The sequence below is a fragment of the Sciurus carolinensis genome, chromosome 6, assembly GCF_902686445.1.
Source record: "Sciurus carolinensis chromosome 6, mSciCar1.2, whole genome shotgun sequence".
Taxonomy (NCBI): Eukaryota; Metazoa; Chordata; class Mammalia; order Rodentia; family Sciuridae; genus Sciurus; species Sciurus carolinensis.
In genome coordinates this window covers 130,837,268-130,981,446 of record NC_062218.1, presented here as the reverse complement: position 1 = coordinate 130,981,446, position 144,179 = coordinate 130,837,268, and the positions used below count along the sequence as shown (strand labels likewise).

The following is a 144,179-nucleotide window of genomic DNA, read 5'->3' as shown; positions in this document are numbered from 1 at the left end:
AACTTCCTCCTCTAAAATTTTTCTTTTCAGGTATTTCAGTCACAGTAACAAAAAAAGCTGACTTAAAGTTCATCCATTGAATAAAGGCATATCAGATATCCCTACAGCCCCACATATTTTCTTCAGGCTGCCCAAATATCAAGCCAATCTGCCTGAAATAGAGTAATTACAAAACAAACATCTATATGACAATTATAGCTGCTATTTTCTGAACATCCACAATATGCCAGGCATTTTACATATGACAATTCACTTAACCCTCATAAGTCACACTAAAGTTGAACTCATTCTAAAGATAAGAAAAGTTATGGAGGTAAAAGAATTTGGCCAAATTCTCCCAGAATGAGGATTTGATCCCGGGTCTGTCCCTCTCTTACTACTCACCTGGCCACACTACCAGCCACAGTCTGACACTCCTCCCTCCTTTCTCCACCAACCCCATCTCATTCTCCACCTCACCAACTTCTCCACACCCCAGGACACTGAAACCTTGACTTTTCTGGAAGCTGCAGCACCCTTCCCACAGGTCTCTGCCCTGTGTACACATCCATCACATTCAAGACTGCACTGAGCCCACCTCCTCTCATCCACTCTTTTCCTAGGAACCTCAGCTAACAGGAGCTTGCTCTCCTCCTCCTGTTGCACCCACTGGTGTGCAGTTCTGAGTTATGCTCTACTTGTCCACACACACATGCATCCATCATTGACCCAAACTGACTGCCAGCAGAAAGCACATCTAATATTTCTCCTCTGCACACCCGCTGTGCCCAGGTGTGATGGATAAGTCTCCTGCTCCACGCCACCTAGCCCTGGAATGATTAATGTGGCTCACTCAGCTGTGGCATGGGGAGCCCAGCAAGCTGATGGACTGATGACGAGTCTCTGCAGCCAGTCCCTGTGCTCTCATTAGGAGCTGCTCCATCTCACACCAGAAGAAGGGATTTATTAAGCATCTCCCATGTGCCAGATGCTATGCTAGACACTTTACAAATGCTTCATCTCATCTCAGTCTCCTCGCAACCCACAGAGAAGGGAATTAATTATCCCCACACCTTACTGATGAGAAAAGTGGGTTCAAATAAATCACTACTGGAGCCAGGATTCAAATCTGTTTCTGGTCAAGTATGAAGAAAGTGTTATTTCAACTACACCAGTGTCAGAAAGGGAGGAAACAAAGATAACACCTTGACTTCATGTAAGTACTCCTGAATACACCACCTCTCTATATACCACCTCTGCTCCCTTGCTGAAGATTGAGCTACATTTCACTTCTGTCTACGGGCTTTTTCCTTCTCTCCAAAGAGGGTAGACATTTCAAGGTTCTTTTTGTGATTAAAAACTTTAGGGAGGCCTGGAGCTTAGCTTAGTGGCAATAGCACTTGCCTAGCACACATAAGGCACTGGATTCAATCCTTAGCCACCACATAAAAATACACCAATAAAATAACAACATACTGTCCATCTACAACTGCAAGAAGAAAATTTAAAAAGCTTCAGGGAGTAGAATGCATCTTTGAAACAGGAAAGGGCTGGGGCGTATATCCTGATTCCCTAGACCATCAGTACATTGCACTGCAGATCAGCCAGCTCCTACACACACACACACACACACACACACACACACACACACACACACTTCCCAGCTCCCTGAGACCTCCTAAGATTGGCCTCTCCCTGCTTCCCCTCTGGTGCTCTACTCCTCAGTCAGCCTGCTGAGGAGCACTTAGCCCGCATTAGGCTTAGCCTGTTCCTTGAATCTACCTACCTATAGTCAAGATTCCCTGCTGTAGCCTTGCTATCCCCAACACAGGGCCTTCTGCTGGGACCCCAGCTGTACAGACTTATGCCCACAGAGATGTGAGGGAAACAACCCACAAGGCACGCAATCCACCCCTCACAAGCATAATATTTGGAATGATAAACGGGTTTGTTCTTTCCTGAATCACAGACTACAAAGATACTTGAATCTTAGCAAAAGGTTAGGAGCAACAACAAAAGGAATGGGTTACAGTAGACACCTTCTGTTCTTTGGATGACACTATAATCTTAACTGTTTCTGTATGGCTTGTGCTATGGTTTGAATGTGATTTGTTCTCTCAGGGGTTCATGTATTGGAAAACTTCATCCCCAGTGTGGCAGTGTAAGGAGGTGCTGAACTCTTTAAGAGGTGGGTCCCAGTGGGAGTGTAGTAGTGCCCCCTTCCTCCACCAATGAATCTTAATTAAACTTCTCCAGAGACCCTCACCATAATTGAACTGTTAACAGAATATCAGCAAACATTTCTGCAAAAAAGCTCAAGGTGGTTAGACTTCCAATTTCCTGTTACTCTGTCTTACAAAAGCTACATTTAACTGTGGTCTTTAGGTTACTCCTGTTTTTGTGGTAAAAAATGAGAAATGAAACAAGAAAAAAAGCACTTTTTGAGAACTCAAAGAAAAAAATTACTTTTATGTAGATCCTTACAAAAATGTAAACCTCCAAGCTCCTCCTCCCACTGGGTATAAAGTTCAAAGAATTTCTGGATCACTGTCCAGAGAATGTTTTAGGTAATAGTCTTCTCTGGATGTACTGTGGTCAATAAACCTACTTACTGAAAATTCCTCAGGTGTCCAGGCTCTTCAGTCCTATTGCAGGAGGTCATTGGATTATTGGGGTGACACCCTCAGAAGGAACTGATGTAGTTCTTATGGGTCTCTGGCTAGTTCTCCAGAGTGGATTATTTTGAAAAAGTAGAAAGAAAGCAAACCTGACCCCTGAATTGCTCACTGGCTTTCTGTCTCATTACATGATCCCTTTTTTACACACTCCAGTGTTATGTTGTTTGAATTTTCTGCCTCCAAAACTGTGAACTAAATAAACCTCTGTATCAGCTATCCAGACTCAGATATTTCATTATGTAAACAGAAAATGGACTAATACCAGGTGTAATGGCAATCAACATAGCAATGCAGCATTGGAACAGCCTGAGCTTTTCCATATCAACTGAATTATTGGCCCCATAGATCTTACCATTCCACCTAGCTCACTGGTATTTATGATATGTCTGGGCTGGCAATTAAAAATTGCCAAGATAGAACCCTGGAGAAATTAGAGAATAGACCAAACCACAGAGCTCTGAATCTGAGTCGTCACATGCCCCTGGCAGAGTTCCAAGGTCAAAACTCCCATTCTTGGCTTCTTTCTGTGTATGACTGGATAGCCAGCCATCTAGGACTGTGTAACCAAGTAAAGAAGGTCATAGAGTATGAATCTTGCAACTGAGGCTAACACAAGCTAGAGCTTTCTGCACTGATCTGTGTACTAAGAATTATTCGGTTGCTATAATTATCCTTTTAGTTAAAACAAATGAATCTCTTTTATTTAAGTCATAAGTGTAAGGAATCTGGCCTCCCAAACACCCATCAATCTGTGTTACGCCCACCTCTCCCGTTACAGGAACCCGGCCTCCCAACCACCCGTCAATCTGCTTTACGCCTGCCTCTCCCGATATAGGAATTTCCGGCTTACTTTGCCGTAATCTTCCTGCCTCCCACATTAAGTTCTTATATGTCATTGGTCCATCAGTCAGTCTGTAATAATTCTCCTCCGCGATTGGTTCCTCCCAGCCCGGGAAATTCTGATAACTGAGGAGAAACCCTGCGCCATCTTCTTTTCCTTTCCCCTTTTCCCCAAGCGGGCGTGATTTGTCCGCATAAAATAAAGTTCCTCGTGTGGGACCTGTGTCTGCGGAGCGTTTTTTCTGGGAGTTATCGCCGAACCAAAACTGCCCCTAACATCTGCCTAACAATAAGTGGTGAGGTTTGCTACTTTTTTACATCCAGAAGAGAAATTCAAAGAGTCCATATGAATGGTAAAGAAGGTTATAGATCCAATAATACTTGGACTTATCATTTATTTGGTCACATTGCCAAGATATAGACAGAAATGGAGCAACAGCAGCCGTTACAATGGCATTATAATGGCAGATGATTATAAAAACAAGAATCAATACATCTAAGCTCACTTTCATTGAGTTTTCACAGAAATAATGGAAATAAGCTCTTCAGGCATTTGAATAGCAATATTCTGCCAACACAAAGTAGTTGCAAGTTGGTAGGCAGCATCTTCAGGAAAGTACTGTTCCTGGGACAGGAACAAAGTCAAGTACTCTGAGATTGAAGACCTGGCTCCATCTATCACTAACTCAGGTTACGGATAAGGTATCTAAGATTTGCTCCTCTGTTAAAATAGGAATGACTTATACAAAGTGTCTATTATAATGACAGGCCATAGTCATGCCCAATAAATAAAAATGCTCTATTAACACTGGATTTTTTACTTACAATTTGCCTACAGCATTGATTATAACATCGTGTTGAGTACTTCACATAATTTATTTTGTCAAACTTGCTTTGTCTATCCCTCAAAAGGTTTTTATGAATATAAAACAAAGTAATATATATTTCTATGTGCAAATATGAATATAAGGATAAGTCCTAAAAAGAAATACACCAAATGCAATGGTTAACTCAGAGCTATGATTGTGGATGATTTTTGTTTTATTTTTGCTTTCTTGTCTTTCCAAACTTTTATAACAACTTCTCTTATCTATATTTTGGTTTTGATTTCCTTTCTTATGACAAATACACTAAAATTATACTGTTCATATATAAAATTCCCTACATGAGCCTTTTTTTGGAAACAATAAGCCTGAGGAGCTGAATTTTTTTTTTAATAAATAAGAATTAGCTGGTGCGTGCAGTGGTACACTTAATCCCAGCTACTCAGGAGCCTAAGGCAGGAGGATTGCAAATTTAAGGCCAATCTCCATGACTTAGCAAGAACGTGTCTCAAAATAAAAATTCTAAAAAGGGCTGAGGATGTAGCTTAGAGGTGTAGCCCCCTGGGTTCAATCCCCAATACTGGTAAAAATAAAAGTTAAGGGCTAGGGGTGCAGCTCGGTGGTAGAGCCCTTGCCTAGCATGTATGAGGCCCTGGGTTTGATCCCCAGCACAGCTAACTGATTTATCCTTCTTTACTTTGCCACCAGGGAGTTCAGAGCCAAATTTTTGATTCAATCATTCAATTAGAGTTTTACTCTTCCATATATTTCTCTTCAATTTTTCTGCCTGCTCCATTCTTGACTTTCTATTCTAATTCATATTTGTCTGATCCTAATTTTGTACATGTTATTTATATTTGACTATTTTTCTTAGTGTCTGTCATAGTTACCACAAACCTTTTCAGAATGAGGACAGTTATACATACACACACATATAAATAACCAATGACTTTAAAGGACTGTTTTACTTCATGCACTTCAAGTTTAGTCCCTGCCTTTCACAGAGCTCTTGATTATCACTTTAATGATAGAATCATAGTAATCTTTAAATGCTATTCCTGAGAGTTTCAAAAATGAAAAATACAGTATCTCCCTATAACAACATAACTTTAAAATTCTAGAGGGATAACTATTTTATTAAATATTTAATTCACAAAATGATATAGATACATATGTATGTATATATATATATATATATATATATATAAATATATCTTTAACCATTAAAAACTCCACCTTTATCTCTATGCTTCCTTAATCCCTCCACCAAATTTTGATATATCCAAGCCATAGCAAGACCAATAAAGTCCACCATACACCACAGAGGACAAGGTATGCTACTGTCATTACCTACAATCCCAAATCCTCATGCTGCCAGGGAACCTCTGCTAAACATGTGAACTCTCTGGAAAGCAAATAGAACCACACAGACTTCACACAGACCGTAAGTTTCTACAGAAAGAAGTTAGAGGCACTAACAAAACCCTCAGAACCCTGGGACAAAATTTCAAGAGGTCCTCAATGCTTGCAGCCAGCCAATCAATTACTGATGCTGCAGTAACTTATGTCACCGTTCTCAAATGGGAGGCCTCCTTTGGCCTAAGGAAGAGACAAGGGCAGTTTTCTGCTGCTGGAAATGATGGTCAGGCAGACAACTTACAAATACCATAAGAGGTTCACCAACTCCAGAACAGACCAAACCAATAATGTAAAAGAAGGCTTCTGCCAGGGACTCTACTCCCTACCTCAGGTCTACCATTCAGGAATCACAGGAAACTCAAACAGCTTGAGTTCTGATTTCTCAACCACTATTATATTTGTCATCTTGGTCATCAAAGGCAGATGCCAGCAGAAGTCTTCCGAGGTGTCTACCCACACTAAGGTCAGGGACTTATGCTGCACCTCCCCAGCTTTTCTCCAGAGAAATCAATGTAGTCATGCATTGTCAGTGACAGACAACACATACCACCCAATAGCCTAGAAATAAAGTAGACTATTCCAATCTACACTTTTGATATAACTCTGTGATATTTGCACAACAATAAAATCAACTAACACACATTTCTTGGAAGGTATCTCAGAACATATTCCCATTGTTTGACAACATATGGCTTACAGTATACAGAAACCAATAAATGATGTTAATAATAAGAGCCAACATTCATTAAGTTCATACCTATGTTAGCTCAATTAATCTGCTTAATAACACAATAGGATAGGTGTACTTATGCGTTTTATAGAGAAATCACAAACAAGAAGGTAGCAGAGCAGGATCTGAATGCAGGCAGGTTAACTTAAGAGCCTATGTTTGGAACCTCTATTCTATACTCCCTGGAAAAATGGTAACAGCAGTTACCATTTTCTGAGTACCCCTTATGAGTCAGATGGATTAAACATTATTGAATGACAGTGATAATCCACCAAGCAGGAATTATTTTCTTTTTAATTGCAAAATAGCAAAATCTTCTTTTCTTCATGCATAGTTCTATGACATTTTAAACATGCATATGTCATTATAACATCACCACAGAAAAGAATATAGAAAAAAAATCTAACAAGGAAAAGAATTCCCTTGTGGTTGACCATTTCTATTCAACTCTTGGCAACCACTGATCTGGTCTCTATTCCTATATTTTTTCCCTTTTAGAAAGTGATTTAGTGAAATAGTATTGTGTAACCATTTGATACAGGGTTTTTTCACTTGACATAATGCATCTGAAATTCATTCATGTTGCCGTGTACATCAGAAATTTATTCCTTTTTATTGCCTTTAGTGTTTCACTGTGTGAATGTACTGCAGTTTATCCCTTCACCTATTAAAAGATAGTTGAATGAGTGCCAGTTTTTGATGATTATACACTACTGTACACATATATTTCATTGGTAGAATACAAGTTTTCATTTCACCAGGATAAATTCCTAGAAGTGAGATTGCTGGATCATTTGGTAAATGTATATTTAAGAAACTGCCAAACCGGTTTCCAAAGTGGCTGTACCATTCAGAATCCTACTAGAAAAGCATGAGGATTCCAGTTATTCTCCATGCTAATCAGCACTTGGTATTGTCTGTATTTTTTAATTTAGCCTTTCTAATAAGTATATAATGATACTTCATTGTGACGTTAATTTGCATTTCCCTAAATACTAATGATGTGGAGCATCTTTTCATGCTAATTTGCCATCTTTATATCTTCTATGGTGAAAAGTGTGTTCACATCTTTTGCTCAGTTTTTAACTTAAGATTAAATTTTGTTGAGTTTTAAGGTTTCCTTATATGCTTTAAATACAAGTGCTTTATTTTACGTGTGATTTAAAATATTTTCTCCAATGAGACTAGCTTTGTATTCTCTTTGTGTTCTTTGCATAACAAAAATGTTTTAATTTTGAGTAGGCTCAATATATCAGTTTATCTAACATAAAAGATGAGATGTGGGTTAAGGTTCACAATTTTGCATATGGATATTTCCAGCCCCTTCTGTTTAGAAGACTATCCTTTGTCCATTGAATTGCCGTTGCCTCTTTGTTGCAAATCAGTTGATCCTACTTGCAAGAGTCTATTTCTAGATTTTATATTATGTTTATGTTTCATTTACCTATACATCTATCCTTTTTCAATATCATACTTTTTTTTTGCGGTGCTGGGGATTGAACCCAGGGCCTTGTGCTTGCGAGGAAAGCACTCTACCAACTGAGCTATCTCCCCAGCCCCATACTTTTTTTATTAAAATCTTTTTTATTTTTACAGACTGTATTTTGATTCATTTTGATTCCTTTGTACACAAATGGGTACAACTTTTCATTTCTATGGTTGTACACAATGTAGATTCACACCATTCATGTACTCATACATATACATAGGGTAATACTGTCTGTCTCATTCTACTATCTTTCTGTCCCCCACCACTCCCATCCCTTTTTCCTCTACACCATCCAAAGTTTCTCCATTCTTCTCTTCCCCCCGCTACTCCCCATCATTATATATTGTCATGCATTTATCAGAGAAAACATTCGGCCTTTGGTTTTTTGGGTTTGGCCTATTTCACTTAGCATGATATTTTCTAACTTCATCCATTAACCAAAAATGCCATAATTCCATTCTTCTTTATGGCTGAGTAATATTCCACTGTGTATATATACCACAGTTTCTTTATCTATTCATCAACTGAAGGGCATCTAGGTTGGTTCCACAATCTAGTGATTGTGAATTGAGCTGCTATGAACATTGATGTGGCTGCATCACTGTAGTATGCTGACTTTAAGTCCTTTAGGTATAAACCGAGGAGTGGGATAGCTGGGTCAAAAGGTGGGTCCATTCCAAGTTTTCTGAGGAATCTCCATACTGCTTTCCAGAGTGGCTGCACCAATTTGCAACTCCACCAACAATGTATGAGTGTGCCTTTTTCCCCACATCCACGCCAACACTTATTATTGCTTGTGTTCTTGTTAATAGCCATTCTAATTGGAGTTAGATGAAATTTAGGGTGGTTTTAATTTGCATTTCTCTAATTACTAGGGATGATGAGCACTTTTTCATATATTTGTTGTATATATCTGTATATCTTCTTCTGTTGTGTCCAAAGGTGCCAAAAACTCACAATGGAGAATAGCCTCTTCAACAAATGGTGCTGGCAAAACTGGAAATCCATAAGAAATAAAATGAAATTAAACCCCTATCTCTCACCCTGTACAAAACTCAACTCAAAATGGATCAAGGATTTAGGAATTAGGCCATTCACCAAATAGAAGGAAAAGTAGCCCAAATCTCCATCACATTGGCTTAGGACCAGATTTCCTTAACAAAACACCCAGAGAACAAGAAATAAAAGCAAGAATCAATAAATGGGATAAATTCAAATTAAAAAGTTATTTCTCAGCACAGAAAACAATCAATAATGTGAAAAGAGAGCCTACAGAGTGGGAGAAAATCTTTTCCACACACACTTCAAACAGTGCACTCATCTCCAAAGTTTATAAAGAACTTAAAAACTTTACACCCAATATACTTTCTTGACAACCATACTTTATACTATGTCATAAAAACAGGTAGTGAAAGTGCTCCAACTTGGTTCTTTTTCAAAATTGTTTTGGTTTTCTAGTTCCTTTATGGACAAATTCTAGAATCAGTGATATCTACAAGGAAGGTTTCTGGAATTTTCAATGGGGTCATCTTAAGTCTTCAGGTCAACTTGGGAAGAATGAATAATAATGGGGCTTCTAGTCAATGAACAGATTATGTCTTCACATTCATTTGTGTTATCTTTAATCTCCTTTATACTGTTCATAGCCCAGTTGTGCTAAGGCAATGGAATATGTTGCCCAGATACCAAAGAAAGTACTCAGAGACAGTGTGCAAGACATAAGGTTTAATGAAAAATATTTACAAAAGGGCCAGTGATGACAGGCTAAACAACCAGCATTTCTCTCCCTCACTGTGCTCCACCAAGTAACACTTCCATCCCTTGTGACATTACTGCAGAAAGCCCAGTGGGGACAGGCTGGAAAACAGCACCTCATCCCTCATGGTCCTTCGCCAGAGAAATGGCATCTCTGTCCCCAGTGGCAGTAGGTTGAATAAGTGGCATTTATCCTTTAGAGTTCCATAGCAGTTGCTGCACAGAGAGGTTTCATAAGTTAGGCTACAGAAGCAGTGACATCACTAGCTTAGCTTGCTTTGTCCCATTGTATGAACAACATTCCAAAGAACTTGGGGTACATGCAAGAAAACAGCTCCCTAACAGGCAGCACTAACTTGCCCTAATTTCCTGCATAATGAGAGAAAGTCAGTGTCCTTCAAGATAATATTTATCTAGACATTCTGGCCCACACTTACTCTCTTGTTCCCTTGACTTTTCTAGATTTCTGGGAACAGAGAGTGGTATTTCAGGGACATGGTGTTTTACTGTCCTCCTTTTCTCCGAGGATGACACACTTTCATTAGCATTTTGGTAAGACACTAATTTTAGCCCTCACTGTATAAATAATAAATAAGTGACTTAAATGAGGGTCACACCTTGCAGTGGAAGCCAGTATTCTGAACACAATTCCATCTGCTTCCAAATGCATAATTCTTTCCACTAAACCACATTGCCTCACAAATAGATATTCCCCCAAATTTTATTTATTTAGCTCATTGAAATAATGCATGTTTTCCCCCTTTATCTGTCTTCTTTTTAAATATTAGGATGAAGATTAAAGTAGAACAATGCTTACAGTGTGTTGTTAAAAATGAAACGTACAAAGCTATATCTATAATACGATGTCAACTGCATAAAACTACACATGTAGGAAAATATTTTTAAATATGCTAAACAGTTTACAATGATTCTGAGTTATACACTCATACTGTTATTTGTTTAGAAAAAGTAATACAGACATATCTGATACATTCCTGAGAGGTTGTGTGTGAGTTAAATAATTTTTTACATTTACTAGGTAAGGTAGATAATCAAACGAAATTTGCACAAAGATGGCATGGGAAAAACCCATCCATGCACTGCCTTAGGAGCAAACACTGAAATAACCTTCCTGCAAGGTGGTTTGTCTGAAAGAAAATGTGAACAGAAATCCCACTTCCAATATACCTACCCAAAAGGTTGATTACTTGCATAAAGAATTTAGCTCATAAAGGATAATCATCATAACACTGTTTATTATGGTGCAAAGAGTAGAAACCATCTACTAGGTTGGAAACAGTTAAGCATATTCAGGGATATTTAATAGAATTCTAAATGATCATTAAAAGTGACCAAGAGGAGCTTGGGAACCATTATCACAAGAAGCCAGAGCATATTGCTGGGAAGATGAACAGACCACAGAACAGCAGAAGAGCATCACTGCATCACAGGAACCCTGAATTACATGAAGGAGCTGCGTGACTGGACAACGCTCACTGCAGCGTTACTCCTAATGGTTATTGACTTTTATAATGTTTTATTGAGATGAAATTCACACATCATAAATTTCAAGTATTTTCTCCAACTGTAATCTTTTAGAGATTTCTCTGCATTGGGTCCCTTGTATTTCAACTGGGTTCACTTACCAATTTCTGGGGGGAAAAAAGCAGCTAAGATTTTCAAATCTTAGGGAGATGTGTTGAATCTATAGTTCAATTTGGGGAGCCCTTCCATCATGACAATATTAAATCTTCCATCCATGAATACAAGATGGCCTGTCTTTCATTCAGGTCTTCTTTAACTTCTTTTTATTTTTTAATATAATTTGTCAATTATAAGTGTGTAAGTTTGTAGGGCACAAAGTAATGTTATGACGTGTAAATATAATGTGGAATAATTAATTTGACTAGTAAACATATCCATCACCTCAAATAGTTAACCTGTTTTGTTGTGAGATCATTTTAAATTTACTCAGCAATTTAAAAAAGATAGTATATTATTAGCTATATTCATTCTGCTATGCACTAGAACTTCTCCTGAGATTTTTGTGCCCTTTGACCATTATCTCCCCATTCTCCACCTGTGATCACCTTTCTACTTTCTGCTTCTATGAGTTTGATTGTTTTAGATTTCATGTATAAGTGAGACTATGCGGTAGGTTTTTCTGTGCTTGACTTATTTCACTTAGTAAAATGTTGTCCATTTCCATCCTTACTGTTGCAAATCAATTTCCTTCCTTTTTAAGGATGAGTAGTATTCCACTGTGTGTGTGTACACCACACTTTATTTTTTATTTATCCATTCATCTGTTGATGGAAACTTAGGTTGATTCCATGACTTGGCTATTGTAAATAGTGCTACATAAAACATGGGAGTGTGGACATTCCTTCACCAAACTGACTTTAAATTTGGGGGTTAAAACCCAGAAGTCAGATTGGTAGATCATATGGTACTCAATTTCTTTTTTAAATATTTTCTCATTTTTGGTGTACATACTTTATATTTCTTTGATTAAGTTTGTTCCTAAGCATTTTATTATTTTTTGATGCTATTATAAATGAAATTGTTCTCTTTACTTCATTTTTGTTTATTTGTGTATTTTTGGTGTTACTGGGGTTTGAACTAGGGGTAAGAGGACTGGGCTCTTCTACTGAGCTATACTCCCAGTCCTTTTCACTTTCTGAGACAGGGTCTCACCAAGGCGGCCCTCTAACTTGCAATCCATCTGCCTGAGACTTTAGAGTTGCTGAGATTACAAACGTACCACTGTGCCTGGCTTAACCTTATTTTTGAATTGTTTGTTTATAGCATGTTTAAATACAGCTGAGATTTGTATCTTGGTCTTGTATCTTCTAACCTGGAACTCTTATTTGCTCTCAGTTTTTGTAGATGCCTTAGGATTTTCTAGATACGAGATTATGTCATCTGCAAATACAGTTTTATTTCTTCAGTTCCAATATGGATACAATGTTAAATAGAGTTGCTTAGAGTAAATATCTTTGTCTTATTCCTGATCTTGGGTGGGGGGAACTTTCAGTCTTTTTATTACTAGCTATGGACTGTCATAGATATCCTTTCAAAAGTTGGGGAAGTTCCATTCTATTCCTGGTTTATTAATTGTTTTTATCTTGAAAGATTGTTAAATTTTATCAAAAATTCATCTGAAGCTATTGAGATGATCATGTGGGGTCTGCTCTTTATTTTATTAATATAAAATACACTGATTTTATATGTTGAACAAATTGCACTTCTGGGATAAATCCTATTTAGTCATGGTTTCTAATCCTTTTATGTTGCTGGATTTTTGCATCTAGATTCATAAGAAATATTGGTCTATAGTTTTCTTGTGGTGTTTTTTTGTTTGTTTGTTTGGTACTGGGGATTGAACCCAGGAGCACTTTACTACTGATCCTGAACTACATACCCAGTTCTTTTTTTTTTTTTTTTCATTTTGAGACAGGGTCCTACTAAGTTGAGATCCTCCTGCCTCAGCCTCCCAGCCTCCCAAGTTGCTGGGATTACAGGCATGCACCACCACACTTGGCTCTTATGGTGCTTGTCTGACTTTGGTATCTAGGTTATACTGGCCATAAAGAGTTGGGATGTATTCCTTCCTCTTCTGTGTTTTGGGAAGAATTTGTGAAGAGTTGATATTAATTCTTCTTAATAGAATTTACAGAGAAGAATTTAGCAGTAAAGTCAACAGGTCCCAGGACATTTTTCTGGGGTTGTTATGGTTTACTAATTCAATGTCTTTTCTTTTTTTTTATTGTAAACAAATGGGATACATGTTGTTTCTCTGTACATGGCATAAAGGCATACCATTTGGATAATCATAAATTTACATAGGGTAATATTGTTTGATTCATTCTGTTATTTTTCCCCTTCCCCCCCCACCCCTCCCACCCGTCTTTTCCCTCTATACAGTCCTTCCTTCCTCCATTCTTTCCCCCCTCCCTAACCCTAACTCTAACCCTAACACTAACCCCTCCCATCCCCCATTATGTGTCATCATCCACTTATTAGAGATATCATTCATCCTTTGGATTTTTGAAATTGGTTTATCTCACTTAGCATGATATTCTCCAATTTCATCCATTTGCCTGCAAATGCCATAAATTTATCATTCTTTATGGCTGAGTAATATTCCATTGTATATATATACCATAGTTTCTTTATCCATTCATCAATTGAAGGACATCTAGGTTGGTTCCACAATCTAGCTATTGTGAACTGAGCAGCTATGAACATTGATGTGGCTGTATCTCTGTAGTATGCTGATTTTAAGTCCTTTGGGTATAGGCCAAGGAGTGGGATAGCTGGGTCAAATGGTGGTTCCATTCCAAGTTTTCTAAGGAGTCTCCACACTGCTTTCCAGAGTGGCTGCACTAATTTGCAACCCCACCAGCAATGTATGAGTGTACCTTTCTCCCCACATCCTCACCAACACCTGTTGTTGCTTGTATTCTTGATAATCGCCATTCTAATTGGGGTGAGATGGAATCTTAGGGTGGTTTTGATTTGCATTTCTCTTATTACTAGAGATGTTGAACATTTTTCCATATGTTTGTTGATTGCTTGTAGATCTTCTTCTGTGAAGTGTCTATTCATAGGTTTTCTATAGATTTTCCATTTCTTGAGTCAATTTCAGAAGTTTTTGTGCTTTGAGAAATTTGTGCTTTATTTACTCTTAATACTGGGGACATAAAACCAGGCCTCATGCATGCTAAGACAAACTCTACCACTGAACTATACCCCAAATCCCCCACAGTTGTCCATCTCATCTAGGTTATCTAATTTGACACACAGTTGCTCACAGTATTCCCTTATAATTCATTTTGTTTCCTTAAGGTCAGGAGCAATAGCCCTACTTTCATTACTGGTCCTCTAATTTATTACTGATCTAGTAACTTAGCTCTTCTCTCTTGTCTGCTTTGACAGTCTAGTTTAAAGTTTGTCAATTTTGTTGACCTTTATAAAGAACCAACTTTATAAATAACTATTTGTTATTGATACCAAATACCATGCAGTTTTTGTTACTATAGCTCTGTGTTATATGTTTTTGTTACTATAGCTCTGTAGCCTGATATTGTGATGCTTCCTGTTTCACTTTTCTCACTAAGGATAGCTTTGGCTATTCTGGGCCTCTTATTTTTCCAAATTAATTACATGATTACTTTTTCTATTTCTGTGAAGAATGTCATTAGAATTTTAATAGGAATTGCATTAACAATAAGTTTGGTAATATATATATAAAAAAAAAGAACCAACTTCTGGTTTCCTTGATTTTTTTTCCTGTTGTTTTTCTATTTTCTATTTCATTTATTTCCACACTATCTATTAATATTTTCTTCCTTCTGCTTGCTAGCTTTGGGTTTAGTTTTCTCTCTTTTCTAATTTCTTAAAGTACAAGCCTAAGTTACTGATTTGAGATCTTTCTACCTTTCCATATTGGCATTTATAGTTTTAAACTTATTTCTAAGCAAAGCCAGTATCTATATCCCAATAGCAGTTTACTTTAAATAGGGAATTTCATGTTTTTTTCTTTCTTCTTTTTATTTTCATGTATAGTTTGAAATTTTTCTAAACCATGACATTTCCAAATGAACTCACACTAAAAAATAAAACCTGAGGAAATGCTTTCATTAAGTGAATACAATGCTCTAGTTTTTACATTTTCAAGTTCTGTTTTGTCTTTTGCATATTTTTGTTATATTTACATATAAAAGAGAGATACAAGAAAATAAACTGCACTACTAGAGGTATTCTTTTCATGAGAGAATCACAGGTGTATACTTTTTTATTTCTCTACTTCTCCATATTTAAACACTTCTTTGTAATGGGAGAATTAACAATTCTTAAAATATAAAATATTTTACCTAAATCATTTCCTTCATACCTGTCACTTTCTTTTCTAACCCTTTGTCTCCTTCATTACCTGGCACTGAGAGTCATAACATAAACTTGGCATAAGAAGACAAATTCACCCCAGCACTGCAAAAAAAAAAAAAAAAAAAAAAAAAAAGAAGAAGAAGACAAATTCAAGCCAGGTGTACACCTATAATCCCAGCAACTCAGGTGGCTAAGGCAGGAGGATCATAAGTTCAAAGTCAGCCTCAGCAACTTAGCAAGTCTCTAAGTAACTCAGCAAGACCCTGTCTTTAAATAAAATACGAAAAAAAAAGGGTTGGGGATGTTGGTCAGTAGTTAAGCGCCCCCTGGGTTCAATCCCCAGTACCAAAAAAAGAAAGAAAAAAAAAAAAAAAAAGAGAGAGAGAAACAAACAAACAAGATAAAGGGATAGTCTTTTCAATAGATGGTGTTAAAACAATAAGATATCCAAATTTTAAAAACGCACACAACTTAAGCTTCACATCTTATACAAAGTTAATAAAAAAAAAACAGGTTTAATGTAAAGTATAAAACTATACAATTTTCAGGAGAAATTTTTCATAATGAGGCATTAGGCAAATAATTCTTGGAAATGACACCAAAAACAATTCAAGAAGGAAAAAGTTGACAACTTTAAAATTAAAAGCATTTTTGAAGAAATAAACTTCTTAAAAATGAAAAGGCAAACTATAGAATGGAAGAAAAATATTTGCAAATATTGTACTCAAAAAAGATAAAATCGTACCCAGAATGTATTTGAAACTCTCAAAACTATAAGAAAACAACATAATTTTTAAATGGGCAAAAGACTTGAATATGCATTTCACTAAATAAGATATAGAAATGGAAAATAAGTACATCAAAAGAAATTCAATGAAAAGCATGATGTCATACACATCTATTAGAATGGATAAAATTAAAAATACCCACAATTTCAAGGATTTGTCACGATTCAGAGGTCCAGCACTGCTACTGAAACTACAAATAGTATGGCCATTCCAAAATAGGGTTTGGCAGTTTCTTATAAAATTTAAAAAATATTCTTACCATATGATCCAGAGATCACCCTCCTGGATATCTCTCCTAGAGAAAAGAAAACTAATGATTATATTAAAAAGCTTATAGTGGCTCTATTCATAATTACCAAACTGAAAACAACCCATATGAATTTCCATTGGTAAATGGATGAACTGCGGTACATTTGTTCAATGAATACTACTCAGAATTTGTCAATAGTATTTAGATAAATCACAAAGCCCTTATGTTGTGTGAAAAATCCATTTCAAAAGGTTATAAACTATATTATTCCATTCATATGACATGTGAAAAGACAAACCAGTTATCATTTGTCAAAGATGTTAAAAAATACTGCCATGTGCAGTGACACACACCTGCAGACAATATTCCACTTTCAACAATATATAGAACAATGAGATGGAAAATGGAGGAATAGAAGACGTGAGCAACACTACAAGCTAATAGGTGTAATACTTTCAGAACATTCCACACAAGCACAACAGAATACACATTCTTCTTGAGAATGCACAAGGAAAAATTTTAAGGGTAAACCTTATATTCAGCCATACAAGTCTCAATAAATTTAAAAGCACTAAAGGAATGAACAAAGGGGAAAGAAAAGATTTATAAGGGAATACTGTTTCCAACATATTAGGTAACCTAACTGAAATAAACAAATTCCTAGAAAGACAAAAACTACCCAAATCGCTGAAGAAGTAGTAGAATAGAAATAATTCTAATGTCCATCATTAAGGAATAAATAAACAAAATGTGATATACCTATATAATGGAATAATATTCAGTCATTAAAAGAATAAAGTACTAATGTATGCTATACCATCAATGAACCTTGAAAACATGCTAAGTAAAAATGGCCAGACAGCATGTTGCATAAGCCTACTTAAATTAAATGTCAATAATAGGCAAATCCACAAAGACAGAGACTCATGGATGCCCAGGGGCTGGGGAGAGAAGAAAATGGAAGTGTCTGTTAATGAGCACAGGGTTTCTTTTGGAAATGATGAAAATATTCTGAAATTAGATAATAGCGATGGTTGTCTAACTGTGAATAAACCAAAGAGCGCTGAATTACACATATTAAAATGGTAATTTTTATAATCTTTGAATTCTATTTCAACTTTTAAAAAGGACAATTAGAAAAATATGAATACAAGTTGTATAGTAGATGATAATGTTAATGTTCCTGTGTTTGGTACTATATTTATAAGAGAATGTTCTTATTTTTAGGAGAATAAATTGACATATATATGAGCAAAAGTCATAATGTGTATAACTAATTCTCAAATGATTCAGCGAATATAATAAAAACAAAATGGAATGAGCCTTTGAAGCAAGTGTTTGCAAAATAATAACTGATGAATCTAGATGGACATATGAAAGTTCATTGTTCCATACTTACAAGTTGTTACACTATTTTAATTTTGAAATTTTTCAAAAGAAAGTATTTTTAAAGGAAGAGATATGGGAAAATCAGAAAGGGCTAGGCAATATTCAACACTTACGTAAAAGTCACATGGAAAAGCAATGTCAGGGCAGTGTCCCATGTGTATTTGTCAATATTTTCACATTTGTAAGTGACAGAAATCCATTTCCAACTGGTTTATCACAAAAGGACATTTTTAGCTTAAAGGATTATAAAGTCCAGGAATGAGTTCGATCAGTCAGGCATTGCTGGATCCACATGTTCAAATGAAATCCTCAGAATGTCTTGCTTTCTTCATCTCTATTCTCTGCTTTCCTCCATATTCATCCCAATATCAAACAGTTTTACCATTTCTGGTAAAAAGATGATAGTATGTCCAGGCTTATATTCTATCCATTAAAATAAGGAAATAAAATCACAATTTGTTTAACAGCTCCAAACAAATGTTTCATTGACTTTGGCCTTACATTTACAGAAGCAAAGTTCCTTGTGTTTCAAGAGACCAAATCAAGTAAACTGAACCACGTTCCATAAAAGTGGATCTCCCTTCCTCTCCCGTTGCCAGTTAATCAGTTTTCCCAGAGACAGCATTGCTACCAGTTTTTGACAATCCTCCAGAGAAATCCTCCTACCATAAAAGCACAAATATGTGGGAGCACACACTCAGAAATGGTAGCATTGTGTACATACTGCTGTGTACCTTACTTTTTTCTTATAACCTAAATCCTGGGAGTTGTGTCATGACAAAACATGTAGAAATGTATATCTCCTTTTTAATGAATGCAAAGGACTGCAAAACATGAATATACTGTAAAAATCTTCTTAATTTCATTCAACAAACTCTCAAAACAGATGCCTAGAAGTTTTACATCTTATTTAAAAGCATTTGGATTATTTTTCTCTAAAATCATGAAATTGGGGCTGTGGTTGTAGCTCAGTGGTAGAGCACTTGCCTAGCATATGCGAGGCACTGGGTTCGATCCTCAGCACCACATAAAAATAAATAAAAGTATTTTTAAAATCATGAAATTGCCCAATTTTTTTGCCTTCTCCGAATTTGTAAACTCTTCCTGCAATTTATCCCTATATAATGTGTGACTGTCCCACTCGGAAAAATCTATAAATCCTGCAAATGTATAGATGTCAATACCCATTCACTTGTAGTAATCATTTCTAAATGTGTTCAGTGCTTTCAGACTTGTCTGAACGTGGAAAGTTAGTTTTCCCATGCTTATTCCCCAATTAATATTTTTATTCTCATTTCATAATGAAGGTAGAATGTACTGTTACTTTATGTTTGAATTAAAATGACACATTTGAAATAGTGTCATTAGTTATTACTTAAAATATTAACAAGGTCTCACTATATGTAGAAAACAGAAGTAATACCAATTCCCACCCAACCCCAAGTAGAAAAAGATCTTTCAAGAATTGCATATTTTCAAAATTTGCAGGTCAGGTGAATTGTATACTGTACTTACATAGTTTTCCAATAGGGGCATTCTTCAGCTGATTTATTGTTATTATTGTTTATATGCACTCTCAAGAGAGTAGGCAAGCAGAGAATGACAAAGAAGACAATGCTGTCTCTGAATTTATTACGGTTTGGTGTTTACCAGGAAAACTGGGGATTGCATTTTGCCAATCAGGTGTTCAACTTCTCCTTCATGATGGGCAAGAAAAATGAGAGGACATATCCACACAGATTGTACAGAAATGTTCACAGCTGCATTACTAGGCAGCGAGGTTGGGGGTAGTTTCTGAGTTAAATTGGTCCTTTCTGTTTGCTATAGACACTTCAGGTTCTTTTCTTGACTACCAATATAGTTTGCTGATGTTGAGAAGGTGTGTGTGTGTGTGTGTGTGTGTGTGTTTACCATATGTTGCTCATTTCATTAAATAACTGAGGGAGAAATGTTTCTCTAATCAGTTTCATTAGAAACTCCAGTTTTTGCCAAGCAACTGGTATCAGAGGCATCTCCCGCTAGGTAGATAAGTGAGTGAGAATGTAAGTACCTGAGTCTGAGAGACAGGGCAGTGCAGTGCCCATGGAAATGATGTGGTGTTGGTCCCTGGTCTCAGAAGACTGGACACTAACATACTCATTCAGCAACAAATCCAAACTTTTCCTGAAATTACTGGCAACAAGGTGTGATAACCAGAACTAGCACTCACATGTACACTGACATGGAACTTCAAAAATTAAGATAAATGCCTCGAAAAGAAGAAAATATTTGAGGAAAACTCAACACCAAAAGTTTATCACCTTACACCCTACAAGGGAGAGAAGTAACATTTAAGAAAATGGACAAACAATATGACCTGATTCTTCTCTTCCCCCAAGTGAGGTAGAAGAAACTGGCTCAGACTGTCTGTCACCTGAGGCCCAGTTTTAAAATTCACAAGCCAAGAATTTGCCTCTTCTGTATTCGGTTCTATTATGAGATCCCCCTTAAGGAGAAGGATGACTCAGTTTAGTTCTGAATGGAGAAAAGATTGGATAAAAACACATGGATTTAAATGTCAAAATATTTTCCCAGCACACCAAACAAAGGATCGTGTTGTATGTGTTACAATATTAATGTAACAAATGTAACAAACAGTAAAATTCAAGATGAAAAGCACAAAAAGGACAAATAGTAATATTTCATATCAATAAAATAACTATTAACAAAGAAGTATTGAATTTTTATACATCTCACAGCAGAATTCTAATAGAAATATCAGATTTACTAGTAGACAAATTGCATTAGAACAACTTTTCTTCCTCACTAATGAAATAAGCAGTGTAAGGTAAACGCACCACATACACACCCTTCTCAATATCTGTAAACTAGATTGTTGATCAAGAAAAGAACCAGAAGAGTCTCAACCAAATGGAGAGATCCAATTTAGCTCAGAAACTATCCCCAACCTCACCACTGGCAACCTTACGGGTGAATTAAAATCCTGAAAATTCTCGATAATGTCATCAAACTTGGAGTGATGTAACCTAAATGGGAATGCTTATTTTTTAATCACTTCTGACTAAGAAGTAATACTTATGGCTCCTAGAGAAGAATGTGGAAGATAAAATATGAAACACACTCACAAACAAAAGGGAAATTTTCAGATCTACCCATTAAAATGTAAAAGCATTCCAAAGAAGAGGAAAACCAAATGAAAAATAAACATGAAAAAGATTATTTCCAGGGGTTGTGGCTCAGTGGTGGAGCACTTGCCTAGCATGTGTGAGGCACTGGGTTCAATCCTCAGCACCACATATAAATAAATGAGTAAAATAAAGGTCCATCAACAACAAATAATAATAATTTAAAAATTTTTTAAAGATTACTTCCAAACCAACCAAACACCACCAGAAACAATATCTATAGTAAAATATAGTTTCATTTATTTACCTTGCTATAGCAAGGGACAAAGTATTCCAGAGCAACTGTACAGGCCTGAGCAAGAGGAAATTGGAAGAGGCTTCTCACAGAATTTGGCCTTGGGCTGGATTATTCCAAGAAAAGCTAAAGAACTAGGGATTAGTTGTGAATTGAGGGTTGTCAATAAACTGGGGCAATTCGGTGACTGGATAGTTTAGTAATTTCAATCTAGGAGGTCAGAGGATTAAAGCAAGCCTAAAATTGTCACTGGAAAAAGAACAGCAATCACTTGGGTTAATCAGAAGTGGAAGATGTTTTAGTTCATGTGGTTGCAAAGTGGTTTTTTCTCTATCTCGTTCCAAACATGGTTCTCAGAGTGACCTTTTTTATATTCTAGAGAGTATTCTTTATGTTCATTTATGGAGGAGATACAGAAGGTCGTAGGCAGCCAGGGCAAGATGGTGAATGAGGAAGTAGGCAGCGGGGCCAGAACAAAGAAGCATGAAGAGGGTCTTCTAAGGAGGTCAATTTCCTGCTTGACAAAAGTGCCTGTGGACATGAGCAGGGGACTCAGTCAGGCAGACATTTCCATACTTGTGCTCCTAAGTGGGGGACCCAATAGGAAAACTAAAACAGATGCCTGGACACAGGGGCAACAATCAATAACAAACACGTGTAGACAGGAAAGGAGATAAGGAAAGGAAGAAAGTCCAGAGACCACAAAAAGAACAAACCAAAATCCTCCACCAGATTCCCAGCTCTGGGTCCCTTCTCTTTGGAGAAGTTTGTATCTGTCACTTTTGCAATAAACTTACTGCTCGCTACCTCTGTGTCCTGTTCTTCAATTCTTTGCTGAATGAAGATAAGGAACCTAGCACCCCTAGATGGTAACATTTAGCAACACTGTGGCCTGGCAGCTAGCTGCCAGAAAGGAAGCTTGACCCTTTCTCAAGATGATGAACTTCACTAATGGTAAAGTAAATGCAAATTATAGCAACAAATACCTTTTTGCAAACATCAGATTGACAAAAATTTAAAGTGATAATACCCAGCATTAGAGGTAATAAAGGGAAATGTGTTTTCTCATACACTAAAAATACAGGTGAACAACATGCTTTATATGGTGGTAGTCAAACAACTTTTTAAAAAATTATTATTTTTGAGCCAGGCATGCCAGTAATTCCAGCTCCTTGGGAAGCCGAGGCAGAAGGATTACAAGTTCAAGGACAGTCTAGGCAACATAGTGAGACCCCATTTCAAAAAAAATATTCTTTTTTGTTATGGAAAATTTCAAATATATATAAAAGAAGACAATGACCAGGTATGTTGGAGCCCACCTGTAATCCCAGTGGCTCAGGAGGCTGAGGCAGGAGGATCTCAAGTTCAAAGCCAGCCTCAGCAAATTAGCAAGGCCTAAGCAAATTAGCAAGACCCTGTCTCTCTAAATAAACTATTTAAAAAGGACTGAGGATGTGACTCAGTGGTAGAGCACCCCTGGGTTCAATCTCTGGTACAGAAAGAAAGAAAGAAAGAAAGAAAGAAAGAAAGAAAGAAAGAAAGAAAACAATGATATAATGGACTCCTGATATACCAGTTTCAGCAACTCAGAACCATGACCACTCTTTACTTCATCCACACTTCCATTCACATCTCTCTCTCTCCAGTACTTTTCTGAAGCAAATTATTTCATCCATGTATTTCGGCACATATCTCTACCATTATCATATCTAAAAATAATCATAAAAATTCCATAATTTAATGAAATACCTCATCAGAGTTCAAATTTCCAATTGTCTCATAAATGTCAGACTTCTTATTTTTTAAATATTTTTTGGGTTGTTGACAGACATTTATTTTATTCATTTCTTTATATACAGTGCTGAGAATCAAACTCAGTGCCTCAGACAGGTGAGGCAAGCACTCTACCACTGAGCCACAACCTTAGCCCCAGACTTCCTATCTTAATAGTTTGTTTGAATTAAGATACCAATAAGGTCTGCACCTTGATATTGGGTGACCTGGCCAATTGTTTTTTTAAAGTAATATCACTTTATACATCAAAAACAAAAAACATACGTATCCTTTGATCTAACAATACTATTCCTAACAATCTCAAGACAAATCTATGAGATTATTATATCATTGATTTTAACAACAAAAAAAACTTGAAAATAACCTGACTGTCCATTAGTGGAGGAAGGGTAAATTAATGTACATATCAATGATCAACATAACTGCATCACTATTGAAAAGTCAAGTTAGATCTGTAATGATTGTTCTGGTGGCTGCCCTGATGAATTAAAGGATAAAGAATGCCCAGGAGAAATATGTATAATTTATGATTTCACTTCTGTAACAGAAAATGATGAATTCACAATCTTTTATACAGTTTTTGTATATTTATTTATTTATATGTGTGCAATCATGTGTCTACATATCTTTGTTAATTATATATGATTATGGAGAAGGTGTATGAACTTATAACAGGGCAAATGACATCCCTTCTTTATGGTGGGCAAAGAAGAGTGTATAAGGCAAGAACATAAGAAGAGATAAAAACAAGAACAATAGCAAAATAGAGTTCATAGTAAGCAAAATGTATAAATCAAATCTTGGACCATAATGTTGTCACGAATATGTAAACTTAATATGCACATAGTGGTATCAAAGACAAAGAACAACTTAATTGCAGTAGTAGTTTTTTGTCTTGGGAGTCTGTTTTCATAAGAAAGTAACATTGGAAAAGAAAAATAGATTAACATTTTATATATACTCTCATTATGAGTCAAATAAATGCATACTTATTGCAAACCAATTGAAAACAAATCAAATTTTTTGTCTACTTCATCTTGCCTGTCAGTAACATAAATGCAAAAAATGTTAAGATAATTGTGTTTACAAAATGGTGTTAATCTTCAATTCTCTGATAACTCAAGGCAGACCTCACACTTCATTAAAATCACCCTAAGCAATCCTGGAATGCCTGGTTTAATGCTGTGTCACCCTCAATAAATCCTGTAAGATGAAGGTTGACATTGTAGTCATTATTTGACCTGAATCAGTGTCCTAATTTAATCATTACTGAAATCAGCAATGTATAACTACTTCACTCCAGATTTTCTACTACACTTACTGCTAATGAACAAGTTGTAAAGAACAAAGACAGGATTTGTGCAATTCATCCTCCCCTAAATCACTTCCCACAGTCTGCTTTGTGCACAGGTTCTTTTTCGTTCTGCTTGCCAGGGAGTCCACAATGTAAGTAAACTGACTCAATTCTCCCACTCTCTCCATTCAATTTAAATTAATAAACTACCAAAGTCCCAAACATTATGCACCAACTCAGAGAGCGGAAACAGAAATGTAAAACCAATGCTGAAATTATATGACCATAAAATGATTCAGAATGTGCTTATAATTATTTTAATATAATTATTCACTTGAAAATTACTAAATCAATATTTTCTCTCCCTCTCTTTCTCCCTCTCTCAATCTCTCTCCCTCCCTTTCTCCCTCCCTCCCTCTATCTTTTACACTAAAATTTGCAGACTCCCCTGAGGTCCAGGCAGTCAAATAGAGAAGGAAATTCAGGATTTTTAGGAAGCTTATTGATGAAAGCAGTGAGGATGATAACACATACTATTAGCTTGCTTGTTCAACTCTAATTTAGAAATAATTGGTCTTATAATTAGGAGCAACTATTTAGCTCTTCTTGTTTTTTTCTCTCGTAGTCAATCCGCACTTTAGTTCCTCTTTCTCGTACTTCCTCCATCATACAATGCTGTTTTGAACATTTGGATAAAGAATTCAACTTTAAATCATCAATTCTACTACCAGAAATCTAACTTAAAGAAGTCATTGGTCCTTCGGAATACAAAGATATGTACCTGAACGCTTAAAACTGTACAGTAATATTGAAAATATTCCAAGTATTCTTTATTTGATGATTAGTTGAATAAATTACTAAATAAGTGTTAGTGATTCATTTAAATTCCACTGAAAGCTATTGAAAAAAGCAAAACAGTCAATGTAGATGAGCAATTTAAAGAAAATAAACTACAATGGCCAATGAACATTTTAAAGTATCTCAACTTAACTCATAAGAAATAAAAATCAAAACAAGATACCAGTCTTAAATTATTTGATTGGCAACCACTAAAAAGTTTGATAATGAGTACTTGAGAATTGGGAACAAGCACTCTCAAACATTTTTCTTGGAATGTTATTTGTTGCAAACTTTCTGGTAATTTCTATCCACATGTAAAACACATATCCTTTTTGATTTATTTTTTATTTTTACAGACTGCATTTTGACTCATTGTACACAAATGGGGTACAACTTTTCATTTCTATGGCTGTACACAACGTAGATTCACACCATTCATGCAATCATACAAAAACACAAACCCTTTAACTCAGAACCTGTTATATAAAATTTCCCTGTGGCAAACTTGTTTAAGCAAAAAAATGTTCTCTTAACATTATAGAAATAAACAAACAAAACCCTAGAAACAACCAAAATATTTGTCCTAGGGAACTGGTTAAATAAATTGTGGCATATTCTACCCAATGACTTTTTTATGTAGTCATTAAAAAGAGAAAGAACCATTATACAAGGTATATATGTATTAAAATATTACATGGTACCCCATTAATATGCGCAAGTTTTACATTCTTATTTAACAGGTAAAAATAAATTAAAAAGAAAAAGAAAATAAATGTGCAAAGACTTGTTTGCCCTGCTGTTAGGAAATGACCCAAAGATATATCAAGTGAAAAAAAAAAGTAAATACTTGCATTTGTTGTGAGCTTTTCTTTTTGTTAAAAGCAAACAAAGGTAGAAAAATAAGAAATAAGAATAAGTATTAATTTTATACATTTTGTATTAATTTTATACATTTTGTACATTTTATACAAAAAACTAATAAAAGTATTTAACCATGAGGAGAAAAATTTAGAGTGATATTTAACCTTCACTTTTCATTTTGTAACTTTTTGAAACAAGAATTTTCTAATTTTATAGATGTGTTTCTTAACCTTACAAACCATTCAATTTGGAATGTCAGGGAGGGAAGACTGTACTGTACTTTTGTGTTTGCTTCTCTGTGCTTTTCTCCACAATATAAAGAAGAAATGTCAGGTTATTTTTAAAATTTTATATGAGCAAAAAAATGGATAATATAGATAATATAGATCCATATTCACTAACACAGAAAACCATAAGGACACATTAATTTAAGAAATCCAACTGCAATACAATATGCATAGTATAATCCAATTTATGTAAAATTGTGTTTGCACTTGTGGGTATGGACCATTTGGAGATATGTGGAAAGAAATTATTAAAATTTGATGGGATTACATGTTCTGTTTTGTAATCATTCTGAATTGCTTTAATTTTCTCAAATGAGGATATATCATCTTTGAACATGGTTTGGATAAAACAAAAACTTTTCAAAGACTTCGACATCTACTTGATTTCTCAACAAATCAAAAGTTGTGATAAAGCAGGGGGAAAGGATAAGAAAATTATTCAAATAAAGTTATCTAAACTGAAAGACTGCCTGGTAAACCAAACCCGTAGAAAAGCCAGGAGTGTCCTGAAACTGGGAGATTATACACCTGGAATCCAGCATGAGGGACAGAGCGTTCCCTAGGGCAGAGGAGAAACCTGAGCTGTCCACCTTCAACATAAACAAAAGAAAGCGGGTCTGCAGGCTCTGACCCTGCCGTGTATTGAAAAAAAGAAAACGAAAGAAAAAATAAGCTTTTAAAAATCTACAGCCACACACAAAAAAAATCCCCATTAAGGCAGGAAGTTTATTGCTTAGAATATTTTTATTGCAAATGAGGATTTTAAATACTAAATACTTCAATATTTAAAGCATATATGCTCTTGTATAAACCTAGAAATGTGTGCCATTTTAATAAATGCATATAAATTCAGTAAATACACAGGAAATGTTCTAGAGGAATAAACATAGAAGCACTGAAGATGCAGAACTGGAGATTAGGATTGAGGAGATGAACAAAGGGGCCTTTACCTCTGTCTATAATGTTTTTAATTTTTTACGAAAGGAAAATATTCACATTGTTTTATTGTGGTAAAATATACATAACAATATACACAATGGAAAATTATTCAGTCTTAAAGAAGAATGAAATTATGGCATTTACAGGTAAATAGATGGAGTTGGAGAATATCATGCTAAGTAAAATAAGCCAATCCCCAAAAAAACCAAAGGCCAAATGTTTTCTCTGATATGTGGATGCTGATCCATAATAGCTGGGGGGAGGGAAGAATGGAGGAATTTTGGATTGGGCAGAGAGGAATGAGGGGAGGGGAGGGGGTATGGGGTGGGAAACTTGGTGGAATGAGACCGACATTATTACCCTATGTACATGTATCATTACATGAATGGTGTGGCTGCATCATGTACAACCAAAGAAATGAAAAGTTGTGCTCCATTTTTGTACAATGAGTCAAAATGCATTCTGCTGTCATGTATAACTAATTAGAACAAATAATAAAAAACTAAAATGTACATAACATTTTCCATTATACCTATTTTTAAGTATACCATTTAGTAGCACTAGTACATAGACAATGTTGTATAACTATCACCACTACCCATTTCCAGAATGTTTTGTCACCCCAAACAAATATTCTGTATGCATTAGCTAACTCTCCATTCTTCCCTCTTAGAACTAGTAACCTCTATTCTGTTTTCTGTCTCAATGAATTTGCCTATTCTAGGTTATCTGATGTAAGTGGAATCATTCAATATTTGTCCTTTTGTGTCTGGCTTATTTCACATATCATAATGTTTTCAAGGTTCATCTGCATTGTGATACATATCAGTATTTCTTTTTCATGCTAGATTGTCTATTGTATGTGTATATACCACAGTTTTAAAAAAAATTTATCTGTTGATGAACACTTGAGTAATTTCTACCTTTTATTTTAAGTATTACATCTATGAAGATCGGTAAACCATTACCAGACTGAGTCCCTGCTTTCAATTCTCTGGGGCATATGCCAGGGAGTAGAATTGCGGCATCATATGATAATTTTATGTCTAACTTTTTGAGAAACCGACACACTGTTTTCCATAGTTGCTACACCATTTTACATTCCCACAGCAATGTACCAAGGGTTCTGATTACTCCACAGTCTTGCATATACTTGATTTCTGTTTTTTTAAAAAATAACTGTCTTGGGGCTGGGGTTGTGGCTCAGTGGTAGAGCACTAGACTAGCATGTGTTAGACACTGGGTTCAATTCTCAGCACCACATATAAATAAATAAAATAAACATCCATGGACAACTAAAACACAGTTTTAAAAAATAAAAAAAAAAACTGTCTTACTGGGTGTTAAATAGTATCTCATTATGGTTTTATTGCTTGCTTGCTTTGGTTTTTGGTACTGGAGATGGAACCCAGGGTCTCTTTACCACTGAGTTAAGTTGCTGTGCTGAGGCTCTCACTAAGTTGCCAAGGCTGGCCTTGAACTTGCCATCTTCCTGCCTCAGTCTCTTGAGTTGCCATAATGCCCAGCTTCATTATGGTTTTGATTTGCATTTTTACATATGTTTTTATGTACACTTTTAAAATTAAAAATTAGTTATCATAGAAATAGAATTACTTTTCTTCATTCACAAAACAGGGATAACTCCTTAAGTGCTAAGCTCTGGGAGAACAGACAATGACCATCCTTGCTCACTGCTTTATCCCTGGCTCCTATCATGGTGCCTGGCACCTAGCAGACACTCAATGAGTTTAAAATTCTCAAAAGGTGTATAAAAGACTACATTAGGTTCTCAATTTACATAGGATTATTATATTATATGATTTGAGGCAGGTAAGTCTATGAAGAAGTGCCACTTTAAAAAACATGCATGCACACATTTCTAAAAAGGACACCATCATTTTGGAATCTTGAGCAAACAGCATGTTTCAGGACAAATCCAGGATGACCAAGAAAACTTAAGTGTGATTACTTACAGTGTTAAGGAAAGCAACTTCAGGGTCAGTATTCATCATATCTGGATTATCAAGTAAGGACCAGGTGCTTTTCAGGTGTTCTCATATAACACTGTCAGACCCTATATTTCCTGAGTTTCAGACCCAATAGCTGATGAGAAAGATATACACAATCAGAACACAGTTGTACACCTGAAATATTACTATTTTTATGCTTGAAAATCAGTTATTAATATTAATCATTTTATCATAAATTCTATAATAAAAATAGGTATTTGAAATTTTCCAATTAGCTAATAAATCCATGAATAACTCTTATTTATTGTAGATGGCAACCATCCATTACCTCTCTCCAACTGAAGATAAGGGTCATTCAGTCTGTACCTGACTCCCTTCCCACAATTTAAGGTTCAACAAATTTTCACTCATCCCTCTCCCCAACCTGAGAACTTGTCTGAATTCACTGAATTATTATCCTGGTTGAACCCCTGATGTTCCTGAGATGAAGGAAAGGAGGAGAGAGATGGTTGGTGCTAAAAGAAGGATGCTAAGATGTGAGATATCTGCACTCCCTTTCTGCTTGAATTATGCATGTTAAGTTTTACATGTGTGATTCAACCCGCTGGCACATACAATGGTTGAGGCTTAAGGCTCTTGCTGGCATTCCTCACGAATTTCCTCTGGACAAGTTTCCCTCAATGATAAAACGTTATATGTTAGGTTGTAATTTGAAGAGACTGATACAGGTGTCCAGGAAAAAGAAATCAAGTCTGAAATCTCCTAGCTTAGAGAGTACTCAGGGGAAGACCCCAGAAAGCATCAATGTGCAACAGTACAAGGACACTTGACACAATGGAAGAACTGTTACTAAAGTAGCAATAACCAGCAGAGAGAAAATAGACAATCCTTTATGGACAGTCTTGCAGAGTTCATTCATTGTCTTTCTTCATCCTCACTTGGGAAGAAAAAGAGCTCAGAGGAGAGAAGAGTTATATCATCACCTTCTCCCCTAAGTGCTCTTGTTACCACAAGCTCATCTGAAGCAGGAGAATAGGAAGAGCTATGAATTAAACATGAGATTAAACATTTTATTTATTTATTTATTATTGTAAACAAATGGGATACATATTGTTTCTCTGTACATGGAGTAAAGGCATACCATTTGTGTAATCATAAATTTACATAGGATAATGTTGTTTGATTCATTCTGTTATTTTTTTCCTCCCCACCCCTACCCCTCCCACCCCTCTTTTCCCTCTATACAGTCCTTCCTTCTTCCATTCTTGCCACCCTCCTTAGAGATTAAACATTTTAAATGGTCATGCCCTAAATTTTAATACTTACAATGAGACTGTATTAACTATCAAAAGTGACTGCAAAGTAAAGGGTCTGGAGTTAGGAGCAAGAGTTTGGGGGAAAAATTAAACTAATTTATGATTCACAAGTTAAGACTTTTCAAACTGGCTTCATACTTATATAAAGATTCCCTAGTTTGTTGTTCATCTTCCCATTAAATAATAAGCACTGTGAGACCAAGGACTAAGTTTATCTTGTTCACTATTATATTTCTTTACTGTAGTACAGACACTCAGTAACAATTTGTAGAGTAAATATTAAATGCCATGTGAGAATACAGTGATAAGTTGGCCATCTGCAACCCTCACCAGGAACAGAATTGATTGGCACATTAATCTTGGACTCCTCAGCCTTCAGAACCGTGAGAAATAAATTTCTATTGTTTATGCAACTCAGTCTAAGTATCTTGTCATGGCAGCTAGAGCTGGCACATACAATGGTTGAGGCTTAAATACAAAGACAGTATTACTAAGAAATCACTGAAGAGAACGTAACTATAGTTTCTTCAAGATCACTTTGGTTGAATGTACAGAAAGGAATCAAAGAGGAAAACAGTAGATTCACGAACACCAGATAGGAAGCTACCACAATAGACTAGGCCAGAGATGATTTTAACTTGGCTAGCATTACAGCAGAAGCCAAAAGAAGTAAATAGATAAAAGAAATATTTAGAAGGCGCTGAGAATGGTGGCACATGCCTACAACTCGGGAGGTTGAGGTAAGAGGATAGCAAGTTTGAGGACAGCCTCAGCAACTTACTGAGATCCTATCTCAAAATAAAAAATAAAAAGAAATGGGGATGTAGTTCAGTGGTAGGATACCTCTGGGTTCAATCACAATATTATAAGAGAGAGAGATTTAGGAGGTGAAACAGATATGAACTATTTATGAGGAAAAGATGGAAATGAAGCACAATACTTACTTGAGAAATTGCTGGTTGGTGATACTACCACTCACTGAGACAGGGAAGAATGAAGGAGAGCAGGCTTTTGTGAGGAAAAGAATATTGAAGGGGTGGTTAGAGGTGAGTTGAGTTTCAGACATCTTCAATTTGAGATGCCCAGGAACTTCAATAGTCATCTGGATACATGCAACTAGAGCTTTAAGGATAAATTTGTGCTGGAGATAAACATGGGGGGGCGGTTGTTGGCATCAAAATGATCATTGAAGCCATGGGAATCACTGAGATCATAGAGGAAGAAGGTAGTGTGTGAAGGTAGTCCATGTCAGCACTCTGAGGAACACTAAGATTTAAGGGGTGATGAAAAGAGGAATTGGAGTCAACTAAAAAGACTACAAAGAAGTGATAAGAGATATGCAGAGTCACAGAAACCAGAGAAGACAATGTTTCAAAAAGTAGGGAGTTGAGACTTAGGGAGTAGCTCAGTGGTAGAGAATGTGTTTATCACACATAAGGCCTGGGTTCAATCCCCAGCACACATACAAAAAGTAGAGCCTTAAATAAACTAAAGGTTTACGGTATTAGGTGAAATCAACTTAATGCATCCCTTCAGAACAATTCATTTATTTGACAAGAATATCTAAAATCTACTGGTCCTAAAATCCTCGTCCACCAGACCAGTTGTTTTCAAAGTGTGGTCATCAGATCACTGGAAAATTGTTAGAAATGCAAATTTTGGAGCCTCATCCCATAAATTCTTTTTTGTGTGTGCACTTTTTCAGGTATTCATCCAGCTACCAGTTGAACAACTCCACATCTCATAGATTAAATTCCTGAAAGACAAGTATTGTTGGTGAAACTGCAAATTGGAACCATTTAGTAGGATAATTTTGCATCATTTACCAAAACAACAACAAAACATGGTTTTTGACCCAATATTCCACTTCTAGGAATTTATCCCACACATGTGCACAAATAAATAGGATTTGTCTCCACTACCTCAGTCAGAAGCCAGGTAACCTACCCTCAAGCAAGTTGGTGGAACCTGTAGCCATCCGTAGGAGAGCAGGTTACCTACCCTCGTCAGTCACTCAGTATCTGTCTACCCCATCAGTAAGTCTGGGTCACCCACGGTCAGTTGGGGGCCCCTCTACCCTGTCAGTTGGGAGCCAGCCCCCTTCAGTCAGTCAGGGCACCCTCTACCCCATCAATGAGTCTAGTAAATTAGAGATCAGGTCACCCACCCTCAAGGGACCCCTCTCCCTGTCATTAAGCTCTCTTCTGAGAGAGGAGGCAGATTACACCTCCACCAGGCAGGGGCTGGGAACACCTCACTTCACACTTTCAATCGGAAGCAGCTGGCTCAGCCCCGCATCTCAGCGCCTCGTCGTCCACCCCCAACACCAGCCCAAGCCAGCTGCAACTCGTTTTCTTCTTTTTTTCTCCTCGGGAAGGGAGGAAGGGTGCTGCCGCCAAGCACAACAACCGTGGCCCTGACCCAGCCGCCCGCGGCCCGGCGGTGGGCGGGGCCCCGAAAAGTGGGCGGGGCGAGTGTGGCGAGGGCGGGACTAGGGATGGAAAGGGGCGGGGCAGGCGGGGGATGTCCCGGGTTGCCGCCGCCTCGGTAGCTTCAGCAGCAAGAACCGAAGTCGCCGCTGCCTCTGCCGCCTGGGTCGCCGGCCGCCCGCGCGCTGGCTTAGCCGGGGCCCGTAGCCATGGAGGACTTTATCGTGATCTCGGACGACAGCGGCTCCGAGAGCTCCGGGGGGACCCGCTCGGGCCGGGCGCGGCGGCTCCGCCGGGCCCTGTCCCGGACCCCTGGCGCGCTGCCCCGCCGGACAGTGGTGAGTGAGCGAGCCGCTGTTCGCCGAGCCCCGTAGTGGCCCGACGCTCGGGCCTCTCATGGTCCCGACCCTCGGCCGGCCTGCTGCGCCCTACACCCCAGCCGCCCACCGCTCAGCGCCTCACAGCTGCAGCCACTTCCCGCCTTCCCCGCTTCGGGCCTCGAGGAGCGCGGCGGGGCTGGGCCGGGGCGGCCAGGCCTCCGGGCTCCGCGCTGAAACCCGAGTGGGCTACGGCCGGAGAGCGACGGGCGGCCGAGCACATGGACGATGTCCTGGCGCGCCTGGTGCGGGGGTTGCCAGAACCGGTGGCAGGAGGTGGTCTCAGGCCACCCTGGCCGCGGACGTTCACAGAAATTTGGCTGGGGGTAGATTTGGTGGGGGTCCTGGCCAGGCCGCGACTGCGATCCGGACCTCGAGGCAGGGACGCGGGAGCGCGTAATTGTTTGGCTTGTGGTGGGCACAGATGTGTGCAGGGAGGTAACAGGAGCCCAGGCTGGGAGGGAGGGAAGTACGGGCCTGGGCCAGATGGTGGCCGCGCTCCAGGGCCTGGCCACGGAGCAAGGGGCCCGATTTTGGAGTTGTGGAGGGCGATTTATTTCGCTTAGCAAACACGTACCAAGCCCTGAGGGAATGCGCGGGGTGGCGGGGTTACGTCCTATACTACTGCTTTTAACCCCAGCTCCTTTATCTTTGTTCTTCTTGCTGTTGTGGTGAATAAAATATCTATGGTTCCTGCCTTTCCAGAATCCTCCACAGATATTTATTGAACCCTACTATGGGCCAGATGTTATAGGGCTGAGGATACAATGGAGAATACAACATTCGTGGTCTCTGTCATGGAAGGTGATATGTTCAACAAGTGGTTATTAAGTACTTAAGGGGTGGAAAGTGGACAGTTTTGTTTCGTTTTGTTTTAAGCAGAACACCTCCAACAATCTTTCCAGCCTCCCAAAACCATACCTCAGGAATAAAAGAATCATCAATCTGATTTTATGTGTATAGATCTTACAGTTTAAGGAAAACACAGTACTTCTTATCTTTGGAGACAAGTCTCCTAGCTTCCTCTCCATCATTTCCCTTCCCAGAAAGTCTACAGTCCCTGAGCCTCCACTGTGAACCCCTTTCTTCTGTGTCCCAGGCACAGTGCTAAGTGCTAGGTGATCACTACAGAATGAATGGCATGCAAACAGAGTGTTGAGGTTGCCATGGTTCAAGCAAGAGGGATTCTTAGTACACCTCAGTAAAGAATCTAGTTGAATTAGACAGACATGATTTTCAAAGGAGAAATGACCAACCTTCATTAGTGAATGGATGTACTTAGTGCTGTGGCAGTGTGTGAGAGATAATAGAACCATAATAATTACTTGTTGGATGAAAGAGAGTGGTTCAGATAGACATTTGGGGATTTTTTTGTTGTTTTTGTTTTGGTACTGGGGATTAAACTCAGGGGCACTTGCCACTGAATTACACCCCCAGCCACTTTTTTTTTTTTTTTTTTTTTTTTTAAATAGAGTCTCACTAAGTTGCTGAGGCTGGTTTCAGAACTTTTGATCCTGCCTCAGGCTGCAGAGTCTCAGGGATTACAGGATTGTGCCACTGCACCCAGCCACATAGATGTCTGATGAGCAAGCTCAGGGAAGAGGAAATATTAAATTCAGTTAGGACCCACTGGATTTAAAGTGCTGATGGGAGGCTGGTAGTGCCTGGTAGACTCAGAAGCAGGATACTTGCAAGTTCCAGGCCAGCCTTGCAATTTAGCTAGATCCTTTCTCAAAATAAAATAATTATTTAAAAATAGGTCTGGGAATGTAGCTCAGTAGTAGAGCACTTACTTAGCACATGCAAGGCCATGGGTTTGATCCCCAGCACCTCAAAAATAAAGTGCTTATGGGAAGTGTAGATGAATGTGATCAGCTTTCAGGAGTTAACTCTAGAGAAAAGTCAGGACTAGAGAGATTTAGCACTTTTCTGAATAGAAAGGAGTATTGAAGTTCTCATAATGACTGAGCTCATTGAGGAGGAAAAGAGTATATAGAGAAAAAAGGTGGAAGGAAAAAATACTGCAAAGTAACTCGCAACTACCTTTACTCTAAGTACCTCCTCTTTCCTATTGCCTTTTTCTCAGTTCTCCTTTGATTTTGTCCTCTTTACCATCTTCCTTTCCACTCGGGTTTTGTTCATTTTCATTCATCTTGGTTCAGCTTCCCTCAATGCAAATGTCATCCTTATCCCAGTTGGGACCCTCAAACCCATATGTCAGTAGACTCTCCCTTCCTATGACCACCCAACCAAGCATTGTCATCTTGAGCCTTTTGAGTTGAATAGGAGTAGACAAGTTCTAAAAAGCAATACCAAATTAAAATCTTCTCCAGATATTTATTCCAGCTTTCTAAAAGCACCAAACTTTGTCTGCTTTTATCTTGAAAATTAGGTAATGGTGGTAGGATAACCATGTAAAGAATCAGAGGCATTGAGACACTTGCAAAGTTATAAAGCCTAAAGCAAATTTTCCCAACTTTTCTGAAAGCTCCAAAGTTAAGAGACCTGTTGAAATCAAGATCCCACACACAGCACCTATGTGAGCTTTGACAAGTTCTATCTTCTAGCATTTCAAGTCTGAGAACATTAATACCTACCTAGTGGGATTATTATGGATTTTTTAAAACTTAGTTGTTTTTCTTATTAGTGCATTAGAATTTTACAACATAGTGGAGTTTGTTGTTTTAGGTTTTTAATGCGACAATGCAAGGAAAGTGTCCAGCAAAAACGGTGATTTTTGGTACTTTTGTGTTGTTTCTAAGCCAAGTCTATGAAATAAAAGAAGCAAGTTTTATATATTTTTCTTTTTGACTACAGGAAATAACTTGCTTGAATTCAGGCAATCACAAAGCCATCAGTTGTAACTGACATTTCTGAGCTGGGTAAGGTGGCACACACCTTAATCCCAGCTGCTCAGGAGATTGAAGCAGGAGGATTGCAAGTTCAAGACCAGCTTGGACAATTTAGGAAGACCCTGTCTCAAAATATAAAATAAAGACAACTGGGTCAGTGGTAGAGTTCCCCTGAGTTCAACACCCCCCACCCAGTACCAAAAGAAAAGACATTTTTGAACTCCTGGTTCTTAACATATGCTTTAATCTTCATTGAATTAATGAAATGTGCCAGTGTTTTTGATAGAACAGAACATTTTCAGATAATCTTTTAATTTTGGTTGAAGCTAATTATAACAAATTTAGAAATATATGAACAGCATTAAAATTGTCCTTAATTTCACTGTCTCGAGATAATCAGTGTTAAATTTTGATATGTTTGTCTTTCTTTTACCTGCAAATGTGTATGTACATCCATATATGCCTATGTGCTCCCCCCACAATAGTTGATTTTGCCAAAATGAAGTCTTGCTGTACATGTGGGGTTTTTTACCCTGCCTTTTTCTCTCATGTTTTTAAATTTATTTCCATTTTAATAGATATCTTCATCAATACTTTAAAGTATTTCCTTGTGCAGATTTATGTTACATTTATGATCTATTAAATCATACCTTCATTTCTAAATTTTCTCTATTATAAACAACCCAGTATGAAATTTCCTCATGATCTTTGTTCATTTTTTACTTAGTATGAGTCCCTTTTAGAGGCAAGATTCTTGAGTCAAACAGCATACCCTACTTTCTGAGCTTTTGATATATATTGACAGATTTCATACAGAAATTGTGCCCTGTTCTCATCAAACATACCCTTTTCACCAGTACCTAGTCACACCTAGGTATCTAAAGTTTCTTCAATAACTATTTATTGAGTACTTACTATATACCAGGCACTCTTTTTAAGTGCTGTTAATTCATTTGTGAGCAAACCCAAGTCCCTGCCCTGATGGAGATTTCATTTTAGTTGGGAGAGATTGTAAACAGTAAATAGCCCCATAAATGTAATGGCAGATGATTTACAGAGTACAGAGTGTTAGGAAGAAAAATAAGGTATTTTTGTTTTTTCTAATCTTTGCTGATTGGATAGCCAGATTCTGTGAACTCTTGTGGCTTTGATTAAATGTTTTTCAATACCAGGGATTGAATCCAGGAGCACTTTACCACTGATCTACATCCCCTGGCAGCCCTTTTAGTTTTTATTTTGAGAAAAGGTCTCACTAAGTTATTTGGGGCCTTGCTAAATTGCTGAGGCTGACTTTGAAGTTCCCATCCTCCTGCCTCAGCTCAGCACCCAAGTCCACAGGTGGGTTCCACTGTTTCTGGCTTAATTTTTTTATATGTCATTCATTCAGTAAATATTCACTAAGCACATGCAATGACCTTGGGAACTAGAGATGAACAAGATGGCATGGGGGCTGGGGTTGTAGCTCAGTGGTCGAGTACTTGTCTCACACAGGTGAGGCACTGGGTTCAGTCCTTAGCACCACATAAAAATAAGTAAAATAAAGGTATTATGTCAATCTACAACTGAAAAAAAAAAGATGTCATGGAACTACATTTTATTGGGGAGGGACAGGCAAGAAACTAATAAATGAACAAAATAATAGAAAGTAGGTGGAATAGGGAACATTAGATTATATTTTTAGGAAAGGAATAATATTATGATATATATTTTTTGGTGTTTATCCTCAGTTTCTGATTCACAGCTCCCTTAGCCCTTGTAATTTCCTAAGAAATATTGCTGTTGAGTCACAGTATGCCTTAAGAAAATTGACTAAAGCAGTAAGGGTATCTTTCATTAAATTTTTTGCCTTTTGTCCTTAGTTCTGTTTCAGGACCATACCAGATAATCCTCTGCTATTTGTAACAAGCCCTTTCAAACACATCTTCACCCCTTTAGTTAACGAAGTGATTTTTCCAACTTTTGGTTGGCTTTCTTTAAAGAAGTTTTTTTTTTTTTTTTTTGGTACCAGGGATCGAACTCAGGGGGACTCAACCACTGAACCACAACCCCAGCCCTATTTTACATTTTATTTAGAGGCAGGGTCTCACTGAGTTGCTTAGGGCCTTGCTTTTGCTGAGGCTAACTTTGAACTTGAGATCCTCCTGCCTCAGCCTCCCAAGCCACTGGGATTATAGGCGTGTACTGCTACGCCAGCAAGAAGTTTTAAATTTTTTTTGTAGTTCATTACATCATTCTTTTCCTTTATGATTTCTTTGTTGTCATACTTAGGGCTTTCCTCACTCCCAGGATTTTAAAAATATTTTTACATTTAATCCTTTAATCCACCAGGAATTCATTTCAAAAAAGGGATAAAATGGTAATTTAATTGTTTTCTCTCCAAGCAGTTAACTAGATGTCCCAAAATCATTTATTGAATAATCCATCCCTTTTGCCCATTAGTTTGAAATAGTAATTTTATCAAATAGTAAACTTATATATTTTTGTTTCTGCTTATGGACTTTGTTTTATGTCAATACATGTTGTTTTAATGATAAACAGAAAATGCTTTATTGCCCTTTTTAGAATTTTTTGGCTAATTTTTGCATGTGATTCTTTCAAATAACTTTAAAATCATTTTGTCAATTTCCAAATAATTTCTACTTTAAAAATAATTTCTAATTTTAAAAATTGGAATTGTATTAAATTCAAACCTCTACAGTTTATGGTGTTTTTCTTAATGAAGGTTAACATTTTTTATATGTATGTGTATTTTTCTTTTGTGCTTAGATATTTAGACAAATATTTGAGATTTTTCTCTTATTATTTTAGCATTTTGTTCTGTTTTTAATTTTTTTTTCATATGTCTAATTGCTTCTTGGGATTACAGGTTGGTGCCACTGCCCCCAGCTGCATCTCACTTTTTTTTTTTTTTTTTTGTCCCCTCATTGAGGCTGGGGATTGAACCCAGAGCTCTACCTCTGAGCTCCTGAGCTAGATCCCTAGACCTCTTCCATCTCATTCTTACCATGTGGTTCTTTAATTCATCTGAAATTATTTTTATGGTATGAAGTGTGCTTACCATTTTCTACAAACTGTATTGTCTTATTGTATTTGTCTAAGACAACGTTTAAGACTTGCTTTCAATTTAATAACAGCTTTTCTGGAAAAAAGAAACACTACCACATTGAAACATACATGTTAATTATAAGAAGCATCCTGATTGCACATGGATGGAAGAAAAATTCTGGATGTTGGATTTTATAGTATATGTTATTATCAATTATTTTGATAATTTCTTAAGTAATCATCTTTTCTTTGCTTATTTGTAACACATTTTCATACCAAATTATTTTATATGATTATTTGTCTGGTTTTTCTGTTCTGTTTTATTGATTTCTATATTTCTCAATGCCTTAAATTTACTGTTTTATGGTTTAATGAAACCTTTTGGTATTGAATAGCACAACTTCCCCTTACCACCCCCCCCAAAATTTCTTGGCTATTTGTGTCCATTTATTCCTCTAAATTACTGTTGTTTTATGTTGTAGTGCTGGGTCTCAAACTTAGGGCCTTGTACATGCTAGGCAAGAATTGAGCTGTCCCTAGCCCTCTCCAAATTAATTTTAGAATCACTTTGTCAAAGATTACATTAGGTCGGGTGTCCTTGGATCAAATAATTCTTTGTTTCATGAGGTCATCCTGTACACTTTGGGATATTTAGCAAGATCACTAGCCTCCATACAATATACACACTTGATGTTCTATATGCCTACTAAATTGTGACAACCAAAAATGTTTCCCTAGATTGTGGGAAGTATAATATTACCTCCAGTTCAGAACCACTTCATTAATTTTAGAAGGTAATAAGAAGAGAATTAATATCTTTATACCATCTTCCTAATCAGAAGCATAGGATAACTTTCATTTTATGAGTCTTCTTTTTTGGCAGTTAGTAAGTCTGTAAGGTTTTTCTTGTTTGGGCCCTGTGTCTCTCTTATCAAGGAGTAGTGTTTTAATAGTGTTTAATTGGCATTTGAATTCTGAATGACTATTTGCCATGTAGCATTAAGCAAATTAATCATGGTAGGCATCGTGTAATAAGAAAAGCTGGCATTTATGCTAGGCACTATGTTAAGTGCTCTACTTGAATTAACTCACACTAATCTTGACCATAACCCCATGAGGAAGGTACTATTATTATCACTGATAGATGAGGAAACAGGAAGTTTCTACCAGAAGTTTCAACCAGGTGCTTACCAGTAAAGCAGGTTTACCAGCATTAGTGTCAGTGAAAATCCTGGGGCAAACTTGCAGTCTTATACCAGGTTTCCAAGAAAATATTGTGTGGGTAGAAATATATGAAGTGGAAAAAAAAAGTTGTACAATAATTCTATTTGTAAAATGTATAATTTTTGTAAAAATAGGTCCCCTTATTCTTGGTTTCTTAATCCAAAAAGTTTTAGAGCTCTCATCAGGTACTTTGAAAAATAATTTTTAAAATTACTTTATTTTGACCCTTTCCTCTGAATAATTTTAAGATCACTGCTGTATACAACTCTATTCCCAAGTGCTAACTTAGTACCTTGAACATAGTAGGTGCTCAGTAACTATTGAGGGAGAAACCATTCTTATTATTGGCTTTTAAGGAATTCTTTCCTTATGGTAAATAAATTATATTACAGTTATGGCAAACTACCCTATATAAGAAAGCCTAGGGATAAATATGATATCTGTCCCAGGCTAACTTTTTTTTTTTTTTTGATGTTGGTGCTGGGGATTGAACCCATGGCCTTGTACATGCTAGACAAGCACTCTACCAACTGAGCTATATCCCCAGCCCCCAGGCTAACTTTTTATACAGAGTTTTATAATTAAAAATAGGAGTATGTCATAGAAAACAAAATTCATCTGGTGTTTTAAATTTAAAACATCAGATATGAACTTAATTTCGATCTTAAGATCAGCTCCCTTGTAAGCCTGCAAATCAAGTCACCCATTCCCTATTCATCCTGAGTTGTCTTGGAAGTTGGTATGGCTACCCACAAAAGAAGGTAGGTGTCTTCCCCTCTTTGGAGAGGAATTTAGTTTATGTTTTTGTGTTAACAATATGTGAAGTATCCTTCTTCCAGTGGGTCTTTTAATATAAGGTTTAATCCCATACTACACCATAAAAATTTCCCATAAAATTCCCTGAGTTGTACATCACCACTAGTTAGTGTGGAATATTTATTTCACTCCAAAATGAAACCCTGTGCTCTCTAATGGGTTCTCTGTTGTTGTCGTTGTTTAAGGTATACATCATATTATATGGAAACATTAATTTCCCCATTTTGAATTATAGACATCTTTTTAAAATTATAAATCAAGGTAAAAATTCAGGATGTAAATATCTGCCCCTGTCTAGAAAACTACAGTTTTATCTACTGTCTGGATAACCATAGTTTCTGTGTATTGCTTCAGAAATTTTCTCTGTATGTGTGCACAGACATACATAGATGGCTAATTCTTTCCCAGTGAACGCTAATAACTTTCAAACTTATTTAATATATTTTAAACATTTAAATAAATATTGCTACTTCATTCAGACCTTAGTCCATTTTGCCCACATCATTATTCTCAGTGTATATACAACATGGTTTCTGGCACATTCTAAGTATTCACTCAACAAATATCTTATTTAGTTGCATTGTATTGTAATATAATATAATCAGTCCCTTATTGATTTTAATTTTTTATTTTATAGACTATAATATCAGACTCTCTTTCATGATCATAAGTCAGTTCTTGTAAGACAAGTGACTTACAGTGGAATATGTGTTTATGATTTTAGTATACACCACTCTCTGAACCTTATGTCATTCTTTGTGGAATCCTAGTATCCGGACTTTGAAACTATGTTTACAATTCTCTCACCTTCAGAGATATAATCTACATCCATATAAAGAAGTAGAATTGGCAGATGCCTATTTTCCTAGGTTCTGTTGCATCTGATGTTTAGATGTGGGACCTAGGTTATACCAGTCATGGGTACTCATACTAGGCTTTGAATTGGAAGCTGTTGACAGGAAGAAACAGGGCCCAAGTAAGCTATATTTTAGTGGGGATGGCAATAGTAATGGCAACTATTAACACCAGTTGTAAATGTGCTAGAAATATGGTATGACATTGGTGCTACTGGCTTTGGAAACCGGAATATTTGTGCCCAATGGCAGTAACAATGGAGTCTTTGATAATACAACATAGTTTGGGGCTCCAGTGTTAGTCAACTTCATAGATTCCAAACAAGGTTCTCAGGTGGTCCTCTAACTTCTAGTAGCTACTACTACTATTATTATTGTTATTTTAGTACAAGGAATTGAATCCAAGGGCATTTAACCACTGAGTGACATCCCAGTCCTTTTTTATTTGAGACAGTGTCTCAGTAAGTTGCTCAGAGCCTCGTGAAGTTGCTGAGGCTGATTTCAAACCTGCAATCCTCCTTCCTCAGCCTCCTGAACCACTGGGATTCCAGGCAGGTGCCACTGTACCTGGCCCCATTATCCTTTAATAAGTTTCTTCTGTGCTTAAGTTGAAGTTTTTTTTTTTTTTTTTTTTTGCTTCTTTTGGTTTTTGCTTCCCAATTGATAGTCACAAAGTTACACTTCAAAAGGTTGTAACATAGATTCTTAACTGATAGTATACTTATTTTCTTATACTCTGGACAACCTGGATATTATCAAACTTCTTAAATTTGTTCTAATCTGATAGACTTAACATTTTTCAACTGTCTATAATTTTGCTGAAAGGATAAACTCTTCAAATGATTAGGTCATCTGTGTTCTGTTGCTCTAACAAATACTCGAGATAAATCAACTTAAAAAGAGGAAAGGTTTAATTTGGCTCACCATTTCTGAGGTTTTAACAGTCCATGGTCACTTGGCTCAGTTGCTGTTGGGCCCGTGGACAGGGAGTAGTACATCGTGGTGGGAGCACATGGTAGAGCGAAGCTGGAAAGATAGGTAGGAACCAGGGATCCCAGTATCCTTATTTAAGGACACACCCAGTAACCTAACTTCCTCCTCTAAGCCCCCCGCACCTTAAAGATTCCATCACCTTCCAGTAGTGCCAGCAGCTGGGACCAAACCATTAACACATGGACCTTATTGTTCCAGACCAAAACTGTAGCTTTATCTAACAGTATGGAACTGCCTTTATCATAAATTAAGTTTCCAGATAATTTGAGGCCTATTTCTAGACTCTATTTTCTACTGAATTAATATATTAATACTTCAAAATTATTTTTAAGTCTCTTTTTGTTCCTTTTAATTAATACTTTAAAATTCGTTCTGAACATTTTAATTATGATTGTTAGGACTAAGTATCCTTACTTATGTTTTCCTTTACAGATATCTATATTATTCTTGAGCTTTTTCTCTTTCAGATGAACTTTGGAATCATCTTACCAATTACTTTTTAAAATGTCATTGGAATTTTGTTTGGAATATATTATATTTAAGGAAAACTGAGGTTATTTAAACTTTAAACATTTTGTTATAAAAAGGGAGTAGAAAATGTGAATATAACTTTCCAAAACAGAAAGCCCCAGACTTAAATGAGTCAACTTGTAAATCATACCAAACATTTACTAAAGAAGTTATATTCTATATAATCTTTTTCATCAAACAGAAGCCAGGAATTACTTCCTAATGAATTCTTTTTTTTTAAAGTATTTTTTTTTTAGATGTTGCTGGACCTTTATTTTATGCATTCATTTATATGCGGTGCTGAGGATCGAACCCAGTGCCTCATATATGCTAGGCAAGCGCTCTACCACCTAGCCACAACCCCAGCCCCCTAATGAATTCTATAAGAACAGCATTACACTAATACCAAAACAAGACAGAGAAATTAGCAATCTACAGACCAATATCTCTCATCTACTTATAAATGGAAAAGTCCTTAACAAAATATTAGCAAATTAAATCCAACAGTGTTTAAAAATCACTATATACCACAACCAATTGTATTATCAGCAAACTGATACATAGAGAGGCAAAAGACTCAGAATAGCTAACTCGGTATTGGATGAGAAGTAACAAAGTCAGAGGACTAACACTACCCAACTCAATACTTGCTGTAACGCTAAGGTAATCAAGACACTGTAGTGTTAGCAAAATAATAAACAAATAGATCAATGGAACACAGTAGAGGCCAGAGGTAAATTCACATAAATGTGGTCATGTATCACTTAACAGTGGGGATATGTTCTGAGAAATGTGTCACTAGGTGATTTTTTCATTGTTTGAAAAATATAGACTAATACAAACCTACATGGATAGGGGTCAATCACTTGACATGACCTCTTGTTGCAACTGAGACACAGTATATACAAGACTGTAACTGTATAACACAACATATGGTCTTACGGTAAACTTTTTTATATATCAACAGGAAGAAATACAGGCACACCTTTTTATTGCACTTTGCTTTATTGCACTCCACTTACAAATATTTCATTTTTCACAAGTTGAAGATTTATGGAAACCCGCATCAAGCAAGTCTTTTGACACCATTCTTTTCAACATGATGTGCTCATTTTGTGTCTCTCTCACATTTCAGTAATTCTCACAATAGTTCAGACTTTTAAAAATTATTTTATCTGTTCAGGTGGTCAGTGATCTTTGATGTTACTGTTACAATTGTTTGGGGGCACAATGAACCATGCCCATGTAAGATAGTGTGTGATGTGACTGTTCCAGTGACCAGCCATTCCCCCATCTCTCTCCCTTTCTTGGGCCTCCTTATTATGAGACAACAATATGAAATTAGGCAAATTGGTAACCCTACAATGACCTCTAAGTGTTAAAGTCAAAAAGTCAAAACATCTTACTTGAATTGAAAAGCTAGAAATGATTATGCTGAGTGAGGAAGTTTGTCAAAATTAAGATAGGCTGAAAGGCCACTTGCATCAGTTAACCAAATTATAAATTCAAAAGAAGAGTTATTTTCTTGGGGGGCAGAGCTGTGGGGTACCAGGAATTGAACCCAAGGGCACTCAATCACTGAGCCACATCCCCAGCCCTATTTTTTTGTATTTTATTGACACAGGGTCTCACTGAGTAACTTAGTACCTCACTTTTGCTGAGGCTGGCGTTGAATTTTCGATCCCCCTGCCTCAGCCTCCCAAGCCACTGAGATTACAGGCCTGAATCACTGCACCCTGCAAAAGAAGAGTTTTTGAAGGAAATTTAAAGTTCTACTCCAGTGAACATACCTTATTGTTGCTATGGAGAAAGTTTCAGTGGTCTGGATAGAAGAACAAACCAGCCACAACATTCTCTTAAAACAAAGCCTAGTCCAGAGCAAACCCCTAATTTTCTTTAATATTGTGAAAGCTGAGAGGTAAGTAAACTGCAGAAGAAAAATTTGACTAGCAGATGTCAGTTCATGAGGTTTAAGGAAAGCGCTGTCTCCATAACATGAAAGTACAAGGTAAAGAAGCAGTGAGTGCTGACAACAGAAGCTGCAGCAAGCTATCCAGAAGTCTAGCAAAAATAATTGACCAAGGTGGCTATAATCAAACAACATATTTTCAATGTAGATGAAACAGCCTTCTATTGGAAGAAGATGCCATCAAGGATTTTAATAGCTAGAGAGAGGTCAGTGCCTAGCTTTGAAGTTAAGCTGACTCTCTTGTTTAGGGGTTAATACAGCTGGTGATTTTAAGCCGAAACCAGTGTTCACTTAATATCTCAAAAACTGCTGTACCTATGCTCTATACGTGGAACAACAAACCCTGGATGACACAATATTGATTTCCAACATGCTTTACCAAATAATTTTAAGCCTTCTGTTGAGACCTACTGCTAGAAAAAAAAATTCAAAGTATTACTGCTTATTCACAATATACCTGGTCATCCAAAAGCTCTAATGGAGATGTATAACAAGCTTAATGTTGTTTCCATGCTTGATGACGACATTCATTCTGCAGCTCATGGGTCGAGGAGTAATTTTGACTTTCAAGTCTTACTAAGAAATACATTTCACTGTGGTATATATACACAGTGGAGTTTTATGCCATAAAGAAAAATGAAATTATGTCATTTGCAGGATAATGGATGGAACTTGAGAATATTATGTTAAGTGAAATAAGCCAAATTCAGAAGTTCAAGGGTAATATGTTCTCTCATGTGAAAGCAAGAGAGGAAAAAGGAAAAAAAAAAAAAAGTGAAAGAGGGCATCCCTGTTTTATTCTAGTTTTTAGAGGGAACACTTTCAATTTTTCTCCAATTAGAATGATGTTGACCTTGGGCTTAGCATAGATAGCTTTTACAATGTTGAGGTATGTTCCTACTAGCCCTATTTTTTCTAATGTTTTGAGCATGAAGGGTTGCTGTATTTTATCAAATGCTTTTTCTGTATCTATTGAAATGATCATATGATTCTTAACTTTAAGTCTATTGATGTGATGAATTACATTTATTGATTTCCGAATGTTGAACCAGCCTTGCATCCCTGGGATGAATTCCACTTGATCATGGTTCACTATCTTTTTAATTGTTCTTTATGTGATTTGCCAGAATTTTGTTAAGAATTTTTGTGTCTACGTTCATCAGGGATATTGGTCTGAAGTTTTCTTTACTTGATGTGTCTATGTAGATTTTGGTATCAGAGTGATACTTACTGCATAGAATGAGTTTGTAAGGGTTCCCTCCTTTTCTATGTCATGGAATACTTTGAGGAGTATTGCTGTTAGGTCTTCTTTGAAGGTCTTGTAGAACTAGACTGAGAATAGGTCTGGTACCGCACTTTTGGTTGGTAAGCTTTTGATGACTTCTTCTATTTCATTGCTTGAAATTGATCTATTTAAATTGGGTATGTCTTCCTGATTCAGTTTGGGTGGATCATATGTCTCTAGAAATTTAATGTCTTCTAGATTTTCTATTTTGTTGGAGTATATAGATTTTCAAAATAGCTTCTAATTATGTTTTGCATTTGAATAGTGTCTGTTGTGATAGTTCCTTTTTCATCACAAATTTTAGTAGTTTGAGTTTTCTCTCTCCTCTTCATTAGTGTGGCTAAGGGTTTATCAATTTTGTTTATTTTTTCAAAGAACCAACTTTTTGTTTTGTCAGTTTTTTGAATTGTTTCTTTTGTTTCAGTTTCATTGATTTCAGCTATGATTTTAATGACTTCCTGTCTTCTACTACTTTTGGTGTTGATCTGTTCTTTTTCTAGGGCTTTGAGATGTAATATTAGGTCATTTATTTGTTGACTTTTTCTTCTTTTATTGAATGTACTCCATGCAATGAATTTTCCTCTTAGACATTTTCATAGTGTCCCAGAGATTTTGGTATGTTTATCATTGTTCTTGTTTACCTCTAAGAATTTTTTTTATCTCCTCCCTGATGTCTTCTGCTATCCATGCATCATTCAATAGCATATTACTTAGTGACACAGGAGCCTGATCTTGGCTTTTTCCCACTTGTGGACCCTACAATTCTTGGTCTATAATTTAGTCTTTATAAATTGTATCTCTCCTGCCCCTGCTCTATTGATTTCTCAATCAGTAACCTCTCTCCCTGGAGGTTCTGAGGGCTGAGCATCAGGACCTGAGCACCTGTCTCAGGAAGCTGTTTTTTATTGGAAATATCAGGACCAGGTGTTGAAAGCTGTGGGTCAGCCATGTAGCTGCAGGCACTGGGCCAGTTGGTGGCTAGGGGATGTTTGGAAGACTGGGGAATGAGGAGCAGAGGGCCCTGTTGGGACCAGGTGCTCAGTAGAGTCATGGACCAGGCTGATGTTGGATCCCAACAAGTGTTCCTGAGTTGTCTCTGGGATCCTGGTGGGTGCCTGTCTGGTTGGCAGGATGAGCAGGGGTCAAGCTGCCCTCGTACCCTTTTCCTGCCTCTGCAGCAAGATGGTGGCTATTAGTACACCTAGCAGGGATAGCTCAGATGCAACCAAGTCTGCAGGGCCCTTGTAAGTGACCCTGTCCCAAGTAGGTGACAGCAGCAGTGGCTGACCTATAGGTACATTGATAATGAGCTTCTGGTTTCTGGTAGGTATCGCCAGATGGAAGCTGCCCCTACTAAAGATGGCAGCAGCAGCAGGAATAATCCAATATGGTAGCTGAGGTGTCCCAAGGTGTTGGTAGATGGAGAGATGCAGCAAGGCTTGACTGCAAGGAGGCCAGTGGGGTGGCAACCCAGATATTTTGCTGAGCATTTGCCTGTATTATTCAGGGTCTAATTCCTGGTTCTAGGGAGCCAGGCATGCTGCCTGGAGGTATTCTGAACCTGCACAGCAGAGATAACTTAGACTCCTAAGTATCGAAATCTAGAGTCCCATCAGAAAAGGACTGGCTCTGGAGAAAAGCTTTACTCCAAATTGTCTGCCTTTTCTTTTTGTTTCCTTAATTTTCTTGCAATATGTTTGTCAATTTTATTAGTCTTTTAAAAGACATTGATATTGTTGCTTCTTTCTTCTGTATTCTTTGTTTCATTAATTACTTCCATATGATTATTTCCTCCCTTCTGCTTTCTTTGGGGAGATTCACTTGTTCTGTTTTCTAAAGATGAGGGCTTAGAACATTAATTTTCTTCCCTTTTTTCTTATAAATAGTGCTTTTGCTACATCTCATATGTTTTGATACCTAGGATTTTGATTTTAATCAGTTCTAAAATTTTTCTAACTCATTTCATGACTTCTTTAACCCCCTAAAGTTATTTGATAGTACTTTTTAATTTGCACTATATTTTCCTATTGATTTAAGATTGACTAAATTATAGTACTTTTCACTCCTGGGAGTTGGTTAATATTTGTATTTGTTTAGTATAATTTTAACTAGTCAATAAGAGTTCTTTAAGTGAAACTTGCTTAATGTGTTCAAGTCTTCTGTATACTTCCTCTTTAATCTGTATAACCAGTCATCCAAGAAAGGCATGTAAAAATTTCTGACAATGACTATGGATATTCCCTTTTCACCTTTTGCTTTGTGGAGGCTTATGTAATTAAGCAAGCAGTTTTAGAATTGTTTTATCTTGAGAAATTAATATTTATTATCAATGGCCCCTTTATCTCTAGTAATGCTATTTTCCTTGAGGTCTGTTTTGTCTGATATTGATATTACTCAGTACACTGACTTTCTTTTGGTTAGTTTTTCTTTGTTATATCTTTTCCCATGTTTTTATATTTAAAAAGTGATTCTTGGGGAAGTAGCGATGGGGAGAGGTCAATCAATGAATACTAAGTTATAGTTAGAAGTAATATGTTCTAGTGTGTTATTGCATGGTAGGATGACTATAGATAACAATTATATGTTGTAACAATTATGTATATTTCAAAAAACTGTAGTAGATGAAAGATTTTGAGTCTCTTCACCATAAAGAAATGATAAATGTTTAAGGAGATATGTTTAACCTGATTTAAATACTACATGGTGTATACATGTATAGAAACATCATGATACCCCCATTATTATGTTTTTATGTATCAATTTAAAAAATTTTTTATTTAAACAGTGTGAGCCAACTTTCTGTTGTTATGGAAAAGTACCTGGGATAAACAACTTGAAAGGAGGAAGGATTTATTTTGGCTCACAGGTTTAGAGGTTTTAGTCTATGTTTGCTTGGCACCATCACTTTGGGCCTGTGGCAGCACAGTACATGACAGTGGAGGCTACTTTCTTCAGTGCATCTGAGGAATAGAGCGAGAGGAGAGGTTTGGTCCCAATATCCACTGCAAGGGTCCACCCCCAATGACCTAACTTCCTTATATTAGGTCCTACCTCCTTAAAGTTCCATCTCTAGCTGGAACTAGCCTACCACACATGACCTTTGGGGGGCATGTAAGTTCCAAACCATAAAAGACACACACACACACACACACACACACACAAAATATTGACCCCTGGAAAAAAATCAATTCTGGCTTTTATTAATTGATCAATCTTTTATCAGATTAATTCTAGCTGATCATAAGTGGAACTCAATTTTTTTAAGTGTTGAAGTTGATTTGCTAATATTTTATAAAGGATATTTGCATTTATATTCACTAAGAAGATTGGTCAGTAATTAGGATGACCTTATTAAGATATCCCATATTGGGACAGTTTTCAAAATGAAAGGAAGTGCTTTCAGTAATTATACTAAGATGATAAAACAAATTAGAATCATCCATGGCAAACAAGGATGGATAATCACCCAATCAATAGTTTTCTTTTCTTTGCTCACATTTTGTAACTTTATTATAGCTTTGTAAAAAGAAAAGGCAAGCTTATGTGCATTTTTATAATTATATTGAATAGGATAAATAACTTCATATTATTCTGTTTCTCTGAGGTTTTATAGGATCTTGGGCTGGGGATATAGCTCAATGAAAGAGCACTTGTCTAGCATGCGCATGATCCTAGGTTTGATCCCTACCACATTGAAAAAAGAAGCAGCAGCAGCCGCAGAAGTAAAGAAACCCTCTGAACACATGAAGCTGACTAGAGGGATGGTTTCCTCGGGAGAGTAACTGGGGTTAGAGGAAAATTGTTTACTCCCAACCTTTTTCTTCTATTTTAATTTTTTAAAACTTTGTACATGTAAATAATAAGATAATACACATTTAGAATATTTAGTTTTAGCAGCTTTTTTGAAAAGATCTTTGACTATCCTTTTAATTTCTTCCATAATTACTGGTTTATTCTGCTTTACTATTAACATACCCTAATTTTGGTTGTTTGTTGTTCTCTATAATCATTAATTTCATCTAGGTTTTAAATTTAATAGGATAAATTTTTACATAATATGTACTTTTTACTAAATCTTCATCATAGATTTTATTATATTCCATTTTTTTCTACTGTTATTCATTTAGTCATCACAGATTTGTATATCTGGTTTCATTGCTCAATTCTATGTCTTTGGTCTTATAATTCCATTTATTTTTCGCTTTGTCTTTTAAGAATTCATTTCTCTATTCCTTCCTCATTTCCTTCCCTTTGCTCTCTGACTTTGGTTGTATTTTTTTTTTCTAGTTATGTTGTTATTTGTGGAACTGGGATTGAAACTCAGGTGTATTCTACTACCAAGCTACGTCCCCAGCCCTTTTACTTTATTTTATTTTATTTTTATTTTGAGACTGGATCTCATTAAATTGCTCATGCTGGCCTTGAACTTGTGACCCTCTGCCTCAGCCTCCTGAGTAGCTGGGATTATAGGTGTGTGCCACTGTACCCAACTTTTTCTGGTTTTTTGATTTGACATTCTAGTTACTTTCTGTGTTTCTTAATAACAAAGATATTTAAATACTTTCCAGCCTTTTGGCTAAAATTAAATATAGTATCTATTCTTATTAATTTAATATCTGATACGTCCTCTCCCCAAGGGCAATATTTTAAATGGATATTTGGAGCAGGAAGATGGAATAGGAACTTACTCCATTCACTCTACACGTTGACCTAAAATGAGGGACCTCCAGGAGTTCCCCCCCCCCCCCGCAGAGGATTTTTTAAAAAACTATTCTTAAGGTTATGAAATTATTCTTTGGAACCAACAAACAACAAATACGTCTTTTGTTTGGTTGAGTCTATAATTTTAACATTATTTGTTCTTGGTAGGTCATAGATTCTTAGGGTTCAAAATTCAAAAGTTGCAAAAACATAAATAGTGACATTTTTCCTACCCATTTCTCTTCCAGAGTTTCTCTCCAACTATTTTCAGTTTCTTGGATGCCCATTCAGACATATCTGTGCATAAACAAGGAAATATATGTTCTACTTTTCTTTCAATCACAAATAATAGCATACTGAACACAATTCATTTTGCTTTGCCTTTTTTTTTTTTTAGTGGGTACTGGGGACTGAACTCAGGGGCACTCAACCACTGAGCCACATCCCCAACCCTATTTGTGTTTTATTTAGAGACAGGGTCTCACTGAGTTGCTTAGTGCCTCACTGTTACTGAAACTGGCTTTGAACTCATGATCCTTCTACCTCAGCCTCCCAAGCTGCTGGGATTACAGGCATGTGCCACTGTGCCTGTCTTGCTTTGCTTTCATTTGATATATCTGGAACATATTTTCATGTCTATCATAAAGTGTTTCCATGTTTAGCATGTGTTAAGGCCCTGGGTTCAATCCCTGGTACCAAAAAGAAAGAAAGAAAAACCAGTTTCCTTATTTTTCTCCATTTTGTAAACAGCTATACAATACTCTGTTGTTTTAATTACCATTATTTGCTTAACCATTTCCTTGTTGTTCATCCATAGGTTTTGAAAAGTAATGAATTCATCATTGATTTTTTTTTTATTTTTTATTAATTAATTAATTTTTGCAGTACTACAAATTGAACCCAGAGGCTCTTTACCAGTGAATTACATCCCAAGCCCATTTTATTTTTAATTTTTAAATTTCGAGACAAGGTTTTGCCCAGTTGCTGAGGCTGGCCTGGAACGTGCCTCTTCCTTCCTCAGCTTCCCAAGTAGCCGAGATTACAGGCATGCACTGCTGCACCCAGCTCATCATTAACTTCTAAAAACTCTCTGATTTAGTTTTGAGTTCTTCTTTGGCTCTGGAGTTAATTAGAAATTTTTGAAGTCCCAAGTAATTTCATTCAGTGTTTATTGCCATTCTTTAGTTTTACTGCATTGTTTCCTGAAAATATGGTTTGATTTTTTTTTTGTCACTTCATAAAATTCATTGTATAATACATAATCAAGTTTTATAAATCTTCTCTGTGTCCAGTTCTATGACTTTTAAATCAAATTTGTAATGATATAATCAAATCTTCTATAGTATTATTTAACTTTTCATTCTACAAGATACAAGGAAGTCTGATTGTTAAAAATACAAGAATTTTTTAAAAAATCATTTGATGCCATATTATTGTTATCTGTGTACCATTTATTGTTATAACTGTTGTATTAGTCAATTTTTTGTTATTATAATGAAATACTTAAAACAGACTACTAAAGTAGAGAGTCTTATTTAGTTCATAGTTCTGGAGATTCAAAGTCAAAACTGCACAGTGAAGGATCTGGTGAGGCCCTATGACTGAGAAGAAGGATCGAATGGGAGGAAGGTTCACATCTGGGAATAGGAATAGAGTGCAGCCAGGCTTGCTCCTTTTATAGAAACCCTCTACCAAGCACTCAAAGGGTTGCAGGAAAATTACCTTCTCAGAACATTCCCAGATGACCTATGTACCTCCTATGGGGCCCCACCTCTTTAATCCCACCAGCATGGTGAGGAGAAAATGGCAGATCAGAGGAACCCCCTATATTGCAGTACCTCTCCACCAGTGAATTAAAATAGCAGTTCTGCAGTAGAACACTGAAGTAGGAAGTCCATGGGAAAATGCCAGTAGGCAACCCAGAGAACTAGCAACCAGATAAAACCCAAAAATCAATTTCTAGACTAGAAATAGAATTGATAAAAGCAATAGAGAGTAGCAGCATCAGCAAGTGGTGGCTCAGTGGGGAGTAAGGGCCTTTGTGACAAACTGAAAGACGTTTTCCCACCAAGTTTATGAGAAAACACCACTGTCCAACAGATTTCATAAACTGAGACAATTAAAGGTGGGGAGGGCAGAAACAGCTTTGAAAGGCTCTTTGGACTTCCCAGTCCACAGAGTTGGAATCCCCCTGTTTTTCATAACTTGTTTTTCATATTTCCCCTCCCTTCCTCCCTTCCTTCCTCTTTCATTCTTTTGAACTTATTTTTGGTATACTTGTTTTTTGAATAACCAACACCAACAGCCACTACTACTCACTGGATTGGTGAGTACTCATGCTGTCAGTCAGTTTGGATGAAGAAGTGACACTGCAACACAGACTGGGGAGAAACTCAGGGTAGTCACAGCAGCTGCTGGTTGTCAGTATGCAGATGATATAGGAGCAAAGCTTGCTTTCATTGGAAATTGGTGATCCGATCTCTGGGATAAGGAGCATGACTCACAATGGGTTGAACTGGGACTGATCTGGGTCATCTGAAAAAAGATGACCCCTGCACCACCTCCTCCAAGCTTAAAACGAACTGGAGAATAGGGCTGATGTGTCCCATGCACCTCCCTCCAACACATGGACTGAGACTCTTAGAGTGTCAGGGGTGTGATGCAACCCAGATCAGTCTGCAGACAGAACAGGTGAGAGGGCTGACCAGTTCCACTGCCAGATTTGCATGCCCATCCTCAGACAATAACAGCTATTCTAGGTGGGGACATCTGCTTTGAAGCAGACAACCTCTCTAGAGTCAACCAGGCAAGGAGGGGTGGAGCTCAACATATATAGGCTTCCCTATCAATTTAGACTGATTTGGGGCAGAGTTGAGAATAAACAGCATGATATTTGTGTTTAATGAACTTCTTCATAGTTAGGAGAGTCTCAAATTGAAATCCCAGAGAAGCCTCTATTGCAAAAACCTCAACAAGAACAAAGTAACTCTTTGTAGGACAGATATTGCATTAACTCCTTGATATTGACTGATAGTGATTCCCCACATTTTCTGTTTTGTCAGAGTTCTATCTAATTTTATGTATTTCATCAGTGAATTGGATCCTATCTCAATACCTCTTTTCTTTGCAATATCCATTCCCTTCCCTTCTTCTTCATGCTTTTTACTGTTTCTAGTCTAACTTGTCTTCTTTCCCTCCCCTCCCTTTTCTTTCATTTTCCTTTTTTTTCTATTTTCTTTGTTTCAGTTCACTTTAGTATACTATTATTAACAATCTTCACAGCTTATTCTAAATTAGTTCTCATCCATGTTTCTCTTTGGTCAATAGTTATAAAGATCATTAGTAATAACTTCTTTGTTGTTTTTGTTTGTTTGTTTTGGTACTGGGGATTGAACCCAGGGGTGCTTAACCACTGATCCCCAGCCCTTTTTATTTTTGACTTTGAGACAAGGTCTTGCTAAGTTGCTTAGGCCCATGCTAAGTTGCTGAGGCTGACTTTGAACTTGTGATCCTCCTGCCTCAGCCTCCCAAGTCACTGGGATTACAGATGTGCACTACTGCACCCAGCTAGTAATAACTTTTATAATGCTGATTTTATAACATGGATTTTCTCTTAAAGTAACACTGTTACTGGCAGATCCTCTCTCAGAGTGGTACTGTTAGTTGAAATTAACACTTTGTTTATGCTGATCAGATGTGTTGAAGCCAAGATATACCTCCAGCCATGGGCTTATTATAAAAGAGATTACTACTGAGTAAAGGACCCCCATAAAAAAGAGGGAGAGGAATTATATCAGTAGCTGCACAAAAATAGTACCTCAAAAAACACGAGGAAACAAGCCAACAAGATGTCTCCAAAAATTTGTAACCAACCCCAATTACTGAACCCACAGATATTGATGTGGATGTAATACCAAGAATTCAAAAAGTTGATGGCTAAAATGATGAATGACCAAAATTCAGTAAATCAAAACTCCAGTTAAAAGTCTTAACAATAGATTAAATTACATACAAAACAGAATTTCAGACTTTGGAGATAAGGACTATGATCTTGAAGACTTATCAGCAATAAAATAAGAAAACATGATAATAATATACAAGAGCCAGGTGTGGTAGTACACACCTATAATCCTAGTGACTCAGGAGGCTGAGACTAGAGGATCTTGAGTTCAAAGTCAGCCTCAGGAACTTAGTGAAGTCCTAAGCAACTTAGCAACACCCTGTCTTTAAATAAAATGTAAAAAAGGACTGTGGGATGTGGCTCAGTGGTTAAGTACCAATACACACACACACACACACACACACACACACACACACACACATTTATATATATAAAAGAATGCTGGAACAATATTAAGGGACCAAATTTAAGAGTCGTTGGAAGCAAAGAGGGATTTGTGATGCTTGCTAATGGCATGGATAACCTTTTCAGGAATATAGTTAAAAGATTTTTCAAACCTTGGAGGAATGAGATGAATATCCAAATCCTGGAGGCATTCAGAATCCCAAATAGATAAGATCAAAGAAGGACCTCTTTGTCACACATTATAATTAAAAGGCCTAACATATAGAAAATGAGTAGAATTTTAAAAATCTTAGGATAAAAATGTTTGGTCACACTTAGAGGTAAACCAATCAGAATAACTTCTAGTTTCTCAGATAAACTCTAAAATAACTACTAACAAGATTGCTGTATCCAGCAAAGCCATCTTTCAGAATCAAAGAAGAAATAAAAACCTTCCAAGATAAGCATAAACTAAAAGAATTCATAACTACTAAGTTAGCACTACAGAAAATAGAGAAATACTACACAGAGAAGTTAAAAACAATCTCCAGAACTCACAAATGAATGAATCTCAGACAAGAACCTAAGCAAATAAGAATTAGTACTGAATTCAACATTTAGAAATAAATAAAAATGGCAGGAAATGATAAACATCCCTCTATAATAACACTGAATATAAACAGTTCTCCGATTAAAAGACAAAGACTGCCCAGGTAGATTAAAAAACTAAAACCCAACTGTATGTTCTTTGCAAAAGATTCATTCTACAGGCAAAGATATCCACATGATGAAAGTGAAAGAATGGAAAATGATATCCCATGTCAATGGAGCCCCAAAGCAAGTAGAAATAACTACTCTTAAATCCAATAAAGCAGACTTCAAGCCCAAATCAGAAGAGGCAAAGAAGATCACTTCATACTGGAAAAGGGAACAATTCAACAAGAAGATATAATAATAAATAACTGTGCCCCAAACTTCAGTACACCCAATTATATAAAACAATTGACAAAGACTCAGTTGCCAGTATAATATTGTATGATTTCCACACACCCTTCTCACCAATACATAGGTCATCCAGACATAAAATCATCAAATACTCTTAAGACTTAAAAAATACTAGAAGTCAAAGGGATCCTACAGACATCTATAAAATATTTTATAACAGCCAAATTGAATACAAAAATTATATAATTCCTTATATCTTATTAGATTATAATGGAATGAAATTAGAAATCAACAGCAAGAAAAACTGTAGGAAGTATATAAACACATAGAGGTTGAACAGTATTCTTAAATGATGAATAAATCATAGATGAAAGTAAGGGAGAAATTTAAAAATTCCTGGAATCAAATGAGAAAAGAGAGATAATGCTTGAGAAACTCGAGGACAATATGAAGACAGTCCTCAGAGGAAAGTTCATAGCCTATGAGTGCCTACATTTAAAAAAAAAAATCAGAATGTACCCAAATAACCTAATGATGCATCTCAACGTCCCAGAAAAACAAGAATAAACCAATTCCAAAACCAGAAGAAGGAAGGAAATAAGAGCCAAAATTATTGAAGTAGGGAATAAAAAATAATACAAAGAATCAACATAACAAAGAGTTGGTTCTTTGAACAGATAAACAAGATTGATAAACCTTAGCCAAATTAACGAAAAGAAGACCCAAATTGATAAATTTTGAGACAAAAAGGGAAGATATCACCACAGACATCTCTGAAATCCAGAGGATCATTAGGGAATACTTTGAAAACTTATATTCCAATAAATTGGAAAATAGACAAATAGCAATAATATTGAAGCAGTAATAACCTCCCAATAAAGAAAAGCCCTGGACCAGATGAATTCCAAGCTGAATTCTGCCAGACCTTTAAAGAATAATTAATACCAATGCTTCTTAAATTACTCCATGAACTAGAGGGAAGCACTCTCAAATTCATTTTATGAAGGCATTATCATCCTGATACCAAAACCAGGTAAGGACACATCAAGGAAAGAATACAGACCAATATCCTTGATGAACACAGATGCAGAAATCCTTACTAAAATGTTGGCAATTCTTAATCAGAAACACATTAAAAAGATTGTACATCATCATGATCAAGTTGGTTTTGTTCCAGGGATGCAAGGATAGTTCAACATATGCAAATCAATAAACATAATTCATTGAATAGAATTAAGGACAAAAATCATGATAATCTCAATAGATGCAGATAAAGCCTTCAGTAAAATCCAGCATCCATTTTTGTTATATACTGAGGAAGTTAGGGATAGAAGGAACATATTTCAACATCATGAAGGCTATATATAAGACATATTCAAAGCTGACATCATAATAGGGAAAAACTGAAAGCATTTCCTCTAACACCAAGAACAAGATAAGGATGTCCACTTTCACCACTCCTATTCAATGTAGTACTTGAAATTTTAACCAAAGCAATTAGGCAAGAGAGGGAAATTAAAGGAATACAAATAGGAAAAGAAGTCAAATTATCATTGATTTTGGATGATACAGTCCTATCCTTAGAAGACCCAAAAAACTCCACCAGAAGAGTTCTAGAGCTGATAAATTCAGAAAAGCAGCAGGATACAAAATCAGCATATAAATATCAATAGCTTTTCTAAAAACTAGTAATGACTGCTGAAAAGGAAATCGGGAAAACAATTCCATTCACGATTCCACTCACAATTGCCTCAAAAAATAAAATACCTAGGACCAGACTGTAGTGACTGAGGCAGTAGGATCATGAGTTCAAGGCCAGCCTCAACAATTTAGTGAGACCCTGTTGAAAATTTAAAAATATAAAGGACTGGATATATAGCTTTATGGTACAGCACCCCTGGATTCAATTCCCAGCACTGCAAACAAAATTAAATACCTAGAAATAAATCTAACCAAGGAGGTGAAAGATCTCTACAATGAAAATTATAGAACACTGAAGAAAGAAGTTAATAGAAGATGGGAAGACTTCCCATGTTCTTGGATAAACAATATTATTAATATGGCCATATTACCAAAAGCCATCTACAGATTCAATGTAATCCCCATCAAAATACCTATAACACTCTTCACAGAAGTAGAAAAAAGTCTTAAAATTCATATGGAAGAAAAAAAGACCTAGAAAAGCCAAAGCAATTCTGAGCAATAAAAGCAATGCTCACAGAATAACTGACTTCAAATTACACTACAGAGCTATACTAACAAAACAGCACATTACTAACATAAAAACAGACATGTGGACCAAGGGAATAGACACAGGCAAATTGTCTGATCCTTGACAAAGATCAGATTTGACAAAGACACATAACTTGGAGGAAAGACAGGTTTTTAAATACTGCTAGGAAAACTGGATGTTCATATGTAGAAGAATGAATTTGATCCCTGCTTCCTTCCCTGCATAAAAGCCAACTCAGCTAGGTGCAATGGCACTCACCTGTAATCCCAGTGCTCAGGAGGCTGAGACAGGAGTATCACGAGTTAAAAGCCAGCCTCAGCAACTTAGCAAGACCCTGTCTCTAAATAAAATATAAAAGAAGGGCCGAGAATGTGGCTCAATAGTTGAGAGCCTCTGGATTCAATCCCCAGTACCAAAAAAAGGAAAAAAAAAGAAAAAAAAAAAAAAAACTCAAAGTGATCAAAGACCTAGCAATTGAACTGGAAACAGCAACTTCTAGAAGAAAAGATAGGATCAATACTCCAACACACAGGCACAGACATTGACTTCCTCAGTAACACTTCTAAAGCTCAGAAAATAAAACCAAGAATTAATAAGTGGTTAATAAGTGAGATGGCATCAAATTAAAAAGCTTCTGCACAAGAAATCATTAAGAGTGTGAAGAGCGTCTGGAGTTGTAGCTCAGTGGTAAAGCACTTGCCTAGCACATGTGAGACACTAGGTTCTATCCTCAGCACCACATAAAAATAAATATAGGTATTGTGTCCATCTACAGCTAAAAAAAAAAAAAAAAAGTATACAGAATGGGATTTTTTGCCACTCCTCTTCTGACAAAGGATCAATATCCAAAATACATAAAGAACTCAAAAGACTTTCCCTCTGACATACACACACAAAAACCCAAACAATAAATGGGCAAGTGAACTAAACAGACATTTCTCAAAAAAAGAAATAAAAATGATCAACAAATATGTGGGGGAAAAAAGTTCAACATCTTTAGCAATCAAGGAAATGCAAAACTACACCAAAGCTTGAGGTGTAATATCAGCTGGAGACTGAGGTAGGAGGATCACAAGTTCGAAACCAGCCTCAGCAGTTTAGTGAGGCACTAAGCAACTTAGTGAGACCCTGTCTGAAAATATTAAAAAATGGAAAGGACTGGAGATGTGGCTCAGTGGTAAAACACCCCTGGGATCAATCTTCAGTAATACTCTGATGTTTCATCTTACTACAGTTAAAAGGCAGTCATCAAAAATACAAATAATAAATGCTGGAGAGGATGCAGGAGAAAGTGGACAATTTTACACTGTTGGTAGAATTGTAAATTAGTATAACCACTTTGGAAATCAGTATGGAGACTCCTCAAAAGACTAGAAGTGGAACCACCATACGACCCAGCTTTGCTACTCCTTGGTATTTATTCAAAAGATGAAAATCAGCATGCTGGTACTATAAGCATGTACTACCATGCCCAGTGGTAATATTTAATATTAGATAAGCAAATCTATTAAGTGAAATAAGTCCAAAGCCATATATGCCTTTTAAAAAAATTAAATAGTAGACTTTTCTTCATAGATGATTTTTGAAATTGGTGAAGTGTTTTAAGCAGGCAGATCTTGGCCAAGTCTGATTAGGTCATTGATTCCTGTGCCCCAACAGTGGTAGACATTTTACAATTAAAATAAGAGAGGAAAATATTGAGCATTTCGTTGCACCAGTCATTGAACTAATCATGAGGTACAGTTAAATATTAACAAATAATTTAAAACAGAAGTTGTAAGAATAATACAAAAACTCATACTTTTTCTCAAACTTTTTCAATTCAAATTTACCAAATTTTTTATATTTTCTTCATATTTTCCATTTCTCATGTGTGTTCTTAACCATTTGAGAATAACTTATAGATTTCATACTTCTTTACCTTTAAATATACCATGTATTTCTTCAGAGGGAGGATATCTATTTATATCATATAAATATAAAAATCAATAAATTTAACAAGAGGCTTTCCCCCTCTGTCTTTAAGCCATATTTTCCACATATATTTTGTAAGGAAATGGTAAATGAAATTTCAGTGGATTCTTAATTCCTGAGCTCTCTTCATTCTCATCTTCTTCAGTATAATCCCCCACTTCATACACACACACACACACACACAGAAAAAAGAATGATAAAATGCAAAAATCCAAACCATTTAATTATTTAAATATCTGAGCCAAAACCAATGACAGTAGAAGTTATTGTATAATTAATTGTTAATCACTTTGCAGGTAGGAACTGAGATGTCAAATTACCCATATTGAAATTACTGGACTATAAACTTTCTAAACTTTTGATATATTAAAGTTTTGGTTTTAATTAGGATGTATGTTCAGTAGTTTATTTTGAAAAAATTCTGTGAGGTCTTAAGTAACTGCATGGTTTGGCTTAATATAGGATACTGTTCTCCCTCTCAAGGTACATTTACCAAAACATTTTTGTGAATATCTTAAGTTTGCAAAACTATTAGAACATAATGTAGTAAGGTGTAATTATAAAATTTAAATGGCTGCTCTAGAGAGTATTATTGAGTACCTGGTAATATATAGGCAGTTATAAAAATCATACTGAGTCACAGCTGCCAGTACTTCTCAGTCCTAATTAATTTGCCTTATATATCAGCACTTTCATTTCTGAGATTCTGATTAGTGCCTCAGAAATGCAGAATGTATTATTTGTCACATTTTATTTTTTTATTATAGATTGATAACAGTTGAAAACTCTTAAATCCTCAGATGCCAAGGGTCTACATTAGCCTCAGTAAGTATGTAGCAGAAAGTAACTCCTTAATGAATGGAATTCAGTTTCACCCAAGGTTTGTTCAAGCATTTGATAGCCTATTTTTAAATGTAGATACTTGGGTGAAGTTTTTCTTTGTTTTAATATATTCATTTGCTTTACCAAAACAAAAGAAATTTAACACTCATACAATACTATTGTCTAATCTTACTAAGTCTTAATCAAATTTTGCCAGTAGTCCTGAATTTTTTTTGTAGTTGCAGCTGGAGAGAATGCCTTTATTTTATGTGGTGCTAAGGATCAAACCCAGTACCTCACACATGCTAGCAAGCACTCTGCCACTGAGCCCCAGCCCCTGATATTTTTTTATAGCAATTTTTTCTTTCTTTTCTAGTGGGTGAGGGTACTAGAGATTGAACCCAAGGGATGCTTTACCACTGTTACATACCCAGTCCTTTTTATAATTTTTTTTACTTTGAGTCAGCATCTGGCTAAGTTGCTGAGGGCCTCACTAAGTTGCCCAGGCTGGCCTTGAATTTGCAGTCATCTTGCTTCAGCCTCCTGGGTTGATCCGCACTACCAGGCCTGGCCAGCTATTTTTTTCTTTATCCAATCTGGGAATGTGTGTTACTTTTTTTTCATGTCTCTTTACCTTCCTTTACTGTGAAATATTTCCTCATTCTCTCTCTTAACTTTGACATTTTTGAAGAATGAAGATTATTTTATAAAGTATCCTTTTATTTAGCTGTGTTTGATGTTTCCTTGTTCTAGGATTCAGGATATTCATTTCTGGGAGAAATACTATTTTAGTGAAGTAATGTTCTCAGTGTGTCCTATCAACAGGAGCATGACATCAGTTTGTTTCGTCGTTTGGTGGTGCTACTAATGTTGGTCACTTCATGAAAGTAGAATCTCAGCCAGGTGTCTCCACTGTGAAGATAACTATTTCCCTTGACTAAGTAAAAAATGTATAGGAAGATGCTTTGAGACTACTAAATGTCCTAATCTTTGCCTAAATCAGTTATTACCATGATGGTTGTGAATAGTGATTATATTTAGATTATATTTCCTAATTAGATATATTTCCTAATTAATAAGTTAGCATTCTACTAGAAGGAATTTTTCCTTCTCTTGCCTGTCTTCTATCAGTATGAATCTATGAATTGTTACTTTATTCAGTAGGTTAAATTATTTTTATTATTTACTCTTACTGAAATTATTATAGATTGACGTGCAGTTGTAAGAAATAATACAGTGGGAAGGGAAAGGGGAATTACTGGGGAATTAAATTGACAAATTATATTGTTATATTGTGTGCATGTACATAACAGGGAATTCCACTCATGTAGTTATAATACACTAATAAAAATAAAAACTAAATGAACTAAAAACAGAGATAATAGTGATTTTGTAATATAGGGCTCTTGGGAGTAGTACTTCATAGGATTGTGAAAATGAAAGAGTAAATGCATTTAAAGCATTCAGAATGGTGCTTTACCCATAAGTCCTCAATGTATGCCAGCTATTATGATTCCTAAACAACCACACTGAGGGATGTTCATCAGACCAAAAAGCCAATCATGGCCTACTTTATTTCAGGATCTGCCTAAAACTACACCAAGCCAGGTAAAAAGATCACTCCTGTTTCTTTGGTTTCTACATTTCATACATTCATATGATAATTATTAAACTAGGCACTATGGGAATTAAGGGAGAAGAAAGGCATGATCTCTGTGGCTATGCAGCTCAAAGTCTGGTAGGCAAAAAGTCAAGTAGAATAAATAATAATACAGAGATCCCTTGTATACTTTGTGTGGTTTCTTCCATTGGTAACAGTTTGAAAAGTTGTAGTATTATATCACAATGGGGATATTGACATCAATACAATATGCTTATTCATTCTTCCTTAGGTTACTTTTACTCTTTTATATATGTGTACATATATATATAAATGCATATATACATATATAAAGTTCTGTACAATTTTATCACCTGTGTATCCACCAGCACAATCAAAATACTGAATACTTGCAGTACTCTAAATTCCCATCATGTTGCCCTTTAAACTATACCAACCTTGCTCTTGCCACTACCACCATCCTATCCTCATCCCTATCCCCTGGTAACTGCTACCTTGTCCTTCATTTGAAATTTGTTCTTTGGAAATGTTATATAAAAGAATTATATGTTATATAAATTTTATTTTTTGAGACAGGGACTCTCAAAGTTGCTCACCATTGGTGAGTTACTATTTATTTTGATATAGAAGTTGACCCTGTTTGGGACAATGGGAGCCTGTTTAAGCTGGCCCCTGTTGAAGGGTAGTTTTTGAATAGGCACTCTTGTTCTCTTACTAGTTTACTTGGGAACCTAATCCCCAAATAAAATATTCCTATACTGTATTTATTATTATTATTATTATTAGAGACAGTGTCTAACTGGGTTGCCTAAACTGTTCTCAAACATTTGGTCTCAACTTTTGGGATTCTCCTGCTTCAGCCTCCCAAGTAACTGGGACTATAAATGTATGCCACTTACTTAATATTTGGAATGGGCTGGGGTTGTGGCTTAGTGGTAGAGCACTTGTCTAGCTTGTGTGAGGACTTGGTCTGATCCTTAGCACCACATAAATAAATAAAAGGTATTGTATCCATATACAACTAAAAATATATATTTTAAAAATATTTGGAATGAGTTAAGCTTCAGTCCTATGAGTTTGTAGGATTTCTTTAACCATAGTGATGAAGGGAAGGTATCTTACTCTGGAATCCTTCAGACTCTGATGGATTCATGGTCTAAAGCAGCTTTTCAATTTTAAAGTTCTGAAGGATGATCCTACTTACTTACAAACAAATAAAAGGACTTTCTTAGTCTGGAAGAGGTTAGTCACTTTTCTTCTTATTCTTGAATATGAGTAGGCCAAGAATTAGATTAAACTTTTAAGAGATTTGGACTTCACCCAATAATATATGTCTATTCTATCACACATATGTCTCTCTCTATATGTGTGTGTGTATATATATATATGTCTATAGAATATATGTCTATTCTATCACACATAGAACATCTACCAAGATAGACCATGTCTTGAGTAATAAGCTTTATAAAATTTAAAATATTCAAAATCATAAAAATTATGCTTCTTACATGATAGAATCATACTTGAAATCAGTAACAGAAAGACAACAGGAAAATTTACAAACATTTGAAAACTGAACATTGTACATATAAATAATGCATAGATCAAAGAAGAAATATTTAAGGGAAACTTAAAAATTGATCAATAAATCCAGGCGTGGCGGCACATGTCTATAATCCCGGCAGCTCAAGAGGTGAGTCTAGTTAAAATGAACTAATCTCCTCCCAAACCACAAACTAACAAATTACACACAAGATTAAATAATTCTATAACCTTTGTGGAAATTACAACTAATGATGTAGTTGTGGCTCAGTGGTAGAACGCTTGCCTAGCATGTGCAAGGCACTGGATTCAATCCTCAGCACCACATAAAAATACGTAAATAAAATAAACTTAAGAAAAATAAGGTAATCTGTTTCTAAATTGATGTAGAAAGGCAAAGGAACTAGATTAGCCAAAATGAAGAATATAGTTAGAGGAATCAAACGGTCTGATTTAAGATTTGCTATTTAACTACAGTAATCATGACAATGTGGTATTGATGGAGGAATTGATACATAGATCCATGGAATAAAATACATCTTGAAATAGGCCTACACAGGTAAACTTTTTTTTTTTTTTTAGGGCGAAAAAGCAATTGGGTGTAGGAGAGAGTATTTCCAACAAATGAGGTTAGAATAATTGGACTTTTATTTAAAAGGGAAAAAAAAAAAACCCACCCTGACTAAATGCTATACCTTATATCAAAATTAATTCAAATTTGGTCACAGATCTATATGTAAAATATAAAACTATAAAGCTTTTAGAAAACATAAGTGAAGGCCTCTGAAATAACTCAGTTGAGAGAGTGTTAGATTGAAGAAAACATAAGTGAAAATCTTCATATCTGAGGTTAAGCAAAGAGGTCTTAGATTTGACACAAAAGACACAATACACTAAAAACATGATAAATTGGGCTTCATCAAAATAAATGTTTTATTCTGCAGAAGACTGAAGAAAATTAAAATTCAGTCTACAAAATTGGAGAAAAGATTAGTAAATAAGTATCTGACATAACTTGTATCCAGAACATTTTTTTAAAATTCTAACCTTAAGAAGAAAACAAATATTAGCAACACCAAATGCTGGCAAGGAAGCAGAAAAACTATTCTCATTGTCAGTTGAAATGTAAAACATACAGCCACTCAGAAAAACATTTATGAAGTTAAATTTACCATGTGACCCAGCAATTGCTTTCCTCTGCATATGCCCAAGAGAATTAAAAACATGTTCATACATTAATGTGTGTACACAAGTGTTTGTGGTATTATTCATAATAGTCAACAATTGAAAATGTTTCCAACATATGCCTGTAAATTGATTAATGAATACAGAATAATGATACCTCTATATAAAAAGAAATGTTGCCAGGTACAGTGGAGCATGCGTATAATCCCAGCAACTCAGGAGACTGAGGAAGAAGGATTGCAAGTTCAAGACCAGCCTTAGCAACTTAGCAAGGCCCTGTCCAAAAAATAAAGGACTGGCGAAGTGCCCCTTGGGTTTAATCCCCAGTACCAAAAATAAATAAAAAATGAAAAGGAATGCAATACGGATACATACTGCAACATGCATGAATGAGCCCTAAAAAACATTATGGTAAGTTAAAGAGGCCAAACACAAGCGGGGTGTGGAGTCTTGTGCCTGTAATCCCAGCTACTTGGGAGGTAAAAGCGGGAGGATCACAAACTCAAGGCTGACCTGGGCAATTTAGCAACACCTTGTCTCAAAAAGGCCTGAGAATATAGTTTAGTGGTATAGCACCCCCAGGTTCAATCCCTAGCACCCCGTATCACCCCAAAAACAAACTTAGACACAAGGCCATATATTTGATTATTCCATTTTTATGAAATGCCCAGAATAGGTGAATCCATAACAGAAACAGGATATACAAATCAAATAGATGGAGATTGATAAGAATGATAACAGCTAGTTATAATCAGCTTCATGACTCTAAAACCCCATATGGGCTTCTTTAATCTACAAATTAACTTTAGCATCCTTATCTGTAACTCCTACCTAATTGCTATAACAAACTACAAGGGCAGAGTCTACATGGTAGTTTCATCCAGGGAAAAAGTATATAAAATGTTATGGGGGGCCGGGGACTTGGAACAAAGGAAGGGGTCTGAGCCATTCCTGATTTAGTCCTTGATTCTAGTTCACCAAAAAATGAAGCCATTCCTTTTTCTTTGTTGAAAACAGTAAGTGATAGGTATTAATAAGCCCAAAGTATCTCTGTTAACTTTGGTCTTGCCAAATGGAAACCCCCATAGTGAGGTGTACAAGATCATCTTTCTCCTCAAAATTATTTCATTCAACTCAGCCGATATTTCTTGAACACTTTGCCATGTCGGCCCTAGTGGGAAAGGTAAGCAACTATGCCTGGATCAGGAACTTCTGGTTTTTTTTTTTTTTTTTTTTTTTGCGGTACTGGGGATCAAACTCGGGACCTTGTGCTTGCAAGGCAAGCACTCCACCAGCTGAGCTATCTCCCCAGCCCAGGAACTTCTGTTTTGAACAGTACATCCAACTTTGAAAGTCACCTCTTTAAAAATTTTTTTTAAAAAACTGGATCCTAAATGAAACTAATTTTTCCTACTTGCTAGACTGGCAGGAATTACCAGACGTCTCCAAGGAGAAAAATTAACCAAAAACTATGGGCTGAAATTGTAGAGATGAGCAGCAAATCCCATTATTTATACCATAAGCGGGAAGTAAGCTTTAGACCAGTAGTGTACTGACATAGCTGAATTTGAGACTTCAATTTAAACAAATCTATATAACCCTGGAAGACTTAATGAGCTTTAGTTTTTTTTTTTTTTAAACTGTAAATTGTAAATATCTACCTTACATGGTTGTTGTGAAGTATCCAGGTCTAAAACTAGGTATTGAGAGGACATGGTGTGATAGACTCCCTGCCTCATTTCACTATGCAGATGACAAATTTTGAGGAAACTTTGTCATCTGAATTACTCCATCTGGCAATCCAACTGTTAAAATTTGAAAAATAATTTATCTATGAAAGCTTAGAGTAGTATATGATGGAAATGCAAGTTGCTTAAACAGATGTTGGGGGACTATGAGAGGATAATGAAATAGAAAAGTTCATTATAGATCAATAGAAATTGCCCAAGTTCAAGGAGAGGTAAGGGTGGAATCAAATTGAAAAGAACCTCAGAGATGTGGGGAAATGGTCTAAAATATGTTAGAGGGAGGGACAGGAGTAAGTAGCAGAAAAATCTGTGAAGAAATAATGACTGGAATTTCCTCAAATTCAATGGGAAAAATTAACTTCTCAGTCAAGAAGTGCAACAGAGGGGTTGGGGTTGTAGCTTAATGGTAGCACACTTGCCTAGCACATGTGAGCTGCTGGGTTCAATCCTCAGCACCACATAAAAATATATAAATAAAGCAAAGGTATTGTGTCCATCTACAACTAAGAAAAAAATTTTTAAAAAAGAAGTGCAATGGAGTAAACCAAAACACCAACAAAATGGCTCTATGACTGTCCAGAGAAAAATGATATTCAACGTGTAGGGAACTACAGTGTAATTAACACCTGACTTCTCACCAGAAACAGTGAAGACCAGAAGACTGACTTATTCAGATGATGGAAGCAAGAAACCTTTCAGCCCAGAACTGTATGTATTCCAAAATTATCATTCAAAACTAAGGGCAAAATAAGGACATTTTCAAATATAGAGAACTTCTGTGGTAGACCTATACTACAAGAAATCTAGTAATAATTCCAAAGGAAAATTATATCAAGTGGAAATTTGTATCTACATAAAGGAATGAATAGCACCAGAAATTATATATATAAAGAAAATAACAATTTTTGTTATTAATTTCTTTAAAAGACAAATAACTTGGAAACAAATTATACATTTAAAATTTTTTTTTTTTATTCTTAGTACTGGGTATTGAACCCAGGGACACTTTACAACTGAGCTACATCCCAGTTCTCACCAAGTTGAGTGCTGCACTTGAGCTTGATGTCCTCCTGTGTCGGCCTTCCAGGCTGCTGGGATTACAGGCAGGCATATACCACTGTGCTCAGCAGTAATACTTATTGAAGCTGACCTTTTTTTGTTGTTGTTGTTGGCACCGGGGATTGAGCCCAGGGCCTTGTGCATGTGAGGCAAGCACTCTACCAACTCTACATCCCCAGCCCTGAAGTTGACAAATTATATGGATGTAATACAGATATAATTGTATGTAAAGTGTTTACAACAAAAATATAGGATGAGGCACAGGTAAATGGAATATTTTATAAGATTCCTGCATTTTTATCTCAAATAATTCAACTTCTTTCTAAACATACTGGAATAAGTTGAATTTATATACTATAATTCCAAGAGCATTCACTCTTGAGTTTAATAAAGAGATACACCTAGAAAACCAACAGAGGATTTAAAGTGGAAATCCAAAAATCTGATTAACACAAAGGAAGGAATAGAGGATTAATGAACAGGCAGGACAAATAGGAAACAGATGACAAGATTATAGATTTAAAAGCAAACACGTCATAAGTTTAAATAGGTCAAAAATTTTAATCAAAAAGCAGAGATCTTAATTACATGCTGTCCATATGAGATGCACTTTAAATACAAAGACACATACATTGAAAGTGAATATATAGAAAAATCATACAAAGATTATACATAAGAAATTTGGAGTGACTTTGTTAATACAGAAAAAAATAGACATCATTACAAAAGGGTAAAAGCTAAAGACTAAGAAGGATCATTCATAAAGATAAAAGGATTCATACAGTAGGAAGATAGAAAAATTGTGTGTGTGCATGTAATAAGCAGAGTTTCAAAGTACACGAAACAAAAAAGGGGAAATAAAGTCACAGTCATAGCTGGAAATAGCACAGCTGGATCCCCCCAAAATTAAATTGAGCATCAGAAAAACACTATCAAGTACCATGACTTAACTGATATTTGCAGAAGTAAGACCAACAAGGACAGAATACACTTTTTCCTCCCAAGTACACAAAGAAGATTGACCAAGGTGGACCATGTGTTACAACATTAAAGAAATTTCACTGTGCAGTGGCACACACCGGTAATCCCAGCAGCCCAGGAGTCTAAGGCAGGAGGATTGCAAGGTCAAAGCCGGCCTCAGCAACTTAGCAAGACCCTAAGTAATTTGGTGAGGCCCTGTCTCAAAATAAAAAAATTAAAAAGGGCTATGGATATGGTTCAGTGGTTAAGTGTCCCTGGGTTCAGTCCCTGGTACCAAAAAAAACCAACCAACCAACATTAAAATCATACAGAGTATGTTTTCTGACCACAATAAAAGTAACTTTGAGCTACATGATAATAAAATGACTACATACTTAAAATTATGTAATGAAAACTAAACAGTACTTAAAGTGAAATCTTTAAATGCTAATGTTTGAAAAAGAACATGGCTTAAAAATCAGTGCTCTAAGTGTCCACATTAGGAATCTGGGAAAATAAAGAAGGAAGAAAATAATAAAGAGAACAAATAAATAAGAAACAAATGAAAAATCTGGTTCTTTGATATGATTATTAAAATTGATAAACTAGCTATACTAATCAGGGAAAAATAATATAGAAGATACAAGTTACTAATACTGGAAATTAAATAGGAATTCTATATATAATATAGAATTTTAAAATGATAAGGGATAATTGCAATTTTATTTCAATAAATTTGACAATTTACATTAAATGGAGAAATTCTTGGGAGGCACAAGTCACAGATTTAAGAAGTAATAGGAAAATTTAATTAGCCCTATGACTACTAAAGAAATTAAATTTATAACTTCTCTGCAAAGCAAAATCCAGTCATGGAGAGCTTCACTGGTGAATGGTATCAAACTCTGAAGACAGACATAGTACCAAATAGAAGTGGTGGGAATAGTTTTTGAGAACTATTTTATGAGGCCAGTTTTATTCCAATACCAAAACCATAAAAAGAAATTCTAAGAATAGAAAAATACAAATATTGCCCATAAACATTCAAAACTTCTTACAGCATTGATACATTAAATCCCAATCATATAGAAAAGGCATAATACATCATGACCATGGGGAGTTTCCCCAGAATTCCAATTAAATGTTAATTAATGTGTTCTAATGTTAATTAAATTAACATTAGAAAATTAGTCAATATAATTTTTGATACTAACAAAATGAAAAATCATGATACAGAAAAAGCATTTGACAAAATATAATAGCCATTTCCAGTTAAAACTTGATAACTAGAAAAGAAGTTCCTCAAACTGATAAAGAGCATCTGTGAGGCAGGGCCGGGGGGGGGGGGGGGGTGGCAACCTGGGTTAAAAAAAAAAAAAAAAAAAAAGCATCTGTGGAAACCCCACAGCTAACATCATACCTAATGATGAAAGTCTGAAATTCTTCTAAGTTCAAGAACAAAGCACGAGTGCCCTCTCTTAATACTTCTGTTCCAAATTGTACCAAATGCCTTAGCCATTGCAGGAAGGAGACGGGGAGAGAGCACATACAGATAGGAAAGGAAGAAGTAAAACTTACTTGCATGTAGTCTTATTGTTTATACAAAAAGTCCTGAGGAATCCACCCAAAAAGTTAACTCAAACTAGTAGATAAATTTATCAGGCTCATAGGCTACACAGTTAATATATATATAAATCAATAGTATTGCCCTGTACTAGTAATAAGTAGTGGAAAATGGAATAAAAATTGCATTTTCATTTTCAATATCATTAAATTTGGGGGGATTAAAAAGTATTGTACAGATGCAGTGGGGACATGAAAGAAGGATTAATCTGGGTCAATAAGTAATCTGAAAGGATTTCACACACAGTGATATTATGCTGAGTCTTAAAAAACAAATTTCCCAACAAAGGGATAATCATTCCAGGTAAAAGGATATAAACAAACATTGTAAAGATTAAGATACTTGAGAAAGCTTGCCACATTTGGAGATCTGTAGTCGGTCTGTGTGATTTGATCCCGTGATGAGACCAGAGTTCAGTTCAGTTCTTATTATGAAGGACATTATGAACCTCATAAGTCTTTGACCTTTTTCCTGTAGGTCAAGTGGATCTGTTAATGGGTTTTAAATGGGAGAGACACGTGTGATGCTGCATTTTAGCATTTGCTGTGGAGAAGAGTTCAGACCTTCAGTGGCCTTTCAGCTATTTATATTCAGTTTAGCTAGCCAGTGAGAGTCATCAAAGGCAGTGATGTAGCATGGCTGCTTTCTAGGAATGAGGCGGTAGGTTTTACTAAGCAGTTCCTGCTCCAGCTGAGGTACAGGTCAGCTTCTCACTTGACCTACCTAGAACGCAGACCCTGCTTTGGTGCTGTTGATAGTGGTGACCATCACATCTAATAGAAATAGCATGTGTTTTTTAGTCATCCTTTTTATTGCTGTGACCAAAACATCTGGCAAGAGCGACTTAGAGGAAAGTTTATTTGGTGTTCATGGTTTCAGAGATCTCAGTCCATAGACCGCCAACTCCATTGCTCTGGGTCCAAGGTAAGGGTGTGGCAGAGGGAAGCTTCTCTTCTCACAGCCACAAGAAAGCAGAGAAACTCAGGAATGGAGAAAGAACTGCAGGAAAGATGAACCCTTCCAGCACACACTCCCCACTGACCGACCTTTTCCAACCACACCCCACCAGCCTACTGTCACCACCAAAGCTAGCCCATTCAAACTAAGACAGACTAATTAGGTTACAGCTCTCATAATCCAATCCTTTTACCTCTGAATATTCCTGCATTAACACAGGAGCTTTTAAGGGACCCCTCATATCTAAACCATAACAGCATGATAGCATGGTAGCAACATTAGCATCACCAGCACCAGGACCCTAATGTATTAATGGCAGTGGTCCTCAATCAGGTGAGAAGACTTCTGGAAACTACAGCAATATTATTGCAGGCTTTGTGCACCAGAGGTGGATTACAGTATACCTGACTGGCATTAAGCTTTGTGAACTGCCTGATCAAATTTGTCAGGGAGTAGGAACAGAAATAGGTAATTATCTATTAATTAATCTAATTAGAGTCCAAACTTACATTATTGGTTTTATAACCCTTATTGTATTATTTTCTGAATCTCTTTTTAAACCAATTATTGAATAAAGTTATACATCCTAGACTCTTAACAGGGAAAAGAGACAGACCAGGATTTGAATGTCTATCTCTGCTACTTCACTATATAATTCTTAGGTAAATAGCCTAGTTCCTCTAACCTCTAGTTGTGACATCTGTGTAATGGAGATGATATTGTCTACCTTATAGGATCAGTGTGAAAATTTAAGATGTCATGTGAAAGCGCTTAACATGTTCTCAGCACATAGATCCTCTTAAAATAGCTTACTTTCTTGTTTGGCTTCTGTTGTAGGTTATCCTAGGTATTTGCTTTTCCAAACAATGGTTGCTTTCTATTTTGTGAAGGTTGGAATATCCCCTACTTCTCCCTGTCCTCCTTGGACCAGAAAATATTCCTACGACACTCCCAGTTATATACATCTGGCATTTGAATAATTTAAGAAGGTATAGAAATTGACAGCTTTGACACTGGCAAATGTTGAACAGCGGAAATAAACTAATGCTTATGTTATACAAGATGTGTGAATTATCAATGAAGCAAGAAGGTAAAATAATATTCATCCTTAAGAGCTAAATCATAAGTCTTCTTAGATAAAGGTGAGAGTCCCTTCTTTAATGCTTCTTTTCTCACAATCCTTCAACAGGATTTCATTGACTTAACTAGAGAAACCAGACCAAGGGCAAAGGATAGAAATGGACTATGTGTGATTGACCTGACAAGAAGTGAAGAAGAAAATAGACCTATTGCCACTCTTGATTTGACTTTAGAACCTGTCATTCCCTCCCAGAAGGAGCCAGCTAGTCTTCAGACATGTGCCAGCCTCTCCAACAAAGAGATGATAGAAAGTCTGGTGGACAGAAGCTCTCGGCCTACAGCACAGAGAATCATTAACAGCGATCCTGTGGATTTGGACCTGTTGGAAGAAGCCACATCAGAAGCCCCTCAACCCCCTACATCCGTCAGTCAGGACTCTCTTTATCCAGCAGAGCCAAATTGTAGCTCAACCACATTCAAAGGTGACCTCAGCTTCTTAGCAAGCCTACAGCTGTCCTCAGATGTTAGCTCTTTCTCCTCAACAAGCAATAATGGTAGCAGCAGCAATCAAAGGGCACTCTTGCCATGCCTGCAGCAAGATGTGCCTTGCCCACCTCAAACCTTGCCAGGCCCACTGCGAGCCTTGCCATGCCCAATGCGAGCTTCACCGTGTCCACCACGAGCCTCCTCCTGCCCACCACGAGCCTTGTCATGCCCATCACAGACCATGCAGTGTCAGCTACAAGCTTTGTCTCACCCACCTCAAGAAGTACCATGCCCTCCTGAAGATGTCCCATGCCCTCAGTGGAGTATGCCAAGCCCACCTCAAGAGTCATCATGGCATCCTCAGCACCCACCAAGCCCACCTCAAGACTCTCTGGGCCTACTACAGGATGTACCAGGTCCACCTCAAAAGCTGTTCTATCCACAAGATATGGCACAGCAGCAAGACATTCCAAAGTCACTGCAAGATGTGCCACAGTCACTAGGAGATGTGCCACAGTCACTAGGAAATGTACCACAATTCCCAGGCAAAATGTCACAGTCACCAGGAGAGGTGCCACAGCCACAGGGAGATATACCACACTTACCAGATGTGCTGTGCTCACCTGGTGACATGCCATGCTCACCAGGAGACTTGCCTCACTTACCACAAGACAGGCCTGACTCTCCCCAGAATGATGTACAGAATTGTGATGCTCCTATGGATATCTCAGCTCCATCCTCTCCAAGCTGCTCCCCAAGCCCACAGTCTCCACAGTCTGAAACTTCCTTAGAGAAAGTTCCTTGGCTTTCTGTCATTGAAACCCCAGCCAGAAAAGAGATATCACTGTCAGAGCCTGCCAACTCAGGGTCTACCCAGGTACAAGCACGAACACTGCAAGGTGGGCTATACAACAAACCCTGCCTGCATAGACTGAAGTACTTCTTACGACCTCCAGTACATCACCTCTTCTTCCAGACACTAATACCCGATAAAGACACACGAGAGGTGAGCTAACCTGTCTTCCCTGGGGATTAGGTGTCCTTTCTGTAGGGCTTGGATAAAATTTCTATAACTGGAGTTCACACATGAAATGACAAGTCAAGGATAAATGAAATTTTTATCTTTCCACATTCAGTATAGAGTCAGATCTGGGTTCAAATTTTAGCCCCACACTTAAAAACTGACATTGTACAAGTCATAAAAAACTGTGCAACTCGGTCATAGCCTTCCTAATTGTAAATTGGAGGTAAAAACATACCTCACAGGGTCACTATATGAAAAGTGCTTGTTAGTGTCTGACTCATCGTAGGCTTTATCAAATTCTTATCTTCAATTCTTATGCTTCTCTTTTCCTGACACTTTCATTATGGTTTCCATTTCACAGAGAAATTATCACTTCAGTGCCTACAAAATTATTACTCCAAATATGAGAGTGGAAATTCAGTTTTAAGACTTTAATGGGAATGCTACTTCTCATTGATCTTCATTAATATATGAGAAATAAACTAAATACGTAAGGGAAAAATATTGGGACTAAGTCCCACATTATTAAGCCTTTAAAGTTGGTTTGTTTTATTATCCACAACCCCCATCCCCAACATTAAGAAGACTGGCTTGAAGTAGTTCAAAAAGTGAAAAAGCACACTCTCCTTGAAGGAGGAGTGCTCAACTTATCAGGTGCCAGAAGTCCACATTTATGTCTTCTCCTTCTGAATGACTATCTACTAGGTCATTCTCTTTTTTCCTGCAGGTTTGCTTCAGATTGGTGAAACATCTGTTCATTATCAAGAACACCAAGGTTGAGCCAGGAGGATCACAAATCTGAGGCCAGCCTCAGCAATTTAACAAGACCTGTCTCAAAGTAAAAAATAAAAAGGAGCCAGGCATGTAGACACTCACTTGTAATCTCAGCAAGGCCCTAAGCAACTTAGCAAGACCCTGTCTCAAAGTAAAAAAATAAAATAAAAAGGGCCAGGAATGTAGTTCAATGGTTAAGCGCCCTTGGGTTCAGTCCCTGGTGCTGATAAATAAATGAATATGACTGGGAATATAACTCAGTGGTAGAGTTCACCTGGGTTTAATCACCAGTACTGAATACTGAAGAAGAAAAAAAAAAAAGAGCACCTTTGGGTGACTTGAGAGAGCTTATAAGTTTCCATAGTCAAGGTTGTGGTGCTGAGGTGCTGCACCAATATAGAAGTCGTCCCTCTTTCGTGTTCACATAGTTCAGATTATGAGTAGGCAATTCCACTAGACAAAGTAGATTTTTCTTCTTCATCTTTATTTTCTTACCTTCTTCAAGAATCCCAGCCATCTGGAACATATCTGTGAATCTTTTCTGTCTCTCCTTTCATTTCTTTGGGGCTTTCAATAAACACTTCTTCACTTTGGCATTTTCCTCCCAGAACTTCTTTATTTCATACCTCTGCCTCTTATTAGCCCTTTCGCTTAATTCCTCTGAGTCTCTTTTCATTTATCTCTAAAATAAGAATTATAATATTCATTTCATAAAGTTGTTTGACTTAAACACATAAAACACATAGCCACCTTTCAGAGCTTATGGTAGTGTCCTATAAAATAGTTTTTCAGAGCTGGGGGTGTAACTCAATAGTAGAACATGGCCTAGTATGCATGAGGCCCTGGGTTTAATTCCCACACCAAAAACAAAAAACTATTTCCTTTAAGAAATAATTTGATGTAGACATCAAAACAATGTGTAAGCATTTGTTTGTAGATGTCCCTTATTGTAGCAAAAAAACAAAAACCTAATACAGATTCAAGATTATAAAGTGCATTCCACACAAAACCAGTCATCAGAGGAAGATTTTTGTTCTTCTCTTCTTTCACTCTTAATTTTCTTTGCATGCCTTATACATTGATGGTCTCTCCTCAGTGAGCTCAGGGGAACCTGCAAAGTGATTTGAGACATGAGGAAAGTCAACAGGTCTTCTTTTGTCCTGATTTTCTGGAAAAGCAATTAAAGCCATTACTGTTTTATTAGCCTATACTGTCAGATTTTTGTTGGCTAACTGTTTTAAAATTCATTCTTATTTTCTGATTTTAAAAATGATGCTTATTGTCGGACAACAGTGGCACTCACCTGTAATCCCAGCAACTCGGGAGGCTAAGGCACACAGATCACAAGTTCAAAGTCAACCTCAACAACTTAGGGAGACCCTGTCTCAAAGTAAAAAATAAAAATGGCTGGGGATGTGACTCAGTGGTTAAGTCCCTGTTTCCAAAATAAATAAATAAATACATTTTTAAAAATGTTTATTGTAAAACGTTTAAAAATAATCATTCATGCTATCAGCAGTTATTATTTTGAATAATTTGGTATATATCCTTCCAAGTTATCTTTTCATACATAGCCATTTTTAATTTTTTAATAATTATGATTTTAGCATACGTTTATTTACTTTTGTTGTTGTTTATAGAGAGCAGGGGTTAAGACATTGGCTTTGGGATTATGGCACCTATGTTTGAAACCAGCTTCTGCCATTTGTTGCATGACAAATACTTGCCCTCTAACTATGTTTCTTTGTTAGTTAAATGGGAACAATAATAGTACATATTTCTTAGGGTTATTGAAAGAACTAAGAATAAATTAGATGTTGAAAAATTATTATTAATGCTATTATTATAGTCTCATATTAATCCAAATTTAATTTTTTTCTTCTAATTATAAAACTAAGTGCCTATTATGGAAAAATGGAAAAACACAAGAGGTTATAGAGGAAAAACTGCCCTAATTCTACCACCCAGCTAATAAGCACACATACACACACACACTTTTCACATATTCTCTCCCATTCTGCATAAAAATTTTGGGGGGAGAAAGCATCAATATTTACTGTTGTCTCAGATGAGATTCTTCTCCTAGCAACAAAATGTATTTAAATTCTCTTTCTCATCTATTTCACTATCTGATATAACATTACAGCTCCCTATATCTCTTGTCACCCTCACCCCAAAATTAGCTTAGGCTAGCTCTTGACTCTTTTTTTTTTTCTTTCTATGCTATGTTTTAACATAAATGAAGTCATGCTATATGTAGCATTTATAATTCTTTTCTTTTAATTTTATATAAGCTTTCCCCCATATCATTAAGTTTTTTAGATAACAACTTTCTTGTCTCTTTTTTAAAAGTTATGAAATATTTCAAATGCATGGGAAACTTTGTCTCTTAACCTATTCCAGAATCTCTTGTTTTTATGTACTGTAGAAACCCATCCTAACTGTCTTCTTTTTATCTCTACAGAGCAAGGGTCAAAAGTTAGAACCCATCCCACCTCGAAGACTAAGAATGGTAACAAACACCATTGAAGAAAACTTCCCCCTGGGGACTGTGCAGTTTTTGATGGACTTCGTATCACCCCAGCATTACCCACCTGGAGACATTGTGGCTCACATCATCCAGAAAATCCTACTCAGTGGCTCTGAGACTGTGGATGTCCTCAAGGAGGCCTACATGCTTCTCATGAAAATTCAACAGTATGAACCATAACAGCTGACTGTTCTAGGGAACTTGGACCCAGCACAGCTTTCTAGCTAACCATTAGGAAGGATTTCAGTTTCTTTTTCTTTTGGGGGGAATCAGGGGAGAAGGAGGGATGGAAACCAGGGGCACTCTACCACAGAATACCCAGCCCTTTTTATTTTTTTGTTTTGAGACATGTCTCACTAATTTGCCAAGACTGTCTTCAAACATGTGATCCTCCTACTTCAGCCTCCTGAGTTGCTGGGATTACAGGCCTGTGCCACCATGCCCAGCCAGAGGGTTTCTTAACATATTAGTATTATTTTAATTGCAAGTCACAGGAAAACCAATCAGAAGTGACTTTAACATAAGCTGGTACAAAAGAATTTAATGACTTACTAGAAACCTAGGAATAAGATGTGACTTCATTCTGTGACTCTGTGTTAAAAAAAATGGTTATCATGATCTGTTTTTCAGCTCTTTCTTTTATTTTCAGTCCCACATGATAGTCATCAACCTCAGGCATACAGTAGGAGAGTTCGTTTCCCTGATAGGCACATGAGTTCTGAAATTGAGTTTTGTAGGATTTAAATGGCCTAACATGAAACATGACCTCATCTTTGAACCAATCACTGTGAATTAAGGGGTAGAATATTATAATTAACTCAAAAACTATCATGTTTCATTCTGGGGTCCTGATAAGTAAAGCTAATTGGCAAAGAGTAATAAAGAGTTGGTGTCTTTAAGATACAACTCCCAAAAGGAGAATGGGTAATGTATAGCCCAAACCAGTGAAGTTCTACTGCATTCAGATTGACATAGTGAGGTACCAGAGGGTAGACCAGACCACTGATGATAAGGAATCTTTTCTTCTGTCCTCTTCCAAATCCCGTTCCTTCTTCTATATTCTCCATAATTCTAATTGATGTCACTTGACTTTCAGGCTACATCCAGCCAATGCCAAGACAGTGGAGTGGGACTGGAAACTGCTCACATATGTCATGGAAGAAGAGGTAACATAATAATTATGAAGGTGGATCTTTTCAGAGGAAGTTTAAAGTACAAAGAAAAGTTCTACCCCTGCCAAAAAATTACTATTAAAATGGTGGGTGCTGTTTTTCCATTAAAATATGAATATATTCACTCTCCTTCTTGAGAGCCCATTAAAAATATTATTAAGTATCCTGGCATGGAAGCACATGCCTATAGTTCCAGCTATTTAAGCACCTGAGGCATGAGGATCACTTGAGCCCACCAGTAAGACACCATCTCAAAACCAACAAACAAAAATGCTAATAAATAAATATAGAAAGTTAAAAATCGATGGTTCTACAGAGGAGGACAATATATGTGAATAAAGATTTGGAAGATCTAAAGAAAATATAAGAGTGGTAACTAATGAAGGTGGACAAAAAGAGCCAGCTGGGCAGAGAAAGCTAGAAATACATGTGGGAGGGACAGCAGCCACATATGGAAGAAATCTTTTTAGAGTACCAGAGAAGTTAGAATCAAACACTATATAGTTAAAGATATGAGTCAGATATGGGTTGTAAATGTATATCTGTTGAAAATCATTCTTGAGCACAGAAAGTTCAGTACCCAGGTTATCTACCTTTCAGGCAAAAAAAAAAAAAAGATTTATTATTTCAAAAAAGTAATGAACCATCTGCAATAAGTAAAAACATCTAATATAGAGTTGGTAAACTGAAAAAAAGGTGTTCCATATTTTGACCTTTAGGATCCCCAAACTTAGCTGCCAGAGCTTTGCCTACTTGCCCTAAAGCAGTTGAATAAAACAAATGATTTTCAACTTTAAGTTAAATATGAGAGTATAATAAAACATTTCCAAGTACAGGAACTTGGAAATGTATCCCCACACTCTTAGAAGGCCACCTATGGGTATGCATTCAAGAAATAAGGAAGTGCCCCCAAAAGAGGGAGGCATGAGTCCAAAGAACAGAAAATCAAATCCAAAAGATTATTGGATTCCTGGGGATAAAAATGTTCTAAAAATAGATCATGGTGGTATTGCACAACTTGGAAAGTTTACTACAAGTCATTGGTTTGTGCATTTTAAATGGTTGAATTTTATAGTATGACAATAGAGTTATTTTTAAAATTAAGAAAATTATTTGAGAAAGAAGAGTATTATCAGGCGTTCACACCGTGCCCATCTTTAGTTGAAAGAAACATGTTATTAGTGACAGACAATCAAGGGAGGAAGGAAAAGAAACTATAGGAAAAAGAACTTCACAAATTAATGAATGGTTTTCTTAGTATCGTATATGGATTTCCAGTGTAGTAATCAATGTTAGCATAGTCCTGATACTGTAAATTCTATTTAATTAAAATGTTCAAAATCAATTTATATACAAAGCATAGGAGACCATTTTATTAGCCTTTTTTATATAAAGTGAAAAGTGTAGAAGACTGGGAGATGAAAGGGCTATAATCTCTGCAGATTATAGTACTATGATAATATCCTTATCTTCGAAAGTGGAGAATCAGGAGATATAGCCTAGATATAATGAAGAATAGTCATTTCTGGAAGATAGGAGGTGGAAGTTTGGCATAAGTGAGTTAAACTTTATGTAGCATGGCATAATTCAGTAGATCATGTTTAATGTTAATAAATTGAGAAATACCAGTAAAAGCCTATTTCTTTAGAGATATATAGGGTGACTTTCAGAGGGTACTGGTATGGTGAAGAGTACTATCAATACAAGACTTTTTTATTGCAGATTAACACAAGTACTTGTTTTTTTTTTTTTTTTTAATAAAGGAGTTTTATTTGGCTCACAGCTTTGGAGGCTGAAAAAAATCCAAGATATGGGGGGGAGCTCATTTGTTGGCTTCTAATGGTGAATCAATGATGGATCTTATCACAATGAGGAGAGAACAGGAAAGAGGGACCACATGGTGAGACAGGAAGCAAAGAGGGATTCAGGGGCAAGGGTTGCTCTTTTTTTTTCTCTTTTTTTTTTTTTTTTTAGTACTTGGTTGTTTTATGTGTGCGGCACTGGCATTTGAACCCAGGGGCACTCCTACCACTGAACTACATCCCCAGTTTTGTTTTTTTGTTTTTGTTTTTGTTTTTTTGAGATAGGGTCTCACTACATTGCCCAGGGTAGCCTTGAACTTTTTACAGGCATACTCACTGCACCCATCTATACACTTGGTTTTTTTTGTTGTTGTTGTTATTTGCATCAGTTATTAAGGATCAGAGAAAAATATACACATTTGGAAAGCAAAGATATCATTACTTCCGCTCTAAAAGTAAGAAATGGCATATACTTAGTATTGTCATTCTGGTTCCTGATAATTGAACCATACTGTGGTCCATGAATTTATATTCCAAGGAATATACCTATACAGTGTAATTTAAAAGTTCCCACATATCCCAGAAACACCTGCTGCCTTCTGAGCTCCTGAGCTCCCAGCACTTGACTCCCAGTAAATGGAAACCAACAAATTATACATGCCTACTTGCTATGTGAAAGATATCAACACTCTTTGGTAAGTTAGAATTATACCAGATAAATAACAAAGACACTCAAGACTTCAAAGGGGTAAGTTAAATAAGGGATGGAGCTAGGTTTAAAGCAAATAACAGCAACAAAACATAAGGTCTGTATGCCACCAAAACCCATACTTCTTTGCCTGTGTCAGTTAGGATCATTTTACCTGTGACAGGATTCCCAGCTGGGATTTGCTTAAACTGTAAGAGTGTGCATCAGCTCATGGGACTGCAAGTTCAGTAGTGGGGTGGTCATCATGGTTGTTTGAGCAACTCAGCAATCATTAAAGAACCAGTTTCTTTCCTGTGATCTGCAAGTCAGTTTTGTATTTATCCTTGGGCTGATAAAGTCCAGTGAGTATGAGAAAGAGACTGATTAGCCACCGCAGTCTTAAAAATCAAAACATCTACAATTCTAACAACTCTAGACCTCCAGTTGCAGCTTAACCATTAGGAAATTCTAATTATCCACAGGTGTCTTCACAGGTATCTAGGTCCTATGAATAGGAAAATGATTTTTAATCCCTAAAACAAAAGAAAATGGTTTCTAAGACCTTATAGAGTATGATTCTTTTAGCAGTTGCCCTGTTTTTCCTCTTTTGCCATGACCCATACTACTTATTCTCTCCCATAAGCCTTTTTTTTTTTTTTTTTTTTTTTTTTTTTTTTTTTTTACCAGGGATTGAACCTAGGGGCACATAACCACTGAGCTCCATTTTTTATTTTTTTATTTAGAGACAGGGTCTCACTAAGTTGCTTCGGGCCTCACTAAGTTGCTGAGCCAGACTTTGAACTCATGATCCTCCTGTTTTAGCCTCCAGAGTTTCTAGGATTACCTGGCCCAGAAGCCTTTCTTTTAGGTGCAAACTTGTTGACTTATGAACGTGTCTTGGGCTTAGTGATTATGACAGCCAATGCTTACTCCATCCAAGAAACTGAAAAGACAGACTGACTTCTCATTCTTTGTCCCACAGGGTCAGACTCTACCTGGGCGGGTCCTTTTCCTGCGTTACGTAGTACAGACCCTGGAAGATGACTTTCAGCAGATCCTGAGGAGGCAACGGCAGCACCTGCAGCAATCTATTGCAAACACTGTGCTGTCCTGTGATAAGCAGCCCCACAATGTCAGGTAATCAGCCACTATAGCCCTGGGATGACAAGATGTAAAGGGCTATGGGTAGGCAGCACAGTACCTGTTGGGTGAGATTTTATAGTCACTAGATACTTTAACAGGGATAATTATTATATAGATAATCTTAAGAGAAACCCTCCCTGCACCAATAATATGGCAAGTACAATGACTCAAGTGATTTTTCTCTTAAGACCATAGACATCAATTGGTCTAATTATTTCAGTATTGTCCAAAATAACCTTGAGAGATCCAGAGAGGAGACTTCAAGTTTTTGGTTTTTATCCTCCAGTGAACTTAGTATTAATCTCATTTGTCACTACTTGTTTTAGAAAAGTAATATGATAATAGGTCATGTGACTGACAATAATAGGCAGCGTGTGTGTGTGTGTGTGTGTGTGTGTGTGTGTGTTTTCAGTACTGGGGATTGAACCCAAGGATGTTCTGCTAAATTGCATTCCCAGCACTTTTTTAATTTTTTTATTTTGAAACAGGGTCTTACTAAGTTGTCCAGGCTGTCCTCAAACTTGCAACCTTCCTGCCTCAGCCTCTCAAATCACTGGGATTACAGGCATGCACCACTAAGCCCAGCATGTGAGGACTTTTTTTTTTCTTTGTAGAGCTTCTGGAAGCTGCAAAATGTAAAACCACTGTATGCTAATCCCAAGGAGAAAAATAAATTGATCTATAGGTTGGGGATCTTAGGCTAGAACTTTTCTCCTGAAAGTTCTTCACCTTTTGGAAGTGATTCTCACTAGAAAAGTATACCAACATCCCTATTTTTTAGAACAGCATAGAAACTTCCACTCATACTTACATTTCTATATGCCCTTATATATTTGTTAAGAATAGTTTTCACAAGCTAGTGTGGGATATCGAGTATTGTTTTTTAAAAAGGAGGAAATTGCCAGACATGGTGGTACACACCTATAATCCCAGCAACTTGGGAGGCTGAGCCAGGAGGATTGCAAGTTTGAGGCCATTCTCAGCAATTTAGTGAGGATCTAAGCAACTTAGCAAGATCCTGTCTCAAAATAAAAGGCCTGGGGACGAAGCTCCAGTAGTAGAGTACTCCCGAGTTCAATCCCTTAGTACCAAGTGCTGTTTTGGGTATTGGTCAGCTTCCCAGCACCCTCTTAGTTTGCATGCCCATATTCATTTCTCTGTATGTGGTATTTTATGCAAAGTTTAAATCATAGGGATAGAAAATCAGTATGTAGAGAATCTCCAAAAAGGTTAGGACAGTAATAATTGAGGGTTTTTTTAGTTTTTGTTTTTTGAACTTTTTATTTTTTGGTACCAGGGATTGAACCCAGGGATGCTTAACCCCTGAGCAACATCCCCAGCCCTATTTTGTATTTTATTTAGAGAGAGGGTCTCACTGAGTTGCTAAGTGGCTCACTAAGTTGCTTAGGCTGGCTTTGAACTCATGATCCTCCTGCCTCAGCCTCCTGAGTTGCTGGGATTACAGGCATGTACCACCATGCTCAGCATAATTGAGTTTTAGTGAATAGTAGCAATTTAAATAATGAGAGTAGTTCTGTCTACTCTTACATTTTGTGAGTGTAGGCATTGGGATGAGTGGTAGGTGGAGACACAAACCCACTTTCTCATAGTTGATTTCATTTCTACCTTACATGGTGTGAGCCTCTCACAATATGGAGTGTGATTCTTGGGCTTAAAGTAGACATTTTGGGAGAATGCTTATGGCCTCTAAAACCCAGTGAGGTCCTCAGTTTTGTGTTTAAGTAATGAACAATAAATCACATATTCCAGCTGGAGGGAAAAAAAAAAGCTGTTGGATTTATCAAGCAGTAGATACTAGATTGAAGTGGTAATTACACAGATGTATGAATACATTTATCTCATCAAATAAAACCTGTGCTATTCAGCAAAGGAAGCAATTAAGAATGTGAAAAGCGAACCTACAGAATTGGAGAAAACCTTTGCTAGCTACTCTTCTGACAGGATTAATATCTAGAATATAAAAAGAACTCAAAAAACTTTATACCACAAAAAACCCAATTAATAAATAGGCAAATGAATTAAAAACCCTTCTCAAAAAAAGAAATACAAATGACCAACAAACACATGAAAAAGTGTTCAACATCATTAGCAATTAGGGACATGCAAAGCCAAGTGACACTGAGATCTCATCTCACACCATTCAGAATGGCAGCCATCAAGAATACAAATAATGTGAGAAGGATGGTGGAGTGAGTCGGACATTATTACCCTATGTACATGTACGATTGCATGACTGGTGTGATTCTGGATTGTGTACAGCCAGAGGAATGAGAAGTTGTGCTTCATTTGTGTATAGAATGTCAAAATGAATTCTGCTGGCATATATAAAGAATTAGAACAACACCAAAAAAGAATACAAATAATTATAAATGCTGGAAAGGAAATCGGGAAAAAGAAACACTTTACCCTGTTATAAATTTGTACAACCACATGGAAATCAGTATGGAAGTTCCTCAAGAGACTAGATATGGAACCACCATATGACCCAACTATACCACTTCTCGGTATTTATCCTAAAGAATTAAAGTCATCATATTATAGTGATACATATATATCCACGTTTATAGCAACACAGTTCACAATATATGGAATCAGAGTAGGTGTCCATAACAGATGAAAGGATAAAGAAAATGTGGTGTATATACACAATGGAGTTTTATTCAGCCATGAAGAAAAATGAAATTATGTCATTTGCAAGGAAATGGATGGAACTAGAGATAATTATGTTAATTGAAATAAGCCAAACTTGGAAGGTAAAGGATCATATGTTTTCTCTCATATGTGGATGCTAGAGAAGAAAAAGGCAAAGAAAGGTGGAATGCGATCATATGAAAAGCAAAGGGAAATCAGTAGAACAGAGAAAAAGAACCAGTGGGTGAGAGAAGGGGAAGTAGGGGGAAAGTACTGGGGAGGGATATTGGCCAAATTAGATCATTATATTGTGTGCATGTACTGATACATAACAACAGATCTCACCATTATGTACAGCTATAATACACCAATTTTAAAAAATGAGGGAAAAAAACCTGTGTTCTTCATTGTATGCAGTTATACCTCAAAGAAGAGTTTTGAGAGAATGAGAGGAAGGGAGGAGGAAGAGGAAGGTCTCCATAAGATTTCCTCTTAAATGATTTTCTTTTCTTTCCTTCCTTTTTAACTGTGCATACAATGAGTAAACTAGTTCTCAAAATTTAAGAAATTTACTAGCCTCTAGGTTCCCTCACCTTGTGTTTCCTTTCCCAACTGTGTGGCTTAATTGATTCTTTTGGATGTTCTCCTCCATATTGCTATGATGTGCTTATACTGCCACTTCTTTTTTTTTTTTTTTTTTTTTTTTGCCTGGGTGGGGGTCCTGGGCGTTGAACCTAGGGTCACTTTGCCCCTGAGCTACATCCCCCTTTTTTAATTTTTTATTTTAAGACAGTGTCTTGCTAAGTTGTTGAGGTTGGCCTCTAACTTGTGATCCTCCTGCCTTAGCCTCCCACACGAAAGATTAGGAGTTAGCTTCTCTTTCCACTCCTCTTCCCCCACCCCCACACATTTCCCAATCCCTATGCAATTAATATAGTTATATCATAGTTTTATTTAAATTAGCATTCAATGTTTCTGTTTCTTTGACTATGTATGAGAGTTCAGCCATGTATCATGATTACTTTCCCTTTCATTCACATCGTTTGCTTTCCATTGAGTTAATTGTCCTCTTTTTAGTCTCCTTGTTTTCTTTGTGCATAACAGAAGTCAACCTCAAATTCTCTGCCAACTTGGTCTCAGTCTCCCTTTAAGATGTTTATTCACATCGGGAAATCTCCCCCAACCCTCCACCCCATACTGGAGATTGAACCCAAAAGATATGTACCACTGAGCTATATTCCTGGTCTTTTCTTTTTATTTTTTATTTTGAGATGAGGTCTCACTAAATTGCCCAGGTTGTCCTCAAACTTAGAATCCTCCTGCCTCAACCTCCTGAAATTACCAAGTATGTACTACTGTGCCCAGTCACAAGGGTTATCAGTTTCTTCTTTGTGAAGATCTGAGTTGAAACATTTTGACCTCTTCAAGCTGTACTGGTTGTCCTCTTTGCCAGTATTCATCATAAACTTGAAGATTCCCTCTAACTCTTTTCAACCCTGGATCTCTGTTTCTCCTGTGTCTTTCTTTCTTGGTTTACTCCCTTGTTAGTTTGCTTATTTTAACTGTATGTCTGTTTGTTTTGAGATAGGGTCTCACTATGTCACCCAGGCTGGCTTCAAACTTCTGGGTTCAAGTAGTCCTCCTGCCTCAGCCTCCAAAGTAGATGCAACTACAGGTGTGTGTCACACATCCAACTGACTCCCTTGATTTGTTGAATCCAGCTAGAGCTTCCACAGAAAATTAGATTAGAAGTAAAGTTTTTGAGATCTTGTATATCTAAAACCTTTTTTCACACATATTGATTGATAACTAGGCAGAATTTAAGTATCTAGTTTAGAAATAACTTTTCTAAACTTTGAAGGAAATGTTGTCCTGTAGCATCCAAATTTGCTGTTAAGAAGTCATAAGCTATTTTGATTACTGATTCTTCATGTGTGTCCTTGTTTTTTCCTCTGGAAGTTTGTAAAGCCCTCTTTTTTGTCCAGTGTGCTTGTTGGAGGTCTGTATTCATCTGTCATGTTTGGTATTCAGTGAACCATTTCAGTCTGGAAAAGTAATTTTTCATTACGAGAAAATGGGTTTCTCGTTTTTATTATGATGTTTCTAATTTTCTGTCTTTCTTTTGTGATACTGTTATTGAACTCAGGGCCACTTGACCATGGAACTATATCCTCAGTCTGCTTTTTTTTTTTTTTTTTTTTTTTTTTTTTTTGAGACAGAGTTTTCTGAGTTGTCCAGGCTGACCTCAAACTTGTGATCCTCCTGCCTCAGCCTCCTTAGTTGCTGGAATTATAGGCATGCACCACCGCACACAGTTGTTTCCAATTTTCAAGAACTCTTTTTTTCTTAAACATGTTCCTTGTTATAATCAACAAATATGTTCTTGTTTTCTTCTTTCCTGGACCCATACCATTTCCTATCTTCAATACTGGTCATTTTTGTTTTGTTTTGTTTATTCTCTGAATAACATCACTTTCCACCAAGTTGCTTTTAAAAAAAAAAACAAAAAACAACTATTTAGTGTCTGTATCTTTTGTTAGAAGTTTTCTAGACGTCTGATAAGCCTTGGTAATTTATCCCTGTCAAAAGGTAAGAGATTCAAAAAATGATGGAAATTCTGGGAACTTGGGAGTACTTGTCATTTATGCACTTCCCTATAGGTGGAACTGGTTTCCCATCTCTTATGAAACTGGTTTCCTGTTTCTTATACAATTTCCCACATCAATGCCTCAGCATTTTCAGGTCTTTCCACCTGAGCCAGTTGAGTTTTCCAATGATTTCCAGTTTCCTATAAGAAAGACAAAGAACAGGATTCTAGGGTTTTGGAAGACAGATGTGGGAAGGTGACCAGGGTCTCTGTATTCAGTATTCATGTGTTCATTTTCATGCCCCTGTTTGCTTTTGTGTCCACACTGCATCTGGTATCCCCATTCAGAGACTGTTTCACCTCTCCACAAAGGGAACCTGTAGTCTACAGGGTTGGTGAAGGATATAGGGCTCTAAAACTTTCTTAAGCAACTCTAAACTCTTCTTCTTATTTTAACATACCCCCTTTCAACCTTTCTTGTTCAGAGAAACCTAGTACTGTCATTTGCAAATCTTATTGAAGATTTTCTTTCCCTTTATAGCCATGTTGCAACTAAATGTGGGGTTTTCATTAGTCTTGTTCAAATAAATATTGAAGATAGCCTAAAAGTTCCCTTTGTTGCCTTTGGGGAAACCCTGGTGTCTGAGAGCCCAGGTTAAAATTAAAGCCCTAAACACCATAAATATACCAGAAGTTTAACCTTTTTTTTCTAATCTTTTTTCCATTGCAGAGATGTTATCAAGTGGCTGGTCAAAGCAGTAACTGAAGATGGACTGACTCAGCCCTCAAATGGGAATCAAACTTCTTCAGAAACAGGAATCTTAAAGGCCAGCGGTGGCCACCCTTCTCCCCAACCTAACCTGACCAAGAACACCAATCAGTTGTAAGGGGCAGGCAAAGTTGTCTTTCCCTGGGCTATTGGGATTTAGTGTTTTAGAGAATAGCACCTGTTCCAAAGAGCAGCTTACTCAAAATTAACAACTCTTGCAACATAGACTAGTTCTTACTAAGGACTTATTTTAACTAAAAGCTAAATTTCTAATTCAACAGAAGAGAAGCAAATGCTTTCACTCCTAGATAAATAAGACTTCACACAGGAGTACAGATTGACAAAGCAGAAGTGAAACAAAAGCTAGAGTACCCTGCCCTCCCATTCCTGGGTTCCAAGAGCCAATAAAGGGTTATAGCTACTTATCATTTCAGATCTCCACTGACATGAGAGTGGTGGGTAGTGGCATTCCAACAACATTTAGTCCTCGGATACCTGTGTTTCACTCCCTTATTCCCAGGGGAAAAATAACAGTTCAACCTGCAGGTTCCAAAAGGTATAATGGCAATGACTCAGACCAGGTCTTGTAACTTCAGACTGTATGGGAAAGAGATTTACAGTATTTCCTTTTTCTTTTTCTTTTTCTTTTCCCTAGGGATTGAATCCAAGGCTTTGCACATGTTAAGCAAGTACTCTACAAACGAGTTACATCCCCAGCCCTTTTTATTTTATTTTGAGATAAGGTCTTACTAAGTTGCTGAGGTTGGCCTAGATCTTGCAATCCTCCTACTTCAGACTCCTGAGTAGCTGGGATTATAAGCATGTGCTGTAACACCCAGCTCACAGTATTTCTTTTATGGAGTTGAGTGTGGCCTTGACATTTCTTAAAGGGTGACCAGTATTTTAGAGACTAGGGCTGCCCTTACATGAGTTACATAGAATTCCATGTCAATCATGTTGGTAAAAGCCAGTCACACTTGACATTGCAAATTATAGCATTTGCACCTAAATTCACATTGTATTATAACATAGTTGCAGCAACCTGACTTTCATATTAATCCTATGAGCTTCAACTAATTTAGAAGACAATTTTGTCCCCAAAGGAATACAGTAAAGCATTTATTTTGGCATATTCTGGAATGTCCCTAGAGTGGGGTTTTCCCAGAGACATCATATACAGATCCAAGAGGAAGGTAGACAAGGCTCCTTCAATAGAAGCTAATCTCGTATAATAATCCTCATAATATATTTTATATGTAAATGCTAGTAGAAATAATAATATTGTATCATAATCCTATCAATAATAATTAAACGTACTACCATTTACCATCAATAAGTGCCTCTCTGTCAGATATTTTATACATCACTCTTACCTTGTGAAATACACGGTATTATTTCCCCTTTTATGAGTGAGAAGACTTGGATTTAGCAGTTTAGTAATTCCTTGAAGGTTGAACAGCTTATCTTTATATACCCAAAATCTGATGCCAGAACCCATTGTCTACCTGTTATGTCTCTGACTGCAAATTTTCTGAAAACAAGCTCTTTCTTCATCACACATAATACATCTTGAGAAAGACTGGTGTCAGGTCAGGCTCACCTTTCTGAGGTATTGCCTGGATTCCTAATGCCACATCAGGTCAGCTTTCTGCCACAGGTAGGTCTGATGGAAAAAGTTAGATTCCACCAGTGGGTGTTCTGAGACTGAACTTAGTATGAAACTAGTAACAGGAGAAAAATATATGACATACATATTTTCTCCAAAATAAAAAAATTCAAATAATTTTCAGTCACTGAGCCTGTTTTATCATACACAAAATAGGGAAGTTATAGATTAGATGGTTCTTAAAATTCTCTCCACCCTTAAGATTGGGCAGTTCTATTTTTGAATTTCAGAGCAGCTTGCTTTTGCAGCTCAACCCAGGTTCTAAGAGGTTCAGATAGTATGAGCTGGCAAAAGAGTTTCCAGTAGGTGAAATTTCTAGATAAAAGCATGCTGATGGTTTGAGTAGTTCTCCCTGACCCAGTATGTGCTTTATAAGATCCCATAATAGTATGCTCTCGGCATGCAACTGGTAGGGCCTACCATAGGATGGCCTCTTGCCAGGCCCTCCCACTCACTCGTGTCCTATCTTCTGGACTCAGGATTGTGTGCCAGCTTCAGAGGATGCTGTCCATAGCCGTAGAGGTGGATAGGACTCCCACCTGCAGCTCCAATAAAATTGCTGAGATGATGTTTGGGTTTGTGCTGGACATCCCTGAGAGGAGTCAAAGGTGAGTCTAGTTGTGTTTTTTCTTTAAAAAAGAAAATTAAATACTTCTAGAAAATCATCTTGCATAAATTAACTTTTCTATCTATCCTGTCTGCTGGAAACAATTTCAAGAGAAAATCCCAAACTGTAGTTTAAAAAAGAAGTAAGATTGATATGTCATTTAAAAGGAGGTTCCCCATTCATTGTTACTATTTGCAATTAAGGCCTAATTTCTTGGGAAGAGGCAGGAGACCCTAAATGGAGCCTAAATTTCCTTACTGTATCCATTCGACTAACAACTTAAATCATTCTTCAAATTTAGATTTAAAATAGGCAAAAATAATGTAAATAAAATTGATTCTATTTTAAAATCTTCTCAGAAAGGGCAAATTGGCCACCCACCCAAATTATACTAGAAGATACTTTGACCTTTAATTTGATTCATTTAATTTAGATAAAATTTATATACAATAAAATTATTTAAACTAACTTACATAAATATCATTCAGTGAGTCTTGACAAATTCATACACCTGTGTGACTTGGCATTTTCCAGTGACTCATTGATGGTATATAAAAATTCTGCAACTTTGGTAAATTCATTTATTCTAGTAGTATTTTTTGTAATTTTCTTAGAATTTTCTACATACATAGTTGTCTTGCCTGCAAATAAAGAGATTTTAATATCTTTCTTTCCAATCTGTATGCCTTTTGCTTCTTTTTCTTGCCTTATTGCATGAACTAGAACCTCTAATAGAATGTTGGAGAAGTGGTGAAAGCAGACAACCTTGCATCATTCCTGATCTTAGGGGGAAAACATCCAGTCTTTGATCATCAAATGTGAAGTTAGCTTTAGATGTTTCATAGGTACCCTTTGTCAGATTGAGGAAATTTTTTTTCATTTCTAGATTTCCGAGTGTTTTTCTAAAGAATAAATGTTGAAGTTTATAAAATATATTTTCTACCTTGAGATAATCATAATTTTTCTCCTTTATCCCATTGACATAGGAGATTACATTGAGTAATTTCTTAAAGTTTAATGAGCCTTGCATTCCTTAAAAAAAATCTAATTGGTTGCATGTTATCCTTTTTATATATTGATGGATTTAAGTTGCTAATGTTTTGTTAGGTTTTTGCATCTGTGTTTACAAAGGATAAAGATCTGTCATATTTTCCTATAGTGTTCAGTCTCGCTTATATTTAATGAAAAGTAAATTAAAAGCTACACTGAGTTACCGTTTCTCACCAATCTGAATAGTAAAAAAGAAAAATTGAAGAACAGTAATACACTCTATTAGTGAGGTTATATGAAAACAGGTACTCATTCATTGCTGATGGGAATGCAAAAATGGTACAAGCCTTATGAAGGGGAATGTCTCAATATCCAGTAGAACTTCTAAAGGTACATTCACCTCTTGATCCAGCAACCTCATTTCTAGAGTTCATCCTGAAGACACATTTCTAATAATACAAAGTATTGGTACAAGGGTCTTCACAATATTGTTAATGATTACAAAATATTAGAAAAAAGCCACAGTGACACAGGCCTATAATCTCAGCAGCTTGAGAGACTGAGCCATGAGGATTGCAACTTAGCAAGACCCTGCCTCATCATTTGCAGGTAAATGGGTGGACTAGAGAATATCATGCTAAGTGATATAGGCCAAACCCAAAAAACTAAAGGCCGAATGTTTTCTCTGATAAGCAGATGCTGATCCATTGTGGGGGGTGAGTAGGGAAGAATGAAGGAACTTTGGATTCTGCAGAGGGGAGTGACGGGAGGGTTGGGGCTGTGGGGATGGGAAGGATGGTAGAATGAGACAGACATTATTACCTATATACGTGTATTAAAAAAAATTTTTTTTAAAAAGACCCTGCATCAAAATAAAAAGGACTGGAGTGTAGCTCAATGATAAAGTACCCCTGGATTTTGTGCATGCATGCAGGCACACCACCCCCACACACAAAAACAACAACAACAAAAAAAACAAATGCCCATACCTATGAGAGTGGTTGAATACTTACTGTATATCTTATACACAATGGAGCATTATGAAGTTATAAAAAGATAAAAATTTAAAATGAGGAAAATTTCAACAAACTGACTTGTAAGATATATTAAGATGTTTTTTAAAAGAGAAAAATACAAAAGAATATGAATAATAATATACATATCTTTTTCTAAAAAATGAAAAAATCTAAAATATACATGATTATGATCATTTATGGAAAAAAGTTACGGTAAACTACAAACTAATAAAATTTCTTACAGAGGGTGAATGAGAAGTAAAGGGGTACAAAGAAGAAAAGGTACTGGACTGGGCTGGCAATGGTAACAGTGATGGTGGTAAATTCCTTCCTGAGCTTGCCTTTTTGTATAGTTACAACTTTTAAACTTTTGGGAGCCGTGATATTTTACATTCCCAAAAATATTAAGGGGACTACAAACAAATTAATTATATTTAAAATTAAAAAATAATGGGGGAAGAAGGAGCAATAAGCCTAAGTAACTTTTGTTTTAGGGGTTTTTCTTTGGAGTGGGACAGTGCTGGGGACCAAACCCAGGGTCTCATGCATGCTAGGCACTGAGCTATATATCCCAAGCACAACAGGTAACTTATTTATTTATTTATTTATTGGTACCAGGGATTGAACCTAGGGGCACTTAACACTCAGCTACATCCCTGACCCTTTTCATTTTTTATTTTGAGACAGGGTCTCACTAATGTGCTTAGGACTTCTCTAAGTTACTGAGGCTGGCTTTAAATTCACGATCCTTCTGCCTCAGCCTCCTGAGTTGCTGAGATTATAGTAATGTGCCACCACATCCAGTCATGAAACTTTCGTTTAAAAAAAAAAAAAACTTTTAAAAAATATTTATTATTAATTAATTTATTTTGATTCATTGTACACAAATGGGCACAACTATTGTTTCTCTGGTTGTACACGAAGTAGAGTTGCACCATTTGTGTGATCATACATTTACGTAGGGTAATGATGTTTGTCTCATTCTGTTATTTTTCCTTCTCCCCATTCCCTCCCCACCCCTCATTTTCCTCTATACAATCCATCCTTCCTCCATTCTTGCCTCCCTCCCACCCCTTTATATATCATCATCTGCTTATCAGAGAGATCATTCGGCCTTGGTTTTTTGAGAAGAATTATAGATGTACAGGAAGTTGCAAAAACTATTAGAAAGAGGTACTGTGTATCCTTCACCCTGTTTTTCCCCAGTGCTTGAGTCTTGCATAACTATACCACAATATGCCAAACAAGAAATTAACATTGATACAATCCAAGACTATTCGAATTCTACCCATCTTACATGCACTTATTTGTGCATAGTCTGTGTATTTTTATCACATGTAGATTTATGTCAACATATAAAACTTTTCCATAAGGACCCCTCATGCTAACCTTCTATACAAACATCCATCCTTCCCAGCTCCTAGCAACCACTGATTTGTTCTTCATATCTGTCCAAGTAACTTAAAACAGTGTTTGGACTAAACATCTTCATGCTAAAGATAGAGTGAACTGTAATATCGAACTCTAATTACTGGGTTTCTTTTTTGAAGAGGCAGGGTTTAACTATTCAAAAACTGTCTTATGTGTAGTCTAGGATAAAACAAATAAATTTATTATGAATAATGAGTGCCATGTTTCTCACTGTCAGAGAAGAGTGTTACACATATGAACGGGGAAAGGATAGAGGGAATCCTGTGGTACTGGATTAGAATTGGAGGTACCAATATAAACTTGTGGTTTCTAACAATTATAGATAGATGTGTGAGGGTGTATTTGTATATGTTTGATATAAGCAAAGTTTGTGTATGTATGTGTGCACATTCATACATCTGTTTCCTATCTCTGTACACTGAGGAAGCATAGAAGCATAGAGCATATTCACCTTAGTTGTAGTGGGAATACCTTGTACCCAGATCTTTGAATATAAATATCAGCAGATGCTGAAAGGATTCAGCGATCCTTGAAGAAATGGCTGACTCCAGAACTGAGGAAGGAATAATACAAGAGAAGCCTGAAATACCTTGTATCACAAAGTAAGAAAGTGTTCAAAAAATGTTCAAAATATGTCCAAAGACACATAAGTCAGCTTACAGGGCCTCTGTCGGTCAAATTTGGGATAATTTGAGCTCCAAAATGATACTGACAGTGAAGGATTATAACAAAACTCCACTACTGACAGAAAGGGAAGAACAGAAGGAACCTTTCTCTACCATAAAAAAGCAAAACATTGTGGGTGAGGTGGCTCACATTTGTAATCCCAGTACCTTGGGGGACTGAGGCAAGAGGATCACAGGGTCAAAACCAGCCTCAGCAATTTAGCAAAGCCCTAAGCAACTTATTGAGACCCTGTCTCAAAATAAAAAATAAACAGGGCTGGAGATGTAGCTTAGTGATTAAGTGCCCCTGGGTTCAATCCCTGGTACCAAAAAGAAAAAAGAAAGAACCAAAATGGAAGAAGAAATGATGAATTAAGGAAAAAGGAATGACGGTTTGACAAACATCATAATAATGATTAATTCAGAATGAGTGGACACTAAAATGGTGAACTTTTATGAAGTGACAAGATATTTTATTGCCTCCAAGTATATCCCCATGACATACTCATTTTTTACAAAGGAAAAATATAGTACATGGAGGCACGACCTTGATCAAGTGATCGAAGTTAATACCAGCAATAGGACAAACTGGCATTATGTGCCTCTTATTAGGACACACTGAGAATTACAGCATCTTTTTTGGAGTTCTCCTGCCAAAAATGTATAACCTTGATCCATTCATGGGAAAATATTAGACAAATCTCAAATGAGAGATATTCTATAAAAAATTAACCTGTGCTTTTCAAAAATGTCATGAAAGACAAAGCAAGATTGAAGAATAATTCCAGATTAAAGGGCATTAAAATAAAGTCAGGTGCAGTGGCATGTGTCTATAATCACAGTGACTCAGGAGCTGAAGCAGGAAGATTGCAAGTTTGAGGCAACCTGATACTCAACAAGACACTGTCTCAAAAAATAAAAAGGACTGGGAATGTAACTCAGTGATAAAGTGCCCCTGGGTTCAATCCCCATTACCTGTAGTGGGGGCAGAGGGAGAGCAGACAGCTAAATGTGATGTGTGATCAGAAATAACATAATGAGGGCAATAATATTTAAAAATCTGATTTTTAGTACAGTAGTGTGTGTATGCTATTTTCCTGGGCTTATTTTGTTCTTGTTTTGTTTGTTTTTTGGTACTGGGAATTGAACAGAGGCACTCTCTCACTGAGCCACATCCCCACCCCTTATTTTTAATTTTTTAATTTTTTAATTTGAGACAGGGTCTTACTAAGTCGCTTAAGGACTCGCTAAGTTGCTAAAGCCCATCTCAAACTTGCAATCCACTTGTCTCAACCTCTCAAGTCACTGGGATTACAGGTGTCCATCACTGCAACCAGTAAATTTCCTGTTTTTTTGTTTGGTTGTTTTTTTTTTTTCTTTTTAGTTATACATGACAGAAGAATGTATTTTGACACATCATACATAAATGGAGTATAACTTCCCATTCTTGTGGTTGTACATGTGGAGTTATACTGGTCTTGTAGTTATATATGAACAAAGGAAAGTTATGTCCGATTCAGTCTATTGTCTTTCCTATTTCCATCCCCTGTCCCTTCCCTTCATTCCCCTTTGTCTAATCCAGTGAACTTCTATTCTCCACCACCCACCCCTTATTGCATGTTAGCATTCAAGTATCAGAAAGAACATTCAGCCTTTGGTTTTTTTGGAATTGACTTATTTCACTTAGCATGATAGTCTCCAGTTTCATTCACTTACCAGTAAATGCCATTTCATTCATCTTTATGGCTGAGTAATGTTCCATGTGTATATATACCACATTTTCCTTATTCATTCATGTGTTGAATAGCCCCTAGGTTGGTTCCATAGCTTAGCTATTGTGAATTGAGCTGCTATGAACATTGATGTGGCTGCATCACCATAGTATGCTGAGTTTAAGTCCATTGGGTATACACCAAGGAGTGGGATAACTGGGTCACATGGTAATAAGCCAGCACAAAATTTATGCAGGCTGTGGCATAAAAATTGGATGATAAAATGCACTTCAAAATAAAAGGTCATTAAATAGGAAAATTGTCTTGTGAGCAAATAAATATAAATTACACATTAAAAGAATTTGAGGAATAGCTTGCAAATATTCAAATACAATAATATGAACTTCTGTGTATGAAAGAAAATGTAGAAAATGTTAGGTAAACACATTAAAGAGATGAGATGTATTTTAAAAAACAATAGAGTCTTTAAAAGTTATGAGTAAGAAGCAAAGGTTGAAAATATTCATCCTTCTTTTTAAACTTCGTTTTACACAAACAATATGTATCTGGTGAAAGACAAAGTACGGGAAAATTTAAAAAGCAAAAATGAATTTTTTTCCTTTTTCTTTTTTTGAGCCAAGGTCTCACTGTTACCCAGGCTGACTCTGAACTTCTGTTCAAGTGTTCCTCCTACTTCAGTCTCCCAAGTAACTGGGACTGCAGGCACGCACCACGCACCACTTATCGTGTAGGGCATCACTTCTTGCTGCCATCTCCTCTTCTTCTCTCAAGCTGTCTGCCTCCCAGAAACTGGCAAGGACTACTAAACAAACCAGAAACCTTCAGTCAGTCCAGAGATGCACCTGTGTACCTGAGATCCAGAGCCCTTTCGGGAAGCTGACTACTTAAGAACAATGAGTGTGATTCACTTTCCTGAAACAGCTCATTTTGTCACTCCCTTGCTCAGAAGTTTCTAAAGGTGCTCCAGTCTGCCTATGCTGTGTAACTGCATTGAGCCGTGCCAAGGGCAAGAGTCCCTCTTGGACTCTCAGAGTCCTAGGTTCTGAAATTTATGAAGCCACAGTGCCACAGCTGTATGTCTTTTACTTCTTTTTCATTGCCTGTGTTTTTCCCCTCCATTGATGCCTCCTAGAGCACTCTTACAGTATATCCTCCTCCTACTTTCAGTCCCCTGACCAAATGTGTTCTCTCTTCTCTGTATCCCTGGTGCACCACTAGCACCTCACACATACATATACTTGGCCTATGCCAAGTTCCTGTTGCACATCTCCTCTTCCATTCAACTCTCAGCTATTTTAGAACAATACCTGCCTTTATCTTAGAATTCCTTCTTGTGCCAAACACTATCTGGTACATTACAGGCATTCAAAAATATTTATTCTCATATTTACAGTGTAATATAATTCTTTTTAATGTGTCCTAAACTTGTCTTTTTCAAATGTCAGACTTTCCTTCATACTGCCAGTTGTTAATTCATAAACAAATCCATTTCTGTCCTATCCATAGGCATTATGATTCTGTAGGCCTCCACTGTATTATTTCCTCTTAGCTTCTTCAGGTAGTGTTAGAACATTCAGGGTGAATTATACTATATATTCTTTGAAATATAATCCTGATGGTTAACTCCCTCTTCTGCCTCTCCCCATAGAGAGATGTTCTTTACTACCATGGAAAGCCACCTTCTGCGCTGCAAAGTGTTAGAAATCATATTCCTTCACAGCTGCGAGACGCCTACTCGCCTGCCCTTGTCTCTGGCCCAGGCCCTCTATTTTCTGAACAATTCCACATCACTACTTAAGTGTCAGGTACGTTTTTTTCCTGCCTCAATTCCTACACCACCTTTTCCCTAATTATGCCCATGGGATTTTAGCTTATAACATTATTTAACATTATGTAAAAGTTACTTGAAAACTGTACAAAAACTTTAATGGGGGAATGCATTTATTATCGATTGCTTTTGTTATCTCTGCAGTCAGACAAAACCCAGTGGCAGACTTGGGATGAACTGGTTGAGCATCTGCAGTTTCTGTTGTCCAGTTATCAACATGTTTTAAGAGGTAAGGAGCACTTGTTCAAAAAAGGTGTTGTGAGATGGCTCACAGTCAACATGGTTATGGATAATACTCAAGGGATTCTAATTTGTTCACTTTTAAATAAAGTATTGTGGGTTGTAACTATAAGGGACAATGAATCACATAACTGGAATCACTAATATGAAACAGAAAAATCGCATGTTTTTGTTGTGACTGATAGTCCAGTGGGCCTCCTAGTCATATGATTGTATAAGCAAAAGTCATCATAGCATGAAAGGTTGATTGGCCCTAACACCTGACTCTGGCCTCTTGCTGCAAGGCCCTTGTTGGGTTGATTGTTCACTGACTATGGGCATTGTAAACATCTGTTAATACAATGCAAATACAGAGCAAATCAGTGGCAAAATGGACCTGTATATCTTGCAAAAGATGTGAGATACCCTAATGATAGCCCATGAAACTTGCTCTTCCTAGAAACTCAAATAACAGATGAAGCCAGTAATTGGTAAGAATCTTGGGAAAGTTAGACCAGGTTGACACTCAGGAGGTGAATATTGACAAGGATAATGATGGACTAGCTGCTTCATATGAGATTTTGTTACCCAAAGGTTATAGAAGACCTTAGAAAAACGAAAGAACTAACTGCTGAATTTAAATTTTTTTATAAAAGGAAAAATAGTAACTGGACAGGGAAGAAACCTGACATTTTTCCTGGATGTGTTGGGCTGAAAGAACACATTATCATATATGCAGTGTTCTTGCCAAAAATCCATGTCCTGGATCTCTGCAGTCAGACAAGGAATCACAAGGAAGCATCAGACAAAAACGTATGGAATGACCTTTTACAAAATAACAGTCTGTACTTTTCAAAAGTACCAAGGTCTTAAAAACAAAGAAACTAAAGCTTGTGAATATTATATGCAATACATGATTCTAAACTGGATCAAGTACATTATTGCTGGGTTTAATCCCCATCACAAAAAAAATATATATATATATGTACAGTACATTATTAGGACAATTGGAGAAATTTGAAGAGATTAGATAATAGTATTGTATTAAGTTTATTGTTTCTGTTAATTGTACCAGATTTTGATAGTAAATGTCATTGGTTTTAGGGTATCCATACTGAACTATTGTACACAGTATCTACTAATTATTCTCAAATAGTAAGGAAAAGAAGAATACATATAAAATTTGCTTGCCTATAATCATGTTGATGTTGATTTTAACTCAGTAATAGCACATGAAAGTTGAGAGAAACTTAGACTTTCTCAGGACCAGAACTGGAAATACAGAGACTTTTTCCTCCCCAAAATAGCACTAGATTGAAAACAAAGTCTGGGGGCTGGGGTTATAGCTCAGTGGTAGAGCGCTTGCCTAGCATATGTGAGGCACTGGGTTCCACCCTCAGAACCACATAAATAAATTAATTAAATTAAGGTATTAAAAAAAAAGTCTGGGTCTAAATCCCAACTCCAGGATGTAACTCAGTGGTAAAGCACCCCTGGGTTCAATCCCCAGTACCAAAAGAAAAAGATTCTGTCTTTACCCCTTATTGTGTTTTGGGCAGCTAACTTTGTCTCTAGGTTTTGGTTTCTTCATTCTATAGAATGCGGATGATACTATGTAACTTGCAAGGATTGATTATTCATGAGTGTGAGATAAAAGTAGCTAAGTGTTCAATCATTGTAAATTGAATCTCAATCTGCCTATTTGCCTGGCCAGGATCCTACAAGGATCTTCTCTTGTTCCAGATTGATTGATTGATTGGTACCAGGAATTCAGGAATTGAACTCAGGGCATTCAATCACTGAGCCCCATCCCAGCCCTATCTTGTATTTTATTTAGAGACAGGGTCTTACTGAGTTGCTTAGTGCCTTACCAGCTGAGGCTGGCTTTGAACTTGTAATCCTCCTTCCTCAGCCTCCCGGGCCACTGGGATTATAGGCGTGGGCCACCACACCTGGCCTTGTTTCAGATTCTTTTTTTTTTTTTTTTTTAATATTTTTAGCCATAGACAGACACAATATCTTTATTTATTTCGTTATGTGGTGCTGAGAATCAAACCCAGTGCCTCATACATGCCAGGCAAGCACTCTACCACTGAGCTATAACCCCAGCCCTGTTTCAGATTCTTATGACTAAAATTTCAAAGGGTATCTTGTGAAGAAAGCAATGTGTGGTTGTGTACTTTGTGTGTTTTTTAGCACTCTTAGAGGTGCATGTCTTTATTACAACAAAGCCCCAAAGGCAAATTCCTGGGTACTTAGGCTCATTGAGGTTTATGTAATTATTTATTTTGAATATCTAACAGAAAGTTTAATATTAAAGCAATGTTGCTTAAAGTTCACCTTTAATACTTTTAAATTATTTTATATGGACCTGGAAAGCAGTGTATCCCAAAATACTATTCTGCAAGTATTTGAGCAGAGCAGCCTTATTGTGACATGGCTACTGAGCTGCCAGTTGAGCTTGCATTCTCTGGCTAAGGAAATCAGTCCCCCACATCCCAGTTTCATTGCCATGTCATTCATTTGAGACTTGGCAAAATTACAAATTGCTGTCTGTCATGGAGTTTTTGAAAGCATGAGTCCTAGGAACTTAAAAATATCTTGAATACCACTGAGCTGGACAGCTTAGGCAGAGCATCCCACAAAACTGAAGTGTGTCATCCTAAAGAGAATCACCAAAGAGCCTTCCTGCAGGGATCCCTGTCCACAGAGAGGAGAAAAGCTGAAGCAGGCAGGATCATTTCAATTCATACATTCATCGGAGCAAGATACTGAATGCCTTCTCCATGCCTGGCTTACTGGGAAAAATCTCAGTGAATAAGAAGACCAACATGGCTCCCACCTTCACAGAGCTTACTGTCTAGTGGGAAGATTGAAGGTAAACAAATAATCACACAAGTAACATTTAAGTACAATTAAGATAAATCCTGTGAAAGGCAGTGCAGCTGCACAGAACAGGAGGACCATATCTATTTTGGGTGGAACCTGAGAAGCTTTCATAGAGAAGTGATATCTGAGATAAGAAGTAAAGCCATCCCTCAGCATCCGTGGGGTCAGTTCCAGGAAAACCCCAAGGATACCAAAATCTGTGGATGCTCAAGTCCCTTGTATAAGTGGTACAGTATTAAATATATCCCATATGCATCCTCCCATATTCTTTAAATCATTTCTGTATTATAATACCTAATACAATGTACATGATGTTACCTATATTTTTTAGAGAATGAGGACAAGAAAGAAAAGTCTACATGTTCAGTACAGGGACTCGTTTTTCTGAATATTTTCAATCCACTAATGGTTAGATCATCAGATAAGGAAGCTTCAGATATGGAGGGCTGCCTGTACTGGTATTGGCCAAATGGGGAGGGTAGAGTTTTCCAGAAAGAAGAAAGAGCATGTTTATGGAATCTAAGGCAAAAAGTTACTTAATGATTGAACTAACTAATAGGGTTGGGCTTTAGTGAGTAATCAGAGAACAACCCCCGAAGAAACTAGAAGGGACAGCATATGAAGGGCCTGAGTCATGCTGAAGAAATTCCACTTAATTTCAAGAGTCAGGGGAAAATGTCAAGATTTTAGGTCAGGGAGTATCATAATCATATCTGTAAATTTCAGTGGTCGCTCTGCATGGTGTGTGGCGAATCATCTGGCAAAGGACTAGAAGTGACACTGGTGTGGGTAGGGCAGTGGGTAAGGCAATAGATATAACAGAAATTCTTTGAAGATCAGGTCGATGGCTTGAATGATGATTTCCAGGACTCTGCCATCATTGAAAATGGAGAACAATCTGCAAGGAAGATAAGAAGTTCAGTTTGGTGTGTTGTTAGAAATTCTTATATGGTGGTGGTAATAAAATAATAACAGCTAACTCCACTATAGATCCTGTAACTAATAACAATACTTTCAGCTAAAATAACTTGAGTCAGGCATTACTCAGCCTGTTACATAAATCACCTTACATAGTAATGAGCACCCTACAATGTAAGAACTCTCATACCCACTGAGGCATAAAATCCAAGACCCTGCCAAACAGACCAGAACGACCAAAGTTTCCTTCCCCTTGGGCACTGCTTAGATGGACATTATCCTGCATTATTCTAATAAACTCCACATTTTTCTTGCTCACATCCTTACTCTTCCCTGTTTCACCCTCTTCAGTGTTTCTTTACATCTTTTCAAAACCATTGCTAGATTTGTCCAAGTAACCATGCCTTAAAACAATTAAAGTCTGCAGAGGCTCTTGTCCTCCTAAGATCATTCTCCACTAGTAGCAAAGTGAAAACATCACATTTCCTTACTTAAAATCCTGCAGTAAACCCCTCAGGATACTCCCTTTGCTCTCAAAGGGCAAAATCCACATTTATTATGTAGCCCAGCCTACCCTCCAATGCCATCTCCCTCCTACTACTCCCTTCTACTTCCCTGACTTGATCTCTAGTTCTCAAAGCAAACTTTTTTCCTGCCTCAGGGCAAGCTTTTTTCCTGCCTCAGGGCATTTGCACTTGCTGTGCTCTCTACCTGAATTGCCCTGCCCCTATTAGTAGGCATAGTTGTCTCCATCTCATCCTTCTAGACTCAGCTCATGGGCTCTTCCTGGCTAAAGTGGACTGCTTCCCTCATTCCTCCCCACCCCACTTAACTACTGTTTATCACAGCATTGAATTTATTCCTTTAATTGTACTCATGACGATCTATAATTATTTTGTGGGTTTATTCCTTCTCAGGATTCCTGCATCTAGAATGTAAGTCCACAGAGTTGGGCCAAAGTCTGATTCCACTGTCCCTATAATCTAGCCCAGTTCCAGAAACACAGTAGGTGCTCACCATAAATTGTTGCTTGAATGTTCAAAGGGCCCTACATTACATCTAAAAGCAACACTGTTTCCTGTTTACAGATTTTGGGCACACTATAGTATATTTATTGTACTTTCTTTTCAGACTATAATTAGACCCACTGGTATAAATCTAGAGGGACTTTACTTTTAAGTACTTTGATCCGAAAGTTGAGGGAAAACACTGAGCATACTAGTTGAAAATGTAACAGAATATACTGCTTAAAATAAATTTATTCTACTGGTATGGTAGCTCACACCTGTAATCCCAGAGCCTCTGGGAGGCTGAGGCAGGAGAATCATAAGGTCAAGGCCAGCCTCAGCAATTTAGCCAGACCCTAAGCAATTTAGTAAGACCTTGTCTCAAAACAAAAAGGGTTAGGGATGTAGCTGTATGGTAAAGCACATCTGGATTCAATTCCTAGTACCAAAAAATAATAGTAAGCTGTTTTCTGAATTTCCAAACAGTTCAGTCCTTTTGCCATTATGCTTATTTGATAAATAAGGAAACCGAGAAAATGATGCCGGAGTTACTTTGGTGCATCTGGGAGTCATGATAAAGTCCTCAGAACTCCTCAGTGCATTTGTTTTATATATGACCCTGAACTCCTTTGCCTCAATTCTGCATACTTCTAGAATGATTGGGGCTGGTCAATGGATGTGGGAGGGGTTACCTTTATAACTTTTTATTTTCCCCAGTATTTTCATTTTCAGATCTATATAAAAGTTAAGAGAGTAGTATAATGAACACCCTTTATCTTGATTCACCAACTGTTAACATGCTGCCACATGCAGCTTAACTGTTGCTCCATCTATAAACTTTGGGTAGAGAGAACTGAGACAGTTGAAAATAAGTTGTACTATCATATTCCTGCTTCAGTCCTTCAGCTTGAATCTCCAAATATATTGTTCTACACAACTCTCACTACTAATTATCACAAGAAACTGATTCTTGATAGAATATTATCTAATGTTCAATTAAGTGATTGTTTTGAGCTAGGATCCAGTCGAGTGTCAAGCACTATACTTGGAAGTCATACTTTAGGTCTCCTTCAGTTTCACAGAGTTCCCAGTGTTTACTTGTCTTTCATAAGACTTTTTTTTTTTTTTCTTAAACTGGGGATTGAACCCAGGGATGCTTTACCACTGCACTACATTCCCAGCCCTTTTAAAAAAAAATTTTTTTTATTTTGATACAGGGCCTCCCTATGTTGCTAAGGCTATCCTTAAACTTATGATCCTCCTGCCTCAGCCTCCTGGGTTGCTGCAATTACAGGCATGCATCACTGTGCCCAGCTCAACAGACATTTTTTAATAGTTGAGGCCATTTATTTTGTAGGATGTTCAACAATTGGGATTGTCTAATATCTCCTCACAATAAGATTCAGGTTAAAATCTATTGACAAGCCAAGCATGGTGGTGCATGCCTATAATCCAAGCTACTCAGAAAACTGGCTCACAAGTTTGGGTCCAGCCTGAGCACATAGCAAGACCAACTTAAATGAATAAAAAAAGTAAAATCTGTTGGCAAGACCACCAAATAGAAAAATTGAATCCTTCCTTCCCAGTGCATGACATCAAAAGGCAATGTCATGCAGGGCAGTTGCACACACACCCATAGTCTGAACAGCATTAATTCTGAGACCAAGGTAAGGTAAGCTGAAACACCTTCTGTGAGAAAAGGAATGCTTAAAAACTCAAGCTGGCCTGTAATCTCAGTGGCTCAGGAGGCTGAGGCAGGAGGATTGCGAGTTCAAAGCCAGCTTCGGCAAAAGCAAGGCTCTAAGCAACTCATTGAGACCCTGTCTCTAAATATAATACAAAATAGGTCTAGGGATGTGACTCAGTGGTAGAGTGCCCCTGAGTTCAATCCCTAGTACCCCACTCCCACACCCCAAAAAACAGCAACAAAAAAAACAAACTGATGGGGTCCTGTCTGTTACTTTTCAGACTAATATATGATTCAGGTAAGAACCACAAATGAATGCTAAAACCAAGTGAAAGGCTGACAGGGATATTCAGTCTCAAAGTTTGACCCTCTGCATTACTACCTTAACCAACCAAAGGCAGTGTCATTTTGGTCCCAATAGTTGGTTAAGGTGGTAATGTATTAGTATTAGTCTGAAAAGTAGCAACTTCCTAGTTACATTTTCTTCTACATTTCTTAACTGACCTTCTTCTGGAAAAAGGACACCCTTTAACCATTCCTACTATGCCCTCAAGACTTTTTTTAAAAATTCAATATGTTAAATAATCCATTTTTTGACATTCTTTTTTCTGATCACATTTGTCCAAAACTTGTCTAACAGGAACCTCCTTTATATTGCTTTTGACAGGACCCCATCAGTTTGTTTTGGTTTTTTTTGTTGTTTTTTGGGGTGTGGGGGTGGGGTACTGGGGATTGAACTCAGGGGCACTCTACCACTGAGTCACATCCCTAGACCTATTTTGTATTATATTTAGAGACAGGGTCTCAATGAGTTACTTAGAGCCTTGCTTTTGCTGAAGCTGGCTTTGAACTCACAATCCTCCTGCCTCAGTCTCCTGAGCCACTGGGATTACAGGCCAGCCTGAGTTTTTAAGCATTCCTTTTCTCACAGAAAGTGTTCCAGGTTACCTTACCTTGGTCTCAGAATTTAACCTTTTCTCCAAAAAACTGATTGCTTTTAGTGGAGACTGTGTATGGAAACTAGGATTTGCCTTAACACCTAGAATGCTGATTGCTACTAGAGTGTCTCTGCTTCTAGACCCTGACAGTACATTACATAATTTTATAAATTTATAACACATGTTCATACCAACACCTCAATTGCCATTCCATTATCCCAGAATTCTTCCTCTCCTCCTATTCTACACCTGAGTGTGTCTTCTCACACAAGAACCCTTCCTTGTTCCCAACGATTATATTTATTCATTTGTTCTATAATACATACAAAATAGTTTCAGAAACTGTGGTGCACCCCTACAATCCTGCTACATGAAAAACTAATACAGAAGGATCCCAAGTTCAAGGCCAGCCTGGGCAACTTAGAGAGACCCTGTCTGAAAATAAAAATGGCTGGCTATTAATTTGAAATGTAATTTCATGTAGGCTCATGGTTTAAATCAAAAGGAAAAAACTAAGAGAATACAATTTTTTAAATATATAAAACTTCTTGAAGATCGGAGTAAACCAAGAATACAGACCTTTTGGAAATGGGGTTGCCATAGTAACTTAAATGGCCTTTGACTTGCCTCCCAGTAACTAGGCAACATCTATTTACCTACTAGTATTGGACTTCATTTTTTTTTTTTAATCACAGAGAAATAAAAAAGCAGTATAGTTTCACTGATTTCTTCCCTCTTGCAGAGCACCTACGGAGTTCAGTGATCGATCGAAAAGACTTAATAATCAAAAGGATTAAGCCCAAGCCCCAACAAGGAGATGATATCACAGTGGTGGACGTGGAGAAGCAGATCGAAGCCTTCCGCAGTCGCTTAATCCAGATGCTGGGGGAGCCTCTGGTCCCTCAGCTGCAAGACAAAGTGCACTTGTTGAAGCTTTTGCTCTTCTATGCTGCAGACTTGAACCCTGACTCAGAGCCCATTCCGAAGCACTAGAGCAACCCCTAAGGGCCTTCCTAGCACTGAGCACCAAGAATACCTCTTGAACTATGTCTCTTAGAAGCTCTAAAAGTATGAACAGTAGTTAAAAATCTCGCAGGACCAAACCTATCTTATTTATCTGTAGGTTGTAATCACTTTCTGACTCTAGCATATCTCTCTTTTTTTGATAATCCTATCCTGGCCTATTCTCAAATATGGCTTAAATATACAAGGTGTATATATATTTTTAATAAATTATTTATCTATACTTTTTTTGAAACAGGTAACACTACATGCACTCTATATTTAACATTTCCATTCAAGATGTGAGAAAAGAATCCCTCTGCTGAACAAACTGTATGTCAGTGTTATTTAAGTAACTGACAGCCTGTTTCTGGAAAGACATTTGTTTTTCCTAATATAACACATTCTATATTAGACCTTTTATATTGCCTATGAATATGACTTTATGGCCAGTCTCTTAAGATCTAATGTAACAAAGGGGGGACAAAGAAACAAAAGGATAGTGTTATAAAACATTTGATGTTAAAAGGATCCAATAAAAAAGCAATGGTTTTTCAAAACACCAAAGTTTACCATGCTTAGGTTCCATGACTGGGTAGGCAGAATGGCTATTCTTAACAAGACAAAAAGATGCCCACATTTGAGAAAGAAGTAATGATTTTTATTGTCCAAACAAAAGATCTTAACAGAAGACACAAATAAATTAGTTGTTCTGACAATTTTAGACTTCAGGGCTTCTCTATGAGAAGATCAGCTCCTTATGTAAACAAAAATCCTAACCAAAACAAAAACAGCAAGTATCTGAGACAGTGTTCAAGACAAATGTACAGTGAGGAGAAATAAAAATGCAGTTTCTAAGATACGTGTTGCATAAAGATATGAGGCTGGTTTCGGTGAAAAATGCTTTTCTTCCATTGAATACTTCCACCTCCCTTCCAAAAAGTTAAGCCCTGACCTGGACAAAGAAATTAAAATAACTGACACTAATTTTGCATGAATAATTTAACTGGACCAGTGTATAATCTAACTGTACTTACCATCTTATTTACTCTAAAAAAGTTGAAAATCGTAGGGTCGGGGTATAGCTTAATGGTAGAACACTTGCCTAGAATGGGCAAGGCCCTGGGCTCAAGCCCCAGCACCACCCAAAAAAAAAAAAAAAAAAAAATCAATATTCAAATCAATAGACTTACTTTTTCCTTTTAGGAAGTTTCAACCAAATTGGAGTTAAATTAATCTCACTTTAAAGTGCAAGAAAGGATATGCAAGACTAGTGTTTGTTCTGTGACATGTATATGAGAAGTATCCCTCCAATAGCAGTGGCCCAAGAGGTACCAAGAAGCATGAAGAACTGGCTACAGGACAAAGCAATCAATCCATTAGACTGACCAAAAAGCAAGGAGACCAGTTTTAGCCTAGGAAAGAGGAGTTCCTGCCAAGTCTGGCTGTTAACTGTACCAGACCTTAAACAGGTTGTAGGTCCCCCTACCTAACAAGGCTGGAGCACAAGATCAGCAGGGTCAAAAGGGCCAGTCACCCAAACTTGTCAGCAGGCACCCCTACACTGTGATGTGTTAATGCTATGCTGATGGTGGTAAAAAGAAGCCTAGGCTTTGGAATAGCATAAACATTTACCTAGTAAGCAATGATCAAAGTCCTGGTCTGGGATAAATGATACAAGAAAGGGTAATGAAGTCCCCCAAACATCACTGCTGAGACTTTTTAATCTGACTCTAAAACACTACAGGTTTCTTCCACAGAAGGACAAACTGCACTGATGTTTCTCAGAATTAATTAACTCTCCACCTCTAGCCTGTTTTTTTTTTGTTGTTGTTGTTTTGTTTAAATATATCTTTCCTATGTCAGAGCCAAGGTAAAAGAGGAGTAAAGGACAAGAAACCCTCTATCCCAAGTCCCTGGGACAGAAAGCACTCTAGAAGCCAGTGGGTGTGAGCACATTCAAGTCACGTGGTTTGAGATTATGGGTCCGTGGCAGTTGTTTTTTCCCTTCTATGGCTGGGACATCCATCTTGGGCGGCTTGAAGGTTGCTGGATCTTCAGCCATTCGGGTGGCCTGAGCACGGATCAGCTCCATGGGAGAGGGCTTCTGGGCTCCTTTGTAGGCCTGGATGGCAAAACCTCCTACAAAAGTAAACCAGAGAGTAAATGACTGCAGAATCAGTGTCCAGTATATAATACAGTAAGATGCCTGCCATGTTGCTTTCTTTGTTGAAAGAGCTGCCTACCAGAATCAGACTTCTGAAGGGGTCTTGGACCAAAAAGGCTCCATTTATCTGATGAGTTTCTGTCCTTATCTCCATTTCCAGGATCCATGGTACTAGGATTTGGACCAGGTAAGGCTGTAGAGGAACCAGAAGAAAACCAGCCTCTGGAAGAGAAAATAAAACATCCTAATACATCCTCTTCCTGCACCTCTAGAAGAATCTCACACCAAAAGAACAGGGAACTGTGAGCTAGCACTTCTCACTCTGAAACCACAGACTTAAATCCAACTTTGAGCACTAGCTTTCCTAAGGCTGAAGCACACTGAGGCTCAGAAGAGTCCCAGGAATGGCTCACCTGGGCCTCTGCTTAGGGGAAGAGTGAGGGGTGCTGCTTGGGGTAGACTGGGCTGATGCAGGCTGCTTCTCCTCCTTTGTTATCTCTCCACTCTGTAGCTTTAGTTTCTGTTCAGATGGGTAAAAAGAGAGTCTTTTTCAAAATGAGAGCAAACCCAAAATAGCCACTAAATAGTTCTCTGGGCATAAACCATTTGTTTCACATTAACTTAAGGCACAAAATAAAAACATTCTTAGCATAGGCAGAATGATTTTGAATATACAACAGACAGTCTTTTGTTTTTGCCATACTGAATGAAACCATCTTTTTAAAGAATTGCACTCTTTCTGTAACAGATCTCAAACATCCCTGTACTAAAAGCTGTGTACTAGAGGTATTACTTCAGGAAAGTAATTTTCCCACATGTACCCAACCAGTAAGTGGGAGAGCCAGAATCAAGCTGTATTCTTGGCCTTTTAAGCAGCACCTTGAGTCCTCCTTTCATTGCATCTTCTACCATGTGTAGCCCCTAACCATTCTGACTCAAAAACAGGCTCGCTATTCTTTAGCTAAATGCTTCCTCTGGGGATCTTACCCCATTCTTCCTCCTCTCCCATAAACAGCTATTCCAGGTCCCCTCAGCATTGTAAATATACCTCCAACAGACTAACAGTCTAGTGGGTAGTGGTTGGGTGGGAATAAATCTAATTCTCAGTTCTAGAATTCTAAGTCAAGTCTCCCATAGTGTCTATTATGCCACTGCTTAATTCAAGCTACATTCTAAACAAATGATAACTCTTGAATTTTCTCAACAAATCAATTTGTGTAAATAAACAATTAATCATAAGATGATGCTAGTTAAATCTAGCACTTCAGCTATCCTCATATTCTACTCCTATGGCCAGGATGCAAAAAAATGGGCCAACCAAAGCCAATTCTATGATCACATACAGTAAACGGCTCAAATGGAATTCTGTTCTGGAAAATATTCAGATAAGTGTTAAAAAGTAACAGTGTACCTCTCTGAAAGTATCTTTCTTGTCTGAAAGCTTAAATTGGTCACCAGCTCAACACTGATCCCCCACATCACTGCTTTTTAAACTTAGCCTACAAAAGAGTCATCTGGAATGCTCATACAATACAACCAGTCCAGTGTCTCATATCCCTACCCACAAGCCACCAGATCCACATTATTCCCCCTTCCACATACTGTACATCATGATCCTTTCCTTCCTTTTATGCTTTCCTCACTATGCCCAAAGGTCATGTTTTAGTCAGCTTTTCTGCTGCTGTGACCAAAAGACCTGACAAGAAAAATTATAGAGGACAAAAAGTTTATTTGGGGGGCTCATGGGTTCAGAGGTCTTAGTCCAAAGATAGCTGGCTGTATTCCTTGGGGCTCGAGGTGAGGCAGAACATCATTGTTATGGTTTGGATGTTAGGTGTCCCCCAGAAGCTCATGTGAGACCATGTAAGAAGGTTCAGAAGAAAAATGATTGGGTTTTGAGAGTATTAACCTAATCAGCAAATTAATCCCTGATGGGATTGAATGAGTGGTAACTGGAGGTAGGTAGGGAGTGGCTGGAGGAGACGGGAATTAGGACGTGGCTTTGGGGTATACATATTTGTATCTGGCGAGTGGAGTCTCTGCTCTGCTGCCTGATGATGTGAGCTGCTTCCCTCTGCCACACTCTTCCACTCTTCCATGTATATTCAGTCTCACCTTGAGCCCTGAGGAATGGAGCCAGCCTTCTATGGACTAGGACCTCTGAAACGGTGAGCCCTCAAATAAACCTTTCCTCCTTTATAGTTGTGTTGGTCAGGTCATTTAGTCACAGCAGTGAAATAGCTGACTAAAACAGTCAAGGAGGAAGAGCGTGGCAGAAGGAAGCAGCTCTCAAGATGATCAGGAAGCAGAGACTCCACTTGCCAGATACAAATTATATACCCCAAAGGCACGCACCCCCAATGCCAACCTCTTCCAGTCACATACCACCCGCCTTCAGCTACTACCCAGTTAATCCCCATCAGAAGATCAATTCACTGATTAGGTTAAGGCTCTCATAGCCCACTCATTTCACCTCAATGTTCTTGCATTGTCTCACACATGAGCTTTTGGGTCACAGACAACATCTAAACATAAGAGGCCATTCATCTCCTATTCAGAACTATTTTTTCTCTCTTGGTACCAGGGATTGAATGCAGGGGCACTTATACCACTGAGCCACATCCCCAACCCACCCCATCCCATTTTGTTGTTTGTTTATTTTTGAGCCCAGGGAGCTACATCCCCAGCCTTTATTTTATTTTATTTTTTCTCCCTTTTTGGGTACCAGGGATTGAACTCAGGATCACTGAGCCACATCACCAGCCCTATTCTGTATTTTATTTGGAGACAGGATCTCATTGAGTTGCTTAGTGCCTCACTTTTGCTGAGGCTGGCTCTGAACTCATGATCCTCCTGCCTTAGTCTCTGAGTCACTGGGATTACAAGCACGTGCCACTGCACCCGGCTCAGGACTCTTAAAATAAAACTTGCAATGTAATTAGACAATGACCCACCCTTTCCTACAGAAAGCCATTTTCCTTCAGAGGAAAATCTAAGCTCCTTTGGAAGGCAGATTCTCGAACTTTGCAAGGGGTAGGGGGCAGAGAGGGGAGATAGGGAATTGGGAGATTTGCTGATTTTAGTTATTGTAGCTAAATATATGACCTTGAACCCCATTCTCTCCATTTACAAAATGTAGAAAATAGTATCTACCTCAAAGCATTAATGTGAAGATTATTAAGTGAATTTATGAGCTCATAAATTATAAAGCACCATTCAGCATAAAGTGGTGGTCAAAGTCATTTGAAAGTTATTCATTAAAATAATTAATGTTTAAATTTTTAAATACTTTATAAACTGGGCATGGTGATCCACGCCTGTAATCTCATCTACTCAGGAAGCTGAGGCAGGAGGATCGCAACTTTGAGGCCAACCTCAGCAGCTTGGCAAGAACCTGTCCCAAAATAAAAATTAAAAAGGGCTGGGGAATGTGGCTCAGTGATTCAATCCCTGGTGACAATATATAAATATATATTCATCATTAAATTAACCCTTACCAAAATTATTTATTCCTATTTTATAAATGAAAAAGCAAAATCATTCCAATTCTACACTGATTTTAACTTTTAAAAAATTAAATACAGAGCTTGCATAGTGGTATACACCTTTAATCCCAGCAGCTCAGGAGGCTGAGGCAGGAGGATCGAGAGTTCAAGCCAGTCTCAGCAACTAAGTGAGGTCCTAAGCAACTCCGTGAGACCCTGTCTCTAAAGAAAATATTTTAGCTGGAAATGTGGCTCAGTGGTTAAATGCCCCTAGGTTCAATTCCCAGTACCAAAAAAATATATACGTAAAAAAATTAGCTAAACTTAATAAGTCTATTGAGATTGCCCAATTCCCCCTCCCTTACAGACAAGCCCTGGCAGAAAAAGAATCCACATTTGCTTTGCAGTTCAGAGCACCCACATACCAGGTAGGTAAGATGAAACTCATTTGATCCTTCTAATCAGAAATAAGTAAAACAGGGCAAAACAGGGTTGGGGATATAGCTCAGTTGGTTGAGTGCTTGCCTTGTAAGCACAAGGCCCTGGGTTCAAATCCCCAGCACCGCAAAAAAAAAAAAAAAAGAAAGAAAGAAATAAGCAAAACAGATAACCCTCACTTTATAGATGAGTAAGCAGAAACCATGAGGGTAAGCACTCCAGAGCCTTCATCCAGGAATGAAGGAATGGGACTTACCCAGTTCTAAATTCCTTTACCCCGTTCTCTTCCCACCACTTTCCACAGCCACCAGCTAACTGAGCTGGTAACTTCTACACAGTCATATCTCAAACCATAAAAGATGAAGGCTTCGTTTTTTGAAAGTTCCTAAGAAACAAGCTTACATGGAGTGCTTCTGCTACTCGGAGGTACTTGGTTTCCTCAGTGGTAAGGCCCTTGTGGGGTGTATAGCCAGCATCTCTCAGTCCTGCCTGTTGCTCAAAACGCTGAATGCTCTCCTGTGTCTGTTCTGAGAATAGAGAAGCAGACAGTCATGCCCATCCCCAAACCCATCACGAACCAAGAGACAACATTGACCATTGAAGGAGGAGGATTCCCCCAGGGAGGCACTGCAAGGGTAATTCAGAACCTCCCACAAGGTTCCCTTCCCTCACACCAAACTAAAGAAAAGGTTATTCCTAAAGGGACAGCTAAAGAACTTACCTTGCTCTTGTACATATAACATCTTTGTGTTCAAAATGCTGCTTGGAGATGGCAGCTGACATCCAGACACAGTAAAAAAATCTCCAAATACAAAGTTTTCTACGAGAAACTCACCCCTTCTTCAACCATACAAAAACCTTTGCCAAAGAGGTCATATTCAAGCTCTCTGGCATCAATGTACCAGCCTGATTCAAACCACCTGCCTTGAACTAGCCCATCTACTGAATCACAAGTTTCTTCTGTGTAAGATGGCCTACTACCATGCCTCATCCCGTGGGACCTCAACATTCTTTCAGTCTGACCTGATGATTTCATTAAGTCAGTTACGCTTTGGAATGAATGATGGCTGAATTTTTGCTTAATCTGTACACAAACTACCTAATACACTCCTACAAATAAGAATGTGGCAACAGTGGATCAAAGAGTCTAGATACCAGATGCACTTTCTGATTTAGTCATTCATCTCCTAAAGAAGTACTTCCATCACAAATAGAAGCAAAGAAAAAAATTTAAGACTGGCAACATCAAAACTGCATGGAGGTATTATTGGGGAAAAAACAAATGGTATACCTACTATAACTGCATTTATATAAAAATATGCGTTTTTGGTGAACATGACAAATACATATGAGTGATATTACGTGTTATAGTCTGTACTTGTTGGTAAAATGCATTTTCAATAAAAAAGTTGCACTGTGCTAAAATAACAATGGTTAAGCTTTCTAACACCACTAGAATATAGCCTGAAGTTTGCAAAACACAAGCAGAAGTTGCTGATTCAAGTGGTACATTTATGAGTGAAGAGAAGAAAACCAAAGTGAGAGTTTGGACTTTGGGTTCTTGGATGAACTCTCCAGGAAATGGTCAAGACAAACTCTTTGAGAAACAAGGGCTTTAACTTCAAAAATGAGCCACCCAAGCAAGAACCTCTATGTACCTTAACACTGGTAAAGGCATTACTGCTGACAAGCAGATCTGTGTATCTAATAATTAACTTCTCAGAGCAACTACAACAGCCCTCCAGAACAAACTTTAGTTAACTTGTAAGATTTTTTTAAAATGCAATCTCTCCTATGTCAGGTCTCATTAGGGCCACCAATCACACATTCTTAAAGACTAAAGATACTTGAGGCACGATACCTGGTCCTCCCTGGGAGACCAAATTTAATTAAATAAAAAAAGCAAAAATAAAAATGCAAGACAATAGGGAAATGCTTCAGTATACTGCTTCTCCAGCAGAGCTTTGAGACAGTAATAGCAGCAGCTCTGGACCATTTAATCCTCACTTCAACCTGCCAGCTAGATTCACCATTTTACAAAGAGGGAACAGTCTCTATAGTTAAGTTACTTGCCCAAGATCACACCGACCAACACAAGAAATGAGACCGTATCAACAAAACAGCAGAAATGCACCTAAGTCAACTGAGATGTTTAATGTTTGTCAATCTTCCACTAAAATGAGGCTTCACCACTGGGATTCAGCAGCCAAAATATATCTGGACATGCTAAGGCAGGCCTGTTTGCAGAATCATCTGCAACTGCTTTGTAAGAGGCCTAAACTCTTCCCCACCCCTACTTCACTCTACTCTGAGAGCAAAGGGTGCTTACTTGTGATCAGAGAATTCATGATGACATGGGTAGCTTTGGCCTTCACCACCGGGACCTTGTCCGTAATGTCAGTGACCGTTGACAGGGTCATGGCATGGGGGGATACACTGGTCTCTCCTTCCTCCTCCTGTTCAAGAGAGGTAAGGATGCACTTAAGCAGGGCAAGGGAGACACACACCTAAACTTATTCCTTTAGGGAAGAAGTTATTTAAGTATCTTTAATCTGGTAAGTGAAGAAATATGTGAAACTAGCAGTGGTCATTTCTACCGAGCAGATAGCTATTATATTATCCACAGTGACAATAAATATAGACGTTATGGGAATAACTTGAATTCATAAAAGGGAAAGCCAGAATTTGAAACTCTGAGGTCTATTATCTTTCCTGCCTATGTCTGACCAATATACTCTAGTACTATGCCCATAAGAATGCAGCAGAAAAAGGGACTGGGGATACAGTTCAGGGGTAGGATGCTTGCATAGCATGCATATCGTGTACAAGACCCCGGGTCTGATCCCCAGGACAAAAAAAAAAAAAAAAAAAAAACACAAAGAATGCAGAAGAAAATTTGTACTATTACAAAGCATTGACGAAGTATCAAGCACTAAGTTAGATTAATTAGAGCCTTTTCTAAGTGGTTCTCAAGTTTTGTAGAACATCAGAACCACCTGCAGAGCTTCTTTAAACACACTGTTGGCCCTACCCCAGAGTTTCTGATTAAGTAAGTCTAGGGCAGGGTTTCAGAAGGTATGTATAGGGTTTGGGGTATAGCCCAGTGGTAAAGCTCATGCCTAGCATGTGTGAGATCCTGAGTTCAATTTCTAGCACCACCAGGGAAAAAAAAAAAAAAACTTATATTTCTAACAAATTCCCAGGTGATACCCAAGATTGGTTTGAGGACCAGTGTTCTAAAGGTTCAAATAATGGTCTTTAAAAACTAGTAAAAATTGGGCCAGGTATGGGGTGCACACCTATAATCCCAGCAACTAGGGAGACTGAGACAGAAGGACAAAAAGTTCAAGACCAGCCTCAGCAACTTAGCGAGGCTCTAAGCAACTTATTGAGACCCTGTCTCAAAATAAAAAAATAGCTCAGTGGTAAAGCACCTCCCAGTATCAAAAAAAAAAAAAAAAAAAAAAAAAAAAACTAATAAAAATCTATGTAGCTCCTACTCTTTAATGTGTAAGAGCTGGGAATATCCACCTGACACCATGCTGAGTCCTAGCAAGGAGGAGAGAGCTAGGTTTATTCTTTGTTCTCTGCCTCTCCAGAGGAACTGAAAAGAAAGATGGCTAAAAAGGAGGGCTGCAGAAGGAAGTACTCAAATATTGTATCACTATTACAAAACAGGATTTATACTTTTCAGCTATGACCTTATTAGAGTAAAACTTGAACCTTATTCTTTATTTGGAAGATGGATGACTCCTAATATGTGGATAATTAGGGCAGATAAAAGAATGTGTGTAATGAGTCAAGTTGAGCACTCCTTTGAAAAAGCAGTTGTTTCAAATTGCCAGCTGTTCCAGCTGGGGCACAACTGAACACTAGAAGTCCACTCTGTGCCTTGGAAGTCATCAGCAGCCTTTATTAATGAAAATGGTGTGCAGCCCTCAAAGGCACTCCAGGGAGCCCTGCTTATCTTCTGCTCTAGTCCCTTGAGTTCACTACTTCAGCATCACACACAGGTTGCCAGGGTCCCCTTCTCTTAGTACTTCCACTACTTTTTACATAGAACATTCATTCCCTCCTGAACAAGCAGTTGAGTCAATTCCACTAGATAATTAATACAAGCAGTTTTCCCCAGATGTACAGAGAGACTTTCTTAGAAAGCAGCTCCCCATTATGAGGGTGGATGGGAGAAGGAAAAAAAAAAAACAGCTCATTAGAAGGAAAAGATCAAATATGGCTGTACTAAGTGAAAGTTAGTTTGGAAGCCATTAGTCATATAGCTACACACCTACCATGTGCCATGTGCCAAGCCTCTAAATCCTCTTTTATTTAATCCCCATGTTTCCTCTATGACAAAGTATTCTCATCTCTCAGATGAAGAACTGTAGTTCAGAGCTAAAGTTGTGTGCTCAATCCTAAGCTAGTGCACAAGTCTGCTTATACTTCCTATCAGACCCAAGAGATCATATAGCTCAAAGTTCAGTGGAACAAGCTGCAGCTATTTGGCCTTATCTGAGAATCTGGCAGGCCTAGTTTATCAGGCAACAGTATAACCTTTCTTATATTCTTGGTGTTGGAGAGTCAGAGGTGAGAGACAATCCTTGAAGCCAGGAAGCACAAGCCTCAGAAGCACAATTGCAACAAGCACAGAAGAACCTATGAGACTCTACACAGAAGGGCTGTGACAGCACATCAAGCCACCTTAGGAAGAAGGCAGCTCTCACAGAGGACAACAATAGAAAAGGCACCTGAGGCAAGAGGAATAACACATGGAAAAACACAGCATGTGTTCAAGAAAGTCAATTTTCCCCTAGTTACAGAATGAATGATTTTGGGGAATCTATGTTACACCAGGCCTGCTGGTAAATACTGAAGATAGAATAAAAGTTGTGCCTCTTTAATCAAAAAATCTGAATTCCCAAATGCTCCAAAATCTGAAATTTTTTTGAGCATTGACATAATGCCACAAGTGGAAAGTTCTACACCATGAAATTGTTTCATGCACAAAACTATTAATAATGTATAAAATTGCCTTCAGCCTTTATGGATAGGTATATATGAAACATAAATAAATTGTGTTTAGACCTGGGTCCCAACTTCAAAATATTTCATTGCATATAGGCAAATATTCCAAAATTCAAAAAATCTGAAATCTGAAACACTTTTGTTTCTAAGCATTTGGGATAAAAGGCACTCAACCCATACAAACTCAGATATGGACCCTGGCCTCAAAAAGCTAATGGAGGGTGACAAAACTATATAGGGATTATGATGGAGATCATGGTACAGTGCAGAGTTCAAAGGCATAGGTGCCAGTCTTATCTGAAGGAAGGAGCTATCAGAAAAATGTTATAAAAGAGACATTTAAGCAAAGACCAAAAGGATACCATTTGTCAGGCAAATGGAGTGAGTGGAAGGGTATAAGAGAACAGGATGGAGACACTAAACATCTAAGCAATAGAACACTGTGAAGCAAAGACTCAGAGGTTTAAAATACCCTATTAAGTGCAAGAAATCTCAGGTAACTTGAATGATTGGATCACTGGGTAGGAAAGATGAGGAGAGGCAGGACTTGAATCATACAGAACTGGATCAGGTGTGTATTATTTATACTCATGTATAAGTCTGGATTTTTAATGAGGGAAGAAGGGTTCAGAAGAATATCAGGTAGAAGATACAACCATTCTAGCTTTGAATTAAAGAAAAAAAAAAAAAAAAAAAGGACACACCAACTCTAGCTAAGGCACAGAGAACACACAGGGAGTGATGACTGTCCAATACTATGGGTACAGGAAGTCACTGGAAGGTTTCTGGAACAGAGGGAGGAAACAAAGGGGTTGGGTTTGCCAGAAGCAGTCAGCAGGGTCAGGTACCTTGGCAAGGTGCTGATACTTGCGCTCTGGAATCACTGGCTTCCAGGGAATGCTGCCCATGTCCGATGGAGGAGGAGTCATGGGTGCAGGGTCCTCAAGGGCATCATCATAGCTGAATGCCCGGCGGCACATCCCGATGGGCAGGGACATCTTGCCTAGAGGCCCGCTAGGCCCAAGAGCTAAGAACAGAGACACCTGTCAAGATGGGTTTAACAACTGAGCATTCTTGCAGCTTTAAATTAACCTATAGAAAGGAAAGTTCTGAAACTTTTTTCTTTTTCTCTTTTTTGTGGGGGAGTGGAGGATGTACTGGGTATTAAACACAGAGCCTCACCTATGCTAGGCAAGCACTCTACCACTAAGTACATCCTAGGAACTTTTTTATTTTGTTTTTATTGCAAGACAGGGTCTCAGTAAATTGTCCTGGCTGGCCTCAAACCTTCCATCCTCCTTCCTCAGTCTCCCAAATAGTTGGAATTATAGGCATCTGTCACCACACCCAGCTTCTGAAACACCCTTAATTGAGGACAGTAGAATACCTTGTCCTGGAATAATCCATTCAAGGAAAGGTAACAGAACTAATTTCTTCTATTCCTAACACTTTGGATTCTCCACTTAATGCACTCAGTAATCCTATCCATTTTTATATCATAAGGAACCTGAAGATCAATTTAAATTTACCTGAGGCAAGGGCACACAATTTCAAAGCACAGTTTGGAATTAAAACTGAAACCTATGTGATTTCAAAGTTTGATTTCTTTATAGTATTGAGGCCACCCTCACTGCAATGCTAAGGCTCTCAACTCACACAAGACTGAGGACACAGACTCAAGATATGAAGTTCTTGTTCTTGTTTTATAGATGAGGAACCTAAGCCCTAGAGATGAAGTTATTCACCCACATCATACAGGAAATGGCTAGCTGGGCTTGACCAAGGTCTGACTGCAAATCCTATCTTCCCTACCTTATCAAAGAAATCAGCACTGCAAGAAATATTCAAAACAGTATGCTGTTTGGCATCATCTCTAGTTTCAAATGATTTAAACAGTATGATTTAAACATCAGCGACTTCCATCACTATTGACAATCACTCTCCCAAAACACTGCCAGCTGATTCTGCCATTCCTGTTGCCTGGAACTGACCACTGGAATGTACTGTGACGCAGGCAACCCTCTCCAAGGTCACTCTCAGCTGTGCCAGACAGGGAGTAAGGTTCATTTCATTTGGTTTGCTAATCCTTTCATATCAGCTAATGTCCAGAACCTGCCTTCAAGGTGACATTTTTTTGTGGCTAAAATTACATAACCACACACTCCAAGATATCAACCTGCCTGACAATAAGTCCTAAACTACCAAAAATGGCTTAAACAGCAAGGAGATCAAGCAGCTACCATTTTATTACTAACAATAATACAGGCATGGTGGCACATGCCTGTAATACCAGAGACTTGGGAGACTGAGGCAAGAAGATCTCAAGTTCAATAACAGCCTCAGCAACTTGGTGAGACCCTGTCTCAAAATAAAAAATAAAAAGGGGTGGAGATGTAGTTCAGCAGTAGAGAATCCCCAGATTCAATCCCCAGTACTGAAATAATAACTCCACAGGATTTAAATCCAAGAAGATTACTAATTACCAGGGACTAGGGGGAGGGGGCAATGAGGTATGCCTACTAATGGGTGCAAGGTTTCTTTTGGGGGTAATGAAAATGTTCTGCATTAGAATAATGCTGATGGTCATGCAACCTTGTGAGTATACTAAAACCATTAAACTATTCACTTTAAATGGGTGAATTTTATGCTATTCTGCAGCATCTCAATTAAAGTAAGCAAACAAGCAAATTATTAGGCATTCACACCCTCATCTTATCTAATCCTCATTAAGCAAATATTCACCCCACTTTTCAGCTCAGGAAACTGAGGCACAGATCTTAGACTTGCCCAACATCACCCAGCTACGAGTGTGAAGCAGATCTAAATCAGGGCTCACACTCTGTACCCAACATTCTGTGCTCTCCACACTACAAAACATTAGTCTAATTAATGCAACAGTATAGCTCGGGATGCTTACAGGGAGTTGAAAACTGCAGCAACAATGAAAGACAAACTAACATACAAGCAGATGATGTTAAGAGACTAGAGACAGATCTAGATTAGGGGATATATGGGAAACTTTTATTAATTCACCTAATTTGGGAGCAATTTCAAAAAAATCTTTAAGACTTCCCCCAGTAGCCTTTCTAACACTAATGAAGTCAGCTAAAACTTCTAGGAAATATATTCCCACAAAAAGAGACCAGAATTTTTTCTGGAGAGTAAATGCATATTTAGCACCAACTTTTCCTTCCCTTTTAACAGGCACAATACAGATATTTAGAAGGTGAAAGTGGAAGGAGCACCCGATAAGGTACAGCAGAGTAGGCTGAGCAAGAGAGAGGCTTAAGGATAGCACCAACTTTTAATTCACATTTTCAAAAATGATATTTAGTCTTAACAACCCTCAGAGACAGGCATCACAATTTATATATTTACTAAGAATGAGAAATTGACTCAGATTTAATTAAAAATCGCCTTCCCTTCTAATAAAATAGTGAAGAAGGAATCAATCACTTCAATAACCCAGAAATCACTGCCCTTCACAGACCCAGGACTCATTAAAAGGTGTTGCAAGCCAGGAATGGTGGTGCATGCCTATAATCCCACTGACTAGGGAGGCTGAGGCAGGAGGATGGCAAGTTCAAAGTCAGCCTCAGCAATGTAGTGAGATCCTGTCTCAAAATTTTAAAAATTTACAAAGGGCTGGGGATGTGGCTCAGTGGTTAAGCATCCCTGGGTTCAATCATGGTACCAAAAAAAGAAAAAAAAAAAAAAAAAAGTGCTGCAAACATTTTTACAAATAAGCTCAATTCGCCATTAAACCAAGTTAGTGCCTTTTTGCCCAGTCCTCCATTCTATCCCCAACCTCCATCCCAAGGAACATATTTAACAAACCTTAAGTTCAGTTTGGGATGCATACCATGGTCAATAAGACAATATTTAAATGATGTCAATCTAGTAAGTCTAAATATCAAGACTAATGGCAGAAAGTAACCATTAATACATGGTTCAGATAAAATTGCCTGGCTGAAAACATTAAAGGCAAAACATAACCAAAAAGAATTAAGTTTACCAGGTACTTCTGGTTGTCTTGAAGCCATTGATAGACTGGGATCCAGGTGTTTTTTTCTTTATAATTCGGAGCTAAGTCCCTGCCACCTAATAAAAATAACAAAGGGCATTTTCTCATGTTGAACACCAAAGAATCCTTCCAGATGCTGTTCTTTTGATAAGTACACAGTCTTATGCTGTTAACATGGTTGAAACACACATACAAGAGTCAATGGGTGACACACATGCTAATGGGGAAAAGAAAAAGGATAATGTCAAAGGCCTCACTACAACAGTGGCTGATCTTAACATCTGTGAAATGACAATGCTAAGACAATAGGTGAAAAAGACACCTACCACAGTGAAATGATGTCACGACTACGCTGACACACAGGTATTAATGAGGAACATTGTCCAAGTGCTGCAAATTAGCAAAACTTCCCAGGAGGAGTCCATCCAGAGGTTCTAATAACAACAAACAGCCAGCATTGATACTGCTCCATACATTCATTTATTCCCCATTAACGGCCTTTCGAGAGTAATTATTCATTTCATTGTAACTCACAGTAAGGGGCTAGGTACCATAGTAGGTAAATTCACTTTTTATTACTAACACCAACTAATACTTATAGTATTTTATACAAAATTTGCTTTTAACCCTTGCCACCACCCTGCAAAGCAGTCATTACCTATCTCAAATTTTTGTTCAAGCTCATGGACAAGTGACCCCTCTGCAGGGCAGCTACTTTCAACCTATTTTACAGGGGAATTAAGACAAGGCCCTGAAAAAGTCATGTTACTTGCTTTTCCACTTGCTACTGTGCCCCTGTAACCGGATAGAGTTGAGAGCAAACCAGTAAGTTTTTCACTAAAGAACACCACAAAACCCAAAGTTCAGCCATCCTTCCGGTCAAGGGAGCATTCCCGAGCCAGAAACACTCCCTTCCCTTCTCCTACACCTCGCCCACGACTATCGCCCTTCACGCTTCTCCTTTACGAGACACAACACAAAGCCACCAGGATTTGAAAGGCCTAGTCTGACTAACAGCCTCTCCCACCCCTCGAGATTAAGACTAAAGAGATTAAGGCCATAGTCTGACACTGAGGGTTGGGCAAGGCAGGGGACTGAGAGATGTGGGATAGTGGTCGCGAGGAGCGGGGCGGGAGGGGATCTGGGACTGGGTGGGTCCGATAAAAGCGAGAAGCCCAGTGTCGGAGCTCCATAGGCACTATCAGGGAGAAGCCCCATTTCAGAGGCCTTGGCCGACTGGAAGGCAGAGACCTGGGGCGGTCGGGCAGAGATCTGAGCCCGGTAAGGGGATAAGCATGGTGAGACCGGAAGCGCGCCCCTCCCGAGGGGTAGAAGACATCTCCAAGGAGCACCCAGGCCCGCTATTTGGTCACCTGTGTTCCCGCTGCCTCCAAGCTGCCTGCGACCCCAACTCCGGCACTAAAGAGGATCCGAAGACCCACGTCTCTCAAGAGGTTGTGGCGCAGTCCAGACCCAAGCCATCTTGAGAGCGGCGGCAAATCCGACTGCTCCCACCACCGACTAGAGAGCACAAGCTGTGGTGCTAGCCGGCAGCCTTGACCAAAAAGCCTTCGGAAACCGCGGCGGCTCGCGCGGGATTTGGCCCGGTGGAGGGCATGCTGGGAGTTGTAGTCCACGGTCCGGAGGCCTCAAGCCCTCTTAAAGCCCAAGGGGATGGAAGCCACAGCTCCAAAGGCGAAATCCACCATCTTCCAAGGAAGAGTCATCCTTAACCACCACTTCCTCAGTGCCTGTTCCGTGCCTGGGTCCAACACAGGCTAAAGGAAGATAGAGACAGACAATAAAGACACTCAAATCCAAGCCCACAAGATTCAGAAAGGGCTGTCAAGTACCAGCTCTTCTCATCCTGTTTTTTTTTTGTTTTGTTTTGTTTCGTTTCGTTTTCCCTTTTACAGAGGTGAAGCTGAGAAGTCGCCTCAATTCGTAAGTGGAATGAGCTTATACTTTTCAAAAAACAGTCATGTTAGAATTAGTAAGGGGAGCTAGGTCAGGTGGTCCTAATATCGTTTGCCTTTTACACTAAGGAAACAGTATGACAGGTACCAGCGCAGATGTAGCTTCCTGTAGGAGGATTTCTTTTTCCCTGAAAGTTACAAATAGGACAAAGAAACAAAGTGAAATACGTTGAAATAAGTTGAAAAAACTCTTTCCAAATCTCTACCCCAGGTCCAAAGTTTGCCATCAAAGCTCATCTCATAGCTGGGTGCGATGGTGTATACCTGTAATCCTAGCAACACGGGAGGCTGAGATAGGAGGATCTCAAGTTTGAGGACAGCCTTAGCAATTTAGCAAGGTCCTCAAAAATAAAAAAAGATTAGGGGTGTAGTTCAGTGTAAAGCACCACTGGGTTCAATCCCCAGTACCAAAAAAAAAAAAAAAAAAAAAAAAAAAAAAAAAAAAAAAAGGTCATCTCATGAAGGCAATGGGGATGGGAGGGGATAATCTCACATTTAAGATTTCAGCATTTAACATTTGCCAGGCATTCTGGCAGGACCCACAAGCTTCACTCACTTTTTTTTTTTTTTTTAAGTATCAGGAATTGAACCCAAGGGCGCTTAACCACTGAGTCACATCCTCAACCCTTTTTATTTTTCATTTTGAAACAAGGTCTCTATAGGTTACTTACAACCTCACTCAATTGCTGAGGATGGCTTCAAAACTGCCATCCTCCTGCACAGTTGGGATTACCGGCCTGTGCCACCTAACTTTAAATTTGAGTGCCATTACCAGACTAGAGCACTTATGTGCACCAGAAATTAAGGTCTTCTATAAATTCTGTAATTAGCTTGTGAATATCACAATTACACTGCAGTATGGTTCTTTGGTGAATGATAAAAATGCTTGTTAATATGGAACTTTTTAAATATACCATATTTTTTTAACCTCTGTGATAGCAAAGTTGACACCTTACCATCCTCCATCATGAGGAAGGGGTACACACCACATCTTACAGTCAGAAGGGGAAATACAGCACTTTGTCTTCTATACAAATCACGTCAGGGTCACCTTAATTCTTATCCACAGATACATAAAAATGTAAGCATTTCCAGGAAGTTACTGACTCTGATTAAAACAACTATATCCCAGATTTTTATGATACCAGTGTCTAAAGTTATATCATGACCTTTGGCTGATACTAATGCTAAGTAAAAATTACAGAAGACTATCCTTATAGTCTAAACTCCTGTAGTAGGCCACAACATACCAGGCTAAAATTGAAAATGAAGTTACTCTCATGCTAAAGGTCAATTCAAACTGAAATTAAACATATTTTTTGGGGGGGAGGGTGGTACTGGGGATTGAACCCAGGGGCACTTTACCATTGAGCTATCTTCCCCAGTCCTTTTGATTTTTTATTTTGAGATGGGGGTCTAAGTTGTCGAGGGTCTCTCTGAATTGCTGAGTCTGGCCTCAAACTTATGATCCTCCTGCCTCAGCCCCCCGAATTGGGGAGATTTCAGGTGTGTACCACTGGGCTTGACTGAAATTAAACTGTTTATCTGACCTTATGAGAGGTTAGGATTAGAGAGATAACCACCAGAGTTCCTAAACAGGCCAATGTTAACTGGCATAATGAAACTCCTTGGGCTGGGGTTGTAGCTCAGTGGCAGAGCACTTGCCTAGCATGTGTGAGGCACTGGGTTCAATCCTTAGTACCACGTAAAAATAAACTAAATAAAGGCAGTCTGTCCATCTACAACTACAAAATTTTTTTTAAAAAAGATGTAAAAGTAATTCCTTTAAAAAAAAAAAAAAAGAAGCTCCCTGTCTTAGTCTTTAACAAAAAGGTCACCTGAAGTAACCTATGTTAGCCTGTTCCTGAAAGCTCAGTCTTTGTCCCTGATGCCAATCCAATAATGAGGACACAGTTTAGAGAAAAAGGAAAAAGACGGTTTATTGTTTTGCTAACAAAAGAGAAACACAGGGAACTCCTGTCCCAAAGGCTGTGATTCTGCCCATCCAGTGGGATAGGAGGGTTTTTAAGAGGCAATTCAGAGAAAATGAGATTAGGAAGGAGAGATCAGAAAGGAGAAGATCCCAAGGAAAAAAAGATCAGGGAAGAGAAGTTTAGGGAAAAGAAGATCAGGGAAAAGGTTGAGAAAAAGAAAAAAAATGTATGTTTCAAAGCAACAAGGAATGTAGTCCAAGCATCAAGTGAACCCCTGTTACAAGCCCATCAGTTATTTTTCTGTTTTCTATCTCCTTATCCCTGCTTTATAAGAAAAAAATAATTTTAAAAAGACCAATCTACCTTTTTGTTTCTACTTTCTTTTGCCCTTTTTCTGTTTATAAAACTAACCTTTTCTGCCCTACTCATTGTAGCACTTATTTTATTCTATGGAATGAAGTGTTGCCAATTCTGGAATCCAAAATAAAACCTAGAATACTAGTTAAGATTGCAACAGCCATGACCGGTCAAGCAGTTGGGGCAAAGCTGGGCCTGCGTGAGATTAGCATCCACTTATGCCAGCGCTCACCTGGTTGCCAGGGTGTCAGGAACTTCATCCAGAAATGCTGTGTGGAACTGAAGAAGGCAAATGCGGGTCTGTCAATTCTAATCCGGGAATGCTCCTATATGCAGCCCAAGCTCTGGGCCCACTACGCATTTGGGCAAGAGAAGGATGTATCTTTGAACAGCTTCAGTGCTGATCAGGTAACCAGAGTGCTGGAGAATGTGCTAAGTGGCAAAGCTTGAAGTCTCTACAGAAGTGTATGGGCAAGGGCCCCAGAGCCTGAGCTCTATTGTACTGAATACAATGTGGAAAAATATGTTCCCTGTTTCTTATAAAGCTTGTGCTGTAAAATGCTAAAAATAAAAATAAAATAAAGTCTAGCACATGTGAGGCCCTGGGTTCAATACCCAGCAGGAAGGAAGGAAGGAAGGCCAATCAAACTCTTTAAAATTAATTGTAATTTTGTCCTTTCTCACAGTAGCCATGTGAGAAAAATTGCTGTTTTCCACAAAAAAAAAAAAAAAAAAGAGACTAGCTGTGAACTCTTTTGTTTTTCTTCTATACTAGGGATTGAACCTGGAGGTACTCTACTGCTGAGTTACATTCTCCAGCCCCCCCGCCCCCTTTTTTTTTTTTTGAGATAGAGTCTCACTAAATTGCCTAGACTAACCTCTAACTTTCAATCTCCCTACTTCAGCCTCTACAGTAGCTGAGATTACAGGTGTGCACTTCCACACCCAGTTAACTGCAAAATTTTAAGCTGGACAATATTGTGGAGGTTTCCCCTTTAAATGGGTGTTCTACATTTTTTTTTATTCGGAGAGTTAATTCTTCAGGCCTAGACTCCCTTATAAGAATTTTTTGCAACTAAACTACGTTGATAAGTGATTTGGTTGGGCAGCCTCCCTGCCCTAGTTAGGGAGAATTCAGTCATAACTGAATCACAAGGCCCAAGAAGGACACTTCCTGAGCTGTTTGAGGTCAGGCCATCTTCCTTGGCTCATGGGACAGATCTCTCAAGGCAAGAGACTCTCCCCACACCTCCTTTTCTATGCTATTGTCTGACTCTGGCTTTGGTTCTCAGCCAAGCCTGGTATCAATTCTGTGTGCAGCTGCTTTCTTTCTCAAAGAGTGTCAACATCACTGGCAAGATGGTCTTTGAGATCTGACTGTATGGTTGCTATTTGGTGGCAGACATCAGTCAAGGTGTCCTGTGGGTGACAGGCCAGGGGATCTTGTGATCTTCTATAACATATGCTTACCAAGAAACTAATTTTCTAAGTTCTTTTGTCTCTAAATCACCTTTTCCCATCTTCTTAGGCATTTCATACTTTAATAAACTTGGACACTCAAAACATGGAATTGCCCAAAATCTTTCTTACATACTCAGCTTTGAGTCCTCCATTCTATATTCCTCAAATCCTGCTTCATGGGCTAGAAGGCAGAAAAGAATTCTGCCCATCTGTTTTCCTCTAGACATCTGCCCTTTCTGACTGGTCCAAATCCTTAGAAAGTTCCACTCCCTAGATAGATACTCATCATAACCTCTCAACAGACAGGAACTTGGTCACTGGGATAGTTTGTGGCATTTGCATTTTTGGGGTCACCACCTTGGGAATTCTATCTGGAGGCCTCTCCCCACCTCCCATACCATTATAAATGGAGCACTACACTAAGCAATGCCCAGGTATTGTCCATGTCCATTATTCATAACTGAAAAGGAATCTAACACTCTCTAGGGGATCTTGGCAAAGGTATGCCAGCCAGGAAGTAGCAGAGTTGAAATTCAAACCTAGAGCTGGATGTCCAGCTGGCAGTTTAGCTGCCAAGTGGCCATTAAAGAGCTGACTCTAGGCAATTGACTGTCCTTGGTCACAACTTCTCCACTTTGAACTTCTCTGGGTTAAGAGACACTTTCCCAAAAAAGAAACAACTGGAAGCAATACCTCCCTCTAGTGGTGAGGGGGAAAGATTTTACTGAAGAAATTAACTTTAGAATGCTGGGCTAAAGGGTTAACAGTCAGACAAGCCTCAGAGATCAGGACTCTCCAACCTGGTATTAAAAATGGTACAACAAAAATGCAAAGAACATAAGGATCCAGCCCAACGTTACATAACTAGTCAGGAGCAGTTGGGTTAGAAGATAGGTCCTGTGTCTTAATTTGGGTCAAGTACTGTGCTTGGTGTTTGGGATACACTGAAGAGATAGACACAGTCCCTGACTGTTATGGGTTGAATTGTATACTCCCCAAAATTCATATGTTGATATCTTGACCCACAGTACCACAAAAAGTAATGATATTTGGATAAAAGCTTTTTTAACAGGTGGGTAAATGTAAATGAAAGTATTTAAAAATTTATTTTAGTTCAATATGACTATTGTCCTTATAAGAGGATGAACAGGGGGTGCAATTGAATAGATGGAACAACTTCTAATGTTCTGTGACACAGTTGAATAACTATGATTGACAATAATTAATTGTATATTTCAAAGTAGCTAGTATAGAAGATTTTGAATACTCCCAATACAAAAACCAATAAATATTTGAGATAATATATACCAGTTATCCTGATCTAACATCATACAGATATAGTGAAATGTCACACTGTGGCCTGTAAATATGGACAATTAAAATTTTTAAATACTTTTTAAAAGAAGAGGAATAGATGCCAGGAATGAACACACACAGAGGAAATTCATGCAAGAGCACAGAAAGAAGGCAGTCATCTGCAAGCCAAAAAGAGAAACCTCAGAAGAAATCAACCCCTCAGAAGAAATCCAACACCTTGATTTTGGCGTTCCAGCCTCCAGAAATGTGAGAAATTAAATTTCTATTTTTGAAGGCACCCAATCTGTGGTATTTTATCATGGCAGCCCTAGAACTCTAATGTACTAACTCAGAGCCCCTACAGCATCCTCTCCATAAAACAAAACAAAACAAAACAAAACAAAAAAACAACATTGAATGAATGATTGTGAATGATTAGATGACAGAGAATCAAGTGCCATGAAGTACCAGGTGCTATAGCATGGGGAGCCTGACTTAGTCTGGAACATCAGGGGAAACTGCCAGGAGATGAGTGATATCAGCAAAATAGTGGGATGGGGAGGGTATTCCAAGTGGAGTGCAAGGCAAGGGCAAAATCCCAAGGGTTGGGAGAAGGCTTGTGTCCCAGGAAGTGAGAGAAAGTGGGGTTAGAGGGTGAGGAGCAGTTGTGGGGAACCATCCATGTCTAGCAGAATCAGACTTGGCTGAGCCATGGGATACAGAAGTCTGACTCCCAGGAACTGACAGTCGTGAGACTGTTTCAGACCACAGGCGAGAAAGTGGCCCTGTACAGAGTGGCTCACCCCTGAGGATATGCTAGTTCCCTAAGCAAATGGCCTCCCAAACTCTACCCCATCCTGTTCCTCACAGAAGAAGCCCCTCCTAGTCAGGGACCCTTTACCTATGTAACTATAAATAAAGGTGAAGGTGGGATCCTCCTTCTTTTTGGAGGCCAGATCTGGTATGGCCCGATCCCCCGCACCCCTTCCATTTGAAAAGAGTATTGGCTCTTGTGTTTATTAGTAATTGATAATATATAAGTAATAGATAAGTTTATTAGTAGTTGATTTATAGCCAGCACCATCCTTTGACAGTTATCCATTCACTCATCCATGCTGAACGTGGCTAAAACCCCCACCAGCAGTTAGTAGGTTGAATTTGGCAGAGCCCACCCTGGGTAAGGCTTTATATATCAAGCGTGTTAGTCAGTTTTGCATCACTGTGACCAAGATACCTTACAAGAACAACTTAGAGGAGGACAAATTTATTTTGGCTCATGGTTTTAGAGGTTCAGTCCATGATCAGCAGATTCCATTGCTCTAGGCCTAAGATGAGGCACAACACCATGGTGGAATGATGTGGCAGAGACAAACTGCTCATTGGATGACAACCAGAAGCAAAGAGAAAGTGAGAATCGAGGCACCAGGGACAAATGTGAACCCAAAAGTCACACTCTCAATGTCCTACTTCCATACTACATGCCTACAGTGATCACCATGTAATCCATTCAAATTATTGATCCATCAAATGAATAAATCCACTGATTAGCTTACAGCCATCATAATCTAGTCATGTCACCTCTGAACATTTCTGCATTGCCTGACATGAGCTTTTTGGGAGTACACTGCATATTGAAACTGTAACACCAAGATAAGGAGTGTGGTCTTTCCCCTGAAAGTCATGGGGTGGAGAGGCCATCTGAGAGTGGACACTGTGTAGACAACTTTACAGTTGACCTTTGATGGGAGGGGAGGGAAAGAAAGGTAGTTGGATAAACCTTGGTGTAGAACAGGGATTTTATTAGGGTAGCCAGAGGTTCCTCTGGACAGCAGAAAAAAGAATAACTAAATGCAGTTGGAAAGAAGCAGGTAGAGGGAGGAGTAGAACATGCAGATGAGTGAGGAGTTAGGTGACCTGAGAAGCAGGAAGGGACACCTGGTATTCTGCCAATTATCTAAGGCCTAAGGGCTTTTCAGGGGCCCACAACATATTTGAGGGCTAAAAATAAAATTATTGACTCCAATTATTTTTTTAAAACTGCAAAATCAAAATTAATGTTTCACTAAATATCTGCACAACATACTAGAATGTCAACTACATTTAATCTTTATAAAAATAGCCTTGCATTTGAAAACAACTTGAGAGTTAGAATTTTTCTCACTTTGAAATAAATCCCAAGCAAGCATCTTAGAGCTCCTAAGAAACCATAGTCAATTACAAATTAGACAAGCTACTTATAACCAAATAATTTTAAAAACAAAACTTTTAAAAAATTATCTTAAAATTTTCACAACAAAAGGGCTGGGGTTGTGGCTCAGTGGTAGAGTGCTTGCCTAGCATATGTGAGGCACTGGGTTCAATTCTCAGCACCACATAAAACAATAAATGAATAAAATAAAGTTTAAAAATTAAAAAATACATATTTAACATGGAAAGTAGGTATGTTTAAATATTTGGGAGATGGCATGTAGTTATGTTAGTCAGTTTTCCATTGTCATGAGAAAATCAACTTATAAGGAGAAAACATTTATCTTGGCTCATGGTTTCAGAGGTTTCAGTCCATGGTTGGTTGGCTGTCCTGCTTTGGGGTCTTTGGTGAAGCAGAACAGCATTGTAGGGAAAATATGCAAAACAAAGTGCTTACTTCCTGTTGTCCAGGAATCAGAAAAATAGAAAGGAGGGGTCTGAGTCTCAATATCCCCTTCAAGGGCACAACCACAATGACCTCTCTTCCTTGGCTAGGCCCCACCTCCTAAAGATTCCACTACCTCCCAAAAGTACCACAGGCTAGCAACCAAGCCTTTAACACATGGGATTTGGGTGCACACTCCTGATCCAAAGGATAACAATCTGAACCCTCTAGAAAAAGAGAAATTAGACTCAGAGGAGATCTAAAGATCACCCTTGGGTGTGTCCACAGCATGTGTTAGGATGGTCTTGGAGAGGAGGAAATTTTCAGGGAATTTGATTGGAAAGACCTTTGCTGATATTTGTTTATTTGTTTTTTGTGGGTTTTTTGTTTTGTTTTGTTTTGTTTTGTTTTATTATCTGTGAAGTAGGAGATGAGGTTTTCTTTTCTGTGAACACAGAGAGGGAAATGGGGCTGGGCAAAGAGTGGGGAACAGGAAGATAATTTGAAATTGCCATTTCAGAGACAGAAAAGTGACTGGGAAATATGGAGGACCCAGTTGAGGTTTTTAACCATGAATAAATAGTTGTACAATCTGCCTACTTCTTTGATCTTCTGGATCCAGATTCATAAAAATCTGGATACCAGTCCAGAGAGGTTTGTTAAATTCACCAGGTTGAATTTAGCAGAGTGGGTATGATGAAGGTAACATTTTTTAAGAGCTCACGTTGTATACAAGGATAAACAATTTCATATACTCTGCCTCAATCCGTTATATCAAGATGTATTTGGCTACGGTAAGGGAAAAATCCAACCAACAGAGACCTAAAAGTATTTGCTATTCGCTTACTCAATGATCTAAAGGAAGCTAGGTGCAGTGGTGCATACTTGTAACTCCAGCAGTATGTGCCCCACCCTCAAACCATACCAGTTGTTGCATCTAGATGAAGGGTTTACAAAATTCTTTTTTGGTCGGAGAGGGCACCAGGGATTTAACCCAGGTGTGCTCAACCACTGAATCACATCCTCGGCCCTTTATTATTTTGAGACCAGGTCTCGCCAAGTTGCTTAGGGCCTCCCTAAATTGCTGAGGCTGGCTTTGAACTTGTGATCCTCCTGTCTCAGCCTCCCAAGCTTCTGGGATTATAGGCAGGCACCATCATGCTTGGCATCATTTTTCTTTTTCTTTATGGTGATGGGGATTGGACTCAGGGATTCACACATGCTAGGCAAGCGCCCTACCACTAAGCTACATACCCAGCCCTTATTAAGCTATTTGTATATGTGTGCAGTGTGTTGGGGATTAAACCCCAGCCTATGCATGCTAAGAACAAGCTCTACAATTGAGCTACAATCCCAGCCCTATTAAGTTAGTCTTAATTTTTTTCTGTACATTTGCAATTTTTGTGTGTGTGGTGCTAGGAATTGAACCCAGGGCCTTATGCTCACAAGGCAAGCACTCTACCAACTGAGCTATATCCCCAGCCCCATTTGCAATTATTTTTTTAAATAAAAAAACTGGGTACAATCCAAATGTAAGGTTGTAACAGGAATTCACTTGACACTTGGATTACATTTTTTCCAATTTTCCCAATTTTCTTTTCCCTAACCTTCTCTCTGATGTTCTTTTCCCTAAACTTTTCCTCCCTGATCTTTTCCCTGATCTTCTCCTGTAAGAAAAATGCGACTCAGTTTAGGTCCCAAGGCAGCTCAGACCCTTGAATCCAGGGAAGCAAGCACTCTCGGGTGCCTGGTCTGAGTTGCAGCCCCAGTGAATGCACCCAGAAAACCATTCCAGATGCAGGAACTCACACAAGAAATTTTACTAGGTAGACGACCAGAGAGTCCGCTCTCAGGGTTGGGAGAAAGAGAGAGAAAACGGCAGGGGAGCTTCTTTTAAGTAGTGGAATTTCGAGGGCTAATAAGAGACCAATGACTAGCTAGGAAGTTCGCAGGCTAGTAATTTGGGTTGTAAAGTGGTGTAGGAGAGGCAGAATAATAACGGCAGCAAAACAGCAGATCTGATGCCAACATTCCTCCCTTTTTTGTTTTTATAGATACCGGGAGTGGGACAATGGTCTTTCTTCCTGCTTCTTCCTGCTGGTTAGGGGCAGAGAGTCTCATTCCTGTTTAAAAAAAAAAAAAAATGGGAATTAGGGAGGGCTTTAGGTGGGAGCAGTTTTTGGAGCTGGAGGTGTCAATAGTGAATCCCAGATCCCAGTTTTGGGTGTCAGGGGCTGGTAGTCTTGAAGAAGAAGCAATTGATTGACCAATTGGTTGGTGAACTTGTGTAGGAACTTCTGTAGGCAATTTAGCAGGCATGGTCCTGTTTAGGAAGATCTGTAGGCCTTAAAACAACCCAAAATTTCTGACTCTGGCAGTTTCTCTTGACTGTTATCAGGCAAATCTGCCTAAGAATCTCTCTTTTGTAGCTTCCAATCTTTACTTATTTTAGGGGGCTAACACAAGTGTACATCTTAAGTTGCATTTAACTATTGTTTCTTTTAAATGCCCAAGAATGGCTATATTTTGGTTTTAACTGTTTTGCTATGTGTTTAAGTTCAAGCTGGTCAAATTGACCTGTTCCTGTCTCTAAAGAGTCAACTGAGTTACCACAGGGGTCACTCGTGGGGAACTTGAGAGCAGCTTCTTAGCTCCTTTAGTGCCATTTGCTAGGTAGGTTCTCCTTGATGAGGTGGCTTCCCTTGGAAGCATCATGGATGTCTCCCTTTGTCAATGACCTTCCTGTGCAGCAGGTGCACTGATTGGATTTTCATTCTCCAGTGGGCTCATCAATCTCCCTGATCAGGAGGTCGTGTGGCCCAGAGTTGCAAAGCTCCTTAGAGAAGTTCTCTTGTTCCCTGGGTTCAGACTGACTCTGAGGGCAAGAACCAAATACTGGTTTTCTTGGCCCCTTTGTTTTAAACTCAATCTCTAAGTTTGATCTTAAACATTCAGCAGGCCAGTCTCACCAGTCATAAAGTAAGAGTACTGGGCTTTAACTTCAATGTCTATAATTTTTTAATATTTGCATCAGATCTACTCTTTTGCTGCCGCCATTATTCTGCCTCCCCCACACCACTTTACAACCCAAATTGCTAGCCTGTGAACTTCCTATCTAGTCATTGGTCTGTTGTTATTAGCCCATGAAATTCCACTATTTAAAAGAAACTCCCCCACCATTTTCTCTCTCCTGCAACCCTGAGAGCAGACACTCTGGTCGTCTGCCTAATAAAATCTCTTGTGTGAGTTCCCATGTCCGGAATGGTTTTCTGGGTGCATTCATTGGGGCCGCAACTCAGACCAGGCATCTGAGAGTGCTTGCTCCCCTGGATTCAAGGATCTGAGCTGCCTTGGGACCCAAACTGAGTCACATTTTTCTTACATCTCCTTCCTGATCTCTCCTCCCTAATCTAATTTTCTCTGAATCATCTCTTTAACCCCTGTTCCCCAAGATGGGCAGAATCACAGTCTTTGGGACAAGAGTTCCATGTGTTTCACCTTTGCTGGCAAAGCAATAAAACTTTATTTTTTTTCCTCAAGAACTTATCTTTATTGGATTGGCATTGAGGACGAGGATTGAGATTTCGGTTACAAAGTGACTTTTTAGTTGACAGGAAACCCAACTCCACCAGCTTTGCTGATGGAATCCCTCAAGAATACCTGAAACCAGAGGCTTAAATTTTCTTTCTCACCTTTCCACATTATCTTTATTCTCTCTCATTGTCTTTAGGGAGCACAACTGCTGACAGCTCTCAAGCTTGACTTCCATCTATAACACATTGCCTCTGTAATGTATAAAGCTGCCCCCCCTCCCATCAGGTACAGTCATTTTGCCCGCTCCCCAACCACTTGTCAATCTGCGCTCCGCCCGCCTCTTCCGTTACAGGAGTTTCCAGCTTCCCCACCACCTGTCAATCTGCGCTCTACCCGCCTCTTACATTACAGGAATTTCCGGCTTACACTGTCGCCATTTTCCTGCTCCCCACGTTATGTCCTAACATGCTAAATAGCTATTGGTTCATCAGTCAGCTTGCAAATATTCTCCTCCTCTATTGGTTCCTTCCAGTCCGTGAGATTCCAATATCTGGGAGAAGCCACACGCCATCTTCCTCTTTTTTCCTTTCTTTTCGCCCTGAGCGGACGCATTAGTCGTCCACATAATAAGGTCTCTTACGTGAGACCTCCTGTCTGCGGTGCATTTTTCTGGGAGCTATTGGTGAGTCGCAACTGAGACAAGCGAGCAGAGCAGCGCAGCGGGAGCATGCAGCGGTGGCTAGAATTGCCGCTGTGGGTCCCAAGTTGAGTTGCATTTTTCCCCTTACAGCGTCTGTTTCTCAATACGAGTTTGAAAGACCCCAAAGAAGGCCTGATCTGGCCTGATCCCCTCACACAATCAATCATCTATGGCCAGATGGACATAATAATGTTGCCAGAATTAGACCAGTCAAGAAGCTGCAAACAGCGTTTGGAAATTAGGAGAACTCAAACTCCAAATTCTGCTCCCCCCTCCAGTTTCTCACAACATTTATAGGCTATCTGGTGCCATGAATTTTCTAGTCCACATGACGAAAGGATGCACACAGAGTTTCTAGCAGGAAACAAGTTTATAGAAGCAGAGAGGTATTAGGGAAAGAACTGGCTCCTCTCACAAGGCCTTCCAAAAATCTCTAACCTTGGGCCTGAAGCCTCAACAGGGGCATCTACACTTCAAAGGGGAGTAGTTAGAGTCCTAGAGGCAGTTTATTTACAATCCAAAAGGTAGGGGTCTACGGTGTTAATTAGGTTCCCTGAAGAAGGGCTGACTAAAAGGGGAGGAGAACTCTCCCTTTCCCAGGCACTAGTTTTCCTCTTTTATAGTTTATTTTACATCCAGGCCTGGTTTTGTCATCCATCACAATGACATTAGAGAATGTCAACTTTCTTGATCAATGGGTACTCAGTTATAGTTATAGAGGTTATAGGGGGTTATATAGTTATAGGGTTATAGGGATGAGAAATTATGGTGTGCTATTGCACAGTAGGATGACTATAGGTTCCTCTCTCTACTTCCTGGCTACCAGGAACAGAGCAGTGTTCCTCCACCATGCCCTTCTGCCATGATGTTCTGCCTCACCTTGGAGCAATGGACTCAGTCAACCAAGGACTAAACCTCTGAAACCCTGAGTCAAAATAAAATTTCCTTTTCTAAGTTGGGTATTTTGGACACAGTGATGAAAAGCTGACTAACACAAAGAGATACCTGAGAATGAAAGGGAAGTTGACAGATCAAAGAAGCTAGTATAAAAGCTGTGAGACCTCCCTGAGGCTACCAGAAAGAAGGCTGGGTCTGGGGGCGAAGGGTGGCAGCCCACAGTGTAAGAGGACAGACCTCCAAGGAAGGGAATGAGTTCCTCTCAGAGTTTTCAGACAGACATGCCCTGTCTTCTTTCCTATCTTTCCCTGTGCATGCTTGGCAGCCAGCCCTGTCATTGTCACTGCACCATCACTGCAGGCTGAGAAGGTGCTGGCTGGATGAGAGTAGCCCTAGAGCCTCTGTGTGGGAAAGTCAGTAACAAAGCATAGGGCAGTGAACAGGCCTGCACCTTCCCAGCCTCTCTTCCACCACTCGTCCCTCCTCCCCACCCCATCCCAAGCCCTGAGTTTGACAACTGTGGGTGGCAGCTTCTAGTAAGAGACTTACCTGGGTAGATAGATGTACAGAGAGACTATCCAATGGTACAGTTGTAAGTTCAGCACAGTCCAAACCAGGAGTTTCACAACCTAGACTGTAACATGAGAAAATCCCCCTCCCAACTCACCAAGAAGGGTTCAAGCTACAGCTTGAGCTTTCCCCCTCTTCCCTAGGCACTCAGTCCTGGCCATGGAAACTGGTCCACATGGAAACTAGACTTTCCAAAATAAGATAAAAGACACTTAAGGGACATATATGCTACAAGAGAAGGACAACCTTATAAGGCTATTTTATCCAGGAAAAGCAGAGTTAATAGGCACAATAGGAGCTTAGCCTTTCTAAATATTATTCTAAAAAATAAAAGAGATTACTTTGGAAATATAAAGTAGAACATGAAATTGTAAAGAAGAACCAACTGTAGGACCATATGTTGGTTTCATTTGTTTATTTCCACAAACCCAGAGTACTGGGGACTCAAACCTGTGTCTCCGGCATGAGAGGCAGGCACCGTACCAGATGGGCTATATGGTCTGCACTTGTAGGACCATATGTGGAAAATATTATAGATGAAATCAAGAATTCAACTGCTGGGTTGAAGAGCGGAGGGGATGTACCCAGAGACTAAATAAGCACACATGAAAATCAGGTTGACTTAGCTACTATTTATTGTCACTGACGCAATAAATGATAGACATCTCATCTAGGGCAGTGCTGGAATGAATCTTCTACCAGCGAGTCAAATACTAGTGCATTCCTGAAAGAGTTCAAAGGAAGTTTTGTGCTGTTAGGAAATAGCTGTTTCATAAACATTCATTAGATTAGCATGCCTGTAATCCCAGCAGCTTGGGAGGCTGAGACAGGAGGATCACATGTACAAAGCTAGCCTCAGCAAAAGCGAGGTGCTAAGCAACTCAGTGAGACCCTGTCTCTCAATAAAATACAAAATAGGACTGGGGATGTGGCTCAGTGGTTGAGGGCCCCTTAATTCAATCCCCGGTCCCAACAACAACAACAAAAAAAGAGATGTGCTCACTCCAGCCCCACATATACTAAAACTGGACTAATACAGAGAAGATTAGAATGGCCTGTATAGCAAGGATAACATACAAACTCATGCAGCATTCCATATCAGGTGTGAAAAAAAGATAAAGAGGACAGAGGAGTCACCCTGAAAGAACTCCTAAAGGCCAAAGCGGGAAGAATTCAAGTAACAAAATAAATGATGACCGTATTAAAGTGTAACTCAAATTAAAATGAACATGTCTGAAACCATACTTATAAAAATAAATGCTTTAAGGGGAAAAGGCAGAGTCGGAGCCATGTGTACTGCTCCTTGGCCAAGGGAGGTCATTCAATCAAATATGCCATGACCTACAGGGAGTTTCTGCAGTGCCTCTCATCAGTCAATTGATACTGATACAACCATGATAGGTTCTGGTTAAAATTAAAACTGTCCAGTTAGGCTTCAAGACTGTCTGCATTGATAAAAATGAAGCACTTGATGGAACTTGCTTGAATGTTGGTTGTATTCCTTCTAAGAGTTTATTGCATAACTCTTACTATTACCATATGGCCCATGGAAAAGATTTTGTGTCTAGGGGAATTGGAACATCTGAAGTTTGCTTGAATTTAGAGAAGATGATGGAGCAGAGGAGTACTGCAGTAAAAGATTTAACAGGTGGAATTACCCACGTATTCAAGCAAAATAAGGTTGTTTACATGAATGGATATGGAAACATAACTGGCAAGAATCAGGTCACAGCTATGAAAGCCGATGGTAGCATTCAGGTTATTGATACTAAGAATATTCTTGTAACTACGGGTTCAGAAGTTACTCCTTTTCCTGGAATCACAATGGATGAAGGTACAATAGTGTCATCTATGGGTGCTTTATCTTAAAAAAAAAAGATGGTTGTTATTGGTACAGGAATAATTGGTGTAGAATTGGATTCCATTTGACAAGGACTAGGTGCAGATGTGACAGCAGTTGCATTTCAGGGTCATGTTGGTGTAGTTGGAATTGATTTGGAGGTATCTAAAAACTTTCAACACATCCTTCAAAAGCAAGGGTTTAAATTTAAATTGAATACAAAAGTTACTGGTGCTACCAAAAAGTCAGATGGAAAAATTGATGTCTATTGAAGCTGCTTCTGATGGTAATGCTGAAGTTATCACTTGTGATGTACTCTTGGTTTGTATTGGTCAGTAACCCTATACTCAGAATTTGGGACTAGAAGAGATTGGAATTGAATTAAATCTCAAAGGAAAGATTCTAGTCAATACCAGATTCCAAATGAAAATCCCAAATATCTATGCTTTTGGTGATTTGGTTGCTGGTCCAATGCAGAGGATGAAGGCATTGTCTGTGTTAAAGAAATGGCTGGGGGTGCTGTGCACATTGACTATAATTGTGTGCCATCAGTGATTTCCACACACACCAAAGTTGCACAGGTTAGCAAATCAAAAGAGCAGTTGAAGAAAGAGGGTGTTGAGTACAAAATTGGAAAATTTCCCTTTGCTGCTAACAGCAGAATTAAGACAAATGCTGATACAGATGGTAGGATGAATACTCTTAATCAGAAATCAGTGGACTGAGTACTGAGAGCACATATTCTAGGACTAGTGCTAGACAATTGGTAAATGCAGCTACTTTGGCTTTGGAATATGGAGACTCCTGTGAAGATACAGCTAGAGTCTGCCACGTGCATCCAACCTTATCAGAAGCTTTTAGAGAAGCAAACCTGGATGCACCATTTAGCAAATCAATCAGCTTTTAAGTTAGAAGATATATTTTCTGAAATTTCCAAGAAATTTTGATAGAGGTCACAGGATATGCTCACAACTCCATCAATTTCTACAATTGAATTATGAAACTTTTGGAAGGTATTTAATAGGCTTGGACAGAATGGAATAATCTATATTTTAAAATGTTTTGTTTCAGTGCATTAACATGCAGACCAAAAAACTACGAATAGTAGCATCCTGCAAAGTTTCCATGCTACTTATGAAAGGCTTGACCTCACTGAATTAATTTTAGGTGGTTTTGTCTGATTCAGTAAAGTTGAATTTACTTTTATAAGGATGGAGCTGGAGTATGATATGTCAACAGTTGTGTTTGTTTGAAGGAAAGTGATTAAGTTATTTTAAATTTGGTTTTCATATTGGAAACAAATCAGTATCAGAACAAGATTCAAATATGTATGAACTGACTCATGTGAATAAAATGGCCATCTCTTCCATTTTAAACTCTGAAATTCTTGCAGTTTAGAGATAGAATTTATGTATTTAAGGCGGTTTTAAAGGTTCCACTGAATTCTACAAATAGTTACACAGTTACTCAGGAGTCTCATCTACAGAACTTAAATATGAAATGGAGATTCAAATATATTATGGCAAGAAATGAAGATATCAAAATAAATGTCTTAATATTAAAAAATAAATGATTTAATAAATAACAGGTGGAAAAAGGAATATTCCCATTAGTAAGTGCAGAAGTAATGTGAGAAGCCAGGTGTGGTGGTGCACTTGTGTAATCCCCACTACTTGGGAGGCTGAGGCAAGTGAATCCTAAGTTTGAGGCCAGCTTCTGCCACTTAGCAAGACCCTCTCTCAAAATAAAAAATAAAATAAAAAAGCTAGGGATATAACTTGGTGGTGAAACATCCCTGGGTTTAATCCCATTGCAAAAAAAAAGTAGTTTGAAAAATAGGATATTTGAGCAAACACCACAGTTAGAATTACTCCAAGCAAGATCCAGCAGTATATGCTAAAATAATGGGTGAAAGTTTAAGAAGAAGCAAGATATTTGCATCTCCCCCAAAGTAACTAACAAGTACTATGGTCTTCTGAAAACATGTGCACAAATTCTTTGATGCCCTACTTCTGAAGGCAGAGATTAGTTCCCTTCCTCTTGCATGTCAGTTGAACTTGATGATTCTCTTCGTTTTATGCTTTTGTTTCCACATTTTAAAGGTGCATTATAACTGTACAAAATCATGGGGATTGTTGTTACATATTTGTATATGCACACAATATAACAATATAATTTGACAAATATCACTCCCCAGCTCTCCCTCCTGCCCTCCCTGCCTCCTTTCCTCTACTGATCTCCCTTTGATTTTCATGAGATCCCTCTGCACCTTTCTTTTCCTTTTTCCTCTCTAGCTTCTGCATATGAGAGAAAACATATGACCCTTGACCTTCTGTGTTTGACTTATTTTGCTTAACATAATGGTCCATCCATTATGCAAAGGACATAATTTCATTTTTCTTTATGATGAATAAAACTCCATTGTGTATATATACTACATTTTCTTTATTCATTCATCTACTGATGGACACCTAGGCTTATTCCATAGTTTAGCTATTGTGAATTGTGCTACTATAAACATGGGCATGCATGTATCACTGTAGTATGATGATTTCGATTCTTGAGGATAAATTCTGAGGAGTGGTCTAGCTGGGTCATATGGTGGTTCCATTCCTAGTCTTTTGAGGAACCTCCATACTGATTTCCATGGTGGTTATACTAATTTACAGGCTCACCAACAGTGTAAAAATGTTCCTTTTTCTCCACATTCTCTCCAGCATTTATTGTTTGTATTCATTTTTATTTTAATTTTTTAATATTTTTTATTATTTGTATTCTTGATAACTACCATTCTGACTAGTGTAAGATGATATCTCAGTGTAGATTTGCATGTCCCTAATCATTAGCAAATGATATTGAACATTTTTCATATATTTTTTGGCCATTTATATTTCTTCTTTTGAGAAGTATCTAATTCACTTGCCCATTTATTAACTGGGTTATTTGATTTTTTGTTTTTTTTTAACACTTTTTATATTCTAGATATTAATCCTCTGTCAGAAAAGTAGCTAGGAAAGATTTTCTCCCATTCTGTAGGTTCGTGCTTCACATTATAATTGTTTCCTTTGCTGTGCAGAAGCTTTTAAATTTGATGCTGTCCAATTTATTAACTATTGCCATTACTTCCTGAACTTTAGGGGTCCAATTGAGAAAGTTGTTGCCTGTGCCTAAAAGCTGTAGTGCTGACCCTAAGTTTTCTCCTGGAAGTTGCATAGTCTGTGGCCTAATTCTAAGATCTCTGGCCCATTTTGAGTTGATTTTTGTGCAGGGTGAGAGATAAAGGTCTAGTTTCTTTCTTCTACATATGGATAACGTCTTTCTCAGCACCATTTGTTAAAAAGGCTGTCTTTTCTCCAATGTATGTTTTTGGCACCTTTGTCAAAGATCAAATGACGGTAGATGTGTGGGTTTGTCTCTGTGCCTTCTATTCTGTACCCTTGATCTATGTGTCTGTTTTTATGCCAGTACCATGCAGACATTTTACAACAGCTCTGTAATATAATTTGAAGTCAAGTATTGTGATACCTCCAGCATTGCTTTTTTGGCTTAAAATTGCTTTGATTATTCTGGGTCTTTTATTCTTCCAAATGAATTTTAGGACTGTTTTTATTTTCCTAGTTTTGTGAAGAATGTAATTGGTATTTTGATGGGGATTATATTGAATCTTTATATTGCTTTTGGTATTATGGCATTTTAACAATATTCTGTTTGCCTATCCATGAACATGGGAGGTCTTTCCATCTTCTTAGGTCTTCTTCAATTTCTTTCCTCAATGTTCA

General features: G+C 37.8%; 2 protein-coding genes and 2 pseudogenes across 5 annotated transcripts; 3 read left to right on the top strand and 1 right to left on the bottom strand.

Moving 5' to 3' along the window:
* The first annotated feature begins 33,296 nt into the window (after nucleotides 1–33,296).
* On the top strand, nucleotides 33,297–111,292 carry Simc1 (SUMO interacting motifs containing 1). The gene is made up of 10 exons (XM_047555282.1): nucleotides 33,297–33,521; nucleotides 73,954–75,336; nucleotides 78,593–78,825; nucleotides 79,755–79,824; nucleotides 83,303–83,457; nucleotides 89,433–89,585; nucleotides 91,617–91,745; nucleotides 99,228–99,384; nucleotides 99,552–99,636; nucleotides 107,808–111,292. Exons 1-10 carry the CDS (start codon nucleotides 33,393–33,395, stop codon nucleotides 108,056–108,058), a joined length of 2,745 nt encoding a protein of 914 aa, XP_047411238.1. The 5' UTR covers nucleotides 33,297–33,392; the 3' UTR covers nucleotides 108,059–111,292.
* On the top strand, nucleotides 51,665–51,837 carry LOC124987807 (uncharacterized; annotated as a pseudogene).
* On the bottom strand, nucleotides 109,832–124,767 carry Kiaa1191 (KIAA1191 ortholog). 4 transcript variants are annotated; one of them, XM_047555284.1, is made up of 9 exons: nucleotides 124,577–124,767; nucleotides 123,530–123,637; nucleotides 123,195–123,280; nucleotides 120,028–120,206; nucleotides 116,487–116,613; nucleotides 114,560–114,684; nucleotides 110,648–110,754; nucleotides 110,314–110,456; nucleotides 109,832–110,209 (listed from the first exon to the last, which is right to left on the bottom strand). In XM_047555284.1, the coding sequence occupies exons 3-9, from the start codon at nucleotides 123,220–123,222 to the stop codon at nucleotides 110,001–110,003; spliced, it is 918 nt and encodes a 305-aa protein (XP_047411240.1). In that variant the 5' UTR covers nucleotides 123,223–123,280; nucleotides 123,530–123,637; nucleotides 124,577–124,767; the 3' UTR covers nucleotides 109,832–110,000. The 4 variants fall into 4 exon arrangements, with proteins under 4 accessions (XP_047411240.1, XP_047411242.1, XP_047411241.1 ...); XM_047555286.1 differs by lacking the exon at nucleotides 123,195–123,280; XM_047555285.1 differs by lacking the exon at nucleotides 123,530–123,637.
* Nucleotides 124,768–139,833: 15,066 nt separating this feature from the next.
* LOC124987431 (dihydrolipoyl dehydrogenase, mitochondrial-like) lies at nucleotides 139,834–141,307 on the top strand (annotated as a pseudogene).
* The last annotated feature ends 2,872 nt before the right edge of the window (nucleotides 141,308–144,179 follow it).

Bases quoted from the DNA above. Each gene is read 5' to 3' on its own strand.
- Simc1 (XM_047555282.1), top strand. From the start codon at position 33,393: ATGGAGGACTTTATCGTGATCTCGGACGACAGCGGCTCCGAGAGCTCC. The intron at 91,746-99,227 runs GTGAGTCTAGTT...CTCTCCCCATAG, and splicing joins ATCCCTGAGAGGAGTCAAAG to AGAGATGTTCTTTACTACCA. The intron at 99,637-107,807 runs GTAAGGAGCACT...TCCCTCTTGCAG, and splicing joins TTATCAACATGTTTTAAGAG to AGCACCTACGGAGTTCAGTG.
- Kiaa1191 (XM_047555284.1), bottom strand. From the start codon at position 123,222: ATGGCTTCAAGACAACCAGAAGTACCTG. The intron at 120,207-123,194 runs GTAAACTTAATT...CTCTGTTCTTAG, and splicing joins AAGACAACCAGAAGTACCTG to CTCTTGGGCCTAGCGGGCCT. The intron at 110,210-110,313 runs GTAGGCAGCTCT...TTACTTTTGTAG, and splicing joins CCTTCAGAAGTCTGATTCTG to GAGGTTTTGCCATCCAGGCC.